This window comes from Stomoxys calcitrans, chromosome 1 (genome assembly GCF_963082655.1).
Source record: "Stomoxys calcitrans chromosome 1, idStoCalc2.1, whole genome shotgun sequence".
In the NCBI taxonomy this organism is placed as follows: domain Eukaryota; kingdom Metazoa; phylum Arthropoda; class Insecta; order Diptera; family Muscidae; genus Stomoxys; species Stomoxys calcitrans.
The window spans coordinates 213,470,650-213,605,470 of NC_081552.1; the positions used below are offsets into that span (position 1 = coordinate 213,470,650).

Consider the following 134,821-nt stretch of genomic DNA (forward strand, 5'->3'; position numbering starts at 1 on the left):
CCCAGTTTGCTGTTGCACATAGAGCTTCCTGAAGTATATCTCTTAGAGTGCTGGAAAACTTTCCCCTAGCCGCTATTGCCACGTCATCAGCATACGCGACCACCTTTACACTTTCTTACGGTAGAGTTGATGCCTAGAAACTCCAACTCCTTCATGATTGACGTCGGTTTTCCGTTATTTAGTATTTACTTTGTCTAAATAAAAATTGTTTGTCGGGATAATATAAATTTTTCAACATTTCATTTTATTTCATTCGTTTTTTATTTCGAAACTTAATTAAATACAAAAATTTTTGTGTTTTTTCTTTTTGTTTTCTTGTTGTTGTTTTGTTTTTCTTACTTTCATTCAGAACGGAAATAAATAATACAAAAAAAAAGTAATAAAAATAAATAAATTAATAATAAATAAATTACATACATAAATAAATAATAATAATAAGAGAATCCGTTTTTTGGTAGAAAAAAAGGGATCTGCTGTTCTAACATCGAGAGGTAACATAGATCAATCGTCAGATTTCGTAAACGCACTTCTAAAAGTATTTTAACAATGTGCCAGGTCGAGAAGAATGCTGCTGGGGTAATGTATACTGCTCTTGATGGGAGGGATAGAAGGAGTTCCCTGGTGTGGTGGGCGATAGTGAGTGGGGGTCAAGCACAAGTATCACACACACTAATTGTGATAACCCATGGGGGCTCCTTTACGATCGAAATGCCGGACACGTACAAAGAGGAAAGCGGCGACTAGGGAGGCAACAGCCAAAACAAGCAAAAGCATAACGAGGCCACCCACAAAACTGGGCACGGACATGCAAATCGTTTCGGGATCAGCATTGCGGGCTGATTGTATCACCACCGTCTCATTGTTGGCATTGCTATTGAGGGCAAAGTTTACATCGCCGGGAGCCACAACCTGAATGATGCGACTGGTATTGACATCGGTCATCTCTTGGGCATCACGTTTGTAGATTCTGGGTTTAACAACGATATCAATGGTATCACGGCGCCTGCGTACACCACGCAAATCATCGAGACCCTCAACAGAGCGAGGACGTCCTCCCAGGGAGACCAAATTACCGCCTTCAATGTCATCTTTGCGTTTAACTGTGCTGTACTGGCCGGGCTGACCAGGCAATGGGGGTGGTGGCATGTGCAAGTCATTGGTATTTTGGACTGGAGCTGCCTGTGAGCTAGAGGGACCTGAATCTGAGACACCAGCAGTTTGGGCTTGTGGTGAGGGCACCACATCGGGTTGATTTTCCGAATAGGCTCCTGTGGTATCACTGGCAGGGTGTCTGGGATCAGGATAAGCTGCTGGGGGCAAACCACCAAGACCGAAATCTCCACGCTCATAAGGTTCAGGGGGGCCATATTCAGAGGATAGACCATTGCCGCCGATTTGAGGCACACCATATTCACCGCCGGCCAAACTGGGTCCACACTTAGGTTCGGGACAATTGTAGCGGCACACCTGTATGACACATTGGAAGTGGACATTCATGGAGTCGGGGAACTTGAAGGCCTGGAAATAGGCAAAACTAACAACCGAAGCCGAAGGTCCAAAGTTCTTAATCTTCTGGAATTTACTCATAATCTTTGGTCTTACTACACAGCCATTTTGATCGACCAGCTGTATGGGGGCACGTTTGCCATCATGCGCCACACAATTGCGCACCAACATATCGAATTTGTTCTCATCATCCTTGATGGCCAAGACCATGGTCATGGTTTGACCTATCTTCACAATACCCGAAACTTCCGAAGCCCAAGGACCCTTGCCCACTTGTATTTGCATCCAGCATTGTAGATTGTCTCCCAGGAAATTGGCAGTCACGGCATGCAGCATATCAACTTGGAAGGGGCGGAAAGTCACAGCCTTCTCATAGAAATCATACCAGGTGCAACGCAGTTTTCTAGCCTGATCCCATACCTCCTGAACATATGGATCATATTGAATGATGATGGTGTTCTCTACATAACTGCCCGAAGGCGTGGGAGCTCCATATCCTGCAGCATTGTGATTTGCCGAACTTGTCATGCCACAACTATTAAGGAATATCTCAAATGTGGCACTCAAGTGTCCGGTACCAGGTTTCAAATGCACACAATGGGGATCGCTGTAGAATCCCTTTGAGAAAATCATGCCATAGAAGGGACGATCGAACTCGATGTTGACACGCATATGAGTCTTTTCGCACTGCACCTGCAGATGTTTGATCTGAGGACTGTCGTTTGTGCCGCCCAGGGGCCAGGCATCATCGGATATATCATTGCTGGGGCTGGCTGCCAAAGCTGTCTGTGGTGAACCATAAACTGGTGAGGGTGGTGGTGGTCCATAAACCGATCTGTGTTCAAGCGGCAGGGATGCTGAGTCTATGTGGGGTCCTTCGCAGTAAGCATTCTGAGGACATGAAAAGAAAATGAGATTAGAAAAGGGAAGTGAAAAACAATGAAATTAATTAGTCAAATTAACAAATATTTTTGAAAGAGTTTGTATGAAATTTTGAAAAAATTTATAGTTAAGCCCTCTGGTTAAAAAAGGGTATTTGTTTTTGACATCCGAAGGGGTTGGACCCTTCCCTTTACTTAATTTTCAAGTATGCCTGATATGGGAAATAGATGTAATGATTCAAGCTAAATTGTCTATGGAATCTTATGTTAGTGAAAAAAAAATTTATTAAAAATTTTGGGTCATGAACCAGGGGGAACGCCCTACCCCAAAACCCAACTAAAGGGACATCTTTACCTTTTTAGACAATATGGTCATAAAATGAAAGGTACGAATTTGATATCAAAAATTGACCAAAGGTTTTCGGTCTTAAAAGAAACTAAAGGTCTTTGGCAAAAGAGTACGAAGTGTGGTCAATATTCAGGGGAAACGCCCCACCCAAAACCACCTAAAAGGACAATTTTACCTATTGAGACAATATGGGTATCAAAAGAAGGGTATTTGGAAGTTATGTACGAATTTGATGTATAAATCTAGCCCAGGTTTTTGGATGGCCGCCCACCCTAAAAAGAATCTAACGATCTACGGGAGTAGAGTACGAATCTGGTATACAAATTTGGGAACAAGTGGCTAAAAGGTCATCCCAAATTCTAAAACCTCACAAACGGATACTGGGACAATATAAACTAAAACCAGTAAAGGCGTGCAAAGTTCGGCCGGTTCGAATCTTGGGCACCAACCAACCACCATGGATTCCGCTTAAAATGTAACTTTATTAACTGTGTTTGTATTTGCCTATATGACCATATTGACCGATTCGGATGTTGTAGATCATAAGATAGATTTTTGGGCCAAATTTCAGCCAAATCAGGTGAAAATTTAGGCTTGTAAGATCTAAAGAAGTCTAATCCAGGGATCGGTCCATATGGGGGCTATATCTGTTTATAGATTGACTCGGACCATACTTGGCATAGTTATTGAAATCGTAGCAAAAGACCTCATGCAAAATTTTTGGCTCTCTAGAAGTCAAGAATTTATGAACAGATTTTGACTATACTCGGAAGTTGGAAGTCATAACAAAACCCCTCATACAAATTTCTGCCAAATAGGATAAGAATTGCCCCGTTTAGAGGCTTAAGAAGTCAAGATCCAAGATCGGTTTATATGGCAGCTTTATCAATACATGGACCGATATGGCCCATTTACAATACCAACCGACCTACACTGATGTGTGTGTGCAAAATTTTAAGCTCCTAGCTTTACTCCAATGAATGTTAGCGTGACGGCCATGTTAGACAGACGGACGGACATAGCTAGATCGACTTAAAATGCCATGGCGATCAAGAATATATAGACTTTATGGAGTCTTAGACCAATATTTCGATGTGTTACAAACGGAATGGCGATGTTAGTATACCCTCATCCTATACAAAAACGACAGATCATGGAGATGGGAGCGACGATTTAAGCGAAATTTTGTTTGCACTCTGCACAATACTACTTTGGACTAAGTAAGCAGTTTAGAAACAAGGCCACCTCTCGACAGACGAAGTTTACACTATACAAGACACTGATACTACCCGTGTCGTCATATGCTTCTGAGGCATGGGCACTTGTGAAAGCAGATGAGGCAGTGCTTGGAGTATTTGAGAGAAAGATTCTTCGTAAAATATATGGACCAGTTTGCGTTAATGGAGAATAGAGGCGACGTATGAACCACGAGCTGTATGACGACGATAGCTTAGTTATACGCATCAAAATACAACGGCTGCGTTGGCTAGGTCATGTTTTGAGAATGCATGTAGAAGCTCCAGCAAAGAAGACTTTTAAAGGCAAACACGGTGGCACACGCAAACCGGGAAGACCAAAAGCCCGATGGAAAGATCATCGCTTGAGACACCTCGAAACTTGGTGTCAGAGATTTTAGAACGAGCGCAGAAGATCGATGCACTTGGGACGCTATTCTACGTTTGGCTAGTGGAACAAATGCTCTGTCATAGCCAATTAAAGTAAGTTAGTAGTCATTTGTGGCCCAAACGAGTGAGTAGAGCAGGAATCTGAAAATTACTTTTAGAGCAAAGGTGTCTTTGTGAAAAATTTCTTTACTTCTTCGCGTGCTTTCGACAGACGACGGACATGGCTAGATCGACTTGAAATGTCATGACGATCAAGAATATATCAAATACTTTATAGGGTCTTAGACGAATATTCCGAGGAGTTACAAACAGCATGACGAAATTTGTATACCCCCCTCCTATGGTAAAACGAACAAACAACAAAAAAAAAAAAATTGGCGAAATTTTTATTTAAATCAATTCTATGAAACTCAAATTTCGACAAAATTTTCTTGAAAAACAAATTATGGCGAAATTTTTTATGAGAATTAGATTTTGACGAATTTATCTATGAAAATCAAGTTGAAGACGTAGTTCCTCAATTGTTTCCTGATATTGCCATGTAAGCAAAAACCCAAATTTGTTGTTAAATTTTTGCATAAATACCACAGATTAAGAGAACCTGGGTGATGTTACAATTCAAGTTACATATCAAAAAAACACAACCAACAGCGAACCTTGTAGAAAGTTACTTGGTCTCAAGTTAGCGTAAAATTACGAGATGTGTTGAAATGTTTTCAACGAAGCCAAACCATTTGCCACCATCGTCATTGTCTCACCATCGCCAGCCATCACCATCATCATTCAAAAATTACGTTTTTTTGGGATTGAATTTTGGGTGTGTGTGTGTTTTTGGAAGTGGTTGTGGAGTTGTAGGGCTTTGTAGTCGTCCACATTTCATGTATGTATGTAATACCCCTCTGAATGCATGTAGATCTGTTTAATGATATTGAAAAGGTTTTTCTGGGAATTTTGTTCGAGGAAGTTGTTGAACATTTCAACGCTAAGAAAAATGCGTTGGAGTTTATGTAACATTGGTTTTGTTTGGTTTTTTGGTTTTTTTGCTATTTATTATGTAATACCATCATATAATTTATTGTTGTTGATGGTTACGTGTTCAGTAGTTTGTATATGTGGTGGCTGACTTTATTTTTATGGTTTTTTAATAATTACAAAGCGTATGGTGTTAAAGTGTTGATGATTTGCAAGGAGACTTTATCCGACAACTTTTGATAGCAGTTGGTGGAACAGACATTATTGTGTTTAAATTCCCCGAAGGTCTATTGTGGTATCTACATAATATGAACTTTGTTTTTGAGAAATAGAAGTTTTCAGGGAGAGGGCCGCCTTACTAGATTTTTGAGAGTGGGCTGACACTTGCTTCAAATTTTAAATGTCGTATTTGACTGAAAAAGACCTTTCGTTTAAGTTCTATACTGTCCTATGCGGTCTTACCGACCTTTTGCTTAAGTGTTTGGTGAGCAATTATTTTTATCAATTATCTAGACACTAAACTCAAAATTTGGATGTCACATTTATAAGCTTGTTACAAATACCTTTCATTTGTACCGCATATTTTTGTTATCGGTCTAAAAATCCGCTTAGATAAGGGGAGGTTCTATCTAGCCAATGGAATTCAGTTATTAAATTTGTGTTTTGGGACAAAACAAAAGATTTAAGGCACAAAAACTTCTTCATGTACTCCAAAAGACTTAAGACACAAACACCTCTCATGTACACCAAAGACTTAAGGCACATACACTTCTTCATGTACTCCAAAAGACTTAAGACACATACACTTCTTTATGTACTCCAAAATAATTACGGGACGGGAGTTCAATGCTTTCACTATGCCAATGTTGCTTAAATCCTTACAAAACTAAATTTGTACAATTATATTTGTTTGCATTTTTATGCACACGAAAAATTTCACTTATTTTTTTTTAAGCCTACTAATATGGCCAGTATCTATAACAAGTTCTCCAACACTCCAAGAGTAGAATAGTTAAATTCTCAGAATACCATGCCATATTTTGGTTAATTAATTATCTATGCCATTTGTGGAAAAGAATCAAAAACATCGTTTAGTTTTTTCTTTCATTGGTTGTGCGAATTCTTCAACACTACGTAAACGAAAAAATTGATTGCGTTTTTTTCTTAGTTTAAAATTTTAAAGAAGAGCTCTAGCTGCTGCTGCTGCTCTTACAATAAAGAAAAACGTTCAAGTTGAACGAATGAATGAAGAAAGTTTAAACTGGTACAAATCAGAGCATAACTGCATTTTCGTTTAACACACACATGCTCGTACAAACTACTGCAATAAACAGACATCAATGCGCACATCACAGACTGCGGGTAAAGAAAAACACTATGAAATATGTTTTGTTTTTACTTCGCATCAAGTGAGTTGTTGGAGCATGCAATTGTTGAATTAAACAAAAATTAATGAAAAATTAGAGTTGTTAACAAAAAATATATGTAGTTTGTTGTGCTGAAGATCTTTTATTAATTTTCGTGCAATATATCAATGAGAGTAAAGTCAATTTGTGTGTTAAAATAGAAAAGAATAAAAAAAATTTTAAAAATCAAAATAAAATTTTGGAAATTCATTAAATTATGGTTGGTTTGATGTATCATCTACGGAGGCTTTCATTTTTTCCATTGCATAAAATTTTCGATCGAGATTTAGCTTAATAATCCTTAATGAGAAATTAGCACCAAATTTAAAATTTAAAGTAATTGAAAAGAAAAAAAAAATTATAAGAATCGTTATTATTGGTATGATTTATTTAATCCCCTTAAATGTATAAATTTGAACTGAGCTACAATTAAAATTTGTATTCTCTCCACTATAGGATGCGGGTATAACATATCAAAATATTCATCTGACATCCAATAAAGTATAAATTTTCTTAATCTTCATGATATTCTAAGTCAATTTAGCAATGTCCGCCTGTCTGTCTATCGGAAGCACGTTAACTTTCGAAGGAGTTAAGCTAAATGCTTGAAATTTGGAACAAATATTTCTTATTAGTGTAGGTCGGTTGGGATTGTAAATGGGCCAAATCGGTCCATGTTTTGATATAGCTGCCATATGAACCCATCTTGGATCTTGACTTCTTGAGCTTCTAGAGGGCGCAGGTCCAATCCGATTTGGCTGAAATTTTGCACATATCGTTTTGGTATGACTTCCAACAATTGTGCTAAGTATGGTTTAAAGCGGTTCATAATCTGATATAGCTGCCATATAAACCGATCTGGGGTCTTGACTTATTGAGCTTTTGGAGGGCGCAGTTCTTATCCGATTTGGCTGAAATTCTACATATATCGTTTTGGTATGACTTCCAACAATTGTGCTAAGTATGGTTTAAACCGGTTCATAATCCGATATAGCTGCTATGTAAACCGATCTGGGGTCTTGACTTCTTAAGCTTCTAGAGGGTCAGTTCTTATCCGATTTGGCTGAAATTCTGCACATATCGTTTTGGTATGACATCCAACAACAGTGGTCTAACTCGGTAATAGCTGCCATTATAAACCGATCTCCTGATAGACTTTTTGGGCTTCTAGAGGGCATAATTATTATCCCATTTGGTTGAAATTTTGGTATGACCTTCAACAACTGCTGAAAGTATAGTGTAGATCGGTTGATTACCTGAAATAGCTGCCATATAAACCGATCTCCCAGTTTGACTTTCTTAGCATCTGGAGGGCCCAATTAATACTCGATTTGCCTGAAGATGGTGTTTTTCTATGACTTCTAACAGCCATATCACTCACATATATTTGAAATGGTGATTCAAAGAATTTGACAAATGCGATCCATGGTGAAGGGTACATTTTTGTTAATTTATTTTATTTGTTATTTTATATTTTATTTTCAGTTAAATTCTAATTTTTATGTTTCAGTTAATTTTTTATGAAGTTTTATTTTTCTTAATTTTTTATATTAAAATAAAAAGCCCAAATATTTATATTAATTACATTTTGTTTTATTATTTAATTTGATTTTTATTATTTTATTTTTTTTTTCATTTCATCTCATTTTATTTTATTTCATTGCATTTTATTTTATTTTATTTCATATTATTTCATTTCATTTCATTTCATTTTATTTTATTTTATTTTATTTTATTTTATTTTATTTTATTTTATTTTATTTTATTTTATTTTATTTTATTTTATTTTATTTTATTTTATTTTATTTTATTTTTTATTTTATTTTATTTTGTTTTGTTTTGTTTTATTTTATTTTATTTTATTTTATTTTAATATATTTCATATAATATTTTATGCCCCCGACCATAGGGTGGGTGTATACTGAATTCTTTATTTCGTTTGAAACACCTTGAATTTTTGGTTAAGGCCTATGCATTTTATAGTGTCTTAATCCCAATGAACTTTAAAGTCGTTTTTTGCTCAGTCTGTCCGTGTTTCGAAATCTTGTTTTTCTTCGCTTCTTCGTTTCTTATAATTTGTTTTTCTTCATTTCTTATATCTTTCATATCTTATCTTTCATCCGATATGCCATTTTATGGCTGTAGTAGCCACAATCTTCCGATCTTGACAACATTTTAAATGGGGTTCCATTCGATGACTGAATAGGTATGCAAAATCAATATCTCATAGACATAGCTTCCATTAACATACTATACCGTCCATTTAATATGCTCTGATACTTGCCACCGTAGCGCAGAGGTTAGCATGGCAGTATTCGAAACCACGCTAAACGCCTGGGTTCGAATACTGCCGAGAACATCAGAAAAAAATTTTCAATGGTGGTTTTCCCCTCCTAATGCTGGCGACATTTGGGATGTACAACGCCATATAAAAACTTCTCCCCAAACTTCTCTAGCTCTGCGTCACGCCGTTCGGACCTGGCTATAAAAAGAGGTCCCTTATGATTGAGCCTAACTTGAATCGGACAGCACTCAATGATATATGAGAAGTTTGCCCCTGTTCCTTAGTGGAATGTTCATGGGCAAATTTGAATTGAAATTAATACTTGCTAACCGGTAGCAGATAGACTCAGACGGGGTGGCCGGCTTCAAACATTTGGTCAGATTTGTACTCTTCTTCCAAAAACCTTTCGTTTAGGGCCCGAGGATAACCAACTGGCTCTACAGGAGCGTTATTAGACAAATAATAACTTACGTCTCAGTAGTTTGGTGGACTGCTATGGAGATAAAGGACATAAGGACCATACAACAGGTTCAGAGAACATGTTGTCTTGGCATAGGCGGATCGATGAGGACCACGCCCACTAGGGCACTGGAGACTATTCTAGATATCCGACCCACTTACATACGGATTAAGTGTGAGTCAGCCACTGCGGCTAAGAGACTTAAGGCGATGGGAGAATAAATGGAGGATGGGAGCAGCTCATACCATCGCGGTATAATCGAGGCAACGATAGGAAATCTGAATAGAAGGGAACAGGTTTCCCATCGGATACCTGAGATGAACCTTGAGGTTGAGTGCGAGGCATTGTTGTCAGCGGCAAAGTCTTGGATTGACGGAACCCTAGTACTGCCATCTGGAAGATCATGTTACTCGGATGGATCAAAGCTAGGGAGACAGAGTGGGCTTGGGGGTCTACAACGAGCACTCGGGGACTGAGATCTGTTTTAGACTGCCTGACCATAATACGGTCCTGCAGGCAGAGATCCGGGCGATCACGGGATGCGTGAGTAGGTGTGGTGCTAACGTGAGGACATCGGACGCCAATAACAACCAGGACGGTAAGGTCACGAACAGTCTTGCTGTGTAAGAAAGATATTAACGCCTTCTCTGAGCATTGCAAAATCCGCATCGTTTCGTAGCCGGGCCCTAACGGAGTAAGGTGTAACGAAAGGGCATACAATTTGGCAGTTAAGGCCAGAGAACTGCCGTCAATAAACATGGTTTACCCGAAGCCTTTCGGGTCGACGCAGTCCGAGTTAAGAGCGTGAACAACGAATGCTCATGCAACGCCGTGAAACAGCGAAACGGTCATTAGGACAGCGAAAATCCTATGGGGGGATCCAAATCGTGAGAAGACGAGGCTATTACTGAAATGAAGTAAGAAAGAGTTCAGTGTGGCTATTGCTATCATAACGGGACACATAGGACTACGAGCTCACTTATGTAAAATCGGTGCGGCAAGTCATAGCAGGTGTAGGGCATGCGGGCAAGATGATGAGACGTTGGAGCATTTCCTTTGTCATTGCCCGGCTTTCGCGTCTAACAGATACCGGCACTAAGGTGCGGACTCAATACTAGACATGAGCCAACTTAGGGGCGTCGCATGGAAAACAGTAAAAGATTTTGTAAGTAGCATGGAATTTCCTAACATAGATTTTCTTTTTCTTTTTTTTTTAGTATTTAGAGCGCACAACATACCGAGTAGCATGGGGCGGATTAACATCCGCACCCTCTTTTAAACCTAACCAAACCTAGTCTCATGTTGTCCCCGATCAACCTACATGTCCGTTTGGGGTGCTTTTGGGGTGGGAGGAACACCCAGGGGTGGGACACGAAATTTTGCCCCAAATTTTGATGCAATTTTCGTACTTTACTCGCAAATACCTTTCATTGGAGTCCCGTTTTATTCCGATTCACCTACGACTCTTTCTGGAGGTGGGGCGGTTTCCAGATTTAAATATAAGCCCCTTAATTTAGATATCTGGTTCGCATTTTACTCTCAAAGACCTTTAATTTACCCATATTGGTGTGATCGCGTTAGAGCTCAGTGCCCGATGTTTTTGACAATTGTGGTAGGGGGAGGGCCCTCTCCCCACATCACAATCTCATATTGCCTTTATCGGTTTATGTGTTCGCTCGGATGGTAGGGCTCACCCACCGAATACTTAGCCTCAAATATACTACTAACAAAATTTTCCCATGAACATTCCTCTAAAGAACAGAGGATACTTCTCTCATATCAATGAGTGCAATCTGATTAATGTTTAAGTTCAATGATAAGGGGCCTCTTTTTAATTGGCGAGTTCGAACGGAGGACACCTCACAAATGCAGTCAGCATTAATAAGGGGAACCACCACTGAAAAATGTTCTGATGTTCACACCGGGATTTGAACCCAGGCGTTCGGCGTCATAGGTGGACATGCTTACCTCTGCGCCACGGCGGCCTCCAAGCCTCAAATATATATATATATATATATATATATATATATATATATATATATATATATTCTACTTCCAATTACTTTACTTTAGTTGTTCCTGGCAAACATGATACTTTGGATTAAGTAAGCAGTTTACAAACAAGGCCACCTTTCGACAGACGAAGATTACACTGTGCAAGACACTTATACTAACCGTGTTGTTATATGGTTCTGGAGTATTTGTACTTGTGGAAGCAGGCGAGGGAGTGTTTGCGAAAAAGATTCTTCGTTAAATATTTGGACCAGTTTGCCTTAATGGGAAATATGGGCGTCGTATGCACCACTTGTTGTATGCGTTGTATGCCGACAATAGCATAGTTACACGTATCAAAAAACAACGGGTGCGTTGACGAGGTCATGTTATCAGAATGGATGAAGAATCTTCAACAAAGAAGTCTATTGAAGGCAAATCGGGACGACCAAAAGCCCGATGGAAAGATCAAGTGGTGGGAGACACCTCGAAACTTGGTGTCGGAGATTATAAAATGAGCGCAGAAGATCGAGGCGCTTGGAACGCTTTTCTACGTTCGGCTAGTGGAACAAAAGCTCTGTTATAGCCAATTAAACTAAAGTAAGTAGTTGTTCCATAAAATCGTGATCGGTTTATATGTCCGTTGATGGGGTTTAAGGGGGGCGAAGTTCTCCATTATTACAATATGCCAAATTCATGTAAGAGATTCATGGCACTGAGTTACTATTGGAGTGCAAAATAAAAGCCGCTTAAACCGGTGCGCCCATTTCCGAGGTCTGGAGTTTTAGAAAATTTAATTTTGAATTTTTTAATGGAAATATTTTTATATATATAAAAATTTTTGAAAAAAAGGTTAACTTTTCCCCACCTAGAAATAGAAAAGAAATCAACCAACAAAATCCGGCACCACTAGCAATAGTTGCAAAATGATTCATAGCATTAAGAACTGGAGATATTTTCGCCGAGAGCTAATAAAACGGTAGCATTTGCCAAGAGTTGCAGACCAAACGCACACCAGGCAAAAGCAGCGTAACGGTCAGTGTCGAATGTCGACCAAGAAGTCTTGGAAGCTGCAAAAGAAGTCTTCTTTCAACATTTAAGCAGCAGCATCAACAGATAACATCAAATTATGTTCGATTTCTAAACATCTTTATGTGTATGTCTACCTACCCTCTATGTACCATAAACCCTCTCTCATCTTCGTTACTGGAAGTTTTCCATTTTTCATCTTTCTTTTGTGTGGAGTTTTTTTTTCTCTAACACCATTGCTAACTTGGTTGCCAATGCAGCAGCAGAAGCATCAGCTTCAGCAGCATCTCCAGTTGAATAAGTTCCGTTTATTCCTCAATGGCTCATGTTGAGGCATTATTGTAATCTATTTAAAATATGCGGTAGGTGCGTGATTGTGTGTCTGTATGTGTCTCTGCTTGGTTATGATTTGATTTTTTTCCTAATCACTGATTTCAAATTTGAATTAATAGCATTTCTTTTACGGCTTTTGTAAGCCTTTTGTTATTAACTCACACATGTTTGTGTGTTACCTTGAAGGGGTTTGGTTGGCAATCGACTCCACTCCACTCAACTCAACTCATTTCCATTACAATGTAAATCTTTTGTCAAACTTAAGAGTTATTTGTTTTGCCAATGATTTGAATTGAATTGGGTTAAAACTGGTGTTAAACCGTTAATATTTGTCTCGTGTTTTTTTTTGGCAAAAAAAAAGAAAAAGTTTTGTTTGTGGCCACGTTCACACCAAAATGAAAGAAAATCATTTCACTTTTCACCTGTTTTATGTTTTTTCGTATTTTTTGTTGTTGTTTTCTTGCTGGGTTACCCAAAAACCAAAAAAGAATGGGAGACACAACATCAACCATCATCATCATTCGTTATATACTCACTTTTAAAGTTATAACTAAACAAAACAGTGCCAGCCAATTTGATCGCCTATGTGGTTGTCCCATGTTTTGTGTGTATGTGTGCGGCGGCGGCAATAACTGTGAAAATGTGGATATCCTTAATTTATACTGTAACGTCCGAAGTTGCTTGGGGATAACATAAATGACAACAAAATCACTCACACACAATAGCCAATCAACTGCAATGAGAAAAAACGGGAAAAAAATTTTAATTGAATTTATTAAAAATATAAAGTAAATAAAATGGAACTGTGACAGTTTTGTTTTTGTTTTTTTTTTTAAACAGCCAACTCGCAGGGGATCTCCCCTTTATACGGGGTGAATTTCGTAGGGGGCAGGAATTTTAAGGTTTTGAGAAGGGAGAAAAAAGAAGTAAGATTTTATATTCATTTATAGGCTATCCATAAATCGAGGATGTTAAAAGGAAACCATAGAGTTGGGTACCGTACTACCACCTACTCGTATTTTTAAACAAAATAAATTGGCTGCGTTTCAATCTCCTAGGAGTTATACTCCATTTTGGCACCAACTAACTTAAGGGTGATTTTTTAGCAATTATCTTTTTGGCAATACTGGTTTCACTGTCAAGCATCATCAGTTTGGTCTATAATTTAAACATGAATTGTCTTACAAACGAACAACGCGTGCAAATTATTGATTTTTTTTTTATCAAATTGCGTCCTCTGTTAAGATTGTAAATCGCGCGCTTCTTCCATTCCATCGACGAAGTTCTTTTTTTGCTCAATGGGTACGTAAATAAGCAGAATTGTCGAATTTTGAGTGAAGATCAGCCAGAATCATTGCAAGAGCTACCAATGCATCCATAAAAAGTCGCAGTTTGGTGCGGTTTATGGGCTGGTGGCATCATTGGACCGTACTTCTTCAAAGATGATGCGAATCGTAACGTAACTGCGAATGGTGGGCGCTATCGTTAGATGATATCCAACTTTTTTTTTTGCCCAAAATGTAAGAGCTTGACTTGTGGTTTCAACAAGACGGTGTCACATGCCACACAGCACGCGTAACAATGGACTTATTGAGAGGCGAGTTCGGTGAACATTTTATTTCAGGTTTGGGACCGCTCAATTGGCCGCCTAGATCGTACGATTTAACGCCTTTTGATTTTTTTTTTGTGGGGCTATGTTAAAGCTCATCTCTATACAGACAAGCCCGCTTCAATTGATGCATTGGAAGACAACATTGAAGCATTTGTTCGTGAGAAGTACATGTATGTAGAAAGAGGCCACCGTAGAGCGGAGGCTAGCATGTCCGCCCATGACGCTGAACGCCTGGGTTCGAATCCTGGCGAGACCATCATAAATTTTTCAGCGGTGGTTATCCCCTCCTAATGCTGGTGACATTTGTGAGGTACTATGCCATGTAAAAACTTCTCCTCAAAAGAGGTGTTCCACTGCGGCACGCCGTTCGGACTCAGCTATAAAAAGGAGGCCCTTTATCATTGAGCTTAACATGAATCGGACTGCACTCATTGATATGTGAGAAGTTTGCCCCTTTTCCTTAATGGAATGTTCATGATTAAATCGACTAAGAATGTTGACGCACTATATAATGTTAGTGTGTATAAATAAAAACGTGCTAAGTTCATAGGGTCGAATCTTGGGAACCCACCACCATGGATTTTGCAAAAGAAAAAGAACACAAATTAAATGAAGTCGAAGGGCATAATTTAACCCTACATACCAAATTTCTGCCAAAGCAGGCACAAATTAAATCTTCTAGGAACCGAACAAGGGTAATTGAGATATGGGAGCTACATCAGGTTATTGAACGATTTAGTCCGTACTTGACACCGTTGTTAGAATTCGTAGAAGAACACTACGTCCAAATCGGACAAAAATTGCGGCCTCCAGGGGCTCAAGAAGTTAAATTGGGAGACCGGATTATATAGGAGCTATATCAGTTCATACCCTGATTTAGACCATACTTGGTACAGTTGTGGGAAGTCATAATGAAAGATCACATGCAAAATTTTAGCCAAATCGGACATAAGTTGTGGCTTCCAAGGGCTCAAGAAGTCAAATCCGGAGGTCGGTATATATGGGAGCTACATCAGATTATAGACCGATTTGGACCGTTCGAGGCACAGTTATTGGAAGTCACAATAAAACACCACAAGCAAAATTGTAAGGGCTCAAGATGTCATGTCGGGAGATCGGTTTATATGGGAGCTATATCAGGTCATACCCTGATTTAAACCGTACTTGGTACAGTTGTGGGAAGTCGTAACAGAACACCGCATGCAAAATTTCAGCCAAATCGGACAATAATTGCGACTTGTAGGGGCTCAAGAAGTCAAATCGGGAGATCGGTTTATATGGGAGCTATATTAGGTATAGACCGATTTGGACCATACTTGGCACAGTTGCACAGTTGCGCTTTGTTTGTTCCCTTTCTGGTATATAACATATAGACTCAAAAACGGCTGAACCGTTTTCACAATATGTGGAATTTCCACCCCCATTAAAAGTTGGGTAGTTAATTTATAATACCCGAAGGGGACGGACCTTGCCCTTCTCATGACATGTGTGCACCGATTCAAACCATTAACGCTTGACCCTCGATTCCCTTGAAATGAAATTGCATATATTCATTATTTAGAGCATTCATATTAAAATAGTATTTTTGTTTTTTTAATTTTTTAACGATTTATTTTTATAAAGGAATTTAAAAAAAAATTTAATTTGTGAAAAAATTAAAAAAAAAAATATTTTTATTTCCTAAGCTAATATGTTTTCACAACAACAAAATAAAAAAAATTATATCTTATGACCATTTAGTGAAGAAAAGTGGATTTTAATGTATTGTAAGGAATTGTTAATGGGCCTAATCGGTCCAAGTTTTGGTATAGCTGTCATATAAACCGATATCGGATCTTGACTTGAGGGCGCAATTCTGCGATTTGGCTGAAATTTTGCATGAAGTCTTTTTGTTTGACCACAAATAGCTGTGCCAAGCATGGCTCAAATCGGTTCACAACCTGATATAGCTCCCATATAAACCGATTTCGGCTTTTGACTTCTTGAGCCGCTAGAGGGCGCAAGTACTATACGACTTTGCTGAAATATTGGATGAAATGTTTTGTTCGAACTTCTAACTACTGGGCAAAGTTTGGACTCATAACCTGATATAGTAGCTCCCATATAATCCGAACTCGGATCTTGACTCGTGAGCCTTTAAAGGGCACAATTATTATCCGATTTGGCTGATTTTTTGCGTGAAGTGTTTTGGTTTTATGACCCAAATCGGCTCACAACCATATATAGCTCCAATATAAACCGAACTCCCGATTATACTTCATGAGCCTTTAGAGGGAGTAATTCTTGTCATATTTGGCTAAAATTTTGCACAACAACTTCTTGCATGTTAAATATGACTTGAATTGGTCCATAACCTCATATAGCCCCCATATAACCAGGTCTCCCAATTTTATTTCTTAAGCCACTTAAGAGCGCAATTCTTATCCGATTTGGCTGAAATTTTACACAATGAATTTCACTTTTGTCTCCAACAGCCAAATTAAGTGTGGCCCCAATGGGTTCATAATTTGGTATAGCTGAAAAAGCATAGCAATTCGTATCTATTATTCTTTGTTTGTCTATAAGGAGATATCGGCAAAAGAACTTGACAAATACGATCCATGGTGAAGGATTTATAAGATTTGGCCGAACTAAGCACGCTTTTAAAAAAAACTGTCGAATTTCAGCAAGCCAATTTTTCCCCTCATATGACGGTAAATATTTTTTTAAACAAGTTTCATTCGTCTATTTTAGGCTAATCCAAATTTCATTAGAATACCTCTTGCCTAGCTCGAGCTAGAATTTTTCTAAGACAGCTCTATTCTTGGGTATTTTGGTCGCACTGTTATAACACAAACCAAAACACGAATCTGATAAACAAAATTTAGGGTCAAATAATTTGAGAGAACGCCGGAACTCTCAAACTGATATGTAAGACTATATATTAATTGAAAATATTGAGAAGTAGACTACGAATCTGATATTAATACTTTAGACCAATTCTTTTTGGGGACACCCTACCCCCAAGCAGACATGTATGTCCATCGGATCAATATGGGTCTCACATGAAAGGTCTCAGAGAGTAAACTACGAATCTGATAGTAATCGTGCAACACGAATTCTCTAACCGTCCAATATCACACTCAAATGAAAAGCCTTTGGGAGTAGAGTAATTTTTGCAAATTCGCCCACGAACATTCTATTAAAGAACTGGGGCAAACTTCTCATATATCAAAATATTCTGTTCGATTCAAGTCTGAACGGCGTGCCGTAGGTTGATCTCTCTTTGGGGAGAAGTTATTACATGACTTCTTGGCATGGCATAGTATCTTTTCGCCAGGATTCGAACCCAGGCGTTCAGCGTCATAGGCGGAAATGCTTACGTCTCTAATTATGAAGTCACACATCTCTAATTATGAACCAAGGGTTTAAGGTCACCACACTCTCAAAAAAATCTCCAAAAGGACAAATGGACGCCCACCCCAAAAACTATGCAGACATGTGGGTTGACCTAGGCAAATATCTCCAAATTCAAATTTGCCCACGAACATTCCATTAAGGAACAGGGTCAAAATACTCACATATCAATGAATGCTGTCCGATTAAAGTTTTAGGCTCGAAGATAAGGGACTTCATTTTTAAAGCCGATTCCAAACGGTGTGGCCCAAGACGACATCTCCTTGGCAGATATTTTTACATGGCTTTTAATCATTGCATAGTACCTCATAAGATAACCTTCCAGTGGGGATAGGAGGTAAGGAAAGAGTGGCAGTCTATTTCCAAAAAGACTCACTTAGACAATGTTAGTCCATTGTGATACCACAATGGCGACAGACCAGGTCCTGGTGGGAATCGAACCCACGAATCAGCTCTGGTAATTTGAGCACGATACCAACTCAGCTACCGGGGATAACCACAGCTTCACCACATTCAGGGTCATAGGCGGACTTTGCCTTCTTTCACGCTGTAATACCGTCAATTGTGTTCTGTTTGGCGGGGTTTTAGGGATTGAAAAGAAACTGTCACTTCGCCACTAATGCCAATGTCAAATTCGTAATCTACTCCCCAATACCTTTCATTTAAGCTCAATATTCTCATTGTCGCTTAATATGTCCTTTTCGTGGTGTGTTAAGAGGTTCAAACGGTCCACCAGAAACTTTATTCCGAAAAAGGATCTCAGATTCATGTCCTACTCCCAAATACCTTTTATTTAAGCCCCATATACCATGGTCGGTAAATATATCCGGTATGGGGGGTTTTTGAGGTGACTCCCCAACCTTAGCCAAAATTTGATATCAGATTCGTTTTCATTTCCCAAATACCTTTCATTTGAGTCCCATATTGCCATGGTTGGTCTATATAACCCATTTGCGGGTTTTTGAGGATGGGAAGTCCCCCCAGGTATCCAACCCCAAATTTGGATACTAATTTTTTTGTTTTTAGAAATTTCGCTAGAATCCCACTACCCATTTGAGAGATCTGTCGTTTTTTCCAATTTACGGTAAGGGTCCGCTCCCCCTTTAGATATGGAAAAATTAAATAAACTATTTTAACTAATGGTAATGACTATTCATTTAGTCATTCCGTTTTAAACAGAAAGTTGTATTTGAAACCGAATATGGCCCATATCGGACCATATTTACGTATAGCTGCCATAAAGACCGATACGCTGCTTTAAAGTCCTAAGCCCGTAACAAGCGCATTTATTATCCGATTTGGATAAAATTAGAAACAGTGAGCTGTTTCAAGCCTCCAGACATCCGACTCAAATATGGTTCAGATCAGACCATATTTAGATATAGCTGTCATATAGACCGATCTGCTGATTAAGGGTCCTAAGCCCATAAAAGTCGCAATTATTATCCCATTTCGAAGAAATTTTAAATAACCCCCTTTAAAAAATCCTCCAGATATCCAACATAAATATGGTTTAGATCGGACAATATTTACATACAGCTGCCCTGCTGATTGAGGGTCTTTACCCCATAAGAGACGCTATTGTTATCCAATTTCGCTAAAATTTAAGCAAAAAAAAAGTTGTTTTAAGCTTCCCGATATGCGATTCAAATATGGTTCAAATCGGACAATATTTAGATGTAGCTCCCATATAGACCGATCTGCAGATAAAGGGTCTTAAGCCCATAAAAGCCGCAATTATTATCCGATTTCGCTGAAATTTGGAACAGTGAGATGGTTTAACCCTCCCGACTCAAATATGATTCAGATCGGACTATATTCAGAAATAGGTGCAATATACCACAATCTGCCGATTTAGGGTCTGAAACCCATAAAAGCTGCATTTATTACCCGATTTCGCTGACATTTGAAACCATGAGTTACTTAAGCTTCTTGTCATCGGACCATCCATCTATATTTAGATATAGCTGCCATATAGACTGACAAAATTTTTATGAAATTTTCCTAAGCCCAAAATTTCTATGTAATTTTCCCTAAAGAAAATATGTCTATGAAATTTTCCCTAAACAAAAAATTTCTATGAAATTTTGCCTAAAGACAAAATTTCTGTGAAATTTTCCCTTAAGATAAAATTTCTATGAAATTTTCCTTAAAGACAAAAATTCTATGAAATTTCTAAAGGCAAAATTTCAATGAAATTTCTAAGAAATTATTTCTCTAAAATTTCATTAAAGGTTTATTGTGCAAAAATTGCAACATTTCCCATTTTTTTATTGTGCATTTTTTTGATTTTGTTTTTAAGAACAACATAGAATTTTCATTTTATTTCTCTTTCGAGACCAGCTTAATGATCGAATAATTTTTTGCAATGGAAAAGTGGTGCCAGAAGATACCACAACACCAACCACAGTGTGACGCGTTTCGACCTCTTGTTTAAGAAGTTCATCATCGGACACTTTTGGGTTCTCTAAAACAAATGAATTATTTTTTTTCAACATGAAAACTCGAAAACCCAGTTTTCTTATCACCCTTTATTATCCAAATTATGCGCAGAGTATTTCATATTTCTAGATAATTACTTAGTTTCACATCACAAAAATCACGATATCGGTAGTTGGGCAATTCTACATTATGAAGAACAGTATATTCTTTTCTATTTCTCCTCGTTCTGAGTTCACTAAGATGAAAAATTTTGTTTTCAGTTTTAATAAGCATGCATTCTAAATTCACACAGATAAGGCTAAGCAGGTCCCTTTATCAATCGTTATACCGTCTCTCTTGCTCACTTTATACTGGATATCACAAACAATAATAATTTTTGCTGCAAAAATTTGTTCTAACAAAATCGTCTTTAAACGTGACAAATTTGACTGAAAATGCTCTCGCTAAGCATTTTTATTTTGCTTAGAAGTTATGTTTTTGTCAAATTTGAACCAAAGACTTAAGCAACGAACTTTCAAAAGAGTGTAACTAGAGAGGCAAATAAAAAGACTTAAGAAACGAACACACTTAATGTCTTCGCAAATTCACGGATGAGGTTTCGGCAAATGATTTTATAGCGGTATTTTTGTGGAATTGTTAAATTGTTTATCAACAGCTTGGAGAATGACCCCTATATTTGTGTATATATATAGTTCAAGTTAGCACTACTTTTAATGTATTAATTAAATAATATTCTAATTTATTAATAATTTACACAATTTTATTTATTACGCAATAAAAGAATAATTTTATAATTAAGAAAATAATGCACTATTAACTTTTTTAAATTATTATATTTCTTGTTTTTAAGTTATTTTTTGTTTATTTTTTTAGTTTTGCTTAATTTTTATTTATATTATGTTTAAATTTTGTGTTTGTTTCCAATTGATGTTTGTTTTAATTTTCAATTATTTCTTATTTAATTTGATTAACTTCTAATTATTTGTTAACTTTTTATTTGTTTAAAGCTAAATTGAGTGTGTGTCGGGTCATTTGCTTTACACGATTTTACAATTTTTCCGTTATTTTTCTCTTTGTTGTTGCATTACAATGACCATTACAAGTTAAATTTTTCTGTGGTCTATACTATTAAGGTTTCTCTTTAAATATTTTTGTAGATTTATTGTTTTTTAATAACCAAAACACCTTTTAACAATTTCTTTGGGCTAACTCCAAATAACAGCCATAACACCTCAATATTCCTGGGCTTTTCAAGTATTTTCTTTTTCTATGGACGGTGGTTTTTCTTTTTCTTTTTAATTTTTTTTTTTTTTTGCTAAGATTGATTTTTTTGTTGGTTACTTAGATTAAAATTTCACTATTTCTTGCCACATTTATTTCTTTTCCAGCACCGTTTATTTAAACTTTCCGTTGATGCTTCAAACAAGTCTTGACTGCAAGTGAATGTTGTTAGCTGGTTTATGAAGCGTGGCTAAAAGAAAGCTGTTAACTTGACAGTTTTCTAAATTCATACTCATAAGCCATAAAATATCTCAATATCTTTCAGTTGTGGATTTCTCTTGTGTGCTCTTGCGTGTTAGTCTCTCTCTCTCTCTCTTGTGCATCTGATGGGCTCTTGTCTTAGATATTATCTCCGCTTGATCTTCAAACAAGATGTGACTCTCTGACCAAAGTCACATGTATAAAAACCAAAACACGATTCTCGCTCTTCATTACTCGTTTTGCAGCCGCCTTATCGTTTTCTTAATCATAGGCAACTTCATAATCAGCTCAATTGTGATGATGATCAAGTGCGTTACTTATTGCCGTTCGACCATGTGTTAATGCAATTGAATAAGCAGTGTGCTATTAACCCACAGAAGTAAAACCGAAAAGATCAGCCAGCAACAACAAAACGTAAACATTATTCTTGGCTTTTTTCCCTTTTCAATAGTTTTCTCAGCTCTGTGGCATTCGCTAGGGCAGAAACTTCTTAAAGCGTCGTGGCGTCGCTGTTGCCGCAGAGCCTTAAGCCAATTTATTCACGTGTTTAGTTTTGCAGAGATCTCACACTTATTCTTGGCCGTTAGCTTGCTTATAGAGACTGCGACGACGACGTCAACGTTTATTGTTCCCCCCCTTTGACTATTCTCTGTGAGAATAGTATTCTTGGTGTGCTATTGCCAGCTATTACCGTTGCTGCTTTGAGTTGGGTTTTATTTTTAAGTGGCCTTGTTAGCTAAACATAAACATGATTGCTATCTACTCATATTATGTCTGGTTAGTGATTTCATTCATTCATATGTTCTCTCTTATCAATCATTTACTCACTCAAAAAAAAAGTTCTCGCTGTCTGGGGCAGCACAAAAGCCACAGTATTTAGGTTGAAAAGGTAAGTGTTAGTTTTGTGTGTTTTGAATATATATGATGCTAGCCGGCCGGCGGGAATCATTTTTTTCTGGCTGTGATGAAATTCATGGTATTTGGTTTTAATGCAGACCATATTTGCAAGGTTTTTTGTTTGTTTGGGTCACGTTTTTACTTTCTTATTTAATTTATGGGGAATACTTGGCTATTGGCATATACAAGTAATTCATTGATTTTGGCAGCATGATTTGAATTTTTTAAACGAAAGACTTAAGAAACGAACTTGCTGGAATATGATTTTTTTCTTATTTGGATAAAGGGGCCCAAAACTTTGCCTAAATCATTAAACACAATTGAGGGCACATCATTTTCATCTATACCTATGTATGTATAATAACAATTTGTGTTTGTGGTTTGTAAATTCATTTTGACTCAAAAACCGCAGAACCGATTTTATTGAAATTTTCACGGATTATGTAGGTTGGTTCGGATGGAAGGAGAGGGTCGAACCCTCCTCCTTGTCAAAAAATTAAAGAGGACCAATTGGGACAATATGGGACTTAAAAGAAAAGTATTCGGCAGTAGAATACGAATTTGATATTGAAAATTGGGTCCAAGTATGTAGGGGGCCGCCCCTCAAATGGGCATTTTGAAAAATCTGCTTCTGACTATCAGTACGGGATACATACACATAGTCTCCCCTTCCTCGACGTCCTCACAGCTTTTAGGGATGTCGTTATTTGCAACCTTCAGTCTGTCAGCATGTTTACCGAACAAACAGTGACCTGTTATGACATACGAAATGGCATATGTTCTAGGCAGCTACGGCAAAGCAGTAGACCTCTTCAAGTCTAGATTGGCCCACATAATTTTGAAGTGTTATCTTTACTCCTTCGAAAGTAAGTGTGCTTTCGACAGACGGACGGACATGGCTAGATCGATTGAAATGTCTTGACGATCAGGAATATATACACTTTATGGACGAATATTTCGAATAGTTAATAACAGAATAAGGGAGTTAGTATACTCCCATCCTATGGTGAAGGGTATAGAAACTTCACATCCACATTTGTGGTGTATGGGGTGCCTTGAAGAGCCAGCCTACCCTTAAAAGCCCCCAAAAGTACATATAGACCAATCACTACAGTATGGGACTCAAATGAAAGGTATTTGAGAGCAGAAAATGAATCTGGTATCGATTTGTGGGGTCAAGTGTTTGAGGGGCCGCCCCACCCCCAAAGCAACCCCCGTAAATCGAATTGTCATCGGCGGCTATGCCCTCCTAATGCTGTCGATGTTTATCAGGTACTATGCCAAGTAGCAACTTCTCCCCAACGAATATTGGACTACGACCTAACGATTACCTTGAATAGAAAAGCACTCATTGATATGTGAGAAGTGTGCCCCTATTCCTTAATGAAATATTCATTGGCAAATTTGCATTCTTGGTGGAGGGTAAAATAAAATCCAATCTCCGTAAAAAGTTAAAATTCAAAGAAATCAGTGTAAAATATTTTTTTTTACAAAATTACAATGACCAAACACCAAAGAGGCACACATAAACAATTAGGCGAAATGAGAAAACTTTCGCAAATTAATTTAACTAATGAAAATAACGCTACAAAAACAAGTAAGTTTTTAACATTTAGATGACCTACAATAAAAGTAAAATTCCTATTCTATTCCTAAAATTAGGTGAAATGTCTCTATTATCAGCGAGATTACCTAGATTTCGATGATGAATTGGGTATCATTTTTGTTTTTGTGTGTTTCTTCTTTATGCTAACAACAATGCTAATCTAACAATATCTCATTAAAATACCACATTCCACATTAACCCATTATGGCTGGAAACACGCATCAATCGTTGCCATTTCGTTAATGTGCAATTAAGTCTCATAATTGTTAAAAATTTCACTACAAACCAAACCAAAGATTCGAAATACATACAGAAAACATGTTGCAAAACTCTTAGAGTTGCAAGTGTATTTTGGTATTTGCTGTATGCGCCGCCTCAAACGTTTAGCCAAAATTGTATTTATTGTATGTGAAAGGTTAAAAACAATGGCAGATAGTCAGACCAAAAGGTGAAATAAATATTTCGCCACCATACGAACATACACACAATAACCATTGTTTTGTTTGAGTATATTAAAAAACTAAAGAAAAGACTTTCAGTTTTGTAATGGCCTTTAATGTAAAAAAAAAATAAAAATCAAGTCAACAAAAATAAAATCATGTTATTTTTGTTGAAAACAAAAATCCATTGGCTGGGCTGGTGGTAGTTTTTATATATTTTGTGATTTTTTTTCCTTCATTTTTGCACAATAACTTCCAAGCACTTAACGACGGAAGTTGTGTGGCAAGCATTCAACTCATTTTGCTCAATCGACCTTTACGTAATCACAACGAAAAATATTGCTGCTATTGTTGTTGTTGTCTTTCGTTTCTTGAAGAATTGTCTGCTTGAAAATACTTAACAAACTATTGCTGTAGTTGTTGTTGCCTCTTTCATTATTCCCTGAGCACAACGGCGACGGCAGCATTAAGGTATTCCCACTTCACAACATGGCTATGCTGCTTACAAAGGCACATTGCGAAGTTGTTGCCTCTTATCCCAGGTTGGGGAGGGAAAACTACAATCGACACAACAACTGGCTTTGTGCTGTCTGTCTGCTTTAAAAGGGGGGCTTCTTAAAGTTTCAATATTTGTTGGTGTGTGAGTTTGTTTGTGTTGGCTTATGTTTTTATTGCGGGTTTTTTTTTACTTATTGTTTAAACAAGATGTTGTCGTTTTGTGTTTTTTTTTCTCGCTCTCTGTGGTTCAAGTGAAAGTTTTTTATTTTGCTCTTTGAAGTGGGAAATGTAAAAAGGGTTTCGACTTGGTTCGTTTAGGTTAGTGTGTGCCACCAGTGTGAACTGGTATTTCACACATAGATTGGACTTTTTTGGCTTTGAAAGCAAACAATGCGTTTTATTTTGTTTTTGTATATATTGGGTTGCCCAAAAAGTAATTGCGGATTTTTTAAAAGAAAGTAAATGCATTTTTAATAAAACTTAAAATGAACTTTAATCAAATATACTTTTTTTACACTTTTTTTTCTAAAGCAAGCTAAAAGTCACAGCTGATAACTGACAGAAGAAAGAATGCAATTACAGAGTCACAAGCTGTGAAAAAATTTGTCAACGCCGACTATATGAAAAATCCGCAATTACTTTTTGGGCAACCCAATAGTTAACTAATGAGTATATACTTACTACTAATGAATAACTAAAACAAAAAAAAGATGTCTAGAGAAAAATTGGAAAAATGATGTGCCAGTATGAAAATTCTCATTTGATTGTACAAAGCTCTTGCAAAATTCACTGGACGTTCCGAAATGCAAAGAAATAAATGGGTTTTTTTTCCTACATTTGGCATTATAAAATCAAAAGACTTAAGAAACAAACGCTATCTTCTCGATAAATAGGGAAAAATAAAACGAATTAAATGCCAATTTGGATTTGCGTATTCATAATAAGAATGATGAGAAAAGATAATTCTAGAAGACATTAAATAGATTAAAAAGGAAAATAAATGGAAAATGTGATTCATTTCTTATGGTTGCCATAGCAAAATCAAAAGACTTAAGACACAAACTTAATCTAAGCAAACAATGCACAGTGTGGATTAGGGAGGTTTTAATTTTTTTCTTTTTCGCTAGATAGATTTTAAGTTTCCCTCATTTTGGCACAATTGGAAATGCTAACACGTCCTGCTGGGGCCTCAAAGTTTTGAAAATCTCAATTTTTTGTGTAATTTGGCGACTTTAGGTACTTCGGCGACCCATATCTTTGAAGCGGCTAAAGCTATTTGCCCATGTCATACATCATTAAAATTAAAGGCCATTCTCTTTTTAACATTTTATGTTCAATAACGAAGAACGTAAGTAGTACGTGTCCCTAAAAACGTACAAGGTAACCCTTGTGCAGAAGGGCCGAAAGGGTCTTGCATATGGCATACGACTGGGCTAGATCCAGAGGTCTCAATGTTAACCCAGAGAGGACTGAAATATGCTTGTTCGTGACGAAGGTGGGCCAATTTAACGCACCACATTCCTCAATTAGACGGTTTTGATATCTGACAAGGTCAAATACTTAGGTGTGATCTTGGACAGGAAACTGAATTGGAAGTGTCATATTCAGGAGCGTACTGAGAAGGTTCACAGATGTTTGGCACTGAATCCGAGCATAGTCCACTGGCTCTACAGGAACGTGATTAGGCCAATACTTATTTACGCCTCAGTAGTTTGGTGGGCTGCTATGGAGAAAAAGAGCAACAGGTTCAGAGAACATGTCTTGGCATAGGCGGATCGATCAGGACCACGTCCACTAGGGCACTGGAGACTATTCTAGATATTTGCTCCACTGACATACAGATTAAGTGTTAGGCAGACACTGCGGCTATGGGAGAATGGATTGAGGATGGGAGCAACTCACACCATGGCGGTATAATCGAGGCGACGATAGGAAACCTGAAAAGAAGGGAAGAGGTTTCCGATCGGATACCTGAGATGAACCTTGAGGTCGAGTGCGAGACACTGCTGGTAGGGCACAATCTTCGATTGACGAAACCCTAATATTGCCATGTGGAAGATTTTGTTACACGGATGGGTCAAAGCTAAAGGACAGAGTGGGCCTGGGCGTCTACATTGAGAACCCAGGGACTAAGATTTGTTTTAGACTGCCTGACCATAATACGGTCATGCAGGCGGAGATCCGGGCGATCACGGAATGTATGAAGTGGTGTGGTGCTGACGCGAGAATGTCGAGTGTGAACATCTTTACGGACAGTAACAACCAGTACGGTGAGGTCACAAACAGTTTTGCAGTGTAAGAAGGAGATAAACGCCTTCGCTGAGGATGGTAAAATCCGCATCGCTTGGTTGCCGGGCCATAACGGAATAAGGGGGAATGAAAGGGCAGATGATTTGGTGGTGAAGGCTAGAGAACTGCCGTCAATAAACTTGGTTAACCCGAAGTCTTGCGGGTCGCCGCAGTCCAAGTTAAGGGAGTGGGCGACGAATGCTCATGCAACACTGGGGAACAGCGAAACGGTCGGTAGGACGCCGAAAATCCTATGGGGGGATCCAGATCTTGAGAAGACGAGGCTTTTACTGAAAGGAAGTAAGAAGGAGGTCGGTAAAGCTATTGGTATCTTGACAGGACATACGAGCTCACTTATGAAAAATCGGTGCGGCAAGTGATAGCATGTGTAGGGCATGCGGGGAAGATGATGAGATGTGGGAGCATTTCCTTTGTCATTGCCCGGCTTTCGTGTCTAACAGATACCGGCACTATACCAAACATGGACCAGCTTAAGGGAGTGGCATGGAAAACAATTAAGGGGTTTGTAAGTACCACGGAATTTCTTTTTCGAGGTTACTTTTCTTTAGGTATTAAGAGCGCACAACAAGCCGATTAATGGCTTAGGTGTATGTCCATAGTGGCATGGAGTGGATTAATATCTGCACCCTCTTTTCAACCTAACCTAACCCAAGCATCCATATGGGCCCAGGTCCATTCTTCTGCTGGAATGTACATGAATGCAGGTTGCGGGTTTAAAACTTTTTTTTTAGCAAAAAGGTGAAAAGACCGGGCGGAATAAAGGTTATTTATGTTAACTTAAGTTAGGGGCGTTTTAAAAAATTATTATGCAGATTGTCATCAAATGAATAACGCATTTTTTAACGGGGTCTATTTTCTTTGTTGCTTTTGGTGTTGTTACTCTAAGTGCTTTTTGCTTGTAAAAGTAATTAAGCATTAACATCAAAACTAACAACCATATAAACATTGTTAGCGGTGCATTGCCTCAAGTTTTTTGGTTTTATGCAGGCATGTAATCCATAAATTGTTGAGACAGGACGGGGGCCAAAAAGCGATTCATACAGGTTGGTCGCCTGCCTACCCAGTGACACCGCGGGCCAATCTGGATGATGCTATACCATTTTTTTGTGATGATATTTTTCACTTTTGGCTTCACAGCATCACCACAATAAGCAAAAACAAAAACGACTTTTGTGTTATAGAGCGCTCAAGCACGCGTTTTGCCTTTGGAGTAATTTTTAGTGTTGGTGTGGTGTGTACCAAGGCACAACAACAACAACAAACAAAACCGCGAACGCCTCAAACAGTTGAGCTAGTTAAATTTAAAACATGTGCTGCTTGCTGGCCCGCTCTAGCTGTAGCATGTGAAAGTGAAATTGGAATTTAAATTGAAATAATCATCATTGATTTGTTTTTCTCCACTTGGTTTTTTTTTTTGCAATAACGACCATAACGGCGTTTAAAATTGCCATAAATAAACAATAACGGCGGGAGTCTTGACTTTTATAGATTCCCCATAATCTGAGGCATTTGGCTTGTTTTTGTTTGGTCATATTGCTACTGGAGAAATATTTATTAAATAATTGTGAACACATGTTAAATGGTGTGTTGCAAATTTCCAATTTTATGCACTATGCTTGACTTTTTAGTGGGGCTAATTAAACCAAGTCAGTGTGTTTATTGCCAAACAACTGACTTTAAGCGCCACAATGTTTCAATTTTAAGTTTCGTCCTCAGTGTGGATGACACTAAAAACAACTTTCAAATGAAGTGCCACCAAAAGCCTGTCTTGAAAATACCATCACCATCATCTTCTTTTTTTGTTGGTTTTTGTGGCAAGTTTTCATTGCACTTCAAACTTTATTGCTTTTACAAACGTAAAAGCCAAAGACAGGGAGAGAGAGAGAGAGAAAAAACTCAACAAGACTTACTAACTGACTAACCAAAAACAGATGTTGGGATTTTCTTTTTTTTTTTGTTATATATACACTGGCATTAGCAACCGCACATAGTGATGAGCTTGAGAATTATGTAAAATACATTTAACAATTAATTTTCTTTGCTCTAGTTTTCAGGCCTACAAATAAGTGGGCATGTGAAACAGAAAAAAAATGTATCGAAAGCTTAAATCAAGCAAACAATGATAATAAGTGGCATTTCTTAAACAAAAGACTTAAGCAACAAACTTATGTGTCAAAGTTAAAGGAAATTGTTTCGCAAGTTAGGGCAATGCAAACAAAAGACTTAAGAAACGAACTGGATTTTTATAACAAAAAATAAATTAAAATGACATTTCAATTCAATTTGTCATAAAGATGAAAATAACGAAGGTGTGTTCACTCGTAGGCCCGTTTAAGCATAGAAAACTCTAGACTTAGATCATAGGTCAAAAGACGAGGCGAAAAAGGCAAGTCATGTGCAATTGCCCGGGGGAGCATTGTTGAGATGAACGATAGATAGATAGGGGAGGAAAAATGTAGACTCTAGATCAAATGACGAGAAAGAGACAGGCGGGTGGACCTGAAAGTCTGCACATTCCTGGAATAGCATTGGTGGATGTGCTTGCCCATTTCAGTGCGAGCCTATACACAATGCAGTTATGAGAGATTTCATAGTGCTCTCTGGTGGAACCTTTCCGTTTTTCCGCAAATATGAATAGACTGCTAAAATTTAAATGTCAAAAGACTTAAGAAACAAACTTAATTTTTATAACAAAAAAAAAAAAAACGAAAAAAAATTAAAGCGACATTTCAATTCAACTTTAAAATAACGAAGGCAAGTTCACTCGTAGCCCAAAAAACTGTAGACCTAAATTATAGGTCAAAAGACGAGAAAAAGGCAAGGCATGTGCAATTTGCATTGTTGAGATGAACGATAGTGTAGGGGAGGAAAATTGTAGACTCTAGATAAAATGACGAGAAAGAGAGAAGCGCATGGACCTAAATGTCTGCACATTCCCGGAGTAGCATTGGTGGATGTGCATGCTCATTTCGCTGCGAGCCTATACACTATGCAGTAATGAGAGATTTCACACAAATATGAACAGACTGCTAAAATGAAAATGTCCAAAAGGTTGGCCAAGTTAAACAGCCTGTATAAGTTTTTAGCGGGATGAACTAGATGACTTATTTTCTAATTTTTGTGACATTAAGACAAACAATATTGCCTACAGTAATCCAAGACAATAAGGCCGAGCTGAGAAAGGCTCAGAACAAGTCCTGGGTAGAATTCTGCAGCTCCGTCGAGGATACAACTGAGGCCTCTAGTGTAAGGAAAATTCTGTCCTCGAGACCTATTACGGTGGGGTATATTCAGAAGTCAGAAAATATATGGACAATGTCTAGTGAGGAAACACAAGAACTACTCGTTGATACACATTTCCCGGGAAATTCTTCAACGGACAACGTGGAGCCAGAAGAGGTTGTCACTGGAATGCATTCGTCAGTGGTTATTAAGGAAATTCTTTCTGAGCCGAAATTCCTTTGGGCTATAAGAAGTTTCGAATCCTTTGAGTCGCCAGGCCCTGATGATGTTTCACCGGTTGAATTACAAGCTATGTCTGATAGACTGGTTCCCTGGCATAGGGAGATATATTCTGCTTGTATCAGAATGTCATATATACCTGTGGGATGGAGGGACACGAAGGTCATTTTCATTCCTAAAGCTGGAAAACCCTACCACGCGAAGGCGAACGATTTTCGTCCTATTAGTCTGTCATGCTTTATGCTGAAGACTATTGAGAGGTTCATAGAGACATATCTTAGGGCAAAGATTCCTGGAGATCGCCTGTCGCGGCAGCAGCATGCATATAGTAAAGCCAAATCCACTGAAACAGCCCTTCACGACCTAGTCGGCTACATAGAGGGTTCTCTCGCTGTCAAGGAATATACAATGGTAGCATTTCTTGACATTGAAGGTGCTTTTAATAATTTAAAACCGACGTCAATCATGAAGGAGTTGGAGTTTCTAGGCATCAACTCTTCCGTAAGAAAGTTTATTAATAACTTACCCAATAAAAGATGTATAACGCCAGACTTGGCATCTGTAGATCTTACAGATGAATCAGCAGAGGAACACCTCTAGGAGGTGTACTGTCTTCACTACTTGGGAATGTAGCCATTAACAATATATTATTGTCTCTGGAAGAAAAAGTTGAAAAAGTGGTCGCGTATGCTGATGACGTGGCAATTGCGGATAGGGAAAAGTTTCCCAGCACTCTAAAAGATATACTTCAGGAAGCTCTTCGTGCAACAGCAAAGTGGGCCGTGCAAAACAGAAGTAGTTCTCTTCAGCAGGAGATACAAGTTGCCTGCAGTGGAACCTATCTCCTTGGGTGGAGAGAATGTTCCATTTGCAGAAAGCGTAAAATAATTGGGTGTTTTGCTGGACAGCAAATTAAACTTCAAATCCGACTTTTTGGAAAGGGCAAGAAAGGCAACTCTTGCCTTATACAGCTGCAAGACAGCCATTGGCAAAGTTGGGGGCATAGACCGCGTGTCATGCATTGGGTATATACTGCAGTAGTCAGACCTATAATGCTATATGGTGTTGTGGTCTGGTGGACGGCGCTTCAAAAGTCCGCCTAATGTTCAATCCTTAACCGGATCCAAAGGATGGCTTGTTTGTGCATCACAGCCGCACTGAAGACGACACCATCTGATGCACTGAATTTAATGCTATCCAGGCCATTGTGGCTACCCAAATTGCAACGACCACTGCCGTGAGGTTAAGGGAGCTTTCTCATTGGTCATGTGGCGACTACGGATACTGTGTTATTCTTGATACAATGTCTAATGTTCCAGGCAGTGTGGATTATACCCTACCTGAGCCGCGTTTTGATAAAAAGTACTGTACCTCTATTCCTGATAGAACCGATTGGAACTACGATATTCCTGGTAACAGAAGTTACATAGACTTCTATACGGATGGTTCCAAACTAAACGACCAGGTGGGCTTTGGGTGTACTCGAAAGATCTAGAACTGGTCATATCGAAGAGGTTACCCGATCACTGCAGTGTGTATCAAGCGGAGATCCTTGCAATTAAGGAAGTGGGGGAATGGCTAATGTCATTACGACGATTGGCATAAATATCTTCTCAGACAGCCATTAAATCCCTGGAGATCGTATTTCTGAACACAAAAACCGGCCTCGACTGTCGCAGTTCTCTTAACGAAATGGCTGAACAGTTCAAACTGTTCTGTGTGCCGGGCCACAGAGAGATCCCAGGGAACTCTTAAGCGGACGAGCTTGCGAGAGTAGGAACTACCCTACACTTTCCAGGGATGCTGGAGTCTGTGGGTATGCCTCTAGCAACATGTATGCTAAGTTTTCAGGACTAGGCCCGAAGGACAACAAATGATAGATGGTCACAAAGAGGGGGCTGTGGGCATTCCGAAATGGTCTAATCTTGACTTGAAGAGGTCTACTGCTTTGCTCTCTTTGGCTAGAACAGACGTCTCGGTCATTGTGTCCGTCATGACAGGTCACTGTCTAATCGGAAAACTGCTGACAGACTAAAGGTTGCCAGCAACGACTTTTGCGGTAGTTGTGAGGACATTGATGAAGAAGAGACTATGGAACACCTTCTGAGTGTGTGTCCCGCACTAGCAGTCAGAAGGAGTTCCACTTTAGGTTCTCATTTCTTTGAGAATCTGTCTGATTTAGCGAATGTGAACGTTTGCAAGTTGTTGGGCTTTTTAAAGCGATCTGGATGATTCAACGGAAGATACTAGAAGGCATCTTCCTTCTTCTGTTCATGTGGTATCACAATGGACGAAAGCCTCTATGTAAGTCTAATGGCAGACTGCCACTTAAACCTAACCTAACTTAATCCAAGACAACGCTAGATCCGATTTTGAGGTTATTGTCTAAAACAATCATGCTTCTAATCAAAGTTTATTCATAGATGACTTATTTTCTCATTTTTGTGATATTTTAACAAACAAAATTGCCTAAATTAATCCAATACAAGCCTAAACCGAATTTTGAGAATATTGTCTAAAAAATCTTGTTTCTATTCAGAGTTTATTCAAAAACAATTCTTTTCTTTAAATTTAATTTTTTTTCTTATTAAATACCAATTTTTTCTTCTAACTCTTACAGCGGCATTCACAAAACTTAAAGCAGTTTTATAGTAGGTTGATTTGAGAGTTCTATAAAGGAAATCTGTCAAATAAGCCTTCTTTAACACTACTATAAGTTTTGTGAATATGGACATTCATATTTTGCGTTGTAAATAAAGGTAAGCATGCAATTTTTTAAGACGTCTGTCCATATCTTAAATGAGTTATTCACTTTCCATTTCACCCTATCACAAAACTATTTCAATTAGCAAGTATTTTAATGGTTTTCTTTTTCTTCTTTTTCCAACTTTCATTTGTTGGTCCAAGTGATAATGATCGCCAGACTAATTGTCAAATATATGGTTATTCATTAACATTCATTTTGGGAATACGTAATGATGCATGTCTTCTGTTTGACAGACTAATCATTAAAATTATCAAACTTATGAAGTGTGGAAGAAAAAAAACAATCTTTGAAGTAAACTAAATTTCTAGGAATAAAATTTTACGATTGCCGCATTCCAAAGTCTGGAACGAAAACGTAGTATAAAATAAATAAAATAAAATAAAATAAAGTAATAACAATACGAAATGAAACAAAATAAAAATATAAATAGATTAGGTAAAATAAGACTGTAGAAAAGGAGAATGAGGCCTTAACCTCACCACATACCTGCGGAAATTCGGCTAATCTTTGGTTTGTTATACGCTTTACAAATTCTATAAAGAAATCTCGAAAAGTCTATGTGAGGAACTCTGAGCTTTTTCACATATGTATTCCTTAAAGGAGGCCAACGTGGCGCAGAGGTTAGTATGACCCCCTATGTCGCCTGGGTTCAGGAAAAAATTTCAGCGGTGGTTGTCGCCTCCTTATGCTGGTGGCATGCCATGCCATGTAAACCTTCTCCCAAAGTGTCCCATTGCGGTACGCCGTTCGGACTCGTCTATAAAAAGGAGGCTCCTTATCATTGAGCTTAAACTTGAATCGGGCAGCACTCATTGATGTGTGAGAAATTTGCCCATGTTCCTTAATGAAATGTTAATGGGTAAATTTCCATTTATGCAGGGCCACTGACCTTTCTTTAACATATAGTTGCTGTCTATACTTGAGCAACTCTTTTGGTATCCAAGGTTTTACTCTGGTGTTCATTATACCATCCACAATTTTTAGTAGAAATGAAAATGAAAACATTCGGAAGAGCCCGGCCGTGCTTCGAACCTGGGCACACGGAGCAGCGCACACGAAGAGCCGTTGCCGTTGTCTAGCGTTCGAAGCCATCAATACAACTTCCAACAGATGCACCGAATCATGTGTAGGTCATGGGAGTAGTGTAATTGTCGCAAACAAAAAATCTGTCATTACACGCAAACACATGCATTGGGAAAAGTACAGCTACTAGACAGGGTTGTCGAGCGTGGTTAATGTGGTGCTTGCATCGTAGAGGCATTTTCGCCTCTAAATACAACATACCAACGTACGGCCCTTGAAGCCTTCACACCCAATAAGGTTGAAAAGTCTTCTAATCAAAGACGAAACGCGTCCCATAGTGGTTGGTTGGTGTGTTTTGTGATCTCTGGCTTTCCTTTTCTATTGCAGAAAAATCCCCGATCATTGAGCTCGTCTCGAAAAGGGAACAAACGAAAATTTCAAAAAATTAAAATGATCCTAGTATGCAAAAAAACTTGGAAATGACGTAAAGCGTATGGGCCTGCTGTCAGTCTTTGGCGTCGCATAACTTGCCATGTGTATAAATGCCATTACTATCCTTTCTTCTTGACACCCCTTTAGGGCATGTTGTGAATATGACGGCCAACCGGCCCCCAAACGAGAATATTTTTATTGCCTCTCTGACCATAATGTCAATCATGACGAACTCTTGACCCGACCCTCTATCAATAGGTTCGAGTGTCTTTGTTTATCTCGTTGTGGCCTGCGGAAAATGGGTGTTCATCCACAGCCTCATCAATCTGCTGCTCTATTTTTTGTTTCTTTTAAAAACATTGTGGGTAAGGAAATTTCTTTTTTAAATTGTTTAAATTAAAAAATTTTAAATATTTTGAACAAAATAACAAAAAACTAAATTCTTTTTATTTTCTCCTTTGTTGCTTTGTTGTAAAAATATAGTGGCTAAGGAAGTAAAATTTAAAAAAATTCTTTTTATTTTCTTAGCCACTATGTTTTAACAAAAAAAATCTTTAAATTTAATGTTAAAAAATTAAAAAAAAATATTTTTATTTCCTTAGCTACTATGTTTTTACGACAAAAAAAACATTTCTTTATATTTTATGTAAATGATCATAACATTTAAATAAAATGATTTTTTGTTTTATAAAACAAAAAGAAAACAAAAAGAAATTTTCTTGAAATTTTTTAATTTTTTTTTAAATTTTTAATTTTTTTTTAAATTTTTTTAAACTTTTTTTAATCATATTTTCTTAGCTACTATATTTTTACCATTTTCCACTTTCTTCGCTAAATGGTCTTCTTTTTAAATAGAGATTAAAAATTTTTAAAAAATAAAAACAAAAATTGAAATATAAAGAAAATGATTTTTTTTATATTTTAAAAACATAGTGGCTAAGAAAAAAATTTTTCCTGTATTTAAATTTTTTACCTTTAAAAAAAAAACAAAATTCTTTTCATTTCCCCCTTTGTTTCTTTGTTGTATAAATATAGTGGCTGAGGAAATAAGGTTTAAAAATTTTTAAAAAATGTCTTTATTTTCTTAGCCGCGGTATTTAAAAAAAAGAAAATAATTTTCTTCTTTTTCTTTTAAAAAAGTTCTTTTTAAAAAAAGTTAAAAAATGTATATTTTTATACCCACCACCGAAGGATGGGGGTATATTCATTTTGTCATTCCGTTTGCAACACATCGAAATATCCATTTCCGACCCTATAAAGTATATATATTCTTGATCAGCGTGAAAATCTAAGACGATCTAGACATGTCCGTCCGTCTGTCCGTCTGTCCGTCTGTCTGTTGAAATCACGCTACAGCCTTTAAAAATAGAGATATTGAGCTGAAATTTTGCACAGGTTCTTTTTTTGTCCATAAGCAGGTTAAGTTCGAAGATGGGCTATATCGGACTATATCTTGATATAGCCCCCATATAGACCGATCCGCCGATTTGGGGTCTTAGGCCCATAAAAGCCACATTTATTATCCGATTTTGCTGAAATTTGGGACGGTGAGTTGTGTTAGGCCCCTCGACATCTTTCGTCAATTTGGCTCAGATCGGTCCAGATTTGGATACAGCTGCCATATAGACCGATCCTCAGATTTAGGGTCTTAGGCCCATAAAAGCCACATTTTATAACCGATTTGGATGAAAATTGACACAGTGAGTTGTGTTAGGCCCTTCAACATTCTTCGTCAATTTGGCCCAGATCGGTCCAGATTTGGATATAGCTGCCATATAGACCGATCCTCCAATTTATGGTCTTAAGCCCATAAAAGCCACATTTATAATCCGATTTCGCTGAAATTTGGGACAGTGAGTTGCGTTGAGCCCTTCGATATCCATCGTCAATTTGGCTCAGATCGGTGCAAATTTGGATATAGCTGCCATATACACCGATCCTCCGATTTACGGTCTTAGGCCCATAAAAGCCACATTTATTATCCGATTTTGCTAAAATTTCGGAGAGTGAGTTGCGTTGAGTCCTTCGACATCCTTCGTCAATTTGGCCCAGATCGGTCCAAATTTGGATATAGCTGCCATATAGACCGATCCTCCGATTTATGGTCTTAGGCCCATAAAAGCCACATTTATTATCCGATTTTGCTGAAATTTGGGACAGTGAGTTGCGTTGAGCCCTTCAACATCCTTCGTCAATTTGGCCCAGATCGGTCCAAATTTGGATATAGCTGCCATATAGACCGATCCTCCGATTTATGGTCTTAGGCCCATAAAAGACACATTTATTATCCGATTTTGCTGAAATTTAGGACAGTGAGTTGCCTTAGGCCCTTCGACATCCTTCTTCTATTTGGCCCTGATCGGTTCAGATTTGGATATAGCTGCCATATAGACCGATCTCTCGATTTAAGGTTTTGGGCCCATAAAAAGCGCATTTATTGTCCGATGTCGCCGAAATTTGGAACAATGACTTGTGTTGGGCCCTTCGATATTTGTCTTCAATTTGGCTCAGATCGGTCCAGATTTAGAAATAGCTGCCATATAGACCGATCTCTCGGTTGAACAATGACTTGTACTTATAAGCATTTGGTCTAAATCGGATGATATCTATAGAGCTGCTATGTGGCATAAGGTATGCATTTTTCACTGGATTTTGACGAAATGTGGTTCACATATATACCCGAGGTGGTGGGTATCCAAAGTTCGGCCCGGCCGAACTTAACGCCTTCTTACTTGTTTTCCTTAGCCTCTATGTTCTTAAAAAAAACATTTTCTTTACAATTTATTTTTTTTTAATTTTTTTAAGTTTTAAAAAAAATTAAAATTTTTTTTGTCTTTCCATTTTTTTTAATTCTTATTTCCATAGCCACTATATTTTTAAAACAAAAAATCATTTTCTTTATATTTTATGATCATTTAGCGAAGAAAAGTGAATATTAATGACTTTGGCATAAAATCCCACCTAGCGTCAAAAGTAGGCTTATCGCTATAGTTTTTTTTTTTTTTTTATTGAGCTTTAATACATTGCCGACTTTCAATAAGCCAATTTTTCCACCAAATATGACCTTATACCTATGTTTTTTCTTAGTTATTTCATTTGTCCCATTTACGCCAATCAAAATTTCATTGAGATACCTTTGTTTTCTAACTCGAGCTAGAATGTTTCTAAGACAGCTCTTTTCTTGGGTATTTTTCTACCCATATAAGTATATTCCCATTTTTAACGTTTTAAATTTGATTTTTATATCATATCTCAAATTAAGTGTTTAGTTCAATTCATCTAAAGTTTCACAAAATTGATGATGATTATATGCACATACAAAACCGAACACTAAAAGTGAAAATTACGACGCTCAATTAAAAAATTAAACAATTAAACTTGCAATTAAATGTTTAAGATTCAAAATGTGTGGATAACAAATCCCACATATAAAAGAGTATTAATCCCCGTTAATGCGTTGGTTTGTTTTTTTGCTGTTTCTGTTAATGCGAAACCCCACATTGGGAAAACAATGCATATTTCAGACGTGTTAATTATGGTGGTGTTGGTGGTGCAACTTCCCAGTAAAGGCCATTAACAGAGCATACAAGTTCTCCCCCGTTTTGGTGTTTTTATTTCTTTTTTTGCTTGACTTTTACTTTTCATTGCCTTTAACAAAACTCCGTTGAGCCAACCAGACAAGACAATGCTGGCCACAATTTGCCAATTGAAAGGAAAAAGACCATGTTGGCCTGTAGTGCTTGCTACTGCTTGCCTGCCTGCCTGCCTGCCTTATGATGGTACGTCATCAGTGAGTGCCCCTTCAAGAGTATTTTTCAATAGCAACGAACTTTGCTAAAACTGGAGCACAAACCGACCGAACGCTCACAAAGAAATGAAAGTAAAATCTCAAGGGCTCGTTCGCACTTTTCATTCCAATAAAACCGGTAATGCCATTTAATCTGATGGTGCTGCTGCACCGTTAAAGAAAGGAGTTGTTGATCTGTGTTTTTGTTTTTCTCCTTTTTTGCATTTCTCTCTCTCTCTTTGTCTCTCACTTCTACCTTGGTGTTCATTTCATTGCTTTGCCACATTGTTGCCACTGAAGTCAGGCCAGCAGTCAGACCATGAATGGGGCAAGTTTGCATGAATAAAACCATACATTTAAACCGGTTGCAAAATCAACGTGGTATTTTCAAGCTGTTTAATGGTGGTGACTTTTCTTTCATGTGGTAAGGGCAACATATGCTCTATGCACTGTGGTGCTTTATAGCAATTAAATAAAAAAAATGTAGTATAACTTTAAGGCAATTGTTGTAATATAATTTAAACAAAGAAAACGTTTTTTGAGCGAAAAAATACAATCTCTGCTTACTAACTGCCTAAATCAGGCAAAAATTAATATATCTAGACACACCACATTTCGATTTATTTTTTGTTATTTTTGCATGATTGGCAAACACAAAACTCTTCAATTTTAGCATAATGATATTTAGAATAGCTTACATGGCGTACGATTGTATCATCGAAAAACGTACCTGGAAAAAAAAGCAAATAAAAAATTATTAGTACATAAAATTTTCAGTATGCTTATCTAACAAATTACAAAAAAAAATTACATATTTTTTGTCTATTTTATTTCTATAATTGTGCGTATAATTTATAAACTCTGGTTCCCACAAGGACCTTGAAACGCATTTTTTTAAATTTTTAAACATCAATTAAAAAGGTCCCTAGGGACCCGCCGGAGGGTCAGGTATTATAACTTAGCAAATTTTTTCGTAGCACTTTAAAGATTATTTCAGAATCATTCCTTGATTCGATTAAGCTATGTGCGACCTTCTGTCTGTATCCGTAAATACGTGGAAATAGTACCGATCGCATTTTTATTGGAAATTTAGAGACGAAGTCTTTTGACATTGGTAGACATCGGTTCAAAAATACATATTTTAGTCTAATTTGTTCTAATATAGCTATATTTAAGTCCTTTGCCAACTGATCGTCAGGGAATTTTGACATACATTTCTGTATGACTCTTGAAATTACTGCTGAATTTCATAGAAATCGGTTCAGATTCAGTCGAGAGCAGCTTACTTTCGAAGAATTAAATCTAGTCGCTTGAAATTTTGCACAAACATTTTTTATTAGTGTATGTCGGTTGGGATTGTAAATGGCCCAAATCGGTCCATGTTTTGATATAACTGCCATATAAACCGATCTAGGGTCTTGACTTATTGAGCTTTTAGAGGGCGCAATTCTTATCCAATTTGTCTCAAATTTTGCACGAAGTGACTTCCAACAACTGTGCCAAGTATAGTCTGAATAAGTCCAAATCTTGATATAGCTGCCATATAAACCGATCTCCCGATTCGACTTCTTGATTCTTATCCGATTCGATTTAGCTGAAATTTTGCACACATCGTTTTGGTATGACTTCCAACAGGTGTGCCAAGTATGGTCTAAATCTGTCTGTATCCTGATATAGCTGCCATATAAACCGATCTCCCGATTAGACTTCTTGGGCCTCCATAGAGCGCAATTGTTATCCAATTTGTTTGAAATTTTCCTTCTCTTCCAACATCTGTGCCAAGTATGATCCTAATCTGTCTGTTGACTACAATTTTGCGTGAGGTGTTTTGTTATGACTTCCAACAACTGTGTCAAGTATGGTCTAAATCAGCCCATAACCTGATATAGCTGCCATATAAACCGATCTCCCGATTAGACTTCTTGAGCCCCTATAGAGTGCAATTGTTATCCAATTTGATGCCAAGTACGGTCCAAATCGGTGTATTACCTGATATAGCTCCCATGTAAACCGATCTCCCGATTTGAATTCTTGAGCCCCTGGAAGACGCAATTTTTGCCTGATCTGGCTGATTGAGCATATATTGTTTTGTTATTACTTCCAACAACTGTGCCAAGTACAGTCTAAATCAGTCTTTAACCAGATATAGCTGCCATATAAACCAATCTCCCGATTTTACTTCTTGAGCCTCTAGAGGGCGAAATTCTTATCCGATTTGGATGAAATTTGACGCAGTGACTTTTTCTGTGACCGCTAACACTCGTGTCAAGTATGGCCCGAATCAGTTTAAAACCAGATATAGCTCCCATATAAACCGATTTCCCAACATTGCTTCTTGAGCCCCTATATGGGGTGCAATTCCTATGGAAATTTTGCACAATGGCAAATGGCTTATCCTTTATTTGTCTTTAAAGATATACCAGGCAAAGAACTTGACAAATGCGATCCATGGTGGACGGTACGCACGCTTTTACGTGTTTTTTTTTATTCTAATAGTCCTTTTGAGACAAAGCGCACCAATAGCTGAGTTAGCAACAAGCTCGGATTACTTGTGCGTAGTTTGTACAGCTGTAAGTTGCACAACTTATTGGGTTGCCCAAAAAGTAATTGCGGATTTTTTATATAGTCGGCGTTGACAAATTTTTTCACAGCTTGTGACTCTGTAATTGCAATCTTTCTTCTGTCAGTTATCAGCTGTTACTTTTAGCTTGCTTTAGAAAAAAAGTATAAAAAAAGTATATTTGATTAAAGTTCATTCTAAGTTTTATTAAATATGCATTTACTTTCTTTTAAAAAATCCGCAATTACTTTTTGGGCAACTCAATATATTAATAGCACTACCTGTAATATGTAATTTAAAATATAGAACATTAGAGGTCGATTTTCATCAAAAGCTTTGATCTGTCGCTAATGTAGTATCACAATGGACAAAATTTGTCAAATTTAGCCTCCACGTTAACCTCTTTGGTATAAACAATTTTCTCACTTTTTTATTTGTTTAAAACACTTGTGCCACTGTGCCAATAATCACTTAAGTGAAGTTTTAGTTTAACATTATTTAAGGCTGCACAACACGCAGAGCCGACATTGTTTATGGTAAGCTTAGGCGTACAGACAGACAGACAGACAGACAGACAGATATATGTTGCTATGGAGTATGAAAATGCTATACCTGGCAACATGTGGCATCGCCGGTTAATTTTATTTGCTCAAGAGTTTTCAGACCAAAAAAAAATATAAAACAAAACTACTGCTGACGAGTAAAAGATGCCGTTGTGGTCGCCAATGTATTTTTGTTGTTGCTACATGCACCACCACCACCACCACTACCATCGTCATCATGCGGACTGCTACTAATTGTTGACCTAATTTCAGTTATTCGAGTGAGTGTTGTTTGGCCTAAACTAAAAAAAAAAGTGTAGTAGCAACTGACTTTAAGAAAAGTTATCTTCGCTTGGTTGCTTGCTGACTTGGTTGATAGGATGGCTGACGAACTGGCTGGCTAGTTGACGCTGACGCTGTTGCATTGTTGCTCTGGCTAAGGCGAATTTTTTATGGTTTATGCACCAGATGTGCCTGACGCGGCGGCTGCTGCTGCTGCTGCAGCACTTCAATTGCACTCGCTCCTCACTCAGTTGCTGTTTTTCATTTTTCTTTTGGCTTTTTTTTAGCGAAGAAAGTGGTTTTCATTTTCCTTATTAAATTACAACTTTACGAATGAATTGAAATTGCTCGACTTGTTTTGTGTGTTGGCTGCCTAGCTTGCTGCTGCGGGGCTGTGTGCCACTAGATGGTTGGTCGATCATACATACATTGCGGTGTGAATGGTCTTTGGTCCTAGTTAGTTGGCTTACGGCTAGACTAGCTGCATGGATATGGGGAGCCTTGACAAAATGCTACATATATACACTTTCAGCAAAATCAAGTATCTGGCAACAAACAGGCATTTATACAAATGAACTGTCTCATAAGTCAGTCAGTCCGCCAGTCCGCCAGTCCATCAGTCGTTCATGCGAGTTTCGTGTCGTTTCTTATCTTTGATACATTTATTCATACATTTGTTTTGCGTTAACTTATAGGTTTGCCTTAGTCTAATTGCTAATAAATCATAAAATCAGACCTCAAACCACATCAAATGATTGAATTGGAAAAGAAATCACTTTGATAGCTACAGTTTGAAAAGAAAAACCAAAGACAAAAACCATTTCAATATTCATATTAACTTTCTTCCTTTCCCTTGTAATCCAAAACCATGGAAAGGGAATGTTTTCAGACTTTGGTTTTACACTTTTGTTGTCCCGCATGTCTTGGTTTTGCTCTAGACGCTAGGCTAGACTACTTTGGCCAAAAGTAAAAGTACGCTACGCTTCCGCAACGGAAATGGTTTTTTAATATAAATGGCCTTGGCTTAATATGAAGTGCATAAAATTGATCTAAATGGTATACAGGTATAATACAGGAGTTGTTCTTTTGTAAACAAAGTCCCAACGTTTGTAACAAAAAAATAGTTTGCCTGACGTACCTTTCGTTGATGGCTAATGCATTATTTTTTTGCGTGCAGATCTCAATTGGTAATTCAAACACTTTCAGAGTATATTTCAATTTATTTCGATGTTATGATACACAATTATATAAAAAGCCTTCCATTTTCGCCCATCCTATTCTGGGTTTGTATTATGATCTACTGTCTTTGTTATGCTATAAATAAAACAAAAAATTGCCAATCAACGTAAGTGCCTCAGAAATTCTTGCAGCGTTTTCTTGTACCTGGCAGCCATTTGTTCGTTGTTCTAATGCTTTTTTGTCATTGGACATACCCGCATTTTTTACCGAAACTTCAAAAATTGCTACCCGCACTCGTCCGAGCTACTCAATACACTGACTGCTTTTTGCTCAGTCAAAACAAACAAACTTGAGCCGGGCCGAACTTTGGTTACCCACCACCCTGGGTATATATGTAAACAATCGTTCGTATGTAAACCAGTTTCAGCGAAATCGGATAATAAATGCGCCTGTTATGGGACCAAGACCTTAAATCGAGAGATCTTTCTATATGGCAGCTGTATCCAAACCTGGACCATCTTCAAGTGGGGTATCGAGGAGCTTAGCACAACTTACTGTCACAGCAAAATCGCACAATAAATGCGCTTTTTATAGGCCCAAGACCTTAAATCGAGAAATCGGACTATATGGCAGCTATATCCAAATATAGACCAATCTGGGCCAAATTGCAGAAAGATATCGAGGGGCCTAACACAACTCACTGTCCCAAATTTCAGCGAAATCGCACAATAAATGCGCATTTTATGGACCCATGATCTTAAATCGAGAGATCGGTCTATATTGCAGCTATATCTACATCTGGACCGATCTGAGCCAAATTGAAGAAGGAAGTCGAAGAGCCTAACACAACTCACTGTCCCAAATTTCAGCGAAATCGGACAATAAGACCTTAAATCGAGAGATCGGTCTAAATGGTAGATATATCCAAATCTGAACCGATCTGGGCCGAATTCTAAAAATATGTTGAAGTGCCTAACACAAATCACTGTCGCAAATTTCAAACTTGAATGGGACTGCACTCATTGTGAGAAGTTGCCCCTGTTCCTTGATGGAATGTTCATGGGCAAATTTGTATTTTTGCAAATTTCTCTGTAAAGAGTTTTCGCTCAGTGGCAAGCCTCACACTCGGCTATAAAAAGAAGCTCTCTCTTGTCATTAAGCTAAAAACTTGAAACGGACAGTTCATATTGATATGGGGGAAGTCTCCCCTGTTCTCAGAATTTTCCTAAAAAATTCCAATGACAAAACCTCAACATGTTTGCAATTGAGTTTCAACACAATAGTCGGGCCCAATATTGGGAACCCACCACCATGGATTCTGCTAAAAATTTAAACAAAATAAATTTAGTTGAAGTGCATAATTTTATTGTACATACCAAACTTCTTTCGATTTAGCAAAAATTAAAGCTTCTTGGAACCGAACAAAGATAAAGAGAGAGACCGGTTTATATGGGAGCTATATCAGGTTATGGATTTGGACCGTACTTGGCACAGTTGTTGGAAGTCGTAACAGAACACCGCATCCAAAAATTTCAGCCAAATCGGACAAAAATTGCGGATTTTAAGAGCTCAAGAAGTCAAATTGGGAGATCAGTTTATATGGGAGCTATATCAGAGGACAACATTTTAGCCAAATTGGAAAAAAATTGCGGCCTTCAATGCGTCAAAAAGTTATATGAGGAGATCGGCTTATATGGGAGCTATATCATATTATGGACCGATTTGGACTGTACCTAGCACAGTTGTTGGTAGTCACAATAAAACACTACAGGCAAAATTTCAGCCAAATTGAACCAAAATTGCGGCTTGTAAGGGCGCAAGAAGTCAAATCGGGAGATCGGTTTATATGGGAGCTATATCAGGTTATAGACCGATTTGGTACAGTTATTGAAAGTCATAACAGAACACTAGATGCAAAATTAAAGCCAAATTGGACAAGAATTGCGGATTTCAAAGGCTCAAAAAGTAAAATCGAGAGATTGGTTTATATGGGAGCTATATCAGATTATGGACCGATTTGGACCGATTTTAGTACAGTTATTGAAAGTCATAACCAAACACTATAAGCGAAATTTCAGCCAATCAGACAAAAATTGCGGCTTGTAAGGACTCAAGAAGTCAAATGAGGAGATCGGTTTATATGGGAGCTATATGTAAATCTGAACCGATATGGCTCATTTGCAATCCCCAATTCAGTATCTGCGCAAAAGCGGCTGGCTTTACATGTTCGACCGCTATGGTGATTTCGACGGACGGACATGGTTAGAACGACTCCCAACGTTGAGACGATCGAGAATGTATATACTTTATGGGGTCTTAGACGAATATTTTGAGGTGTTACAAACGGAATAACTAGATTAGTATACCCCCATTCTATGGTGGTGGGTATAAAAGAAAACCTGTCAAACTGGTGTCAATTGTCATTTTCTACATGGGCCTCATTATACATATCAGAGATATCCAATGGATCATTTAAGTATTATCTTAAGCGTTAAGATATGCCAATGCTGATTGCCAACCACCACCAACGGCAGCAGAGAAAGTGAAACTGAATTTCCTGGAAGTATAAAACACCCCAAATAGAGATGCCGATCAATAGATGTGTGACAGCAGGAGCAACAAAGGCTTTGGTTTAGAAAAATCAAACTGCTGATACATAAATCGAAACGAAAATCGTAGTAATAAATCAATGACAAAGCTCTGCAATCTATCTAACATTTGGTTTTCTCATCAATGCTAGAGAATTGACCAAAACAACAATGCGAATGACAGGAGAAGACGACCAATTGAATTGAGCGACAACAACAGTAACTACCATACACAACACTGGACCAAGGACAGACAGGCACAAGCACAACCACAAAATATCTCCCCCATATGAGATCTTTCATGATCATCAATCATTGATTTTCACAAAAATTTTAGAGCAATTGTGGTGGTCAAACGTTTGATCGGTCGTTCATTGGGTTAGTCAAGTCTGTGGTTGATTGCACGCAGCTCTTTGCTGTGGCGCAAACACCTTCGTCATTGTCAATGACATTTTCCTCGGAGACAGTCTAACAATAAAACAAATCTCCAAACCAAAAACTCTCTTATTGCCATTGAGGAGACGATGAAAAAAAAAAAAAAAACTGAAACGTTAAAGAAAACATCGACTCAACCAAGATTGGTGGTATGTGTATAACAACAAACAAACACCAAGAAATTGCCTATCGTATGTAATTGGGCTTCTTTTGCTTGAATGAAAGAAACATGTTGAGTTTTCTCCTTGCCACAGTCAACAACAGCAATAGCAACAACAAAAATCACCACATCACTATAATTATTATTGCGTTTAACGTTATTTAATGTCAAACAAAAAAGAAACACTTAGCCCGCGTACCATACTCACTGAAGAAAAAACTCTGAGACACCCCACAAACTGTATGAAGTTTTTTTTTACGAAAAGAAAATGTTGTTTCTTGGGTTGTTTAAAAATCGATTTTTCACTATCACCTAGTTAGCTATAGTAACAGCAAATAGACGAAAATCTCCTAAACAAGTTGTACGATGTTGATATAAGAAGTTGTTTAAAGGTTATAGTACAATGACTGATGACACTAAGCAAAGAAATAGGTTTCAGAAATTTTTCTCATAGCCTTTGTCCTACGCAACAGTAACGTAAAATGCAAACATTTATAAATCAAAATAAGTAAAAGCGTACTAAGTTCGGCCGGACCGAATCTTATATACCCCCCCCCCCCTATGGATCACATTTGTCAAGTTCTTGGTCCGGCGTCTCTTTATAGCCAAACAAAGGATAATGGAAAAGAATTCTATCAGGTTATGGACCGATTCTGACCCTAATTGATTTAGATGTTTTGGAGACTATGCAAAATTTCAGCCAAATCGGATAAGAGTTTTGCCCTATAGTGGCTCAAGAAGTCAAGTTTCGAGATCGCTTTATACGGGATACTAGCTGGACAGGGCCCGCTCCGCTGCTCCTTCTTTCTCTCTCTTATTTTATTTGAGCTCTATACTGGCACGGTCAGGAAAAGAGACTTGTTTGGGTGTTCTAGTACGGCCTTTCTGATATTTCGCCCTAATGTGGATATCATATTGGTGCTCCACTCCCAAATTTCTTACATTTGAGGCTCTATTGCCTTGGTAGGTAAACATGTCCGATATGGGGGTGTTTTTGGGGGTGATTTGGAACCCATGTATCAGATTCGTGCTCTAGTCTAAAATACCTTTCATTTGAGCCTAATGTTGTCATTATTAGTTTAAATTTCCATTTGGCGGGCTTTGGGGGTGGGGTGGCCGCCCTAGACATCCCACCTTAAATAAGTACACCAAATTTATTGCAAAAGTCAGCATATATGTCCGGTTTGGGCAAGTACATCCTATTTAGGGGGTTGTTACGGATGTGGGACGTCCCCAAGACAGTTGGTCCCAAATGTTCGTGGTTTATTCCGAAATAACTTTCAGTTGAGCCCCATATTTCCATAGTCGGCAGACATGTTCGGTTTGTGAGTATTTGGGTCGTAAATTTGTCCTGATTGGGGGTTATTTTGGGAGAGGGACACCCCTAAACAATTGGTTCCACATTCGGATATCAGATTCGTATTTTACACTCAAGTAGCTTTTATTAAGCCCCATATTGCCATGGTCGGTAAATAAGTCCTGCTTGGGGGGTGTTTTAGGAAAGGGGTGGACCCCCAGAAACGTGGTCCCACATTTGGATATCAGATTCGTATTCTACTCGCAAATGCCCTTCATTTGAGTTCCATATTGCCATGGTCAGTAAATAAGTCCTGTTTGGGGGTGTTTTGGGAAAGGGGTGGACCACCAGAAACGTGGTCCCACATTTGGATATCAGATTCGTATTCTACTCGCAAATACCTTTCATTTGAGTCCCATATTGCCATGGTCGGTAAATACGTCCGATTTAGGGGTGTTGTGGGACTTGGGGTGATCCACCTAGCACTTGGTCTGACAATTGGATATCAGATACGTTTTCTTATACTAAATACCTTTCATTTGAGTCTAAATATATGTTTATTAGGTTTTAGGGTGGGACAGCCCCCCTAAGTACCCCATCCGAAATTTGGATACCAAATTTTTATTTTTAGGGTACTATAAGAATGCACACAAAATTTCGCACCAACCATCTCCGAGATCTGGCGTTTCTTAAAATTAAGTAAAATTCAGAAATCAAAAAATGTAGTACCCTATTTTCACCACGGGATCATTATGCACCATCTGTGAAAATTTCAAGAAAATCTATTCAGCCATTTCTGAGTCTATAAGGAACACACAAACAAACAAACAAACACAAATTGATTTTTATATATAAGATATATCAGGTTATAAACCGATTTAGACCATACTTGGTGTAGTTGTTGGAACTCAAATCAAAACATATCTTGCAAAATTTACAACAAATCGGATAGTAATTGCGCCCTCTAGCGGCTCAAGAAGTTAAGATCCGAATCGGTTTATATGGCAACCATATCAGCTTATAAACCGACCCAAGATCGGTTTGTATGACAGCTTTATTAAAACATGGACCAATTTGGCCCATTTACAATCTCAAGCGACCTACGCTAATAGTAGTATTCGTGCAAAATTTCAAGCGTCATGCGTGCCTTCGACAGACGGACGGACGGCGGACATGGCTGAATATACCCCATCCTATGTATCGTATACAAATTATTGAACGTTAGGTTGTAGCTATCGTATAAGTTGAGTTGGTAGCCTGCTCATTTTACCTTTGCAAGGATATGAGGTTCGATTCCCGTCAAAGCCTTTCGTCCGTCACTACTGTAGTATCACAATGGGCAAAAAATGTCAAGACTTGGTTAGGCTTAAAGGAGGGTATGGATTTTAGTCCGCTCCATGCTACCATGGACATACATTAAGCCAGAAATCGGCTTGCTTTGCGTTCTAAGTAATGAAATGTGATCGCAACCTTATGCGGCACCAAAGTCGTATGGTAGACCTATAAGCCCTATTATTAAGAGTAGGACACTCGGCCTACATTTAGAGGAAATCGCTTTAAACGAGGTTGTGCATAAGATAGATGAATCCTTCAATAGCAAGGTGTACATGCTGCCGTTGAGCATTGACATCGAGGAGGTTGTGGACCGATACACTGATCCAAAACATAGACCAAGTAAACTGGGTTCTTTGAGATTGAATAGGCCACATGCTACGGAACAGGTAAATAAACTGTGGGTCCCATGGCATAAGGATAAGAGAAAAAGTGGCCAGGGCACGTACAGTGGGAGAAAATTTAAATATATATAATTGTAAAAAATATTCGTGTGAGAACGGGAAGAGATATCTCTTTGTTTGTTTGTTTGTTTATTGATACCAGACATCACAAGATAAAAATCTTATAAGTGACGATGCCGGTTTAAGGAATGGATTACATCGAATATGTGTTAAGAAAAATATAAATAAAAAAGTAATTATATTATAAAATTTATCATAAGAGAATTTTTTTAGGAATTATACTTTAAATATAGTGTTTGAAAATTGTTTTCTTGAAAAGAGTAGCATTACTTATGGTTTGGATGTTGGATGGCAAATTGTTCCAAAGACGAATACTGTTGATTAAAAATTGTTTTTCAGAGTTTGAGGTTCGGAAGCGTGGTAGAATGATTTTTAGTCCTCTGCCAGATCGAGCAAAATGGAGATGATCATAAAGATATTTTGGCTGCTTAAGATAGATTATTTTTTGCAGTAAAATAACGCATTTCGCTTTGAGGAGGTTTTCGAAACTAATGTCGAATATTTTGTGGGCGAATTGAGAAATTCGGTCTCTCCTTTTCTTATTAAATATGTAGCGAGCAATGTTATTGTAGCTTACTTTTAGTTTGTTGAAGTCTCTCGAATCACAATTTGCGAAAATTTCACATCCATAAAGTAGAGTAGGTATAAGGTAAGATTTCGCTAAAAGCATACGTACTTGAAAAGGTGTAGAAGTCCGCACAGACCACAAACTTCGCAGCATTCCTTGAACTTTACCAACAGCTTTGTTTATATGATTAGTCCAAGTCAGTTTGGAATTGAATATTACACCAAGGTTGCAGGATGTATCAACAGTTTCTATTACCGAGTTGTTCAAAGTAGCTCTTACAAGAGGAATCTGGGTGGTTGATCGTTTTAAAATTTTCATCAGTTTAGTTTTTGACGGATTTAGACAGAGACTATTTTTACTCGCCCAGTTCTGGATTTCATTCAGATCGCAATTAATATTATTTATACATGATTGTACGCAATTTGGTTTAGCGCTGGAGAAAAGCTGAACATCGTCAGCGTACATTTGCACATTACAATGCATTGGAATATCAGGTAGATCATTTATGTATACAGAAAAAAGTAAGGGACCAAGGATAGAGCCCTGCGGAACACCTCTAGGTACATCAAGTGCCGCAGATGTTGTATCACCGACATTGACGGATTGACGGCGTCCGGTAATGTATAATGAAATCAGTTTACAGGCCGGTTTGGAGAAAAAGAAAAGTCTGTCAAGCTTCGAGATAAGAATATCATGGTTCACTGTGTCAAAGGCTTTACTGTGGTCCAGTAAAACCAGAAATGATACCATATTATTATCCATATTTTGTCTCAATTCTTCCACAACGTCAATTAATACAGTAGAGCAGTTTCTTTTTGTTCGAAAACCAGATTGTCTATCATTCAAAAGACCTCTGAAACTCAGGAAGGCATCTATTTGAGTATTTATAATACGTTCCAAAGCTTTAGAGAAAAACGGCAGGATAGCAATCGGACGGAACTCTGAATTCTGTTTGGGTATCGGTATAATTTTTGCCAATTTCCAGTCTGTTGGGAACGTTGACTTTGTAAGAATGTTGTTATAAATGTGTGTAACAAATGGAAGTATTTTCGGCAGTACCAATTTGGCAAATCTAGGATGTATGCCATCAAATCCCATTGCGTCAGACTTTATGGTTGCAAAACTTTGTAAGACTTCTTCGGGACTAACACATCTAAACGAGAATGTGTCTTCAATCTGTGCTGTAGAAATATTAGAATAAGTGTTTGTGCCAGGGTCCACAGTATTTATTTTCAAAAAGTTTTCATTTATCTCATCTAGGTCAGAGATAGAAAGACAATCAGTGTTGGTATTGGATTTCGATCCAATTCCGATGTTCCTTATTTCTTTCCATTTTCGCTTACTATCAATTGCATTTTCGAATTTCCTTTTATAGTACTGCTTTTTGGACTCGTTAGTCTTTTTGAGCACATCTCTTCTAGCGGATTTAAACGTGTCATACAGTGTAGGCAGTCTATAACGTTTCCATCTTTTATATGCCAAATTTCGAACGCTGATCAAGTGCTTGATTTCAGGAGTAAACCATGGCTGTTGTTTTCTGTTAGTATAAATGACTTTGACAGGAACGCATGTGTCGTAAATTGAGCAAAGGTTATGATTTAGGAAGGAAACTTGTTCGTCAACACCTTCCATATAGAAAATCTCTTCCCAAGGTACTTCATCTAAACTTTGATGCAGAAGTGGCCAGTCAATGTTTTTGAAGTCGCGATATGTCGATGTACAAACAGTGGGATTAATTTCGAAGTGGTATGTGACGAAAAGCAAATCATGCTTGGAGAATGCGGGGGCATCTAGCTGATTGTAGAGAGATATTTTGGACAAATGGCTGACAAAGAACACATCTAGCAGACTCGCGTTACTTCTTGTGAAGTGAGTTGGTGCGGAATCATTCACAGGAAGTAGCCCTAGGGTTTGCATTGAGTCGGCAAGACAGCGCTCAACAAGCAAGTTGCTATTAAAATCACCAGCTACGATTATATTGTCGTACTCGATGGAAATTATATCAATAGTTTCTATTAATTCTTCAAAATCTATTGATGAATTTGGTCTGTAGACGCAACCCAGCAGTAATCTTTTCTTGTCATCAGATAAAAGTTCCAGAAATAAGTATTCAATGCGGGAAGAGCGGTTTGACATACATTTGAGAGAGCAGCTTATACCATGTTTGATATATATAGCTACCCCGCCGCCATGAGTATGACGATCCGCTCTAAACAGTTTGTATCCCGTAACATGAAAAATGCTGCTATCGATTTCAGGATGAAACCACGTTTCAGATATACAAATGGCGTCGATGTCGGAGTTAATAAATGTATCGCGAAACTCATCCATTTTGTTATTAAGACTTTGGGCATTTATGTGCACCAGTTTTAGGCCTGTTTTTTGTTTTGATAGTATTCGTATCATGCATTTTAAGTTGTCTTTGGAACATTGTTTTGCTCTATCTAATATTATAAGAAAAATAAGTAATGCTACAAAGGTTTGTATAGTTACTTAGGACTACAATGTGAAATTTACTTAAAGTAAGTGGTGTAACATTTATTTTTTCTATGCAGGAAATCAGTGAGTAACAATTTATGTAAATAATAATAAAAAGTTCGAATAATTTATATATTGAGTCATGAAATATTTTAATTTTGATCATTATTATTGCTGGAATATTCTGCTGGCATGTTGATTGGTTCAGGACCGCCGCGAAAAAGATTGATTAATTTGCTGGTACTATCAACCATGATAGGTGGCTCATCTTTTGTTCTTTTGACATATACGAGGCCACGGAGACTAAATGTTGACTCGATGCATTTTTGCCGTTTTAGTTTAAGTGCATTTTGAAGTATTTTGTAGTTATAACTGGTAAGATTTTCGTTTACATAGATATGTTTATCGGAATCATATCCCACATGTTGTAGTTGCAATGCAGTTTTATGACTTTTTTTGAACTGCGATATATTTTTTAAAATAAAGTTTTTATCAGAGGGTGATGTTAGATTCACCATGATTGTTTCTGGAGTGTCTCTATTTTTATTAACATTGCAGACTCGATAAATTGCTCTGATGGTTGGAGTAGCAATGTTTAGATTGTTGCAAAGAGTGTCAAAAATTTGAAATAGATTTTCGTTATTTGTATAAGGGATACCGTTTATCCGAAGGTCACTCGCAACGTGTAAATTTTCGTGTTTTTGTTGTTGAACTTTTAGTTTTTCGATTTCATGTTTTAATACACCTATATCCTGGTTCATGTTTTCAATTTTGTCTGCCACTGTTTCAATTTTCTCAACACGATTGGTTATATTAGAAAGCTTTTCTGATAGCTTACCAATGTCTTTTCTAAATTCATCCATGCTCTTATCTATAACACTTAAGAGTCTAGATTCACTCTCGAGTATCAATGCTTTGATAAGCTCAGATTGTTTCTCGAACCGTTTATCTATGAGTTGAACAATACGTTGAGGAGAGTCATAATTAGACAAGCGAGGAGTTTTGCATACGTTCTCATCAGAGTAAGATCCACGGCCTTCTCTCCACCTTTTTGGCGCCATAACCAACTTATCTGTGGTGAGCGTGTTTTCACTGTTTATTGTTGTTATTTCAATTACTGGTACTTGCTCAGAGTGTGCCATGCTAAGAGATATTTATTTATTTTTTCGGTTTGTGTTTTTTTTTTTTTTTTTTTTTTTTTTTTTTTTTTTTTTGTTTTTGTTTTGTTGTCACTTAAGAATTTGCACTGAATGTTAATTGGTTCTTTATATTTTCAAGCGCAGACACTCACGAGAATTTAGATAAAGAGCACAGAGAGATGTTCAAATTTATCTAGTTTGATGTATATGTACTTGTAGCAAACAAGTTGTTTTGTTTATTTTATTTTGTTTTGTTTATTTGTATCGACGGTGTTTGACTGTTTTTCTGTTATTTTAGGTATCACAGTGAATTTGTTATGGCAATCTTTGGTTGTCGGTAGATTGAAATGGGTTTAAACTGATGTTTCTATTAAAACTTCAAGGAGGTAATTGAAACACGTCCGTTCTCTTTGATAACCTGTTTGATAACCTTTGAAGTTTGGAACGGTTAGAGCTGAGGTATTAGCGAGAGTATGATGGTTGGCGAAGGAGAGGAAGAGCACTAAAGGCACATTAAACTTATTTAGAGAACGTGCTGTCTTGTCATACGTGGGGCGATGGTGGTCCTCATCGTCACCTATTAGGGCACTGGAGACAATTCTAGATGTCCAACCCATAGACATAGAGATTAGGTATGACCCCACTTCGGCCAAGAGGCCAGAGGCGATAAGAGAGTGAATATGAAACATTTCATACCATTTCTGTATAATTACGGTGACGCACAGGATAGAATCGAAAAAAAACTAGTAAAATATCTGCCGTTTAAGGACAAGAACGGGTAGACATACCTCTTTGAAATATTATATGCTAGAGCTTTTTCGCTTTCTTTCAATAGAGATTAAACAATGAAAATACTTTTTTTGGCCAAAAAATGCAAAAAAATCAATTGAAATTTTAAATGGCTAAAGCTGAGGCCAAACCTCCGACTGAATTATCAGATGTTGACGGCTACTCCATCAAAGTCATTGTAAATTTTGTCACCAATTTAAATCATGCATCAAAATGAAAATCGAACCACAAATGTGTTCGTAAATCGCGAAAACAAAAAATTAAAGGGCCGACGATTTGGCAGTAAAAACCAGAGGACTGCTGTCAATAAACTTGGATAACCCGAAGCCTTTTGGGTCGACGCAGTCCGAGTAAAGGGCGTGGGCGACTAATGCGCGTGCAACACTGTGGAACAGTGAAACAGTCGGTAGGACGAAGAAAATCCTATGTGGTGGCCCGAATCGTGAGAGGACGAGGCTATTACTGAAAGGAAGTAAGGAGGTCAGTGGGGGGGGACACAATACCAGACATGAACCAACTTGCAGTAGCACGGAATTCCTAACTTGTCATTCCGTTAGCAACATTTCGAAATATCCATTTCCGATCCTATAAAGTATATTTATTGGGTTGCCCAAAAAGTAATTGCGGATTTTTTAAAAGAAAGTAAATGCATTTTTAATGAACTTTAATCAAATATACTTTTTTTGCACTTTTTTTCTAAAGCAAGCTAAAAGTAACAGCTGATAACTGACAGAAGAAAGAATGCAATTACAGAGTCACAAGCTGTGAAAAAATTTGTCAACGCCGACTATATGAAAAATCCGCAATTTCTTTTTGGGCAACCCAATATGATCTTGATCTGCGTAAAAATCTAAGACGATCTAGCCATGTCCGTCCGTCTGTCTGTTGAAATCATGCTACAGTCTTTAAAGTAGAGATATTGAGCTGAAAATTTGAACAGATTCTTTTTTTGTCCGATGTCGCAGAAATTTGGGACAATGAGTTCCGTTAGGACCTTTAATTAGGCCCAGATCGGTCCAGATTTGCATATAGCTGCCATATAGACCGATCTCTTGATTTAAGGTTTTGGACGCATTTATTGTCAGATTTCGCCGAAATTTGGGACAGTGAGTTGTGTTAGGCTCTTCGACATTTTTCTGCAATTTGACCCAAATCGGTACAGATTGGATATAGCTGCCATAAAGACCGATCTCTCGATTTAAAGCCTTGGCCCCATAAAAGGCGCATTTACAATCCGATATCACTGAAATTTGACACAGTCACTTATGTTAGGCTTTTCGACATCCGTGTCGTATGTGATTGAGATCGGTTTATTTTTAGATATACCTGCTAAAAAGATAAATATTTTGTTATACACAACTGAACAATGGCATTTACTTATAGGTATTTGGTCCAAATCGGAACATATTTCGATATAGCTGCTATGGGGCATAAGGTATGCATTTTTCGCCGGATTTTGAAGAAAGGTGGTTTACATATATACCCGAGGTGGTGGGTATCCAAAGTTCGGCCCGGCCGAACTTAACGCCTTTTTACTTGTTCGAGGTTACTTTTTAGTTTTAAGAGCGCACAACAAGCGGATTACTGGCTTAGTTGTATGTCTATAGCGCCACGGGGCGGATTAATATCCACACCCTCTTTTCAATCTAACCTATATTATACATTGATTTACATATGTTTTCAAAAACTGCTTAAACGAATCCCTAGATGCATTTAACTCAACCATTAATCGCCTAGTTTTGCCGATAATGTTGTATAGCAAACATATTGAAACCCCGAAGGTTCCGGCAAGGAGCATTGAAAGACAAAATCCGACAAATTTTTCTATAAAAATAAAATTTTGAGAAAATTTTCTATAGAAAACATGTCTCAATAACGAAGGTGGTTTTTATTCGATGAAAATAAACTGAAATGTCTTTCTTCTACGTTTTTATGATTTGACTGCTTGCTGAAAAATGAAAGTGTGATAAGACGCATTTTTAATAAGGCCTTTCTTTCGTCTACAAAAATCTGTATGTGTGAGCTGAGCTATTATAGGGTAGTGCATTAATCCGCCCATATGATAATCCAAACCTACATACACAATGATGACAACAAAATAAGTTTGTGTCTCAAGTCTTTTGTTACTACAGGTGCAACCTCAATCCCTTGAAAATTGAATAGATTTTCATAATACGTATTCCAAAAAAGAGATGAGCTCTCCTTTTTTTTTAGCTACAACCCGCTTATAACAAGTCTGAAATAAAAGTATGCTGCAGAAATTATTGTTGTGATGCAAAATGTAATAGTGTTGGTTGATTGGTGTTGCTTGTTTCCAAGCTCCAAGTGTTGTTTATGGCAGAGCGGCATTTTCATAGCTATCTTTTGTGGTGTTGTGAGTTGGTGCGTCTGTGTTTGTGTTGCTTTGTTGATTTTGCATTGTGTGGCAGGTTGATGCTAAATCTGCAAGAGTTTTCTTTTGCTGTTGCGCTTAAAGTGGAGCAGAAATGTGATTGCTGGTGTTGGTGAAGTGCAATGTGAAGATAATTGTTGTTGGTGGGCTGCTGCTGCTGGCAGTTGCTGACTGACTAGATGGCTAGCTTAAAGAAATCGTTTTTTTTTTTTGTTTTCGGATAAGGGGGGCGATACAACTGGTATATGGTGTGTATGTTTATAAACTTTAATATGGCGCCTCAAATGTTTAATATGTTGACATTAGTTCGTGTGTGTGAGAGTCTAGTCCAAACGGATTGCAATCACAACAACAATGCTTTAATTTCGATTGCAATGTTGTTGGCATCGCCGATGCGATGAAAGAAATGATCGCGCTGCCATCGAAAACTTTTTATGAGTTTTCTGAATCGAAATTACAACAACGTCACATTGCATCGCATCGCACTTTCGTTTGCACGATACCAAGATACCCATCATCAGCAGCAGTTAACGGAGGAGAAAAAAATCACAAATGTACAAAAACAAAATGTACACTAAAATAAAGAGCTCAACTGCGATTTCACCAATTCTTCGTTCGAGTGTAAAATCAACGATAACTAGAAAACTAACAGAGAATTTTTGGATCAGTGCTTCCCAATGTCAATGTCAGACGACATTACAAATGCAGAAGGAATAATTTATATATGGTTGTCATGGCCAAGTTTCTTTTTAATATTTTACAAAGTGATTTCAGGTAAGACTATTTTGTCTGCCTTTATTGAAAATTATAAAGTATTTGAAAAATGGGAAAATGTTTACTTTAATGAATATCACCGCCATAAAGCCCATAACTGGGGTTCTAGTAGGAATTAAAAGATAATTCGTATCAAACTAAGGAATTTTTTAAATGGTGAAGATCATATGTCGGTCATAAAACATACATAACGAAGTAAATATTATCCCATTACTTTTATTACTATCTACTTGTGGCGTCAACATCAATTCGGTCCTAACTTGTAGCTGCCAAGCTATAAATATTGTTAGAAAACATTCTCTACCAATCATGGAAGCAGATTTGTGGATCGAGCAGACAGCAACAGAATTCATTCAATTGATTAGTGTGGAGCAAATGATTTTTGACTAAAATGAGGGCTAGTTTTAGCTAACAGAACTAAATTGTATAGTTAGATCACTAGTTCATTGAGTTAGTTCTCTAGTTCATTCGGTTAGTTCAATAATCTTGAATTTTTCTTGCAATACTTCTGAGTTGAGCTGAACTGACACGTGAAGTGGTCAAAGTGACTGACCGGCGAACAAAGAGACAAAAATGCTTGAACGAACTAGGGGAACTAACTGGATGAACTAGTGAATTAACTGAATTAATTAGGGAACTAACAGAATGAACTAGATTCTGAATGCTTGATTGAACTAGAGAACTAGTGTCTCTTTGACCACTTTGCGTGTCAGTTCATTGAAATTGGTGTCAGACACACGATCAAAAATTCCCCCGAAGAAGAATTTAGATTTTATCTTGATGGGTATAAACTAAAACAAAAAGAAATTGTTATCCGAGCAGAGTGTTAGTAAAGAGCCTTCCCCTAAGTATATATACTAAGCATAGTAGATCACACTGCATCTTTAATCATAGAATGATATCCGAATTTGTTCAAAGACAAAAACTCACGGAATAGGGGGATAATTATGCAGCTTGATTGGCCATTTCGTCCACTGCGCATTAGAGGCTTGTAAGAAGATCCCTTATCTATTATTCTTTATTAGCATGCTCGTAACAATTGGCACAGTTAAAACCGCATAATTGTAATACGCTTAAGTGACAAAAACATCGGTTAAGTGAAAAAATCTCGGTTAAGTGAAAAAATCTCATTTAAGTGAAAAATCCCTCTTAAGTGAAACTTAAAAGAATTATTCATTTTTGGAATTTTTCAATGCATTTGCATTCTTTTAAGTGAATTATCGCTTATCTAAAAACAAACGCTTAAGTGGAAAAATTTTTGCACACAAAATTTCGTTTTTATATGAAACTAAAATCGCATAAGCGTAAAAGATTTTTCTATGGGCAACTTTCTGGTATTGAAAAAATTTGTGTCATTGCTCTTTTACATGGCTGCTGTGCCATTTTCAAATATAGCCAGCATTAAGAAGGGACGGAAGGGAAATTCGAACCCCAGCGTCATAGGCTTACATGCTAACATCACTATGCGATATCGCTTAAGAAAACGATTTTTACTTATCCGAACTACCCTTAACTAAAACTTCTGGATAAGCGGATTTTTTAATCCGCATTTTAAGTGGTTCACTTATCAGGTTTCGGTTGTATTAACAAATTCTACTATGGGCTAAGAAAGTTTTAATGAAAAGTTAAGTTGTCATGGTATATATCTATAACATTGGCATTGTATAAGGGCCAAGCTATATGCAGTACACTCGTATTCTGGCATTAGCATAAGGTCTGAAAAGGCCATAGTTTATCAGATTAAAGAGCTACGGAGACTGCACTATATTCAAATCAACATTTCCAAAGTGTTGTACGAGGGTTGGAATGTAGATCGTCTTTCTCGATCGACATTCTTAGTCGATTTAGCCATGTTCGTCCATCTGTCTGTCTGTCGAAAGCACGCTAACTTTCGAAGGAGTAAAGCTAGGTGCTTTTAATTTTGCATAATACTTCTTAATAGTGCAGGTCGGTTGGGATTGTAAATGGGCCAAATCGGTCCATGTATTGGTATAGCTGCCATATAAACCGATATTGGATCTTGACTTCTTGAGCTTCTACAGGTCGTAATTCTTTTTCGGCTGGGCTGAAATTTTACACAAAGTGTTTTATATTGATTTCCAACAACTCTTCCACGTATCGTTCAAATCGCTTCATAACCTGATATAGTTTCCATATAAACCGAACTCGGATCTTGATTTCTTGAGCCGCTAGAGGGCGTAATTATTATCCGATTTCGCTGAAAATTAGCACGAAGTGTTTTGGTTTGACCACCAACAACTGTGCCAAGTATGGCTCAAAACGGTTAGTAACCTAATATAGTTCCCATATAAAGCGATCTCGAATCTTGACTCCTTGAGCCACTAGAGGGCGCAATTATTATTCGATTAGACTAAAAAGTTGCACGAAGTGTTTTGGTTTGACCATCACCATCTATCCCAAGTAAGGCTCAAAACGGTTAATAACCTGATATAGTTCCCATGTAAACCGATCTCGTATCTTGACTTCATGAGCCGCTAGAGGGCGCAATTAACATCCTGCTTGGCTGAAATTTTGCACACATGCAATAAGAATTGCATGTATTGGTTCCTAAATCGGTTTCCGAAAATCTCACTCCTAAGAATTTTGAGAAAATTTTTGTTTGATTTTTTGAGCTTTAAAAAATTGCTGATTTTGGAAAAGCCAAATTTCCCCCAAGTCATGTCCTTATATGACGGTAATTTTTTTTTAATTAGTTGCGTTCGCCCACATTACGCCAATCCAAATTTCATTAGAATACCTTTTTCCTAAGTCGGGCTGGAATTTTTCTAAGACAGCTATTTTCTTCAGCGTTAATGCGGAAGGTCATAACAGAACACAATGCACAAAATATCTCTGTGGACTGTTATGATTTCTCTAGGAGTTTTAAAAGCCTTATCGAAAAAACCGGTGTATGTTTAAGGCATGTTGGGGCGATTTAGGACCATACTCGGATAATCAGTGTATTGCAAATTTACCTATGAACATTCCATTAAGGAACAGCGGCAAACTTCTCACATATCAATGAGTTATGTCCGATTTAAGTTTTTAAGCACAGTGATAAGGGGCCACCTTTTTATAACCGAGTCCGAACGGCATTCCACACTGTGACACCTCTTTGTGGAGAAATTTTTACATAGCTTTCCTACCATATGATACTACAGTACCTCACAAATGTCGCCAGCATTAGGAGGGCATAACCACCAATGAAATCGGTGTATAAGGTAGTTACATAGAAATATGGGCCGATTTCACCCATTCGATCTAAATTGAAAATCTGTATCTGTTCAACATTTCAAGCATATAATTAGCGTACTTTTGCAGACAAAAGAAGATGGCCAATCAACTTTGAGTGTCATGGCGCTCAAGATTGTTATCCTTTTTAGCATCTTTGTTCAATATTTCAATGAGTTACAAACGAGATGAGGTCATCTGAGAGGTCACACAGACACCTTGAAACTTACTTCCTAGAACGCTAAAATTTTGTCCCTCGGTTCGTTTGTCTATTTTTCTATGAGCAATACTACAATGTGGCTACTACAAACTTTTTAAAGTAGCTACAGATCGACTTTTAAGTATGACTGTTAAAAAAAACAAACTCTTCATCACCGAATTAGGTAAATAGTGTGGAAAAAGACAAATTAAGATCGGAACGATAAAATGAAAAAATTTGGCGGTGGTGTGCTAAAAGCGTTCTCCACTGAATTTCCTTCTGAAGAAATAATAGTGGAATCTTCCTTGGATATGGAATCTTTCTCAGAAATGTTTCTGCAATCCAATCAGTAGTTAAGTCATCTCAACCAAGAGATACATTGATCGCTCTTGGTGATTTTAATCTTCCTCAAATTAACTGGATTCATTTGTCCGAGTCAAATGATTTAACACCCGTGATACCGAGTGGCATTTCTAATTAATGTATCGGTATATTGTTCAATTTTGGTCTTTTTCAAATTAATTACATAAACAATTCATTTTCTAAATTACTCGATCTAATTTTCGTTAATCAACCATCTCAGTTATGTTTAAGTTGTAATGATCCGGTTGTAAGTCCTGAGGATAGACATCATCCGACACATATCCTATCCTACTCTTAAAGTTAAGAAAGATGTAGCAATTGAAAAAGTGTACTGTTTTGCTAAAACTGATTACACCAAACTGAACTCAAACTGGGATTAGCGAAAACGAAGTACACCAAACTGAGCTCAAACTGGGATTAGCGAAAACGTAGTATTTGAAAATTTAAGGTCACTGAAGATAACTTTTAATCCTGGTCCAGATGGAATTCCATCGAACATTTTAATGCATTGCGCGTTCGAACTTTCATATCCCCTTTGTACACTTTTCAACAGTTCATTGAAGCATGGATATCTGCCGGAATTGTGGAAGCAATCTTATATAAGACCTTTATTTGTAGCCGGAAATCGCAATGAGGTTTCTAAGTACAGGGACATTTCAATTTTGAATGCTATTCCGAAGCTATTAGAGAAAATTTTGACTGACACTTTTTCACATCAAGTCTCTTCTATATTGTCTCCCTACCAACATAGATTCCGGAAATCGAAATCGACGATAACAAATATTTTAGATTCTACTTTTTTAGTCAACGATGGCTTTAGGGAACGCTACCAAACGGATACTATCTATACCGATTTTAGTAAAGTGTTTGATAAAGTCAACCACAACCTTCTGTTGAGAAAAAAGACCTTTTTGGTTTTAGTCCCTCTTTACTAAAGTGGATCAGATCATATCTGACTGGACGTATTAAAAAAGTTAAATTTGGTACTGCAGTTTCTTAATCAAGTGTTATCTCTTCAGTTGTTCCACAGGATAGTCATTTTGGCCCTATGCTGTTTTGTTTGTTTATAAACGATCACCCTTTTACTTTAAAGCACTCGAATATTTTGATGTATGCAGATGATGTAAAGATCTTCAAATCGTCGAGAGACTCTGATGAACAGTGTTCAGTATGACCTTGATACTCTTAACGAATGGTGCAACCATAACATTATGGAACTTAATTTTTCCGAATTCAAACACATATCATTTCCAAGAATAATCTCTCTTAAAACTAGCTACTTTTTGGGTTCCAATCAACTTGAAGTAGTCTATAGCTTTAAAGACCTTGGATTTCTTCTAGACCAACGCTTAAACATCTCAATGTGACGAAAAACTTATATACGTCGCTAGTACGGTTCAGTGGTATGGGATCCGTACTACAATACTCATTCCGATTTGATAGAATCGGTTCAAAAACAATTTCTATTATTTTGTCTCCGTCGAAATGGAAATGAACTTCTGTCTCGTTCATTACCTTTTTTTGAGTACCGATTAAATCTTATAAGGCTTCCTACATTAAAAAGTCGTAAAGCCATGCTAAAAATTAGGTTTTTGTCTAAATTTATTCATGGTCAAATAGATTTTTGCTTTCTTTTCTGTCGAATTGTCTTTAACTTTCCAATCGGACCTACCAGATATTTTGATATTTTGAAAATTTCTTATAATAGAATCAATAGTGATCCTTTTGGGCACCTATGTTATCAATTTAATCAACTGAAAGATATAATAGATCTATCTGAGAATCGAAATTTAAAAAGGAAAATTATATTATCTTTAAATTCTTAACTTAATACATTTGTAAAAATATTGTTATTAGTCTGTATAACAGCTACCCTTATTATCTATAGACTTAAACAAAAAAAAAGAAAAGATTTTTCCAACTGACAAAAATTTCACTCGATCCATTCACTACTAGAACCAAGATTATGTATTGGCTTGCCCAAAAAGTAATTGCGGATTTTTTAAAAGAAAGCAAATGCATTTTAATAAAACTTAGAATGAACTTTAATCAAATATACTTTTTTTGCACTTTTTTTCTAAAGCAAGCTAAAAGTGACAGATGATAACTGACAGAAGAAAGAATGCAATTACAGAGTCACAAGCTGTGAAAAAATTTGTCAACGCCGACTATATGAAAAATCCACAATTACTTTTTGGGCAACCCAATAGTTTTGACGCCTTGATTTTTATGAATTTTTACCACTTTGCAACGAATAACACCTAGTATATGGAGGCTCAATTCTAAATATTTTTGTTAAGATTACTTGCGACAAATGTTCAAAATTATCACCTTTAACAACTGGATTTCTTTTTCGAAATTCCAATTTTCCCAATAATCATAATAATTGATACAGTGTAACCAAACTGGTTGAGAAACTCTGATTTCGAATGAAACAATTTGAAAGATGTTCGTTCGTTCGACAAACATTTGCCAGCCGGCCGACAAGGCAGTACATTAATGACCAACTATCACTGTCATTATCAACATCGTCGTCATCGTCATCGTCAACGTCGACGAGCAACCAACAACGGCTTCTTCATTCAAAAAAAAAAAGCAACAACAAAAAACGTAGGCAACAACAAAATCAGTAGCAATCAACAGTTTCAACATGAACAATGGCAACAAGAGAAATGGTGGCGATTGTTGAATATCTCCACACAGAGAAACTAACTAACAAATGCAACCAACTTCAACGTCGTAGTCATCATTGGCTGCAGCAAACGGCCAAAGCAACAGTATCAGCAGCAGCATCAGCATCACTTTCGAAAATCATTTGTGTGAAATTGAAAAATAGCCATAAAATCAATAGTAAGGCAAATAGTATGTAGGGTAGATTTGTTTGTCAATATATTTTTTTTAATTTTTCTCTTTAGAAAAACGTATCCTAATTTGTCATAGTCCTTTGTCAAAGTTGCTTTACTTTAAAATCAATTTCATTTTTTATTTGTTTTTATTTGCTTACCTTAATGTGTTTGTAAAACCTTTTTGTGTGTGTGTGTGTATGTAATCCGTTAAAGAAATTTTTTGGCTTTTATTAGAATTTGAAAATAATCCGTTACAAATGGCACGTTTCAATATTCTCAATTCAACACCTTGTGTAATATGCTGTTGTTGCTGGTCTGCAAGTAGTTTTTTTTTAAGGGAAATTATTATAAAAATTTTATTAGAAGCTTTTCAAAACACCATATAAGTTATATAATTTGACTTTTATGTTTATGTTCTGTTTTTGTTTTCAATTTTTAAAATTTCAAAAATTTTAAATTTTTTTCAAATATCTTTTAAACACTTTTATACACTTGTTGGCTAGTTAATTTGTTTATTTTTGGTTTTTTGACAATTTTTTATTTATATTTTTACCGTTATAATCCACTAAGAACTTTTTTTGAATAGTATTTCAATAGATTTTTTTTTCTTAATTTATTGTTTTATTTCGTTTAATTTTTTTCTTGGTTTTTAATATCCGCTTTAGTTCAGGATTTTTGTTTTTTTTTTTGATTTGAAATAGTTTCTTTTTTAAGTGTTACGTCGTTTGTATGGTTTACTCAAGACTGCTTTGGAAGCACCTCTCTTCGGACGAACAGTTTACACGCAAATGCAGCTAAGGCATTTTGATAACATGATTTTATATCGCGTGAAAGTTGTGACCTCTTTCGCTGCTCTCAACGTTACAGCTCAACCAACACTCAGCTTTTTTACTCTTCCATAACTCTCTTAGCCTAAAAGAAGCTCTCTCTTAGTCAGCATGGGATTTTCCTAAGCTTGGTATACGATTGCATAGGTAAAGCCATCAATAAGCAGAAAAGAATTACATAAATTGTGATGTGGTGGTTGTGGTCAACAGCAAAAAAAAGAACTTAAAAGATCAAATTTTTTACATGTAATTAAAAATAAGATACAAATATTGTTTTAACTCTTTAATGATTTTTATAGACTCCACCATATGCTAGGGGTATTTGTCTTTTTGTTTTAAAGCCTCAAAATGATAGCGATGTCGGTCTGTCCGTCCGTCTGTCAAAAGCATGCTGCGAGTATTTCCGAACCAATACAAATTTATAACTTATTGTTGATGTAGGTTGGTGGGTCATTCAAAGAACTTTACAAATACAATCGATTCTATTTGGGATTTGATTGCGTCATTAACGCTCACCTACTTGTTTATCTTGGCAATGTTTTACCTTGATGGTAATCTTAGCAGACTTTTGGTAAATGACGAATGTTGAGTGAGTTATATCATAATTAAGCCTTAACTGAGGCCTTCATGTTGTGAACTACACAATAAACCAATGGCTAAGGTTCGTAAAGGTCTAGAATTGAAATGCATTTTTCAAAAGCTCAGTTAAAATAGCAGTTCATATTTCAGGCCGATCTTAGGCAAAGAGTTAAGTTTCCTTTTAAGGGTAAAAAGGGCTAGAGCGCTCCATTTAGAGGATGTTTTTAAACTTCACCCAGTTAAGGCCTTAATGTAATCAATGACATTCAAATGTTTTTACAAATTTTGCCCACAAACATTCCATTTAGGAAAAGTGCGTAAACTTCTCACATATAAATGAGTTCTGTCTGATTGAAGTTTTAGCTCATTGAAATTTTTTATAGATGAGTCGAGCCGTTGGGACTGTTCAGCCATATATAAACTTCTCCCCAAAGAAGATCGCCGGCATTAGGTGCGTATGAAACCACAACTGAAATATTTACTGACAGGATTCGAAGCCAGGCGTTCAGCGTCATGGGCGGACATGCTTACCTCTGCGCTACGGTGGGTTTCAATGCGGCCAGTATGTGGCCGCCATATGAATGAAAGTGTACTTTCGTTTAGTAGGCCACCGTGGTTATGACTCCCAATGACGCCTGGGTTCAAACGCCGGCGTGAGAAGCAGAATAATGTTTAGGTGGAGGGGCGGCCCCCAAACACTTGGTTCCACATTTTGATAACAGGTTCGTGTTCTACTCTCAAATACCTTTTATTTGAGTCCCATATTCGATAAATATCTCATATTTGGGGGTGTTTTGAGGACTAGGATGATACCCCAAATATTTAGTCCCACATTTTGATATCATATTCGTATTCTACTCTCAAATACCTTGCATTCCCATATTGTCGTGATTGGTTTATATAAATTTTTTTTGGTTTTTGGGGGTGGGGCGATCATTAGATACCCCATTCGAAATTTGAATACCAAGTTTTTGTTTTTAGCTTACTATAAGAAGCACACAACATTTTGCTTAAATTGCACCACCCATCTCCAAGATCTAGCGTTTCTAAAAATTAAGGGGTCATGTCCGTGGAAGCCGAACATCTGTTTTCCAATCCCGGCGTGAATATCAGAAAATATTTTTCAGCGGTGGTTACCCCTTACAAATGATGGCGACATTTGTAAGGCCCGTCTGTTAACAAATCACTCCATTCGGCTCGGCATAAAAAAGGGAGGCCCCATATCATTGAGCTTAAACTTGAATTGGACTGCACTCTTTGATATGAGAAAAGTATCCCCTGTTCCTTAATTCAATGTTGATGCGAAAATATGTACGTGTATTTTATATAGTAGATGCAATTGTACAATAATTCAGCCAAATCTGATAAGAATTGCGCCTCGTAAGGCTCAAGAAATAAAATCCACGGTTGCCAGATTTTTTAACCCCAAAATTCCGAACAAATTTCCCCAAACAAAATGTTTTTCCCCTAAGAAAACCCAGCTAAAGAAAAAAATGTTCTGAAAAAAGTTTTTTTTTTTTTATAAAAAAATTAAATTTTCTAGCTACAGCCAATGAATTGGTGCATTTTAATAAAAAACTCTACGTGCAAAATTTTAGTCGATAACTATTGCGGTTTAAAGGGGCTCGCGATGTCAAATCGGGAGATAGTTTTATTCGGTTTTTATGGGTGCTATTATATGAGGTTAAAAAACGATTTGGACCATACTTGGCATGATTGTAAGAAATTGTAACAGAACACCACGTGACATTCAGCCCAATCGGATAAAAATTGCAGTTTCTAGGGGTTTTGAGGTCAAGTCGAAAGACTCATTGAACCGATATGGCCCATTTGCAAGTGGTATAGCTTAATTCGTTCGACCACTATCATGGTTTCGATACGCGGACGGCGGATATGAAAAGATCGACTTAGAATGTCAAGACCATCGAGTATATATATATACCACATAAATATTTCGAGGTGTTACGAGCGGAGGCCACCGTAGCGCAGAGGTTAGCATGTCCGCCTATGACGCTGAACGCTTGGTTTCGAATCCTGGCGAGGCCACCAGAATACATTTTCAGCGGTGGTTTTCCCCTCCTAATGCTGGCAACATTTGTGAGGTACTATGCCATGTAAAACTGCTCTCCAAAGAGGTGTCGCACTGCGGAAAGCCGTTCGGACTCGGCTATAAAAAGGAGGCCCCTTATCATTGAGCTTTAACTTGAATCGGACTGCACTCATTGATCTGTGAGAATTTTGTCCCTGTTCCTTAGTGGAATCTTCATGGGCAAAATTTGCATTTGCAAATACCCAATAAATACCTTTTTGGGTATTTATTTGGGTATTTATAATTTTGCAGATATCTTGGGTATAAAAACATTTTCCAAAAAATTGTTGATGATTTCTTATTCTTTGTAAACCTGACCTTCTGATCTCATAAAATCGGATTTTTGTTTTATATAGCCGCTATATAGACCGATCTCCAGATTTAGTCTTGAGGCAATAAATTAGCCATTTTTCATTCGATTTTCTGGTAGACCCCTACCCCTCGATTTTCTGGTAGACCCCTACCCATTTCTGTGAAGTGTGGTTCAGATCGGACTATATTTGGATATAGCTGCCCTATAGACGGACCACCCGATCTCCCGGTCATAAAAGATCCATTTATTACCCGGATTCGATGAAATTTGGCACAGTGTGTTCTGGTAGACCCCTACATATTCCTGCCAAATGTGGCCCAGATCGGAACATATTTGAATATAGCTGTCATATAGCCGGTCCTAATATAGAGTAAAGAGCCTATAAAAGAAGCACTTTGCATCCTATTTCGATGAAATTTGACACCGCTGGTAACCATCTAATCCTTTTTGTTGATAATCGTCCAGATCGGACCATATTTGGATATAGCTGCCATATAGACCGATCTCCTGATATAGAGTAATGAGCCTATAAAAGAAGCATTTTTCATCCAATTTGGATGAAATTTGAAACTGTGCGTTGTAGTACCCCTCTAAACCTTTTTGTTGATCATCGTCCAGATCGGACCATATTAGGATATAGCTGCCATATAGACCGATCTCCCGATTTGGATGAAACTGGGTTTGGAGCTTTTGGGCAAACTTTTTTTGGACAACATGTTTTGTTTTGCGATATATCCGACATACAACAAGGGTTGGACCGATTTATTAAATTTTTTGTTTGTATACAAAATCTCATCAGATATCAGAATGATGATATTATGTCAGCAGAGAAAAACCCAAAAGGGTTTGAAGTTCTCAGGAAATATATTTTTTGGCCCTTGACCCAAGACGAAGTTCCCGATATTTTGCGGACAAGTGTCTGTGTGCCCACATCACTCCATAATACCCTCCAAATCGAACATATTTACCGACCATTGCTATATGGGGCTCAAATTAAAATAATTTGGTAGTAAACCACCATTCTGATATCCAATTTAGTGGTCAAGTTCTTGGTAGCCGTCCCTTCCACAAAATACCCCCAATTTTGTGGCCTAGTATCTGGGTCTGCTCCAACACCAACTCGAACATGTAGACCAATTTTGGCAATAAGGGGCTCAAATGAAAGAGTATGTAGCAATAGAATATGAGAACAACACCATTTCGGAAATGTAGACTTATAATGATAATATAGGAATAAAGTGAAATGTATTTGGAAGAAGGGTATTAATATGGCATCAAATTGGCGAATACACCAATTATGACAATATGTAAAGGGTGATTTTTTTGAGGTTAGGATTTTCATGCATTAGTATTTGACAGATCACGTGGGATTTCAGACATGGTGTCAAAGAGAAAGATGCTCAGTATGCTTTGACATTTCATCATGAATAGACTTACTAACGAGCAACGCTTGCAAATCATTGAATTTTATTACCAAAATCAGTGTTCGGTTCGAAATGTGTTCATTCACCGTAACGTTGCGTCCAACAGCATCTTTGAAAAAATACGGTCCAATGATTCCACCAGCGTACAAACCACACCAAACAGTGCATTTTTCGGGATGCATGGGCAGTTCTTGAACGGCTTCTGGTTGCTCTTCACTCCAAATGCGGCAATTTTGCTTATTTACGTAGCCATTCAACCAGAAATGAGCCTCATCGCTGAACAAAATTTGTCAAAATTTTAACACATTTCGAACCGAACACTGATTTTGGTAATAAAATTCAATGATTTGCAAGCGTTGCTCGTTAGTAAGTCTATTCATGATGAAATGTCAAAGCATACTGAGCATCTTTCTCTTTGACACCATGTCTGAAATCCCACGTGATCTGTCAAATACTAATGCATGAAAATCCTAACCTCAAAAAAATCACCCTTTATTTGGATACAAATCTGACATTCTAAATCGAGTTTTAACTGTTCAATTTCCAAGGTGAAATACTGCGATTCCAGAGGCTTTTGCATCAGGGCTTGCTTTTTCAGATGACCAAAATGGGTTTAACATTATTACCAAATTTTGGCTTTAAGCTAAGCTTTGGGTTATGATATATTCAGAAACCTAAAGTAAAAAATGCTCGCAAACATTTTTGTAGAATTTTTTGATATGATATAATCTCCGCTCATAAAATTTTGTCTTCTTACTTTGCCTGGTATTTATTTGTTTTTTATTAAAATTGTAAATTAACTTCCAAAAATTATTTTCCTGAATTGGGGTTTAAGCTCGCACCCAATTTTACAACGTCCTCTCTTAATGTGTCTTTGCAAAAAGGTTAAAGAGTAACAAAGCCGAAGAGAATCGAATAACAAAGAGCCAGTCGTCTCTCTACTACCAGCAAATATGCCAAGCTTGTTGGAAGTTTTATTTATTTAATTTTTTTGTTATTTTCTCGCATGGATGCCAAAAACAAAACCTTCACAACTGGTACCGTATGGCGGGTTTCCTCATTGATAGTAAGAGTGAGTAGTCGGTTTTTTTCATGTTTCCATTTTGGATTGTTCATCATGGTGGTGGTGGTGGTAATGTCATATGTTCCAGGCTACTCTTTACGCTCGCTTCAATAGACCAAAAAGGTACGAATTGTGGAGATATGAACGAACCTGCCTATGCATACCTGTTTCCATGTGGGAAAACTATTGCTAATGCCACATGCATACTTGAGTTTATACATATAGATGATGAACTTCATCTGCTACTTCCATGTCTGTTTTATGATGTCCGCGGCATCGTCATTTGGATATATGGATGATGGCTTTTCATTCAAATAATGAATGACGGTGCGTTTTGGAGGCTTCTTCGAACGTCAGGAAGACACTTTTGATCAGTTTAACCTAAAGAGTTCATGTCGAATTCACATTTTTAACAATAACTAATACCTAGTTGTTGCCTATTATGAGTTGTCATCATTGATTTTTAATTTTCTCAGATCTATTCTTCAGGGCACACTCTCGCTTTTTGGCTCTCCTGTGTTTATGGCCACTCATGCTGTATGGCACACCTGAGTTTACATGTGTGTGTGTGTATGCTTGCAAGACTCGTAGCGGTGATTTGTTTTGTGGTTGCCTTTGTTTTTCTTCATGCTCCTTCATTCATCATAATGTATGTATGTAGTATTTACATATGTATATGTGCTTGTATTCGTATTATTTGTTGTGTCAAGGTAACTCGTGACGTGCGTAATTTCATTATAATCGTCATCATCACTGAGCCTCGTTTGGCCAGGGCTTGGGCAAAAATAAAATGCCATTTATTTGTAATTAGTCACACATTTTAGAGTTTTCGGTTTTTCAGTCTTATTTTTTTGCCCAGCTTGAGGTTGCTGTTTCCATAACAACAAATAAACGCAGTCCCTTTGAATAACAACTAACTGTCTATTATGGATGATGGGTGGTAATCAACGCTAGCAGTGATGTGGGGGTAAACTGTAAAAACTCAAGCGACTTAAGACACAAACTTGCGACATGCTTTCAATGAATTTCGAATTGTGAAATTGTAATTTGACGCCATCATTATACGTCAATTTGTTATTCGAATTTTATAACCAAATGCAATTTTCAATCAAATTAGCAAAATAAATACTCAAAACGCCGACTGTAATAATTTCTTTGGAATGAGGTGCCGCAAGTCCTTGACCTCATAGTCAAACACCATGGTTCTACCAATGAATTTTCTGTTATTTTTTTATACCCTCCACCATAGGATGGGGGTATATTAATTTCGTCATTCTGTTTGTAATACCTCGAAATGTGCGTCTAAGACCCGATCTAGCCATGTCCGTCCGTCCGTTCGTCTGTCTGTCATAGGATGGGGGTATACTAATGTTGTCATTCTCTTTGTAATACCTCGAAATATGCGTCTAAGTCCCCATAAAGTATGCAAATTCTTGATCGTCATGCCATTTTAAGTCGATCTAGCCATGTCCGTCAGTCTGTCTCCTTTCGAAGGAGTAAAGCTAGGCGCTTGAAATTTTACATAAATACTTTTTATTAGTGTAAGTCGGTTGGGATTGTATTAAATGGGCCAAATCAATCTATGTTTTGATTTAGCTGCACTTGTGTTTTGGTATCATTTCCGACAACTGTGCTGATTATTGTCAAAATCGGTGCATAATGTGACATAGCTGTCATATAAACCGATCATGGGTCTTGACTTCTTCTGCTTTTAGAGGGCGCAATTCTTATCCGATTTGGCTGTAATTTTGCACGTGGTGTTTTGGTTATCACTTCCAACAACTGTACTAAGTATGGTTCAAATCGGTTCTCAACCTGGTATAGCTGCCGTATAAACCGATCTTAGATCTTGTCTTCTTGAGCCGCTGGAGGGCGCAACTCTCATCCGATTTGGCTGTAATTTTGCACGTGGTGTTTTAATATCACTTTCAACAACTGAGCCAAGTATGGTTCAAATCGGTTCATAACCTGGTGTAGATGCCATGTAAACCGATCTGAGATTTTAACTTCTTGAGCCTCTAGAGGGCGCAATTCTCATCAGATTTGGTAAAAACTTTGTACAACGACTTCTCCCATGGCCTTTAACATACGTGTCCAATATCGTCTGAATCGATCTATAGCTTGATACAGCTCCCATATAAACCGATCTCCCGATTTTGCTTCTTGAATCCCTACAAGGCGCAATTCTTATCTGAATGAACTGCAATATTACACAATGACTTCTACAATGTTCAGCATTCAATTCATGTATGGTCCGAATCGGACTATAACTTGATATAGCTTCAATACCAACCCTGTTCGTATTCATTATTCTTTGTTTGCCTAAAAACAGATACCGCGCAATGTACTCGACAAGTACTATCCATGGTGGGCGGTATATTAGATACGGCTTACTTGTTTTAATCTAAAATGAGTTTTAGTTGAAAATGTCACCATATGATTAAACAGTACAATAGTCAATCTGGGGGAAGAAAATTTCAAGAGAGAATGTCGCATTAACATTCCACTAAGGAACAGGGGCAAACTTCTTGCATATTATGAGTGAAGTCCGATTCAAGTTTTAAGCTCAATGATAAGGGGCCTCCTTTTTATAGCCGAGTCTGAACGGCGTGCCGCAGGGCGACACCTCTTTGGGAGAAGTTTTACATGGCATAGTACCTCACAAATGTTGTCAGCATTAGGAGGGGAAAACCACCGCTGAAATTTTTTCTGATGGTCTCGCCAGAATTCGAACACAGGCGTTCAGCGTCATAGGCGGACATGCTAACCTCTGCGCTACGGTGGCCTACTGCCAATGCAGTTTTCATTATTCTTTAAATCTAAAATGAGTTTTAATTGGAAATGTTCATGTAATGTACAATGACCAACAGTCAATGGCGGGGGAGGATAAACCATATGCTAAGGAACAGGTGGATAAATTGTGTGTTCCTTGATATTTATAAATATAAGGGAGAAAGTGGCACAAGGCACGCCACAGGGGACCATTTTATCGCCACTCATATGGGTGACCACCATAAATGACTTATTACGGATGCTAACTGAGGAGGGATTTGAACCCGTCTTCTAAAGTGTAAGGATCCCAACCAGCTATGCAGAAGGGCCGAAATGGTCTTGCATGTGGCATATAACTGGGCTAGACCCAGAGGTCTCAATGTTGGGCACGATGTAAACGGGCCGTAGGCTCGCAATGGAGCCTGAATCCGAGGATAGTCCACTGGCTCTACAGGAGCGTGATTAGACCAATACTTACTTACGCCTCAGTAGTTTGGTAGATTGCCATGGAGAAAAAGTGCAACGTAAGGACCATACAACAGGTTCAGAGAACATGTTGTCTTGGCACAGGCGCAGCGATGAGGAACACGCCTACTAGGGCACTGGAGACTATTCTAGACATCCGACCCAGAACACCTGAGTTCTGGTAGACCCAGATTTGACTAAATCTGCCCTATAGACCGACCACCCGATCTCCCGATATAGGGTATTGAGGCCATACAAAATCCAGGATATCGGTCTATATAGCGGCTATATATAACTAAAATCCGACTTAATGAGATCGGAAGGTCAGGCTTATATACAAAGAATACGAAATCAACAAAAATTGTTTGGATTTTTTTTTATAAATTATAAATACCCAAAAAAGGTATTTTTTGAGTATTTACCCAATAAATACCCAACCGTTGGGTATTAAGCCGGTAGAAACCCATCTCTAGACATGAACCAACTTAGAGGAATCGTATGGAAAACATCTAAGGATTTTGTAAGTAGCACGGCATTCCTATTTTTGATATTCTTTTTATACCCTCCACCATAAGATGGGGGGTATACTAATTTCGTCATTCTGTTTGTAACTACTCGAAATATTCGTCTGAGACCCCATAAAGTATATATATTCCTGATCGTCGCAACATTTTATGTCGATCTAGCCATGTCCGTCCGTCTGTCCGTCCGTCCGTCCGTCCGTCTGTCTGTCGAAAGCACGCTAACTTCCGAAGGAGTATAGCTAGCCGCTTAAAATTTTGCACAAATACTTCTTATTAGTGTAGGTCGGTTGGTATTGTAAATGGGCCATATCGGTCCATATTTTGATATAGCTGCCATATAAACCGATCTTGGGTCTTGACTTCTTGAGCCTCTAGAGTGGGGAATTCTTATTCGATTGGAATGAAATTTTGCACGACGTGTTTTGCTATGATATCCAACAACTGTGCCAAGTATTGTTCAAATCGGTCCATAACCTGATATAGCTGCCATATAAACCAATCTTGGGTCTTGACTTCTTGAGCCTCTATAGGTCGCAATTATTATCCGATTTGCCTGAAATTTTGTACGACTAATGACTCTCAACATACATACATTCTCTCATGACCATCAACATACGCGTTTATTATGGTCTGAATCGGTCTATAGCCCGATACAGCTCCCATATAAATCGATCTCTCTATTTTACTTCTTGAGCCCCCAAAGGGAGCAATTCTTATTCAAATTGGCTGACATTTTACACAGGTCTCCAACATATAATTTAATTGTGGTCCAAACCGGACCATATCTTGATATCGTTCTAATAGCAGAGCAAATCTTTTCTTATATCCTTTTTTGCCTAAGAAGAGATGCCGGGAAAAGAACTCGACAAATGCGATCCATGGTGGAGGGTATATAAGATTCGGCCCGGCCGAACTTAGCACGCTTTTACTTGTTTAAGGTTACTCTTTTTTAGTATTTAGAGCCCACAACAAGCCGATTACTGGCTTAGGTGTATTTCCAAAGTGGGATAGGGCGGATTAACATCCGCACCCTATTTTCAAGCTAACCTAATCTTCCACACAGTACGCTCGATAGCATCGTGTATGCAATGGGGAGGAGACTTGTTCCTCTGTAGATGACACATTCCGTCTTGTCTCTATTCTTGTTTACGAGACATAGTATGCAGAAGTTTCAATCATAGGGTATGCGTTCTTCTAGTCAGATCGCGCAGATAAGCTGATGAATACAACCTTTCAGCGTGTAGCCTCCGTTCTTATCAGGTAACCCGTTGGCTCTTGCTGCCTTGTTCTTCAGTCGGGTCACAGCTACTTGGTCCTTATGAATGTACCGACCCTAGATTCAACTTTAAAGCCCCCGCATCGCGATAAGATTGTTACCCCGCGCGGGGGAAAAAAATATCTCTATTCTATTTGATTTTATGTAACCGACCATATAAAAGAGATTTTTTCAAAAAAGTTGAATTTTGAAAAATTTTTGTTCTTGTCACCATTGCACATGGAAACTGACCGCCTTATTTACGCTATATTCCTTTGTTAAGGGAAGTTTCCATAACTTTTCAACGATGTATACAACATTTCCCAATTCGGATTAAATCAACTCTAAATCATGGCAGTCGCTTCAGTAGATCAAAATGTTTTAATCCCTTGGAGGTTGGAGAAGTGGAAGGTGGTCAACTTTAACACCCCGTATGGCACATGTGCTAGTGTGCTTAATATTTCAAAGACCATGGCTTATGCTCCTTTACACGTTCACAAATATATGCAATAGTGTGTGTGTATTTGTCCGCCACTGATATAGAACAATAACCATTCTCCTAAAAGCCTATGTCCTCCCATACAAATGTCTAGAACATTTTTTACCACTCAGATACACGGATAAATTTCCAATTTTTTCCCTCTTTGGCCCACTGTGCTTTGTTTTGTGGTGGACATAAAAATTATTTTAAATATGTTTGCACATATTTCCCTAAAGTCATGAAATTTGAGAAATCATTAAATGGAAACCTCTAATAATGGTAGCTATCATCCTATTAGAAATTTGTGTCACACCTTAGTTTTTATTGAGGCAAATATTTGATTTAAAAACTGTGTTTTTGGTTTTTTCAAATAAATATTGATGTCAATATGATGGTGGTGATGGCGACGAAGATGTGTTGAATATATATGTTAAAGATATTTTGTGGTTCTCATTTTCTTTTGGGTTGTGCAAGACAATAAAAAACCCTCAATAAAAGTGGTGATATAGGCTGAATAAGCTTTATTTACAAATATTGTATTGCTATAAAGATGGCTTTCTGCATACGAATGCTTGTGTCTTAAGTCTTTTGTTTTTGCATAGTGTGTGTATTCTCAATTGCAAAAGCAAAAACCAATAGATAAAAAAAATAATGCTGACTAATAAAAAGCTATATGGCACCTGCTGGTGCCATATAGCCACCATTATAATTTGCTTAGTAATATTGAAGAAAGCGAAAGCGTTTTCAATCCCCCTCGTTTATCGTCAAACAACACAACTACCAAAATGATCATCGCCTTCGCGATTTATTGCAAAGTGTGCGAGCATACATGTTTACCCTTATTTAATTTATTTAAATTAGCATTATTTTTACAAACTCAAATCGCATAATTTATTGACACCAATTACGTATTTTTTTTTTGTTTGCTTTTGTTTTCAGTTGTCACTTGCGGCTATAGGCAACTGTGACGATGACGCTTTACGATTTATTGTGCTGGTAAGTGATGGCGAGTGAGTGACTCTTTCTATATACATTTTTGAAACTTTATTTTGTGGTAGTGTTGTATTACCTTTTTTTTTGGCATTGTTTTGATTGTCGTTCATATAGTGTGTGTAAGTGTTTGTAGTGTGTGTTGTTATAGCTCCATTACACAATACACATACCCCTATTGTACGTGCCGATAACAAAATGTTTTTGACACAACTTACAGTAAGAGTCAAAAATTTTAAGAATTATATAAAGAGCCTTTTTACGCCCGAGAAGCATCGATGGGGAATTATTTTTTGACATTAAAGATATAGAAAATATTACAAAACCTACAACCATAGGATTGGGATATGCAAATTGCGAATTTTGTCCATGAACATTCCACTAAGGAGCAGGGGCAAACTTCTCACATATCAATGAGTGCAGTCCGATTTAAGTTTAAGCTCAATAATAAGGGTCCTCCTTTTTATAGCCGAGTCTGAACGGCGTGCCGCAATGCGACACCCCTTTGGAGAGAAGTTTTACATGGCATAGTACCTCACGAATGTTGACAGCATTAGGAGGGGAAAACCACCGCTAAAAATTTATTCTGACGGCCTCGCCAAGATTGGAACCCAGACGTTCAGCGTCATAGGCGGACATGTTAGCCTCTGCGCTACGGTGGCCTGGGGATATACTAATCTCAATATCCTATTTGAATCAGGCCAAAGTGGTCCAAACGACCAAAAATTGGCAATAAGTCCACAACTTTTTATCTGTTGATCTGAGCGGTAAAAAATGCTCTTGGCATATGTATAGAAGAACATAGGCTTTCCGGAAAATGGTCTATATCTTTACATGAGCTACGGGGAGCCAACGTTGACCACTTTATCCAACCTTCAAGGAACCATAACTTTTGATCTACTGAACCGATTTTCATGATTTAGGAATCTGGAAAAAGAAAGCATACTATATCGATTTTGCAGAAATTTGTAAATATTTCTTGTTTTATACTCATCAGTTTCCACGCTATATATATATATGATCCAAATCGGCCCATATTTTGATATAGCTGACATATAGACCAATCTCTAACATATCTCTGCTCTCTTACTGCGCTTGGGAAAACTAGGGGACTTACTGAGCCCTGTTTAAGACAAGAAAGACCAAGATTTCTTATATAACTAGCAGAGATATGCACGTGAGTTGTGAATAGTCGTATCACGTGTGAGTCTAGTGATTCGTGAGTGAGATCCAAATCTAATCACGTGATCGTACGTGAGCGTGATTGAATTAAAATTCCTTGTGCGTGAGCGTGAATCACGACTCACAACGCTATTAACTACTCACGAGAATATCACGAACCATAAGATATCCCCAGCGGGACTTTGAACCGGTTCCAAACTGGTGATTCACCGGTTCTCAGTGACCAGTAACTGGTCCCCTCACTATCCATTTTACCGGTGATTTTTGTATGGGCATGTCATCTCTTAGGACCAATAATTTTGAACCGGTCATTTGATCCGTAAAAAAACCCTGGTCATTTTACTGATTAAAAAATCGGTCATTTCACCGGTTTGAAAAAGCAGTTTAAAAACGCACCACTTCAACGGTTTGAAAAAACCAGTCGTTTCCCCCGTTAAGACAAACACACAACTTCACCTGTTTGTTAGTTTTACCTTTTTCTTGGATTTTTGTTTCATTCATAAAAAATAAACAATAAATAAAATCAAGATACAAATAAAAGTGAAGAAAAATAAATTATTTTATTACATAACAAGTAAAAGCGTGCTAAGTTAGGCCGGGCTGAATCTTGGGAACCCATCACCATGGATTCTGCTAAAAATTTCTACGGAATAAATTTATTTGAAGGGCATAATTTTATTCTACATATTAAACTTGTGACAAACCAGCAAAATCAAAGCTTCTAAGAACCGAACAAGGATAATTGAGAAACCGGTTTACATGGGAGCTATATTAGGTTATTGACTGATTTGGACCGTATTTGGTACAGTTGTTGGAAGAACACCGCATGGAAATTTTCAGTCAAATCGGACAAAAGTAGGGGCTAGTAAGGACCCACTAAGTTTAATCGGTATATGGCTTTATAAAGGAGCTATACCGGTTATAGACTGATTTGGACAGAACATCATCCGCCAAATTTAAGCCAAATCGCAAAAGTTGCGGCTTCCAGGGGATCAAGAAGTCAAATCGGGAGATCGGTTTATATAGAAGCTACATCTGAACCGATGTGGCCCATATGCAATCCCCAACAATCGACATCAATAGTAAGTATCTGTGCAAAATTTCAAGTGACTAGCTTTACGTGTTCGACTGCTATCGTGATTTCTACGGCCTGACATGGCTAGATCGACTCGGAATGTCGAGACGATCAAGAAAATATACTTTATGGTGTCTTAGATCAATATTTCGAGGTGTTATAAACGGAATGACTAGATTAGTATACCCCCATCGTATGGTGATGGGTATAAAAAAGCGTGCTAAGTTCGGCCATGACGAATCTTGGGAACCCACCACCATGGATTCTGCTAAAAATTTATACGGAATAAATTTAGTTGAAGGGCATAATTTTATTCTACATACCAAACTTCTGTCAAACCAGCAAAAATTAAAGCTTCTAGGAACCGGACAAGGATAATCGAGAGACCGGTTTGCTTGTGAGCTATATTAGGTTATAGACCGATTTGGAGCGTATTTGGCACAGTTGTTGAAAGTCATAACAAAACACTATGTGCAAAATTGTAGCTAAATCGGACAACAATTGCGGGTTGTAAGAGCTCAAGATGTCAAATCGGGAAATCGTTTTATATGGGAGCTATATCAGATTATAGATCGATTTGGACCGTACTTGACACAATTGTTGGAAGTCATAACAAAACAGTATGTGCAAAATTTTAGCTAAATTGGACAAAAATTAGGGATAGTAAGGGCTCAAGAAGCCTAATCAGGAGATCGGTTTATATGGGAGCTTTATTAGGCTATAGACCGATTTGGACCGTACTTGACACAATTGTTGGAAGTTATCAGAGAACACTATGTGCAAAATTTCAGCCAAATCGAAAGAAAGAGAGAAAGTGGCTTCCAGGGCATCAAGAAATCAAATTGGGAGATCAGTTTATATGGGACCTATATCAGGTTATAGACCGATTTGGACGGTACTTGGCACAGTTGCTGAAAGTCATAACAGAACACAACATACAAAATTTCAGAGAAATCGGATGACAATTGCGGCTTCCAGGGGCTAAAGAAGTCTAATGGGGAAATCGGTTTATATGGGAGCTATATCCAAATTTGAACCGAACCATTTGCAGTCCCCAACGACAATGATTTCGACAGACGAACGGACGGACATGGCTAGATCGAATCAGAAAGTCGAGACGATCCAGAATTTATATACTTTATGGGGTCGCAGATCAATATTTCGAGGCGTTACAAACGGAATGTCTAGGTTAGTTTACCCCCATCCTATGGTTTTGGGTATATAAATTATGCCGGCAATGGTAGCCATAATGGTTTCAAGGGTTGCTACTAAAGGGTGATTTTGAAAGTAAAAAAAACATCAAATTCAGATAAATGCATGAAGTCTTTATTTGAATCGATATAATTTAATATAATTTAATGTTTGAAGATTATTTCATGCAAATGTTGTGACTGCGCCTCAAATGGTCCATCCGCTTAGTCCAATTTTGGCATAATCTTTCCAACATTTCGGCCGGTATCTCGCGAATACATGCTTCAATGCTGTCTTCCAATGCGTCAATTGAAGCGGGCTTGTCTGTATAGGCATGAGCTTTAACATATCCCCAAAAAAAAATAGTCCAAAGGCGCACGATCTAGGCGGCCAATTGACCGGCCCTAAAGTAAAATAAAATGTTCACCAAACTCGCCTCTCAATAAGTCCATTGCTACGCCTGCTGTGTGGCATGTGGCACCGTCTTGTTGAAACCACATGTCATGCAAGTTAAGCTATTGCATTTCGGGCAAAAAAAGTTGGATATCATCTCACGGTAGCGCTCACCATTCACAATTACGTTACGATTCGCATCATCTTTGAAGAAGTACAGTCCAATGATGCCACCAGCCCATAAGCCGCACCAAACTGTGACTTTTTCTAGATACATTGGTAGCTCTTGCAATGCTTCTGGGTGATCTGCACCCAAAAAAAAAGACAATTCTGCATATTTACGTATCCAGTGAGAAAAAATTTGCAAAAATGAGCGCACGATGAACTTTCTTAACAGAGCACGCATTTTGATAATAAAATTCAATAATTTGCAAGTGTTGTTCGTTTGTTAGACGATTCATGGTTAAATTATAGACCAAACTAAAGATGTTTTACAGTGAAAAAAACACGAAACGTGCGTGAGCTGTCTAATTCAGTGTTGCCAAAAAGATAATAGCTAAAAAATCTCCCTTTATAATATGAATTGGCGTAAAGATAACGAATAAAACTAGTTTCTTCTAAGCATTAATGATTACTTTGTGTCAGAATAAAGAGAAATATGTCTTTATGCTCGCTTACAGCCATTGGGTGAGCTAGGGGACTTATGGAGTCCAGTTTAAGAGAGAGATCGGTTTATATGGGAGCTGTATCAAGCTATAGACCGATTCAGGCCATATTTAACACGTATGTTAAAGGTCATGGGAAAAGCCGTTGTAAAAAATTTCAGCCAAATTGGATAATAATTACGCCCTCTGGAGGCTCAAGAAGTCAAGATCCGAGATCGGTTTATATGGCAGCTATATCAGGTTATGGATCGATTTGAACCATATTTGAGACAGTTGTAGAAGTCATAACAAAACACCTCATACAAAATTTCAGCCAAATGGGATAAGAATTGCGCTCTCTAGAGGCTCAAGAAGTCAAGATTTAAGATCGGTTTATATGGCAGCTATATCAGGTTATGGACCGATTTAAAGCATACTTAGCACAGTTGTTGGAAGTCGTATCGAAACACGTAGCCAAATCGGATAAGAATTGCGCCCTCTAGACGCTTATATGACAGCCGATTGAACCATACTCAGCAGTTGTTGAAAGTTATAATAAAACACCTCATGCAAAATTTCAGCCAAATTGGATAAGAATTGTGCCCTCTAGTGGCTCAGAAGTGAAGATCCATGATCGGTTTATATGGCAGCTATATCAAAACATGGACAGATATAGCCCATTTATAATCCCAACCGACCTACACTTATAAGAAGTATTTGTGCAAAATTTCAAGCGGCTAGCTTTACTCCTTCGTAAGTTAGCGTGGTTTCGACAGACAGACGGACGGGGTCTTTCCTTTATTGAGTTTTAGACGAATATTTCGAGGAGTTACAAACAGAATGACGAATTGAGTATACCCCCATCCTATGGTGAAGGCTATAAAAAGCGTGCTCTACACCGTACTCAATAGTTGTTGGGTATGTAGAGCACCTTAATCAATTGGACAAAGGTTTTGATGAAGATACATGGCGTATCAGAAATCGCGATCCACCAAACCAGTCAAACTGTAACCTTGGTAAGTACTTTGCTGTGCTATTCTTTGAATAGTTTTACATTTATAATTTTTGTTTTTTTTTTTTCTCTTTCGAGACGAGCTCAATGATCGGAGATTGCAAATGGAAAAGGAAAGCCAAAGATAGCAACACACCAAACATTATGGGACGTGTTTCGTCTTTGGTTAGAAGACTTTTTCAACCATATTACGTGTGATGGCTTCAAGGGCCGTGCGTTGGTATGTTGTATTTGAATCGTATTAATTGCGAAAACGCATCTATGATACAATTACCACATTAACTACGCTCGACAACCCTGTCTATTAGCTGTACTTTTCCCAATGCATGTGTTTTTGTGTAATGACAGACTTTTTTCTGTGGCAATTACACTACTTCCGTGGTGCACATGATTCCATGCATTTTTTGGAAGTTGTATTGATGGCTTCGAACGACAACGGCAACGGCTCTCATTGCAGCTCCGTGTGGCCAGGTTTGAATCCCGGCCGGGATCTGCCGAATTTGTAAATTTTTCAAGTTTTTTGCCTGTTAGGGCGAAGATCATTAAATGTAACAATTTTTATTTGTTTCTCTTTCGAGACGAAGATTGCAAATGGAAAAGGAAAGCCAAAGATAACAACACACACTAACCGTACGTCTTTTTTCTGGCTTTAAAAAATAGCTTATTTTTGACACCTACTGTACCATGACGTTTATTGTACATATATGAGAAGCTCAGCATTTTATAAAGTTATAATAATAATAACAAAAATGCTTTAATAGAAAAGTCTTTTCTCGTACGAATTGAATTAAGGCGAGTTGAGGCAGTATGCTTGCTGCATGCATGCCGCCCGTTAGCTATGGCTTGAGGGCTGAAAACCGTTAACTTTGTTGCATTGTCACATGTGATTTTTGTTTTATTTTGTGGCTGTCACAATTTTTTGGTCTACTATAACCTCTGCTAAACATTATGATGTAATTTTTTCATTCCATATAAAACCAAACCATACTCTAAAAACTTAAGCGAACTCAACAAAAACCAAACGAAAAGAGCCCAAAGCCAAAATACATAGTTTATAATGACGCAGCTGACTGATAGTGAGTAATGCATTGCGTTTCATGCAATCCAATAATAGTAAGGAAATCATAATCAAAATAACAAAAGACCCCGCGTATGCCCCCTCTCAAAACATAAAAAAAAAAACCAAATGTCATATGACTCTGAACGATTTCAAACGAAAACATAGGCGTCGTACTATGATAGTATGTTGTAATAATGTGAACAGTCACTATTTGTAGTTACTTAGTATACCATGTCTCAAAAGAAAAATCGGGGCATGCAAACAATGGCCGAAAATTGCGGATGGCAACATTTGCACATCTTAACCGTTTTCATTGTTAATAGGACAATTATCAAATTTTAAACTAAACATATCATAGATCTTATGAAGGTGATGTGTGTGACGGATGATGGATGATGACCAAAACAAAAACATTTCAACATTCCACATTGACGTAAATTGCAAGATATGTTTCGTTTACAAATATTTAGAGGTTTAGATAACCCATTTAGCTTGGACGTCTGTTGTCATACACAATTTTTTTTTGTTTTAGGAGAAGTTTCTGGAAATAACAAAGCACTTCTTCAATTTGAAGTTTTAAATTTTTAAAAAAAGTTTAAATTTTTTATATATTTTCGCATTTTTTGCTCACAATCCTGGGTCATCAGACTTTTTCATTGTAAAGTGCAAAAGATGGCTCTACCCAATTATTAAGAGAAAGTACTTGTATGTGTTAAATTTTTTCCTTGGGCCAACTTATGAATCAATGTTCGATTGTATTCATGACCATATCAGCGTCAGATACTTTGTTATTTTAGGGAGATTTAGGGATGGTTAAGCTGGAGTCTATTTTCTAAACAGACTCACATACTATTTTATTTCATTGCGATACCATAGTAGCGACAGACCAGGCCCCTGTTGAGAACGAACCCAGGAACCCCCGCATTTGTAGTCCGAGCACATTATCAAAATGGCTACCGTGGCGACCATATTGCACAAAATCCTGGCAATATGATCCCGCCACAAGTAGCCATAAATGATTCGTATTCGGCATAAAAAAGGAGGCCCTTATCATTGAGCTTTAACTTTAATCGGATTGCACTCATTGATATTAGAGAACTATCCCCTGTTGCTTAATGGAATGTTCATGGGAAGTTTATTTGTAGAATAAGTGATACAAAATTAAAGTTCCTTATACATGCGTGGAATAAAATGTGACATAGTACTTAATTAAAAAATATACTTTTTATATATATTTGCTCGTGGCAGCAAATATACTAAAAAAGTATATTTTTTAATTAAGTACTATGTCACATTTTATTCCACGCATGTATAAGGAACTTTAATTTTGTATCACTTATTCTACTAATAAACTTGCCATGAACATTCCATTAAGCAACAGGGGATAGTTCTCTAATATCAATGAGTGCAATCCGATTAAAGTTAAAGCTCAATGATAAGGGCCTCCTTTTTTATGCCGAATACGAATAGCGTATGACATAGCGACACCACTTAGTAGAGAAGTTGTAACATTGCAGGAGGCCTCAGAATACCAGAATTAGTAAAGGGAAATTTTTCTGATATTCACGCCGGGGCTTGAACCCTGGTGTTCGGTGTTAGAGGTGGACATGCTAACCTCTACGCCACTGTGGCCTCCATATCACTTATTCTACGAAAACCCAAACAGAATCATAAAAATATTTTCATCCGATTTTATGCGGCCGGCAATATAAAAGTCAATTTTTAAAAAAAGTCTATTTTTTATACAATTTTTTGTTGTTATTACTATTAAAAACAAAAAAACTACCGCAATGTACCTTATTTAAAAGAACTTTCCATACCTTTCCAATGATGTATAGAACTTTTCCCAACTTGGATATTCTATTTACTCTAAATTCCATCTAGACTTCACTAAACTCGGTGCAATAATCTCAATTTGTAAAATGTATCCTTATATGGGAGCTACATCAAAATATTGATCGCTTCGCCCATGGGTTAGAATATACTTTTGTCATGACGAGAAAATGTCGCTTGCCAAATTTTAGAAAACTTGGAATATAAATGAGTGTTCCAGAGCGAAAATAGCGAAAATCGGTGTTATGGGACCTGAAAGTAATGGTGGATCGATTTGGTCCATATTCGGCATAGTTGTAGATGGGTCTAATTCAGTGGGGCACAAAATGAAAATTTCCTTTACGCTAGCGTTTCATTATATAAATAACTAGCTGAACCGGGCCCGCTCCCTGCGCCTTCTTTTACTTTATATGGAACAAAATTATCCTTTGAATAGTTATTTTCGACAATTTTAGAGAAATACCATGCTACGAAAATAGTATATGAATATCGCTTGACCAACAGTAAACCAATATAAGTGCCTTTATCTGAACCCCATATGATCTTTGTTGGATCACGAATTCGCTCGGAGGGTTTAATGCCATCCTAAAAAGACTTTATTTCCGCCCGATATTGTCATGATGTCCGATTTAGGAGAGTTTTCGGGGGTGAGGTGACACCTAGACACTTGGCCCTGAAAAAAAATGTCAGCATCGTGCTCTTGTCTCAAATACCATTTATTTAAATCCCATATTGCCATGGTTTAAGTAGAGTTTATAGGATGAGGCGTCCTCCAAACGCTTGCCCCAAAATTGGTTATCAAATTAGTTTTCTAATCTCAAATACCTTTCATTTCAGCCACATATTAGCATGATCGGCAAATTTTTACCCTTTGGGGGGTTTTTGGGGAAAGAGCGGTGCCCCAAATACATGGTCCCACATTTGGATATTCGTATTCTACTCCCAAATACTTTTATTTGCGCCCCATATTGCCATGGTGGGTAAATATATCCGATTTAGGTGTGTTTTGGGGGTTTGGGTGGTCCCCCAAACACTTGGTCTGACAATTGAATATCAGATACGTTTTCTAATCATAAATACCTTTCATTTGAGTCCTATATTGTGATTGGTCTATATATATATATATATATATATTATGTAGTTTTTGGGGATGGGGCGGCCCCCCAGGTACCCCATCCGAAATTTGGATACCAAATTTTTGTGTGTAGGTTACTATGAGAGAGCACACAAAATTTCGCTTAAATCCGATTTGGCTGAAATTTTGCATTTAGTGTTCTGTTATAACTCTCAACAACTGCGCCAAGTACGGTCTAATTCGGTCTTTAACCAGATATAGCTCCAGATTTGCTCCAGATTAGCATTATCCATGGTGGTGGGTTTCCAAGATTCGCTCCGGCCGAAATTAGCACACTTTTTACTTGTTTCAACTAGGATCGTGATTCAAATTTTTGTAATTTTCAATTAAAAAATTAATTGATTCAATCATTTTTTATTCCCACCACCATACCATAGGGGGTATATTCATTTAGTCACTCCGTTTGCAACACATCGTAATATCTATTTCCGACCCTACAAAGTATATATACTTCTGATCGTCGTGAAATTCTAAGACGATTAAACGATGTCCGTCTGCCTGTGTGTCCGTCAGTTGTAATCACTTTACAGTCTTTAAAAATTGGGATATTGAGTTAAAATTTTGTACAGAATCTTATTTCTTCTATACGCAGGTTAAGTTCTTGAATGGGTCAAATCGGACTGCATTTAGATATAGCTTCCATATAGACCGATCTGTCGATTTAGGGCCCTTAAGCCCGTAAAATCCGCAATTTTTGTTTTTTTTTTTGTCCATAAAACCCGCAATTATTATCCGATTTCTATAAAATTTGAAATAGTGATTTCGTTAAAGCCTCCCGATATCCGGCTCAAGTATGATCCAAATCAGTCTATATTCAGATATAGCTGCCACATAGATCGATCTGCCCATTAAGGGTCTTGAGCCCATAAAAGCGGCATTTATAACCCGATTTCGCTGAAACTTGAAACAGTGAGTTATTTTAAGCCTTCCGTCATCACACCTAAATGTGGTCCAGATCGAACAATATTTGGATATAGCTACCATGTAGACCGATCTACCGATTGAGGATCTTAAGCGCATAAAAGCCGCAAGTATTATGCGGTTTTGCTAAAATTTGAATCAGTGAGTTGTTTTAAGCCTTCTGACATCCAACTCAAATATGGTTTAGATCAGACCATATTTAGATATAGCTGTCATGTAGACCGATCTGCTGATTTAGGGTCTGAAGCTCATAAAACCTTTATTTAGCACCCGATTTCGCTGAAATTGGAATCAGTGAGTTGTTTTGACCCTCCCGACATCCGACCCAAATATTATTCAGATCGGTCTATCGAGCGTTCTGCCGATTAAGGGTCTTGAGCCCATAAAAGCTGCATTTATAACCCGATTTCGCTAAAACTTGATACAGTGAGTTATTTTAAGCCTCCCGACGTCTGACTAAAATACGATCCAGATCGGGCAATTATTATTATTCGATTTCGAATAATTCGATTATGATTCGATTTCGCTGAAATAGTGAGTTAATTAAAGCCTTCCGATATCCGACTTAAATATAGTTCTGATCGGTCTTTATTCAGTCTTACGACTACCTTTTTAAATGTCTAGACGCAATTCTAATCTTATATATGTTCAAATATGCATTTTATTGGCCGTTAGGCTTCTGTAGCATCAATCTTATTATAACGTACTCTATATAAATGAATAAAATAAAAAAAATTCTATTAGGTTTACTTTCCCAATGAATGTAATTCACAAAGTTACTGCAATACAAATAAATTATTAGTTACTATTTTTGTTTGTTTCTCTTACGAGACGAGCTCAATGATCGGAGATTTTTCTTTGCAAATGGAAAAGGAATGCTAAAGATCGAACCACACACCAACAACTATGGGACGCGCTTCATAATTTAGTTTAGAATTACTCATAAGCCACATGAGGTGTGAAGGCTGCAAGTTCCGTACGTTAGTATATTGTACTTACACCGAATTTATTGCGAAAACGCATCTATGCTATAAATACTACATTAACCACGCTCGACAACCCTGTCTATTAGCTTTACTTTTCGCAATGCATGTATTTTTGTGTAATGGCAGATTTTTTGTCTACACAAATTTCACTACTCCCAAGTTATACACATGATTCTGTGCATCTGTTGGAAGTTGTTTTGATGGCTTCGAACGCTAGACAACGGCAACGGCTCTCGCTGTTGCTCCGTGTGCTGAGGTTCGAATCCCGGCCGGGCTCTTTCGTATTTTTATACCCTCCACCAAAGTGTCTACGACCCCATATATTCTTGATCGTCATAACTTTTTTTTGTCATTCTAGCCATGTCCGTCCGTTCGTCTGTCGAAAGCACACAAATTTTCGAGGGTGTAAAGCTAGGGGCTTGAAATTTTGCACAAATACCTTTTATTAGTGTAGGTCGGTTGGGATTGTAAATGGGGTAAATAGGTCCATGTTTAGATGTAGCGGTCGTATAAACCGATGTTGGGTCTTGACTTGCACGTGGCGTTCTGGTATCACTTGCAACAGCTGTGCTCAGTAGGGTTAAAATCGGTTCATAACCTGGTATAGCCATATAAACCGATCTCCCGATTAGACTTCTTGAGCCGCTAGAGGGCGCACTTCCTATCCTTTTTGGCTGAAATTTTAGGCATATCGTTAATGACTTCCAACAACTGTGCCAATTATGGCATGAATCAGTCCATAATCTGATATAGCCGCCATATAAACCGATCTCCCGATTTCCGAGCCCTATAGAGCGCAATTGTTATCCAATTTGGTTGAAATTTTGCATATGTCGTTTTGTTATGACTTCCAATAACTTTGAACAAGTATGGTACAAATCTGTCTATACCCTAATATAGCTGTCATGTAAACCGATCTCCCAATTTGACACCCTGAGCCACTGGAGGCTCAATTTTTAACCGATTTGCCTGAAATTTTGGAGGTGGTATTTTTCTCTGACTTCTAACAGCCATGACAACTACAGTCCTTATCGGTCAATAACCCCAAAATGTATATATATTCTTGATCGTCCGTCCGTCGAAAGCACGCTAACTTTCGCTAGAAGTAAAGCTAGGCGTTTGAAATTTTGCACCAATACTATTTGTTAGTGCAGGTCGGTCGGGATTGGAAATGGGCCAAATCGGTCCATGTTTTAATATAACTGCCGTATAAACCGATCTTGGATCTTGACTTTTAAGCCCTTGGAGAGCGCAATTCTTATCTGATTTGGCTAAAATGAAGTGTTTTGTTATGATTTCCAACAGCTGTGCTAAATATGGTTGAAATCGGCCCATAACCTGATTAGATGTCATATAAACCGATCTGGGGTCTTGACTTTTTACGCCTCTACAGGGCGCAATTCCTAACCGATTTGGCTGAAATTTTGCACGTGATGTTCTAGTATCACTTCCAACAACTGTGCTAAGTATGGTTGAAATCGGTCCAATACCTGATATAGCTGCCATATATTAACCGATCTTGAATCTTGACTTCTTGAGCCACTAGAAGACGCAATTCTTATCCGATTTTGCTGAAATTTTTCACGACGTGGTTTGTTATGACTTCCAACAACTGTGCCAAATATGGTTCAAATGGGAACATAGCCTGATATAGCTGCCATATAAACCGATATGGGATCTTGACTTCTTGATATGGCCTGAATCGTGCTTTAACCTGATGCAGCTCCCATATAAACCAATCTCCCTATTTGATTTCTTGAGCCTCTAAAGGACGCAATTCTTATACGAATTGGCTAAAATTTTACACAAGGTCTTCTACTATGATCTCCAACATTCAATTCAATCCGAATCGGGCCTAACTTGATATAACTCCAATAGCATAGCAAATATTTTCTTTCATCCTTTGTTTGCCTAAAAAGAGATATCGGGAAAAGAACTCACTCGACAAATGCGAATCATGGTGGAGGGTATATAAGTTTAGGTCCGGCCGAACTTAGCACCCTTTTACTTGTTTTCAACAGTGCTAGTGTGCCCATCACAGATGTATATTGAGCTCTGTCCTGAAAATAATGCAAATTTCGTCAAAACAGAAAGCATTCCAATAGAGTTTATGATGTAAACTTTTATTTAAAGCTTTCAATTTGCAAATAATTGTTTAATAACAAAAGAAAGGCTATTTGGTTTGTTTTAAGGTAACTTCAGGTAGAGCAACAAAAAAATGATGCCAGACGAAACACTTAAGCCATGACGCCATGTAAGCCTCGAAATTTTTGCCAATTCTTCAATTTTAATGCAAATATTTGATTTTTTGTTTGTTTGACAAATCATACACCGTAAATGATTTCTTTTTTCTCCAATGGCTCTGACTCTGGAGGAGTTTTGGAGACCACCATCATCAACCACATGCCAAACACCAGCCTATAGCAGTGCTTTGAGTATCATCCAAAAAAAGCGAGCAAGTATTAGAAAATATAAGTCAATGTGTGAATTCATTTTAGTAAAAAAAAAACAAAAAAAAAACAAAAACAAAATTTTGGAATTTTTTAATTTGCTTTCGCGGCTTTTATTCATGGCGTCTAAAGATTCATACACATCGCTCGCACTCACATTTGGATAGAAATGAAATTTTTTTTTTTATTAACATCAGCTTCAGCGCCATCTCAAGCACCAACAGGCAGTAGCAACAGGCATACAGGCAAGCGATGATGATGGAATGGCATGGTATGAAGTGAACAACAACAACGTTGGTGGTGGGGTGGTGGTACCGCTGCCACTGACACCGGTACTGGGACCGGTGCTAAGTTGCATAGATATTCACATATCGATTGTGTACAAACTGGACCATGGTAATATCACTTTCACTTGCGCCTGATCTTGTTGTTTCTGGCGCTGCTGTTGCTGCTACTACTGCTCTTAATGTGCTCATTGTTGTTGTTGTTGTTCATTTGTTTGTTTTCGTTGATTTTGGAACGTTTCGATCACCATCAGAGCCATGCTCTTTGATCATGATGACTACTGTGCTGCCAGTTTATGACAATGGCACTGGCGATAGCTCGTTCACTCCGGTTGACTTCTTCCTCTTGAATGTTTCTTTTCTTTTTTCTACTGCGTGTAATTCTACCCTATGAAGGTGGCTCTGGCTCTGCCTAGCACCAAACACCTTCACAGGCAGGCGGGCAGGCATTCATGTTGTTTTTCACCATCATAATTGCTGTCATCAGACTGTGTTGGTTGGTGTTTAAAGCTATGATTATAATTGACCCAACTAATGAAACAAAATTAAATTAAATAATTTAATATGCTTGTGTACGTCCTTGACCGTCAATTATTAACTACTTTGATAATTTGACATAATTTACCAAAATACTACAAATTGATACTAGGGTTTAATAGAAAGATTAGTGGTATTCAAAATAAATCGTTTAAATTTTGAATTGTTTAAAAGTTCCTCATAAATTAGCACTGAATATTGTGACATAAAGGGAATTTTATTGAAAATGTTATTTTTAGGTCATTTCTTCTCAAAACCATGGAACGCATTGTGAATACCATGATAAAAAGTAGGACATCCAGCGAACTGCTCAAATACAAACAGCATGCCTATGTCAAGGGAAGGTCGGTGGAGACTACCCTGCACGAGGTTGTGCATAAAATAGAAGAGTTCTTCGATGCCAAGATGTGCACATTGGCGGTATGCATTGATATGGAGGGGGCTTTTAACAATGTGCGAATCCAATCCTTGGATCAGTACCGGGTGGACCGGGTTCTTAGAGACTCTATAAACCATATGCCAAGGAACAGGTGGATAAATTGTGGATCCCATGACATAAATATAAGGGAGTAACTGGCACAGGGCACATCACAGGGGAGCCATTTTATCGCCACTCCATAAATAACCTATTACTGATGCTTACCAAGGAGGGATTTGAACCCGTTTGCTACTTAATAGGTGATATAATACTTCCAAGGGGTAAGGATCCGAACGAGCTAAGTAGAAGGGCCGAAAGGGTGCTGCATACGGCATACGACTGAGCTAGACCTAGGGGTCTCAATGTTAAACCAGAAAAGAACGAAATCTGCTTGTTAACGAGGAAGACAAAGGTGTGCCAATTTAACGCACCACGTTTCCTCAATAGAACGATTTCGATATCTGACAAGGTCAAACACTTAGGAGTGATCTAGGACAGGAAACTGAATTGAAAGTGCCATATTCAGGAACAAGGACTTGAGATACGACTTCCAATATCTCTGCCAAGTATCATCCGAATCGGTCTACAAATATAAACCCAAACCCGGATTTGACTTCTTTAGCCCTTAAAAACCTGAATTCGAGTTTTTAGTTACGACATCCTTGCCAAGTTTGCTCCGAATCGGTCTATAAACAGTTATAGCCCCTATATAAACCGATCCCCCGATTTGACTTCTTGAGCCCCTAGAAGCCTAAATTTTCACCTGAAACCCCAAAAACCTATGTTATGACTAACAACACCAGTGCCAAGTTCTATCCGAATCGGTCAATATGGTGATATAGGCCCCCCCCCCTAACTACCGATATCTCGAAATGTCTTCTTGAGACCAAAACAAGTAAAAGCGTGCTAAGTTCGTCCGGGCCGAATCATATATACCCTCCACCATAGATCGTAGTTGTCCAGTTCTTTTCCCAATATCTTTTTAGGCAAACAAAGAATAAAAGATGGTCCGATTCGAACCATAATTGAAATGAACATTAGAGTAGTAGTCATTATGTAAAATTTCAGCCAATTCGAGTAATAATTGCACCCTTTAGGGCTCAAAAAGTAAAATAGGCAGATCAGTTTATATGGGAGCTGTGTTCGGCTATAGACCGATTCGGACCATATTTGACACGCATGTTGAAGGTCATGGAAAAAGCCGTTGTACAAAATTTCAGCCAAATCGGATAATAATTGCGCCCCCTGGAGGCTCAAGAAATCAAGATCCCAGATCGGTTTATATGGCAGCTATATCAGGTTATGAACTGATTTGAACCATATTTAGCACTATTGTTGGAAGACATAACGAAACACGTCATGCCGAATTTCAGCCAAATTGTGGCCTCTAGACGCTCAAGAATTCAAGATCCCAGATCGGTTTATATGGCAGCTATATCAGATTATGGTCCGATTTCAACCATACTTAGCACAGTTGTTGGAAGTCTTAATAAAACACCTCATGCTAAATTTCAGCCAAACCGGATAAGAATTGTGCCCTTTTGTGGCTCAAGAAGTCAAGATCCATGATCTGTTTATATGGAAGCTATATCAAAATATGGACCGATTTGCCCCATTAACAATCCAATGGACCAAAACACCACGTGCAAATTTTCGGCCAAATCGGATAAAAATTACACCATCTAGATGCTCAAGAAGTACAGACCTAAGATCAGTTTATATGGCAGCTATATCAAAACATGGAATATATGTGCAAAATTTCAAGTGGCTATATTTATTACAAACGGTATGACGAAATTAGTATAACCCCATCCTATGGTGGAGGGTATAATAATTCAAATACAAACTCAGTTAATAAGGGTACATTTTAAGCAGAATCTATGGTGGTGGGCACCCAAGATTCTGCCCGGCCGAACTTAGCACGCTTTTACTTGTTATAGCTGAGTCCGAAAGGCGTGCCGCAGTGCGACACCTCTTTGAGGAGAAGTTTTATGATGGCATAGATGTCGCCAGCATTAGAAAGAAATAACCACTGCTGAAAATGTTTTCTGTTCTCGCCAGGATTTGAACCCAAAGCGTTCAGCGTCATAGGCGGTACGGTGGCCTCTGAAAAGCTTATGCTACTGATCGACCATGTTCGAAATCTGGTGAGAATATCAACATTTTATTCATGAATATTCATAATAAATGAAATAATGAATAAATATAGCCACTTGAAATTTTGCACATATATTTCTTATTAGTGTAGGTCAATTGTAATTGTAAATGGGCCAAATCGGTCCATGTTTTGATATAGCTGCCATATAAACCGATCTTAGGTCTGGACTTCTTGAGCATCTAGAGGGCGCAATTTTTATCCGATTTGGGCGAAAATTTGCACGTGGTGTTTTGGTCCATAGCCTGATATAGCTGCCATATAAACCCATCTTGGATCTTGACTTCTTGAGCCACAAGAGGTTGCAATTCTCATCCGATTTGGCTGAAATTTGCCACGAGGTTGTATGTTATGACTTCCAACAACAGTGCCAAGTATATCTGAAATCGGTCCATAGCCTGATATAGCTGCCATATAAACCGAACTGGGATCTTAACTTCTTGAGCCAATAGAGGGCGATTTGGCTAAAATTTTGCATGAAGTTGTTTGTTATTGCTTCCAACAACTGTATTAAGTACGATTAAAATCGGTTCATAACCTGATATAGCTGCCATATAAACCGAACTGGGATCTTGACTTCTTGAGCCGCTGTAGGGCGCAATTCTCATCCGATTTGGCTGAAATTTCGCACGAAGTTTTTTGTTATGACTTCCAAAAACTGTGCCAAGTATGGTTCAAATTGGTTCATAACCTGATACAGCTGTCATATATACCGATCTTGGATGTTGATTTCTTGAGCCAATAGAGAGCGAAATTCTCATCCGATTTGACTGAAATTTTGAATAAAGTTGTTTGTTATGACGTCCAACAACTTTGCCAAGTATGGTTCAAATTGGTCCATACCCTGTTATAGCTGCCATATAAACCCATCTGGGATCCTTACTTCTTAAGCGTCTGGAGGCCGCAATTCTTATCCGATTTTGCTGAAATTTTGCACAACGGCTTCTCCCATGACTCAATATACAAGTTTAATGTGATCTTAATCGATCTATAGCCTGATACAACTCCCATATAAACCGATCTCCCGATTATGCTTCTTGAGCCCCTACAAGGCGCAATTCTTATCCGAATGTTCTGAAATATTGTCCATTTACTAACACTATGGTCTTCAACATTCAATTCATTGTTGGTCCGAATCGGACTATGACTTGATATATCTCCAATAGCATAACAATTCCTATCCATTATTCCTTGTTTGCCTAAATAGAGATACTGCGCAAAGAACTCGACAAATGCAATCCATGGTGGAGGGTATATAAGAGTCGGCCCAGCCGAATTATCACGCTCTTACTTGTTATTTCTTGTGTTGATTAATGTTGCGACCATATAGTCAACGACTATAAAGAATGATTTAGATTACAAATCCCTATAAAATAGGACACAGACGCTGACAGTATTTAGTTTCCATACAATAATTTATCGAAATTTGGATTAATGAGAAAACCTGCCAACTATGTTTATCAATCAGTTGACCCGAGAAAATTAGTATAGAAACTAATAATTTTCCACAACTTTTTCTCTGTCATATTATCGTAGTTCATTAATTTATTGTTAAAATTAATAAACAACAACAGACATTCCTTTTAAGCCACTGTAAATGGAATTCTGTTTTTTTTTTTTGCTGCTTAATGAATTTTGTTATGGTTGCTTGTAAACTGGGTGCGCTCTTGAGTATGTGTTTTCATTTCACAAAATATTGATATCAACTCATGAATAAACTGTGGCCAAAAAAAATCATCTGCATGATCAACCTCAACGTTATCATTGCCGTCATCATCATCGTCAAAGCCATGATTACCATAAATATTTTCTTAACTTTTACTTTCTTTCTTTCGTTTGATCTCAAGCTGTGCCTGCTGCTGATCGAATTCGGTGTGGTAGTGTAGGTCATGATTAGGTAATATCTACCTAATCTAGACTTGGCCAAGTCAGAAATAAACAACAGAAACATATCTAAAAAAAGGAATAAAAACGACTCATTTGAATGCTAATTTATTGGGTACATCTCATTGGCATTGTGTTATGTAAATTCCATTTTAATGTAGTGCGAGGAGTCATCATGGGGGCATGGTGTGTGGAGGGGACTGAAATGATAGTATCATTTAACAAATGGACGTGCGTAAAGCGTGGTGTGTATCAGTCAGTCAGTCATGTCTCACATCGGCGTTTCGTCGTATTCATTTTCTAGGAGTTTTCATTGTGAAATGGTTTTCGAATATTTCCATTCAAGAATGCGCTGCAGAAACTGTGTCAATGTCATTTCATTGGTGGCATATCAATAATGACGGATGTTAATTCCAAATGTTGACTCACAAAATCAAGGCATGACATTCAAAAAGAATTTTCGACCCACATACGTTACTCCATAAAATAAAAATGCGAAAATATTTATAATCGCCCCTTATGAGGTAAAATGGTTTTTATATGTAATGTCACTTTTACTTAATGCTTTTATAGAATGGTTAGTTGTCATAGAGGAAGTACAAGGTCTACAAATTTCAAATTCAAATATAAATATTAAATGCCACTAAAGGTCACGTCAGACAATATTAGACTTGTAAAAGCTTTATGTGAGAAAAAAAATGGTTGCAAAAACTCTTGCGGGTTGGCCTCTACTTTGTAACACCTAGCTTCTACGTGTCTGCGATTTTAGATATAACTTAGCTACCACCACTTAGCCTTCTTCTCCAACTTGGAGCACCAAATTTCGATTTGTCTTCCATCATTTGGCCTTTCTTCAGAAATTTGGTAGGCCTTGTGTTTTTATTCGTTTTCTATGTCAATGTCGGCATGTAGCTTCTTTCCATCCTGTTATAACTTATGATGGAGTGTCAATTAAGATCATCGGGCAAACGTTTGTTTTTCTTATTCGAATAGATGGGTATTTATAATTTTGCAGATATCTTGGGTATAAAAACGTTATCCAAACAATTTTGTGTATAAACCTGATTTCTTATTCTTTGTATATAAACCGGACCTTCTGATCTCATAAAATTGGAATTTAGCTAAATATAGCCGCTATATAGACCGATCTCCAGACTTAAAGTCTTGAGGCAATACATTGGTCATTTTTCATCCCATTTCGATGAAATTTGGCACAGTGAGTGTGTGGTCCAGATCAGACCATATTTGGATATAGCTGGCCTATAGACCGACCACCCGATCTCCTTATATAGGGTATTAAGGTCATTAAATATCCATTTATTACCCGATTCCGATGAAAATTGGCACAGTGAGTTCTGGTAGATTCTTATGAGATCTGGAAGGTAAGGTTTATATACAAAGAATACGAGATCATCAAAAATTGGAAAATGATTTCAATTACCAAAATATTTGAAAATTTATAAATACCTAAATAAATACCCAAGCTTTGGGTATTTACGCGGTATGAACCCATCTCTTATGGCGCTTGGTTATCAAGGAATGGAACCAAAATATCTGGGGGCGGGACTGGTAAAGAATCGTCGAAGCGCAAGTAAAGGGAGGAGCTCTATTCCTCAATAGGTAAAACTTGAAGCTTAGACCGGGGACAATACAATGAATGTGTACTGCTGTGATTCGACCAATTATTAGCTATGGGAGCGTATCTGGCATCGGGTTCTGGAGAGAGGAAGCCTCCGCAGGAATCAAGAATTTGCAGAGTTCATATATCAGAAGCAGAAAGAGTGCTCCCAGATAGGTTCTAAATACCATACTCGATCTGAGGCCCATTTCATCTGTTCATGGGTTACGAGGAGACGAATACCGTCCTTAGTCTAGGTGAATCATGCCAGAGCTCCCGATACGATACAAGGAGTAGGCAGCGTGACGAACTGGAGGAGAGAGTTATTAGGGGTTTATGTCCCTTTACTTCTTCCATAAACCTATACATTGGAGTTTGAGGATGAGGCCGAAGACGGTAGACCAAGAATGGAAAATATAATATTGAAATGGTACTATACTTTTTGGACCAAAGAGTACTTTTTGTCTTGCAAAAAGATTTCAAAAATCTCAATTTTTTGTTTGGCTGTTAACGCAAGGATATTTTTTTCATGATATGTTCATTTCTCACTTCTTTCTCTTTCTCTCTTCGAAACTAGCATAATGATTGAAAATTTCTATGGAATGGAAAATGAAACCATTACAGAAATAAATCATATTTTTCCGGAAAACTTCTGCCTTACAGATTACACAGTACAACAGCCAATCATAGGTGTGGAATATTTGAAGAGGTACGGTCCAATGATGTCATAAACCGCAATAAACTGTGACTTTTTCTGGATGCATTGGTAGCTCTTGCTATGCTTCTGGCTGATCTTCGCTTCAAAATCGACAATTCTGGTTATTTACGTACCAAATGAGCTTCGTCACTGAAGAAGATGAAGCGCGCCATGAACTAATCTAACAGAGCACGCGTTTTGATAAAAAAAAATTAAACAATTTGCTAGCGTTGTTCGTTTGTAAGACGATTCATGGTTAAATTATAGACCAAACTGAAGATGTTTGACAGTGAAACAAAAAACGAAACTTGCGTAAGCTGTTTAAACCAGTGTTGCCAGAAAGTTAATTGCTAAAAAATCACCCGTTATGTTATGTTAGCTACCACATCTACCGATATGTCATCATTAGTCTACAATACTTCTCCAACTTGGAGCACCAACTCTCGATATGTATTTCATCATTTGGTATTTCTAAGAAATTTGTAGGTGTTGTATTCTTATTCGCTTTCCATGTCAATGTCGGTGTATAGTGTCGTATGATGGAGTTAGTTAAGGTCATCGGGCAATATGACAGAATATGTGTCCCATTAGCCGAACGTATAATAGCGTTCCAAACGCCTCCATCTTCTGCCAAACTACGACATGGCTTCAAATATCGCTGAGTGTTTGGGATTGTCGAAATCTGGCTTGTAGTTGCCAAATAGATTGAAAATTTCGGATATGTTGACTTGAATCTTTTTCAAGAATTTGCTTGTAACTAAGCCTGGAGACCTGCCTTGTAGTCGCCAAATAGATGGAAGTTTTCGAATCTGTTTTTCTTGGGACTTTTTCAAGAATTTGCTTGTAATTGAGGCTGAAGTCCATACATGACAATATATTCCTCTTCGTAAGGTGGGATACTACGATGTTGAAGGACACAATTATGAATTCATTACTAGCACATGACTCGATAAGGAACAATGTCATTACGAAAACACCGCACCGCATTTTGTTATCAAGGAAAGAAAGCAAGTTATCTGGCATATTTCTTAATCAGAGATGGGACCGGCGCAAGTTAAGGAAGGTCATCTACACCTGCTGTAATTCAATTGGCAGAAGTAAAGGCTTAGGCCGGGGGGACAATACACTGAATGTTAACTGCCGTGATCCGGCCAATTCTCAGCTATAGGAACGTGATCTGGCATCGGGCTCTGGAGAGAGAGCCTCCGCAGAAGCATCGAGAAGATGCAGAGTACATATCTCACAGGCCAGGTCCTCGTTGAGTTTGCAACACATTCACCAATATTATTAACAGAACCGCTAAGGAATAAATAAACGTCATCAGCATACATAAGGATTTGACTATGGACCAGCTGGGTAGGAAGATCGTTTGTGTAGAGCGAAAAAAGGAGCGGGCCAGTTATTGAGCCCATTTAGGTTATGATAACCAACCGAGTAGAAAGTCTTTGAATGGTCTTGTAGGACTAGAAAACTAACATTGCCATCATCAATTTCACTTCTAATTGATTCCGAAACTTCAACTAATGCACTAGCGCAACTATGATGGACACGAAACCCGGATTGTCTATCGGACAACAAAGATTCATGATGGAGATATTTGGACATTGGTTTATGCAAAATCTTCTCGAAAACTTTCGAGAGGTAACATAATATAGAAATCGGACGGAAATCACTATTCGATGTATGGATTGAGATTATCTTTGAGCTTTTCCAAATAGTCGGATATGCATTGGAGATTATAATTGAATTAAAGGGATGAGTAAAAGAAGGTAGAAAGGTCAATGTTATCAAGACCAATATCATTTGACTTTACTAATCTAAGACTATGTAAAACTTCGTCGTGCGATACACATCTAAACTCAAAATTGCAATCAACATTTGTGCTTTCCGGAAGCCTATTAGTGTCTTGGTAAAAAGTCGAGTATATATCTAAGGTCGAAATATTAACAAAAGTTTCATTCAATTCATTTATATCACCATGGTAATTAGAAATTGCCTTGGATTTCCCAATCCCGATATCGTTTATAACACTCCACTTGCCTTTCGTGTCTAATGCCAAATAATATTTGGATGAATAATATCGTAATTTTGCATCACTAATGAGTGCATTAACTTTATTTCTTATCGTGCGGAATTCCTCATGAAGTTCAGGCGTTTTAAAACGTTTCCACCTGGAGTAAGCTAGGTCCCTGTTACCAATTAAATTCCTAATAGTGGAATAAAACCAAGGCTTAGTATCCGATTTCTTCATCTTAGTCCGAATGGGGACTGTTGCATCAATGTTATCTTAAAGAAAGCTTAATTTCTCATCGACAGATATAAGATCATATATCCCATTCCAATAGATTTCCTGAATCCTTTCATCTAGGACGGAATAGTCAAATTTTGAAGTCGCGGAACCAAAATTTGTCCACTGTCTTTGACACAGTGAAATTGTAAACTAGATAAATCAAATCATGTCTTAAAAAACAAGGGGCAGATATTTGGTCATAGTGCGAAATATTAGAAGTATTATTCACAAAGAACATATCCAAAGTTATTGGTAGGTTCGTACCAAAATTGGTAGTTTGGTAAGCTGACCTGGATTTTTGGTAGGTTTTCCCAACCTATACTAAATATAAAGTAAATTGCTGAAAAAATCGCCGGCGATGACTCCAAAATTAATTCAGAAACATGGATGTCGACGGGCCAAACACTGTTAGAAGGCGTCTCACTGCTTCAAATATCAGGAAAAAGGGGGTAAGTTCTGATATTGACTGTAACCGGTATGAGTGTTAAGGGATCTCTTCCAATGTTGGTAAATTCAGGATAAGAAATGCGGCTTTTGTGCGTTCAATGCTGCAATTGAAAAACAGGACTAAGTGGCAGATGCATATAAATGTAGTGAGATCTGGTCCATACTCAGATGTTGAGATATGGACCAGATCACTGTAACGAAACGGATCGAAAATGGGTAGTAAAAGTGCATTTTTAGGCTCAAAAGCTTAAATCGGAAGATCGCTTTATCCAAACTCGGCACGGTTGTTCATTAAAATCGGCGCAAAAATACGACTCCTTGAACTCAAGACAAAATGGCCAACTCTTCGGAGGTGGTTATAAAAACAAGATTTTTCTTACATTTTGGTAGGAAATAATTTTCTTGAGAGGCTTATCACTTATGATAAGTATCGTAGACAATCGTTTACTTTAGGGCATGTGAGTTGCGATTAGAGTAAAGCGACAGCCAGAACCAAGAGCTGTGATCTTTGGGTATTAATTTTGTATGATTGCGAAATATGTTAAAGCAAAAAATGTGTTAATAATTTTTGCCTGCCAAGAAAACCTATTTAAATAATCGATTTACACATTGTGACATGTGGTTAATATTATGCAATAATTTCGTTCAATAATTAATTATATATTGAAACAAACACTTTAAAACAATACTCTTAGTTTAACACTTTGTTGTTGTGTTGTCTATGTTGAATGTATAATTATACCATTCGTCATTGCTAAGATGTAAAAAAGTATTCGAGAGTTCAAGATAGTAACATTAGGGACCGGAAGCAAAATTTTAATTATAATATTTAAGCTTTCGATCTGTGAATTTTTCAGCAAAATGTTAAAAATTGTTTTTATTTTCATATTTAAGCATATTTAAGTTTCGTTTATTAATTCGTTTATGTTTCCCCTGAACATTCCATTAAATAACCAAAAAATTACATTTTTCTTATGTCTAAAGTTAAGATCAAAATGCAAATTTTGTCCATGAACTTTACACTAAGGAACAGGGGCAAACTTCTCACATATCAATGAGTGCATTCCGATTCAAGTTTTAGCTCAATGATAAGGGGCCTCCTTTTTATAGCCAAGTCCGAACGGCGTCCCGCAGTGCGACACCTCTTTGGAGAGAAGTTTTACATGGCATAGTACCTCGCAAATGTTGCCAGCATTAGGAGGGGAAAACCATCGTGGAAATTTTTTTCTGATGGTCTCGCCAGGATTCGAACCCAGGCGTTCAGCGTCATAGGCGGACATGCTAACCTCTGCGCTACCGATCTAAAGTTAAGATCGGTCTTCTTTTTAGAGGCAATTAAGAGCAGCGTTCCCTAGAATGTCAATTGATATATATACAAGTTGTATATGACCACCATTCTAGCATATGTCGGCAACATAAGTTAGAGTGTCCCCTCCCCAATCAATAAAATACACGCCTAAAAAGGACTTTCCAAAAAGAAGTGTTATTTTTAATCACCCACTATTTGCGTACATTTGACAAGTAGAAACTACGCCACTATACAACCAGTAAGGAAAGGGAAAAATCGGGCAGAGTCGACTGTATAATACCCTACACCAACGTCACCACGTACACTCAAAAAATTGAAATGTTTGGGTTTTTTTACGACAAACAAAAACATTTTATCACGAAGTTTTTCTTTTATTATAACCGAGTAACGTTTCGCTTCAACATATCAAACGTTAGCCATAAACGTAGCATAATTTAACGTAACTAACTTTGTTTATTGTAAACCATTTAGCAGCTTCGCCTACGCCAAAAGGACCTTTCTTTTATTGTAAACCCAAAAACTTTTTAATTGCAAAGATGCTTCGAAAGACGCAAACGATTATTCGTGTACTGGACCAATAATTATTATGCTCACGCTTTTTCACATTCCTTTGTACGTATACAAAAAATCCCAAGCAGGCCCACGGGCTTGCAAATAAATGCAATTGTGTGCTCGTCACTGTTATACTGGTATAGATACATTCTCACACACAACATTTTTTCCTTTTTTGTTTTGACTGAGCAAAGAGCAAGCAGTCAGTATATTGAGTCGAGTGCGGATGGTAAACTCGGAAGGTAAATTCCGGTAAAGCTACACACAAATGGCTGCCAGATACGAAAAAAAAAACAAGAATTTGTGTAACTTTTTCGCGAAAAAGAAGTATCCATCCCAAAGTGGGTATTAAAATGTGCGAAAACAACAACTCCCATAAGTAATTTTTGTTTTATTTATTGCATAAAGAATACAGCAGACCATAATAAAAAACCAGTACGAAAAGGCAAAAGTCGGGCGGTGCCGACTGTATAATACCCTACACCTACCCTGTAAGTACAATGTGGGAGATACTTCCAATCTTGAACCAATTTTGATGGACCTCGGCGGATGTTTTCCGTCTATAATAACTACGGTTGACAAATGACAACAAATTATCCAAAATCTGACGAACATATACATGGCAGCTTTATCTAAATCTGAATCGATTTCGAGTAAACTTCTGATCTATTGTGGTAGTCTTCGAGTTAAACGTTGTAAAAAATTTTAGCAAGATTGGTCAATAAATGCACTTGCCGTGACTCTTGGAGTGAATACATATATGACAGCTGAATCTAAATCTGGACCGATTTCTGTGAAATTCAACAGTAATAAAGGGTGATTTTTTTGAGGTTAGGATTTTCATGCATTAGTATTTGACAGATCACGTGGGATTTCAGACATGGTGTCAAAGAGAAAGATGCTCAGTATGCTTTGACATTTCATCATGAATAGACTTACTAACGAGCAACGCTTGCAAATCATTGAATTTTATTACCAAAATCAGTGTTCGGTTCGAAATGTGTTCATTCACCGTAACGTTGCGTCCAACAGCATCTTTGAAAAAATACGGTCCAATGATTCCACCAGCGTACAAACCACACCAAACAGTGCATTTTTCGGGATGCATGGACAGTTCTTGAACGGCTTCTGGTTGCTCTTCACTCCAAATGCGGCAATTTTGCTTATTTACGTAGCCATTCAACCAGAAATGAGCCTCATCGCTGAACAAAATTTGTCAAAATTTGAACACATTTCGAACCGAACACTGATTTTGGTAATAAAATTCAATGATTTGCAAGCGTTACTCGTTAGTAAGTCTATTCATGATGAAATGTCAAAGCATACTGAGCATCTTTCTCTTTGACACCATGTCTGAAATCCCACGTGATCTGTCAAATACTAATGCATGAAAATCCTAACCTCAAAAAAATCACCCTTTATTAAGAGTCCTAAGAAAATCCTTCCTGCCAAATTTTGGGAGAACGGTTAACAAATGAGCACTTAATTCCAATATTTCTCAAAATCGAATGAACATATATATGGTAGCTATATCTAAATCTTTCGAGCAAACTTCTCAGATATTGTGATACTTGTCGAGGAAAGCGCTGTACAAAATTTTAGCAAGATTGTTATAATACCATGTACCACTGTGGTGGTGTAGGGCCCAGTTTTTGCCGAAGAGACAGTGAAATTTTTTCTATTCTGAGCGGAATGAATTCCAATCTCAATCCCGCTCCAGCCATGCTGCGCTCCGGGCCGCTTCGGATGCCTGAACCCAAGAATTATTGTTAAGAAGTCTCTCCATCTTCAACGTTTGACAGCTTGGTGCGGTTTATGGCCCGCCAGGGTCATTAGACCTTTTTCAAAAATGAGATTGTATCAACATTTGTGGCGAATGGTTTGCTTCAACGTTTTTCCATTCATGTTCATTAATTTTTATGGTCGGATTGTGATGGTATTGATCTGAAAAACGTTTGCTTTCAAGAAGAATGGCAAAACCATTGTTTTTTACGAAAAAAAGCTTCCAAGCCTTGTTATCTTTGGAAGATGTAATCACAATTAGCCCAGTTTTTGCCGAAGAGGCAGTGGCATTTTTTCTATACTGAGCGGAATGGCTTCGAATCTCAATCCCGCTCCGACCACTCCGCCTCCAATCACGCTCCAGCCATGCTGCGCTCCGGGCCGCTTCGAATCCCTGAACCCAAGAGTTATTGTTGAGAAACCGCTCCATCTTCAACGTGTAACAGGACCTTTTTCGAGAATGAGGTTAGATCAACAATTGCAGCGAATGGATTGCGCCATCGAGAAATGATTAATGAATTTTTATAGTCGGAGTTGGCTGGTATTTGCTTTTAAGAAGACGGCGCTACATGGCACACAAGCAACGTAACTATTGTTGTTTACGGCAAAAGTTTCCAGGCCTCGTTATTTCCGGAAGAGGTAATCATAATTGGCCACCGAGATGTTGTGATTTAACACCTAGCGACTTCGTCCTTTGGGACCAGGTGTTCGCCAACAGCCCACCATCGATTCAATGCCACAAAGATACAATACGTGAAACTATCGAGAACATAGAGCAGCCACTTTGCGATTTGGTTATGGAAAATTTTATGAAAAGGACATGGTCCTGTTAACGTGGTCATTTAACATTTGGCTGATGTTCTTTTTCATTTTTAACGGCATACCTTTCCATTTATTATGAAATACAAATTCGTGATGTAAAGCGGTTCATAAATGAAATTTCCAAATTCATATAAGTTTATGTTACAAAATACTTTATATAAATCGTTTTCGCATTGACCGAAACTTAATCCGCAACTGCGTTAAAAATCATTGTAACCATTAAAACACTGAGATTATATTCAAAATATTGATTATGCCACAAATATTATTACATTATTACCGCATTGAAGTTTTAATGAAGAGTGAGCCAATTCTTTTTTTTTTTTTGACATTGTAAGGTGTGTAAACAACTTTTATTGTGATTCGTTAACAAAATATTATAATTAAAAGAAGATCGGTTAATGATGTTGCTTTTAATTTTCTATATGCCTATGTCGAAACGTAAAGCGCAAATGTGCGCCCTTAAAACAAGAAGAGTCTCTTAGAAACCATACTTATAACATTAATGAAAATAAATCATTAAAGAAATGCATTGACCCATTTGGTAACGGTTACGGTTATATACAAAACTTGGAATAATAACTTTTTATGGTTTTGTATGTGTAGTTCATTTAATAATGTCTATATAAATGAAAAGTATTAAAGAAGATATTTTTCTTATGTACCTCAAAGAGGATGAAAATAACAGAGAAATGTTTGTGCTCTCAAAATTTTACAGCAAATGTCAAGCTTATAGGTGTCCGTAATGATATTATTTTTCTTCGAAACAAGCAGCTCTACCGAAAAAATAAAAAAAAAACTAATTTACAGTAAAAAGAAAAGAAATAAAAGGAAGAAAGATCCACAAACCCTATATACGTGCATAAGCCATAGTTTCCTTCACGGGAAAGGAATTAATGGATATTTAGAAAATGCAAACAACGCAAACTGCATACCATTGAGAGCAGACTTCTGCTAGCGGCATGTTCTTAGATAATTCTAATTTATCTAAATTCACAAGCACCACCAACCAGTCTAGTGAGTTCTGGTAGGGGTCTATTTCTGTGAAGTGCCGTTCAGATCGGACCATATTTGGATATAGCTGCCCTTGGAACGACCTCCCGATCTTCCGATATAGGGTATTGAGGCCATAAAAGATTCATTTATTACGCGAATTCGATGAAATTTGGCACAGTGTGTTCTGGTAGACTACCCATTCCTGTCAAATGTGGTACAGATCGGACCATATTAGAATATAGCTATCTTATATACCGATCTCCCGATAATTCGTATGAAAGGAGCATTTTTCATCCTATTTCAATGAAAACTGGCACAGCGAGTTTCGGTGCCCTTTTGTTGAATATCGTCCAGATCGGACCATATTTGGATATAGCTGCCATATAGACCGATCTCCCGAAATAGGGTATTGAGCCCATAAAACGAACATCTTTCATCCGATTTTGATGAAATTGAAAAAAATTAATGATTTTGTAAGTAGCACGAAATTCCTAAGTATAGTGGGATGTCTATTACACACGGCTCTAGAAATACAATAAGATTATCAGAGCGGCAAAACGTGCCTCCTGGAAGCTATTCTGCGACCAGGTCGATAACGACGCTGCCAAAATGAAAAAGTTTCTCTCAAAAACCCAACTTCAAACTGAAACGTTAGAAGACGACATGGGAGTGAGCGCAGAAACAACGGAGGACATGTTGAGGTCTTTGATGAAAACGCATTTTCCACAGGAAACGACTGGACTCACGGAAACACCGCAATCTTGGAATGATGAGGTTGATTGAAGGCTTATCATAACGGAATTTATGATCAAAGAAGCCTTGAGAAGCTTCAAACCATTCAAGTCTCCCGGACCTGATGGAACATTTCCTCATCTGGCCACTATTTTCACAGTGTGCCTAGGACTTGCATATACTCCCAAAGCCTGGCTGGAGGCAAGGGTGGTGTTTATGCTCAAGCCCGACAAGTTTTGCAACACCAAAGGCCTATAAGCCTTACGTCTTTTCTACTCAAAACCATGTGGATATCATGATAAAGAGTTGGACATCCAGCGAACTGTTTAAATATAAACAGCTTGCCTATGTCAAGGGAAGGTCGGTGGAGTCTGTCCTTCATGAGGTTGTGCGTAAAATAGAAGAACCCTTCGATGCCACGGCGTACACATTGGCGGTTTGCATTGACATCGAGGGGGCGTGTACTAATGTGCGGACCAAAACATTGATCCAATCCTTATCGCCACTATTTTGGGTGACCACCATAAATAACCTATTACGGATGCTGCCTGAGGAAGGATTTGAACCCGTCTGCTATGCAGACTATGTTAAATTTTTTTAAAAAAAAAAAAAAAAAATTCGGCAGCCCTGTTTACTACAGTGAGACTTTTTCCCTGCAGAAGCGACTTCAACAAGCAGTTATAGACTTGAAAGCAACATCTCTGAATCGAGTGCCATATATAGAAAAGCAAGCTAGTAATGAGACTTAGACTTATTAATTTCAGGGCTCGTACAATTAAATCTTCAGTGCCTGCGAGGAAAAAAAAAAACATTTTGACTTCTCTTTACAATTCTTGCATTTCCTTGAGTAGTTTAAATCCAGGAATTCTTAGTCCACGAACCATTCCTCCACACACCCATGATTCCTGAATAAGAACCACGCCGAATCTTCCTGCCATCAGAAAGACCTTTAGTGCCGCCATAGCGACCTTAGAATGGTGAAGATTTATCTACAGAATTCAGAATTTCCACCACTGTTGCGTTAGCATCGTCTTCATAGTCCGTGGTTATACATTCAATATTGATACAAAAGCAAGGTTGGCACGCGATGTCGCACGCATGTCCGCTTTCTCGTTTCCTAAAATATCCTTATGTCCAGGTTATGAAACCTCTGAAGACAATTTAAAACCTCACAACAACGACCCACCACTTTAGTTCTTATAATCGTGCCAATTAAAGCCTTCAATGGTGCTGGACTATCGTTGTAGTTACAGATGTTAGATCGAGCTCTTTCTATGGATTACACAATCTGCTGCCCTAGTTATCACATCACGCATTCGCAAAGAGGCATTGATGTGAAGTGCACCTCAACATACAATATCCATCTCAATTCCGTCTGTAAATATATAAATGTCTGTAAACTAAATCCAACCCTTCAGCCATTCCGGCAGAGTCGGTATACCAATATATAATAATATACAATAGAAAAAGTAGACTGCGGTACTTTTTCTGTTCCTGGTTGTAATTCCGTCTGCAAATCGTTCAATGTAGTGTTTAGCATACGGGTAAACCGTACCACACGAAGGCGAAAGATTTTCGCCCTCTTAGTCTGTCATCCTTTATGCTGAAGACTCTTGAGAAGTTGATGGAAACATATCTTAGGGCAAATATTCCTGGAGATCGCCTGTATCCAATTTGACAGCCCTTCACGACCTAGTCGGCTACATAGAGGGTTCTCTCGCTGTCAGAAATATACAATGGTAGTATTTCTTGATATGGATGGTTTTCAATAATGTAAAACCGACGTCAATCATGAAAGAGTTGGAATTTCTAGGCATCAACTCTACCGTAAGAAAGTTTATTAATAACTTACTTACTAAAAGACGCATTACGGCAGGCTTGGGATATGTGGATCTAAAATGATATGTCATCAGAGAAACACCTCAAGGAGGTGTACTGTCTCCTCTACTTTGGAATATAGCCATTAACTGTCTCTGGAAGAAAAAGATGTAGAACTGGTCGCGTATGCTAATAACGTGGCAATTGCGGTTGGGGGAAAGTTTCGCAGCACTCTAAGAGATATAGACAGAAGTAGTTCTTTTCAGCAGGAGATACCAGTTGCCTCCTTGGGTGGAGAGAATATTCTATTTACAGAAAGCGCAAAATACCTGGATGTTTTGTTGGTCAGGAAATTGAACTTTAAATCCAACATATTGGAAAAGGCAACTCTTGCCCTATACACCTGCAAGAGAGCCATTGGCAAAAGTTGGGGGCTTAGACCGCGCGTCATGCACTGGGTATATACTGTAGTTTTCAGATCTGTTATGCAATTGGGTTGCCCAAAAAGTAATTGCGGATTTTTCATATAGTCTGCGTTGACAATTTTTTTCACAGCTTGTGACTCTGTAATTGCATTCTTTCTTCTGTCAGTTATCAGCTGTTACTTTTAGCTTGCTTTAGAAAAAAAGTGTAAAAAAAGTATATTTGATTAAAGTTCATCCTAAGTTTTATTAAAAATGCATTTACTTTCTTTTAAAAAATCCGCAATTACTTTTTAGGCAACCCAATATATGGTGTTGTGGTCTGGTGGACGGCGCTTCAAAAGTCCACCCACAGTTCTAAAATCAACCGGATCCAAAGGATGGCCTGTTTGTGCATCCCACTGAGGACGACACCATCTGATGCACTGAATTTAATGCTACATCTAATGCCTTTTGATCATTGTGGCTACCCAAATTGCACCGAGGTAAGGAAGCTTTCTCATTGGTCATGTGGCAGCTATGAACACTGTGTTATCCTTGATACAATGTCTGATTCTCCAGGTGGATTACACCCTACATGAGCCTTTTTTTGATACAAAGTACTGTACCAATATTGCTGATAGAACCGATTGGAACTACGATATCCCTGGTAATAGAAGTTACATTGACTTCTATACGAATGGTTACAAACTAAACGACCAGGTGGGCTTTGGTGTGTACTCTAAAGATGTAGAACTGGTCATATTGAAAAGGTTACCCGACCACGATTGGCATAATTATCTTCTCAGACAGCCAGGCAGACATTAAATCGCTGGAGAACGTATTTCTGAACACAACTGCCCTCGACTGTCGCAGATCTCTCAACGAGATGGCTGAACAGTTCAAAATTCACCTGGGTGCCGGGCCACAGAGATATCCCAGCGGATTGTAAAGCGATCGAGCTTGCGAGACTAGGAACTACCTTACACATTTCAGGGTAACTGGAATCTAGGGGTATGCCTCTAGCGACATGTTTCTAGAATCACGGTCGAAGGGCAACGAATGATAGATGGTCACAAAGAGGGGGCTGTAAGCATTCTAAAACTCTCTGGCCTAATCTAGGCATGAAGAAGTCTACCGCTTTGCTGTCATTGACTAGAACAGTCAGTCTCAGTCATTGTGTCCGTCATGACAGGTCACAGTCTAATCTGAAAACATTATCAGTAACGAAGAACAGTTTTCAGGACTAAGCCCGAAGGACAACGAAGGATAGATGGCCACAAAAATGGGGCTGTGAGCATTCCAAAACTATGTGGCCTAATCTAAACATGAAGAGGTCTACCGCTTTACTGTCATTGGCTAGAACAAACGTCTCAGTCATTGTGTGCATCATGACAGGTCACTATCTAATCTGAAAATATTGCCAGTAACGAATTTTGCAGAAGTTGTGAGGACTGTCTGATTTAGTGGATGTGAACGTTCGCAAATTTTTGGGCTTTTTAAATCGATCTGGATGGTTCAACGGTAGCAACTAGAAGGCATCTTCCTTTTTCTATTCCTGTGGTATCACAATGGATGAAAACGTCTGAGTGAGTCTGATTGCAGTCTGCCACCTTAACTTAACCTAACCTAGCTTACGGGTATGTCTAAGCAGGTCAAACTGCAATGGTCTAAACAGTGTCCTCTCTGCCGACTCCTTTATAAACAAATCATAACCTCCATAGCCCAAGTCATGAATCTCAAGCCAACCTATTAACCCTGTGTAGATCATGCACATGTGTCACTCTATCGCCAAAACTGGCCTTATCACCGCCGTGTACTGCCAATGCTTTAATATAAATCATAGACCCTACTTACCTGGAAGGCTCTATTCAAATTGAGGTCGAGCCTGAATGCATCCTCCTTATTCCCAAAAAAATTTAAAATTTTGTCTTTGTGGCTATCAAAAGTTTGATGAAAGAAAGATACGATTATCCAGAATTTTATATCGACACATTTCATCGAAACTGTTGTGAAAATAAATCTTCCCACATTCTTCGAGTGTAAATTTGTTTATTTAAATCCCATCGACCATATAACGTTGGCCAACAACTAAATAAAAACAAAAGCAAATGAATGAATGGCTAAGATAAGAGAAGCAATCGTTAAGGGTTAACAGCAGGTCATGAGTTGTGCGTCTGACTAGGTTTCGTTAGACGATTGAATGAATAGATGGATGGTTGGTTAGATATTTGGATGGATGGATGGATGGATTTGCAATAAAAATGCGAGAAACACAAAACTGAAAATTTGGCGATTTCTGGTAATTGTTTGTCCTAACTGTAAATTATAGAGAAAGTTTTGCTATGATTTTACGCTCAAAATAATTCGCTATTATTAACACAGCATTTATCTAACATTTAGTAGAGGGCCAAAAGCGGACAGATTGAAGAGCAAGTTGAAGAAACACTTTCCTTTTTTCCTCTAATGTGTGAATATTTTAAATACACGTTTGTCCGTCCATGCGTTCAGTCATTCGTAAAAACTATGTTGCAATTAATGCGTGGGCTTTTAAATCGCAAATCTGGTAATCGTAGGGCGGAGAGTCATAAAAGTTTCATTATTCCCTGATGAAATGAAAATGTCTTTTGCGAAGTTAGAGCTTTTAACCTTTGGTGCTTTCTTCTTTCTGTAAGTTGATTAACAGACCAACAAAAACCAAAATATTTTACGAGTGCCTAGAGAGAACAAAATAAGGCTGCCTCCCTCGCACAAGACATTACAATTGTGTAAGACCACTTCAATGGCAATATAATGACAAGTCAAGCTTTTGCATTTTGGGCAAAAAAAAGTTGGATATCATCTCACGATAGCGCTCACCATTCACGGTTACACTACGATTCGCATCATCTTTGAAGAAGTACGGTCCAATGATGACACCAGCCCATAAACCGCACCAAACTGTGGTATTTTCTGGATGCATTGGTAGCTCTGCCAATGCTTCTGGCTGATCTTCACTCCAAAACCAACAATTCTGTTTTACCTAACCATTGAGCCAAAAATGAGCTTCGTCGATGATCGGAGGAATGCGCGCGGTGAACTTTCATAACAAAGCACGCATTTTAATAATAAAATTCGATAATTTGTAAGCGTTGTTCGTTTTTAAGACGATTCAAGGTTAAATTATTGACCAAACTGACGATGTTTTACAATGAAATAACAGACGAATCGTGCGTGAGCTTTTTAAACCAGTGTTGCCAAAAAGATAAAAGTCCGATATTGTCCTAACTGGCCTCCATTTGGTTTTTTTTTTTGAAGGCGCTCCAGACGCTTTTCCCTTTTTTGGATATCACATTTATGCTCTACTCCCAAATATCATTCATTTAAATCCCATATTTTCCCAGTTGGCCTACATGTACCTATGTTAACCCATTAACGACGAATTGGTAGAAAAATACCCAAGAATAAAGCTGTCTTAGAAAAAGTCGAGCTCAAGTTAGGAAAGAGGTATCCTTATGAAATTTTGATTGGCGTAAGGTAGACGAATGAAACTAGTTAAAAAAGTTTTTTCCGCCTTATAAAGTCATGTTTTGGGGGAAAATTCTGTTATCGAAATTTAGAAAAACAAATCCAACAAAAAGTGTTCACAAAATTGCATTTGATTGTTTCTATAATAAAATCCGACTGTATAATACCCTACACATACTATAGAAGTACAATTTGGGAGCTCTATCCAATCCTGAACCAATTTTGATTGACCTCGGCGGATGTTTTCAGAAGGGTTATTAAACAATCCCTATCAAATTTCGAGAAAATATGTCCAAACTGTTATAACTACGGTTGACAAATGACAACATCATTACAAATTACCCAAAATCTGACGAATATATATATGGGAGCTATATCTAAATCTGAACCAATTTCGAGCAAACTTTGCAGATATTGTGGTAGTCGTCGAGGAGAGCGTTGTGCAAAATTTTGGCATTATTGGTCAATAAATCCGCATGTAGTGGCTCTTGGAGTGAAAATCGGGCGATATACATATATGACAGTTATCTGAACCGATTTCTATGAAATTCACCAGTAATGTCGAGAGTCATAAGAAAATCCCTTCTGCCAAATTACGAGAGAGTCGGTTAAGAAACGAGTACTTTATAGCAATAATTCTCAAAATCGGACGAACAAATATATGGGAGCTATATCTAAATCTGAACCGATTTCAACTACACTCTATAGATATTGTCGTAGTCATCGAGAAAAGCGTTGTACAAAATTTAGGCAAGATTGGTCAATAAATGCGCTTGCAGTGGCTCTAGAAGTGAAAATTGGCCGATATGCACATATGGGAGCTATATCTAAATCTGAACCGATTTCTATGGAATTCACCAGTAAAGTCAAGAGTCATCAGAAAATCCCTTCTGCCAAATTACGAGAGAATCGGTTAACAAACTAATACTTTATAGCAATATTTCTCAATATCGGACGAACAAATAAATGGGAGCTATATCTAAATCTGAACCGATTTCGATTAAACTCTATAGATATTGTCGTAGTCATCGAGGAGGAGCGTTGTACAAAGTTTTGTCATGATTGGTCAATAAATGTGCTTGCAGTGGCTCTAGAAGTAAAAATCGAGCGATATACATATATGGCAGCTATATCTAAATCTGAACCGATTTCTATGAAATTCACCAGTAAAGTCAAGAGTCATTAGAAAATCCCTCTTGCCAAATTACGAAAGAATCGGTTAACAAACGAATACTTTATAGCAATATTTCTCAAAATCGGACGAATATGGGAGCTATATCTAAAGCTGAACCAATTTCGAGCAAACTTCTCAGATATGGTGGTGTTCTTCGAGGAAAGCGTTGCGCAACATTTTTGCAAGATTGGCCAATAAATGCGCCTGCTGCGACTCTAGAAGTTAAAATCAGGCGATACAAATATATGAGAGCTATATCTAAATCTGAACCGATTTTCATGAAATTCACCATTAATTTCGAGTCAAGAGAAGATCCTTCCTGCCAAATTTCGAGAGAATGGTCATTTGTATTATTTGCATTATTACTGTCGAACGATCATATATATGGGAGCTATATCCAAATCTGAACCGATTTTTTCCAATTTCAATAGGCTTCGTCTCTAGACTGAAAAACATGCCGGTACCAAATTTGAAGGCGATCGGATGAAAATTACGACCTGTAGTTTGTACACAAAAGTACATGGACAGACAGACGGTTAGACAGACGGACGGACAGACAGACAGACGCTCAATCAAATCAGAAAGTGATTCTGAGTCGATCGGTGCACTTATCAATGGGTCTATCACTATTCCTTGTGGGTGTTACAAACAAATGCACCAATATAATACCCTGTACCACAGTAGTGGTGTAGGGTATAAAAAAACCTCGAATTTTGCCATCCTCAGAGAAGGCGTTAAACTCCTTCTTACACTGCAAGACTATTCGTGACCTTACCGTCCTGGTTGTTATTGCCCTTATGGCAATTTTACTGTAGGTAAAGATGTTCACACTCGACGTCCTCGCGTTAGCACCACACCACTTCACGTATTCCGTGATCGCCCGGATTTCCGCCTGCAGGACCGTATTATGGTCAGGCTGTCTAAAACAGATCTCAGTCCCTGGGTTCTCAATGTAGACCCCCAGGGCCACTCTGTCCTCTAGCTTTGTAACCATCCGTGTAACGTGATCTTCCAGATGGCAATACTAGGGTTCCGTCAATCCAAGACTCGCACTCGACTTCAAGGTTCATCTCAGGTATCCGATCGGAATCCTCTTCCCTTTTTTCCAAGTTTCCTATCGTCGCCTCGATTATACCGCGATTGCATGAGCTGCTCCCATCCTCAATCCATTCTCTGATCGCCTTAAGTTTCATAGCCGCAGTGGCTGCCTCACACTTAATCTGTATGTCAATGGGTCGGATATCTAGAATAGTCTTCAGTGCTCTAGTGGGCGTGGTCCTCCTCGCTCCGCCTATGCCAAGGCAACATGTTCTCTTAACCTGTTGTATGGTCCTTATGTTGCATTTTTTCTCAATGGCAGTCCACCAAACTACTGAGGCGTAAGTAAGTATTGGTCTAATCCCGCTCCTGTAGAGCTATCCTCGGATTCAGGCCCCATTTAGTTTCCTGTCCAAGATCACACCTAAGTATTTGACCTTGTCAGATATCGGAATCGTTCTATTGAGGAAACGTGGTGCGTTAAATTGGCCCACCTTAGTCTTCCTTCCATATGCAAGACCCTTCCGGACCTTCTGCATAGCTCGTTCGGATCCTTACTCCTTAGAAGTATTATAACATCGTCTGCATAGCAGGCGGGTTCAAATCCCTCCTCAGTCAGCATCCGTATGTTTATGAAAAGTTGTCGTAGCATTTAGGAAAAACTTTCATAACATTACTGAGCATTTTTCATAACATTTAAGAAAAGATTTCATAAAATTAATAATAATTTTTGTTATATTCATGAAACCCTGTTCTACTGGTTTTGAAATTATTTTATCACGTTTATAAAAAAGAAAAATAAAACCAAAAACTTGGATATTTAGTTAAATTTATTGAGATAAAATTTGTACATAAATTTAGGTACTATGTTGTTGTAGGCTGGGAAAGGCTGGATCGTTCTGAAACGTAAAACCGACGCTGTTGCAAATAATGTACCAAGTTTTTAGGCTTCAATTTCTCGTACAGGCGATAGTCAGTTCGGAATGTAAAGATGTGTGTTTTATACCCACCACCATAGGATGGGGGTATACTAATCTAGTCATTCCGTTTGAAACACCTCGAAACATTCGTTTAACACCCCTCTGCGTCTGAGTTGATCTAGCCATGCCCGTCCATCTGTCGAAATCACGATAGCGGTTGAAGCTAGCTGCTTGAAAACACAGATACTTAATATTGATGTAGGTCATTGAGGATTGCAAATGGGTCATATCGGTTCAGATATAGATATAGCTCCCATACAAACCGATCTCCCGATTTGACTTCTTACAAGCTGCAATTTTTGTCCGATTTGGCTGAAATATTGCATGTGGTGTTCTGTTATCACTTTCAACAACTGTGCCAAGTACGGTTCAAATCAGTCTATAACCTATATCAGGGTTCAGGCTCCCATTTAAAACGATCTCTCGATTTGATTTTTTTAACCCTTACAAGCCGCCATTTTTGTTCGATTTGGCTGAAATTTTGCGCATCATTTTGGTATGACTTCCAACAACTGTGCCAAATATGGTCTAAATCAGTCTTTATCCTGATATAGCTACCATATAAACCGATCGCCCGATTTGACGCTAATTAAGGACATAAGCTGACCCATACTTGGGTATAAAAGTTTATTGTAGTACAAATTATAGAAACAATTTTAATTTTTTCTTTATAAAAAAATATGTTTTTTTATTTGGGTCTTGGGTGCAATTTGTCAGTAGTTCTGGTGCCAAAGTAAATAGTAAGTCAGTATAGATTTTCTATTGGCATTTCCTACAGGGTATTTTTGATAAGTTTGTCCTTTTCGTACATACAAAAATGTAAATTTGCAAAATTTCACCCATGAACATGCCACTAAGGAACAGGGAGGGGCAAACTTCTCACATCAATGAGTGCAGTCTGATTCAAGTTTAAGCTCAATGGTAAGGCGCAGTACAACACTTCTTTGGAGAGAAGTTTTGCATCACAAATGGTGCCAGCATTAGGAGGGAAAAACCAACGCTGAAAATTTTTTCTGATGGTCTCGCTAGGATTCGAACCCATGCGTTCAGCGTCAGAGGCGGACCTGCTAACCTCTACGCTACGGTGGCCTCCTTTCGTGCATACAGCATACATATGTGGCATGTACCTTTTTAAATAAACAAAAAATATTTCTTATAACGCATGTTTCTTAAGTCTTTCGTTTCTAAGGCAATCATCAACAAGGCGTTAAGTTCGGCCGGGCCGAACTTTGGATACCCACCACCTCGGGTATATATGTAAAACACCTTTCGTCAAAATACGTTGAAAAATGCATATCTTATGCCCCATAGCAGCTATATCGATATATGTTCCGATTTGAACCAAATACTAGGAAGTACAAATCATTGTTCAATAAACCGATCTGAACCATATACGACACGGATGTCGAAAAGCCTAACATAAGTCACAGTGTTAAATTTCAGTGAAATCGGATTATAAATGCGCCTTTTATGTGGCCAAGACTATATGACAGCTAAATCCAAATCTGCACCGCTTTGGGCCAAGTTGCAGAAAAAACTCGAAGAGCCTAACATAACTCAAATTTCGATGAAATCGGATTATAAATGCGACTTTTTTGGACCCCAAAACCTTAAATCGAGATATCGGTCTATATGACAACTATATCCAGATCTGAACCGATCTAAGCCAAATTGAAAAAGAAAGTCGAAGGGCCCAACACAACTCACTTCCGAAATTTGGGCACCATCGGATAATCAATGCGCCTTTTATTGAACCAAAACCTTAAATCTAGAGATCGGTCTATATGGCAGCTATATTCAAATCTGAACCGATCTGATCCAAATTGAAGAAGGATGTCGAAGGTCCTAACACTACTCACTGTCCCTAATTTCGGAGACATGGGATAATAAATGCGCCTTTTATGGCCCCAAAATTTAAAATCGAGAGATCGGTCTATATGGCAGCTATATCCAAATCTGAACCGATCTATGCCATATTGCAGAAGTATGTCAAGGGCCTTAACTTAACTCACTGTCCCAAATTTCGACGACATCGGACAATAAATGCGCCTTTTATGGGCGCAAGACCTTAAATCGAGAGATTGGTCTATATGGCAGCTATATCCAAATCTGAACCGATCTGAGCCAAATTGAGGAAGGATGTCGAGTGGCCTAACATAACTCTCTGTCCCAAATTTCAGCAAAATCGGATAATAAATGTGGCTATTATGGGCCTTAGACCCCAAATTGGCGGATCGGTCTATATGGCAGCTATATCGAAATCTGAACCGATCTGGGCCAAATTGACGAAGGATGTCGAGTGGCCTAACATAACTTTCTGTTCCAAATTTCAGCAAAATCGGGTAATAAATGTGGCTTTTATGGACCTAAGACCCTAAATCGGAGGATCGGTCTATATGGGGGCTATATCGAGATATAGTCCGATATAGCCCATCTTCGAACTTAACCTGCTTATGGACAAAAAAAGAATCTGTGCAAAATTTCAGCTCAATATCTCTATTTTTAAAGACTGTAGCGTGATTTCAACAGACAGACGGACAGACGGACGGACATGGCTAGATCGTCTTAGATTTTTACGCTGATCAAGAATATATATACTTTATAGGGTCGGAAATGGATATTTCGATGTGTTGCAAACGGAATGACAAAATGAATATACCCCCATCCTTCGGTGGTGGGTATAAAAAAGACACATTAAAATATCACCGCCACAAATACGCCTACACACTTCTGCATTTTTCACAATGTACCAATACGGCTTTTTGGAGTTATTAAAACTACTTTCGCTATCATTTGCATGATTTTGTTTACCACCATGATGGTAGTGGTATTGGCACTCCCAACTGTGATGACTAAGACACCTATCCTACCAACTCAATGTGACTTTATCATCCATGCAACCTTTTCAGAGGCAAAATAAATTAATTAAAACATCATCAGGAATGTCAACTAATTTACAGCCAAAAACAAAAGTGATATACAATCGTGAAATCATGGTGTGTCTTTTTGCCGTAAAACACAGACCAAGACTATTTAGAAATGTATTGAGCACAAAGTGTTCCAATGCTATGAATGTGTCTACCCAAAAAATGATAAATGGCCAGCCAAACAAACAGGCAGCCAGCACCTAGGAGACCTATTACACAATATGTCACGCTTTGAAATTGCTATGATAGATAGATAAATGTAGGTGTTGTTGTCGACAATGTCGGTCGTGGTGGCGGTAGTGGTAGCAACATTATCTGCCTGGATATACCCAATGCCTCTAACGTTAAGCCATAAAACTTCTTTAATTTCAGCAACAACCATGATAAGGGTGCAACGTGCTTTTCTTGTGTGTGTGTGTGTTTTTTTTTCCAGAGTTTCCGAGTGTGTGAGAGTAAGTTGTTTTGCCTCCGCTGAGCGCCAGTAGACTCTTACGGGAGTTGAATTGCCAAGAATGTGTGTTGTGTATGGTAGTATGCGAGTTTGCAGCTCTAAACTTTAGTACCACCAATTGTCATTTTTTATCGCCGCCATTGTTGTGGAGTTGAATCACCTTTAAGTGAAAGTGAATTTTGTGCAGAAATATACAAGCCCAAAACATTGGTTGACTGGCGGCTAACTCACTAATAGACTGACTGACTCGTTGACTGCATGGCTGACTTAATCACCAAGTCAAACGTCTCACCTCAACGCCATTACCGAATGGTGGAGTTGCCATTAAAAATGTCTTTGCTTTGTTGTTTTACATTTTTTGGTACATTTTTATCTTTTTTTTTTGGTTTCGTTTCTACCTGTAGCTTGGCCAGTTTTAAATACATTACCTCAGTCATTGATGTATGGAAAAACCCTTGGTGCATTCATAACGTAAGAGGCCTAACGACTTGGAATGCATGATCAAATATGCTTTAATTTGATTTAATGAATCTTTCTTTGCTCTTTATTTTGTTGGTGGGAAATATAAATTGAATTAGTTGCATATTCTGAATATAGTTTATTGTCATGCAGGCCACCGTGGCGCAGAGTTTAGCATGTCCACCAAATAACGCCATATGCCCTGTTTTTCAAATCCCGGCGTAAAAACCAGAAAAATATTCAGCGATGGTTCTCCCCTTACTAATGTTGGCTACATTTGTGAGATATCCTGCCATCATAAAACTTCTCTACCAAGTGGAGTCACTATGCGGCGCGCCGTTCAGACTCGATATAAAAAGAAGGTCCCTTATTATTGAGCTTAAGCTTTAATCAGACTGCATTCATTGATATCAGAGAAGTATCCGCAGTTCCTTAATGGATTGTTCATGGGAAATTTAGTAGAAGTAATGGTTGTATGGTTTTTTATGCGAAGGTCTTCGCGATCTTGCAGTTTCTGAATCTCTTGTTAAAACAGTAACGGCTGCCCTGCCAAACTGGCACGATATATGCGAACCAGGACAGAATTAGGGAGTTCCAACCATAGTGTTGGAAAAACGAACCAGAGTCTGGGGCTCTTTTCAAATCCAGCACCGACCAAAAGCCTGCTGAAAAAGCACTCCGCGATGTACTTCTCACATGACGAATACTTGGTAAATATTGTTTGGAGAAATCCCAAAATCCATTTTTCCGAATTTTCTTTTCCTCGAAAAGTTTGTCATATTAATACCCACCACCATATAATAGTGGGTGAGGCCACCGTGGCGCAGAGGTTACTATGTCCGCCTATGACGATGAACGCCTGAGCTCCGGATCCTGGTGGAATTAAAAAAAAAAAAATTCAGCGGTCTCACAACATATGTAAGATACTATGCCATGTAAAAACTTCCCTCCAAAGAGGTGTCGCACTGCGGCATGCCGTTGGGACTCGGGACTCGTTGGGACTTAAACTTGAATCGTACTGCACTCATTGATATAAGTTTACCGCTGTTCGTCAGTGGAACGTTTATGGGTAAAATTTGCAATTCACCATGTTCCAGTATTTTGGTGGAGGACTGCGCGAGTAAGGAAGGACTGAGGCTGCAGAGTGGCCAAAGCTCTGTTACCAGTCTTTAAACGAGTGCTGAGGTTGCTGTAAAGGGATCTTGAGTTTAGACCATATCGGGTCCTTGCGACAGGTTCCTACGAAAATTGGTAGGTTCTTTCGCCATGGATAACTCAAAACAGTTTCACTTCATATCGTTTCTGTGTATTCTTTAAGAGTGTAAATTTAAACCATTTTTATACCCACCATCTTAGGATACGGGGTATATTCATTTGGCCATTCCGTTTGCAACTCATTGATCGTCGTAAAATTCTAAGACTTAACGATGTCAATCAAACGATGTAATCACGCTACAGTCTTCAAAAGTTAAGATATTGAGTCGAAATTTTGCTCAGACTCATATTTCTTCTATACGCAGGTAAAGTTCTTAAATGGGCCATATCGGACTATATTTAGATATACCGATCTTAGATAGACCGATCTGACAATTTGGGGTCGGAAGCCTATAAAAGCCGAATTTTCTGTCCGATTTAGCTGATATTTGAAACAGCTAGTTGTACTAAAGTCCCCGACATTTGACCTTAATATGGTGTTAATCGGGCCATATTTACATATAGCTGCTATATTGACCAAAATGCCGATTTAGGGTCTTAAGCCCGTAACAGGCGTACTCATTATTATTCGATTTCACAGAAATTCGGAATAGTAAGCTTTATTAGGCCCATTGACACCTGACCCGAATATGGCTGGTACATTGAGGTCCAATTTGTGTTCAATGCTGTCACGAGAAGCTTTGCTGAAAGCTACCGGGCCCGTCCACAGGTTGCGGATAGTGAAATGCTCCATACGCAGTAGCTGCAACGGCAGTCGCGGACAATCGAGCAGAGAGTCTCCGTGAGACGCCGGGCGGCACCGGCTCTTGCACAAATACTGTGTGCCTATGATTCGCGAAATGACAAGGCGAGTTATTGGCGCCTTTAAATAACGAATGGCCACCCTGTTCAAACGGCGTTGGGTGCTTTGGACCAGAACGACCTTGCTCACCTACAAGAGCTTGAGGAGGATCGCCATTGTAACGATCTACCATATAATGGCCCTATTCCCCTTGGAATTGGCTACCTACTAGCCCCAGCCGTGCTCAGTCTTGGGGGCGTTCTTTCTCCAACAGAAATAGGCATGGATGCGATTACATAAAGAAAATTTTAGGTAGCTCTTGAAAACTAATAGACAGATGGAAAGGAAAAGCATAGATAGTTAAAGAAGGAGAATGACGTTATTATGAAGGCGTGACACCAGATGTCAATTGGTCACATAGTATCTTACACCCACCTTGCCGTACAGAAAAGTATCCAAATACCTAACTGCCCTCCGGAGTGTCCTTTAGCGTGAGTACTGAATCTTTCGTGAATAAAAACTTTCGTTTACAAAAACATTGTGATATATATTCAAGAAATTATTAAAAATACATAAGATTGATTGAGTGGGAGAGATTAATTAGAATGCAGTAATTCAATGACAATAAATGGAAAATAAAATGTGTATTAGGGTGTAATGAAAAATTAAAAGCAGTATAAATTATTAATGTAAATGTCTGAAAGTATTTCTAATTCCTAATTGAAATGTTATGAATTTAATTTAGTAAATCTTATTGACATGCTATATAGATAAAATGATTGTTTTGTTTTAAAAGTTCGAGCATTCCAAACCGTTAACAAATGAAATTGATAATGACTTACCACACCATCTCCACATTAAAATGTGGCTACAACAACAACATGGTCTATATCGGGTCATATTTACATGTAGCTGCCATATAGGCCCGTCTTATGCTGGCAACATTTGTGAGGTACTGTAAAACTTCCTGCCATGTAAAACTTCCCTCCAAAGAGGTGTCGTACTGCGGCACGCCGTTCGGACTCGTCTATAAAAAGGAGAACCCTTATCATTGGGTTTAAACTTGAATCGGACTGCACTCATTGACATGTTAGAAGTTTGCCCCTGTGGCCTGTTAAGCCCATAACAAGCTCACTTATTACCCGATATCGCTAAAATTCAGAATAGTGCGTTTTATTAGACCCGTCGATATTCACACCAAATATGGTCCAGATCGGAACATATTTGGATATAGACCGATCGAGCGATTTTGGGTCTTAGGCCTGTAACAGGCGCATTTATTACCAGATTTCACTGAAATTTTGAGCAGTGAGTTGTGTCAATACTCCTTACATCTATCCTGAATATGATCCAGATCGAGCTAATTTTATATGAAGCTACCATATAGACCGATCTACAATATATCTAAAGAGTCCAAAGACCATAAAAGGTACATAAATTATCGAAATTTGCTGTCATTTGAAACATTTAAGCATCCAACCCGAATATGGTCGAGATCGGACCATATTTTGATGCAGCTACTATATAAACCGTTCTCCCGATTTAGAGTCTTATGCCCATAAAAGCCGCACTTTTTTCCCGATTTCGCTGAAATTTAGAACTGTTACTTGTGTAGTTTGAGATTTTTTAAATTTAGACCCACCGTAGCGATTTTGAGCAAATTTTCCTGCTTTTAGTTGCCTAATAAAACATTCCAAACCAAAATTTTTGAAAATCGGTTGAAAATTGTACTAAAATCTTACAAGTAAAAAGAGCGATATATATGCATGGGAAATATATCTAAATCTAAACCGATTTTTAACAAATCTCGTAGCTTTTGTCTTTGGGCTATAAAAGTTTTTATTGTCCAATGTCGCCAAAATTTGGGACAGTGGGTTGTGTTAGGCCCTTAGCATTCTTCTTCGATTTGGCCCATATAGTTCCAGATTTGGATAAAGCTGCCACATAGACCGATATCTCGATTTAAAGTCTTAGACCCATAAAAGACGCATTTATAATCCGATTTCACTGAAATTTGACACAGTGACTTATGTTTGGCTTTTCGACATCTGTGTCGTATATGTTTCAGATCGGTTTATTTTTTGTTAATGTTTCCTTTGTTTGCCAATCCAATTTTGAGCCAGGGCCGAAAATACTCAACCAGAAATCACTTCGTCTAATTTGGACATCATGTGAGAGGATCAAAACGGCAAAAAAATGTTTTTTCCCTATTCGCAAAAAACGGTTCTGCCTTATAGCGTGGGACAGTCTAATGTATATTCTTGGTCGTCGTAAATATCTAAGACGATCTATCCCTGTGCATCTTTCTGTCTGCTGAATTCATGCTACAGTATTTAAACTTAAGAAATTGAGCTGAAATATTGCACAGATTATTTTTTTTTTTTTTTTGTTCATAGGCAGGTTAAGTTCGAAGATGGCTCTATCGTACTGTATTTTGATATAGGCCCCATATAGGCCGATCTCCCGATTAAGGCTCTTAGGCTCGTAAAAGCTGTATTTATTACCTGATATGGCTGATTTTCGATTTGTATTGAGATCCCGACATCCGTGCCGCATATGGTCTTAATCGGACTATATCTTAATGTAGCACCCATATAGACCGATCTTCTAATTTAATGTCTTAGGTCCATAAAAGCTGATTTATGTGTAAAGATCTTAGTCTTAATATAGCCCGATATACACCTATCTCCCGATTTAGGGTCTCAGGTCCATGAAAGCCATATTTGTTGTTGTTGTTGTAGCCTCAATTGAATGTTGAGAAGCGATTCTTGTCAAGCTCCAAAGGTGATCAAGCCAGTTCCGTTCCATAAGACCGATCGCCGCGGCAACATTATGGTCACTGGTAATTTAAAGACGCCCATAACTCGCCTTGTCATATCGAGTATTACTGAGTATTAAAGCCCGTGACGTTCGGCCTCTCATGCTCATGGTCATCCCGCAACGGAGATTAACGAATTTTTATACCCTCCACCATAGGATGGGGGGTATACATGTTTTGATATAGCTGCCATATAAACCGACCTTGGGTCTTGACTTCAAGAGCTTCTAGAGAGAGCAATTCTTATCCAATTTGGCTGAAATTTTGCCAGAAGTGTTTCCTTATGACTTTCAACAACTGTGCTAAGTATGGTTGAAATCGGTTAATAACCTGAAATAGCTGCCATAAAAACCGACCTTGGGTCTTGACTTCTAGAGCTTCTAGAGGGAGCAATTCGTATCCGATTTGGCTGAAATTTTGCATGAAGTTGTTTGTTATGACTCCCAACAACTGTGCCAAGCATAGTCTACATCAGTCCATAACCTGATATAGCTGCCATATAAACCCATCTCCCGATTAGACTTCTTGAGCCTCTATAGGGCGTAATTCCTATCGGATTTGGCTGAAATTTTGCATGACGTGATTCGTTATGACTTTCAACAACTGTGCTAAGTATGGTTGAAATCGGTTGATAACCTGATATAGTTGCCATAGAAACCGATCTTGGGTCTTGACTTCTTGAGCTTCTAGAGGGCGAAATTCTTATCCGATTTGTCCGAAATTTTGCATGAAGTGTTTTATTTTGATTTTCAACAATTTTGTCAAGTATGGTCTAAATCAGTCTATATCCTGATATAGCCGCCATATAAACCGATCTCCCGATTAGACTCATGGAATTCTAAAGGGCGCAATTCTTATCCAATAGAGTTGATATTTTGCATATGTCGTTTTGGTATGACTTCCAACAACAATTCCAAGTATGGTCTAAATCGGTACATAGCCTGATATAGTTGCCATATAAACCGAGTGCCCAGTTTGACTTTTTGAGCCTCTAGAGGGCGCAATTATTACTCAATTTGCCTGAAATTTTGGAGGTGTTGTTTGTATTTGAATTTGTATTTTTATTATGATAAAACCCATACAAAAGACAGTGTCTTATATAAAGCATGGGTTAGTAAATTGATAAATACAATGAGTTCAACAAGTTTTCATTTAAATAGAACAATAATTGGTACAAAATATTTAACAATTTAAGCAAAGTTACTGATACAATATTTAAGTTAAAAAAAGGTTTAAACAAAACAAAAAAAAAAAAGAAAAAGAAACTTTAAAGAAAATTTAACAATTTAATCAAAGTTACTAATAAAATAAATTAAAAAAATAGTTATAAAAAAAACAAAACAAATAATTAATTAAAATGATTATAAATCAAAGATTTGAACTGTCGTTCATTACTTATAATTTGAATACTATTGGGAAGATTATTCCAGTGACGTATAGCATTAACAAAGAACTGTTGTTCAGATACACGATATTGATGACGTATTTGTATTACTTGTTTACCTCTTGTAGAGTTAGCAAAACGCAAAACAGAAGCCAGATATGACGGTTCATTGGTATAAATTATCTTGTGGATCATTTGCAACAAGCGTATCTTAAGGAACGAGTTAAAAGAGACACCATATAAAGGGTGATTTTTTTGAGGTTAGGATTTTCATGCATTAGTATTTGACAGATCACGTGGGATTTCAGACATGGTGTCAAAGAGAAAGATGCTCAGTATGCTTTGACATTTCATCATGAATAGACTTACTAACGAGCAACGCTTGCAAATCATTGAATTTTATTACCAAAATCAGTGTTCGGTTCGAAATGTGTTCATTCACCGTAACGTTGCGTCCAACAGCATCTTTGAAAAAATACGGTCCAATGATTCCACCAGCGTACAAACCACACCAAACAGTGCATTTTTCGGGATGCATGGGCAGTTCTTGAACGGCTTCTGGTTGCTCTTCACTCCAAATGCGGCAATTTTGCTTATTTACGTAGCCATTCAACCAGAAATGAGCCTCATCGCTGAACAAAATTTGTCAAAATTTGAACACATTTCGAACCGAACACTGATTTTGGTAATAAAATTCAATGATTTGCAAGCGTTGCTCGTTAGTAAGTCTATTCATGATGAAATGTCAAAGCATACTGAGCATCTTTCTCTTTGACACCATGTCTGAAATCCCACGTGATCTGTCAAATACTAATTCATAAAAATCCTAACCTCAAAAAAATCACCCATTACTTGTCTGGCAAAGTCAGATACCCGGTCTCTTCTACGCAAACCAAAAATGTATCTAACGACATCGTTAAAGGCCACGTGCAATTTATTCCTATGAGTTACATCACTACCGTAAAAAACCTCGCAAGAGTATAATAGTTTCGGCAGAATAAATGTCCTAGCCAAAAGCATTCTTATTGACAAAGGGGTATACTGTCGACTCATATATAAGTTTCGTAAAACGCCGTAGGTCCTGCCCACTGTCATTCTGACATGATTCTTCCATGAAAGTCTATCATCAAACTCCAAACCAAGGTTTCTTGCAGATGAAACAATCTCAATTGGGGCTCCAGCAATTGCCACATCAAGATTGGGCGGCATTGTCACCCGATTTCTACCAATTACAAGGCACTTTAACTTTATTGGATTTAAAAGAAGTCCGTTGGCGTTTGCCCATGTGTTTATCCTATCCAAGTCATCATTATTTTTCTATGACTGGTTTCTTTCAATTTGAAAAAGTTATTTAAAGAACTTGTTTTTTTTTCATATATACCCGAAGTTCGGCAGTGCCAATCTTGTTGCCTTTTAACTTTATTTTAATTTTATTGTTGTTTGATTTTTCGATTGGGCTGAATTTAGGCCATCTTTGAACTATGGCCGTTATTTTTAACGGCAGTTGAGTGATTTCCATAGATTTTTCTTAGATTTTGGTAGGTAGAAGAAATTTTGTTTTTCAGTAGCAGCATCTGCCTGCCGTCTCTCTTATTATCGACTAATATTTAAATAAAACGACCGCTTGTTTTTTCTGTTTTGCGTATATTTTGTTATATGCGGGTATATTTACTTTTAGAAAATACACTTGGTAAAAAATATTCATGGAACAATTCTCATTTATGATATCAATAACATAACCCTTAACTAATCAACGAGGGAAATTTTATTAAATTAATTTAATTTAATGTGAAGGAAGATATTTGATATAGAATCCCTGCATTATATATTGTAAAAGTAAATTACAATAAAAAAAAACACCTTTCATTATTGTTAATAGTTTTCGTTAACATATCACATATGTCTAAATATACTTGTTTTTTTTTTTTCAATTATACTTTATAAACTAATTCTATATGCTACCATCGGTGGTAGGATGAAAAAATTGCGATGATGAAACAAAATAACATGATTAACTTAAAATTACAATTACATTCTATGAATATATGTTGTACCCGTTGGGGACACTAAATCGTTAATACATCGTTAGTATTAATATGCATAAAACACAATCATAGAGGAAAAAAATATGAAATAAAAATAAAATAGTTTGGAGTTAGGAACTTAAGAAATGTAATTGTCTAATCGGTATCTTCGTCAAATTTACTAAATAGTTTCTTCCCTCGCATAGAAGACACATCCAAAGGTCTACGTAGACACTGCAAACTTGAACTTGAATCACCATCATCTATATACGAGAAAGTTGATTTATTTAGTAGAAAAGACGGAACTTCAGAATTATCACTGGAAAAGGAAAAGAACCAAAACAGTTATGTTAAACGATTTTCACAAACATGCATATCATTTGAACTTACTTAAAACATGTTTTCGTTAAATCCTTCCGAGAACGGAAACTGCTGTGGTTGTGATTAAGCGGCGTTGAATTGACTATTTTATCATTATCATTCAAACCATTATTATAGGGTGTTGAATGTTGCTGTCCGAAATAGAGATCATCCTCAAATTGTAAATCGATGCGGGCTTTGGCTTTTGATGAGTTCATTGTGGGAGTGGATGAGGTTAAATGTGAGCGTAAATGTGGCGCTCTTTTCTTTTCCACCGTAGTAGGAGCACTGTACGTGCTTGTGTCTGTCGATAATTCTCGCTTACCGAATATACTAAGAATAGTGGCGAAAAAACTAAAAACTACATTTTTCAAATTGCACAATGTTGACCATGCTAATCTGCGAGATTTTCGCACAGCGGTCTTCTGTAAGAAAAGGAAAAAAAATATTTTAAAATTTTGGAGGAGTCTATTCGTTTTTAAATATTCAAATTACTTTTATAAAGACCAGATTTTTGGCTGAATTTTGATAAGTGAACACATTCGGAATCCATATCAAATACCGCCAAACCGATTCCCAAAACCATTATGACCAATAACACGATTTAAATTCCTGGGCCTCTGAAAGCCTACATTTTTTATCGATTGGGATGAATATGCCTTGGTCCCGGCAAGGGATGACTATAAGCATCACTCTCAGTTGTGATTTATGCGGTGTTCATCGTCATTACGAGAAGGTCAGCTGCGAGCTACCGGGCTCGTCCACAGGTTGCCAATAGTGGGATGTTCCATATACGGAGTAGCTGCAACTACAGTCGTAGGCAATTAGCGCATCGGCTCTTTATTAAATACTGAATGCCTATGATACTCGATATGACAAGGCGCCTTTAAATAACCAATGGCCGCCATGTTCCCGCGGCATTTGGAGTTTGTCGAGGATCGTTAACTCCATTTCCAAATGTGGTTACAACAACAACATGTCTTGGATAACGGATGCCCAGGCCGGTTGTTTTTTTTTAACAGTTCCCCATCCTGGGTTCTGTTAAATATCCAGATTCAGGTGCTATTCTATTTGGGTGGGGTGCGTCCAGAGTGATGTAGTATTGGTGACGTGTAGTCTGTTGAGCATATAATGGTTCATGTGATCTCTGGTTACACACATCACACACAGTATTGCCGTTTTTGGTAGGTTTTTATTCTCTTGGTGGTTCTCTTTGTAGGCTGTCCTCAATTTTTGTTAGATTTTTCCAACATATAAATACCAAAATAATTACTGAAGAGATCGCCGGAGATGACTCAAATTTACTTCACTCTTGTAGTTTCTGTCTTTTTGTTAAGAGTGCAGAATAAAATCATGCATGTCGAGGTGCCAAATACTGTTACAAGGGGTTTCACTGCTTTAAATAGCAGGAAAAAGGGCGTAAGATCTGATATTGACTGAAACTGGTACGAGTGTTAAGGAATCTCTTCCAAATTTCATAATTTCTGGGTAGGAAATGCGGCTTTATACATTCAATGTCTTCATAGAAAAACAGGCCTATAAAGTAGCTGCAAACAAATTTGGTCAGATCTGATCCGTACTCACTGTAAGGGCGAAAATGGCTAGTAAAAGCGCATTTCTGGGCTCAAACCCTTAAATCGTGCGATCGCTTTATCTAAACTCGGCAAGGTCGTTCCTTGAAATCGGGAAAAAATGCGCCTTTTTACCGGGACAAACGTCTAAAGGATGCAATATCACGATATAGACCATCTTTCAAGAAACAGACAGACGGTCATGTCTAGATCGTCTATGGATGTAACCGTGACCTAGTATGTATACGTTGTAGGGTTGAAAATGTATAATTTGATGTGTTGCAAATGGAAGGGCAAAATGGCCACTTCTTGGTGGGTACAAAAACTTATACCGCAATTTTTAAGAACATTTGCTATGTTTTGGTAGCATTTGGTAGGATTTATCTCAAATTCTGGTAGGAAATAATTTTTTTGAGGAGGCGGCTACATCTGCCAAAACTACTCTGGCTTGCCAGAGAAGGCTAACTTATTCGGGTGCTATAGGCGTGATTATATACAAAACTTGCATTCAATCGGTACCTATGACAGTCCAGTAGATACTGCTGCCAAGTATTTTGGATTAGTTGGTAGTCGAAATCGTTACACCATCAACTTTCACATTTAATTGCCGACATATTTCCGCCCTTTATGTAGTAAACCATGTGGCTAAAGATTTAATAGCAAGCAAGATTGGTCGCAAATGTCTTCAACGAGGGCACCGAAAGCTTTGATACATATAATACGATTTCGGTGCTGCCTGGAGGATATGGAATAGCGGATATGCAAAGGTTAAGCAGGGCCAGAGATATCAGCCCATATTGGCGGACCCTGCACAGAATAACTAAGAGTTACACACTGGCTGGAACTTTGAGCTCCGTTCATGGTTACAACGGGAAGCTCAGCTCAGGCTTCCTTAGGTTGCGGATAGTGTAATGCTCTATACGGATTAAATAAAATCGCAGTCGCGGATAACCAGCGGTATCGAGTGGAGAGTCTATGTTTGAATCCGGGTGTCACCGGCTCTAGCTTAAGTACCTATGATGCTTGATGTAACAAGGCGTGTTATAGGAACATTTAAAAAACCAATGACCATAACTTTTTCGTGGCGATCGGTTCAATGGACTGGAACTAGCTTGCTCCCCTATTGGAACTTGAGGAGATCCACTGCCTCCACATGTAAATTTGCATACAAGAACAACATTGGGGGCTGCCTTTTCACCCAGCAAGACTTTGACTTTATATTGACATACGACCTATATTTCACATACGAATGGCGACCACACAAATAATTAGCCTTGTAATTCTCTGAAGCTCGCTGGAGGGACATTTTGGCGATAACCTCAAATAGCGTTACATATCTGGCCATATCAAAAGCTTTCGATAGGTCAAGAGCCATAATGACCGTCCTATGGCACCAAGTGACCTGGTTAAGAGTTTTATGTGCAGATGATGGAGCCATAAGGACCGTTCTATGGCAAAGAGTGGCCTGGTTTAGGCTTTTATTGTTCAGGGCAGGGCGTTTAATGCCGTTGTCGTGCTATGCAATTTAAAGAATTCATGCTAATGTACAACACTAATGAATTTTGCAACAAGACTTGGGAGTAGTGCATCAAGCGTCTTAGTAAATGGCGAGAGCATTTAAATCGGTCTGTACATAGGGTACATGATTCATAGGGGGTATGATGATTAAAAATCTGGCCGTTTCAATTGGAGCGATCCATAGAGGCTCTGCAGTCAGAACCAAAGGTTCCGCCAAGCATCTAAATAGGTGATTGCTGCCATGCGTTTAGTGCTGCATTCAATGCAAACATTGGGGATAGTATAGTCCAACCTCCAGCGATACAAGTTCAATTTGTTTCACAATCCAGCAGAGATGGTCTTTCCCGTCATCAGCAATGGATGGTGGGCGCCCCCAAGGTTGAGCTGGAAGCGTTGCAAAAATGTTTGTATTGCCTTAAACATTCTGTTATTCCTTAAGATTGTTATATAATCTGACCTACCATTCCACCTGATACTTTTTATATTCCTAAACTGCATAAAATAAACCCTTCACAAACACAATGGACCGAGAACTTGCCGTTGCTGTGTTTTGACTTTTATAATTGTTTGCACTTATTTTTCTTATTACTTTGTGGGCTTGTTTTACTTACCATTTTGTTCACCAATTCCCAGTGACGTCTTCTTTGTAGCATTGTAACAAATCGTTTGTTACTCAATAGATGATCGACTGTCGGCCTTTGTCTGGGATCTGGTGTCATCATATCCTTTATGACGTTTTGCAATTCTTCTGAAATCTTTTTTAGAAAATCCTCCGGAAATACAGCACTTCTTAATTGCTGCCATAGTGGACCATTCGCTGGTAGTTCTAAATAGCATGATAGCTCTAACATTGCAATACCCAAACTAAAAATATCGGCTGCCTTTGAAAAATTGCCCTGCATTATCTCTGGCGCCACATAACGAGAATCGCCTTCCGTTGCCTGATGTCTATTGGCCCGATCGACATCAATAACTAAGCCAAAATCCGCCAACTTACAGCTGTCATCATCGCCGATCAAAACATTGTCGAGTTTGATATCCAAATGTAGAAGATTACGATCATGTAGACTCTTTAATGCCAACAACAGGTCCAAGAGTATGGACCAAATTTTCTCTTCGGGAATGTTACGTTTGCGCTGCAAGTAAGAGTCCAAACTTTCTCTGCACAATTCCATTTGCATAAATAGACGATCCTCTTGCTCCCAAGCACGATAGAACTGCAAACAATTTTTGTGGCCTGAAAACTGTTCATATCGTCTTACTTCTTCCAAACGCTCCTGCCGATATAGATCACTTCGGAATAATTGCTTAGACTTTTTCACAGCATACAATAGGCCATCCTCTTTGGAGCGAACTTTAAATACCTCCCCAAAGGAACCCTCTCCAATTTTAGCCAAACACGTAAAACACTGCTCAAAATATGTTTCATTCAAAGAGCAATCGTACGTTGATCCCAACAGTGAGGAGTCTGCCACGCACTCGAGGTCGTCTCCACGAAACGATATAGCATGGGCGGTGTGGTCACGATTAAAGTTAGTATCGTATCTAGGCTTCAGTTTCGGTGGTTTCAACCGTACATCATCTCGTCGATGAACCTATAATAGAAATGAAAAAAAAAACATTGCTGTGAAATCAGTGCACTTCTTTGTGCTGCTTTCCCTTACTTGTTTGTGGGTGTGTTGAAATATTTCCTCTTTAATTTCTGGAACTGGCAAGCGGGATAAATTTCCATTCTCCATGGTATGCACTTTTGAATCGATCATTTTCGCGACAATAAAAAAAACACTCCTACTGTTGGCGTACACTTGCAATGCTGCCGGGAAAATTCAGCTTTAACTACTGAGGCAACTTTTAATGAAAACAAAGGAGATGTCAACAAGGATCCAACAGGAAAAAGTAGATGATGCCGTGATGCGGGAAATCGATTTGAATTTAAACAGTTATCGATACGAGATTATTTGCCTTTCCCAAATTTTTAATCGATTTATCGATAACGATAAAGGTTTACATAAATCGATATAGCTTATGAATGATTTAAGCAAGGAACGCTTTTTGTAGTTGTGAAAAACTTACCTAAAAGTCAAGGCGGATTTAAAAAGGTGGTTTCACACGAACAGCTGTTAACAGCCTGCCAGGTTTGACGGTAGATTTTTGTTATCTTCTTTCTCGCATATTCTCTGCTTATGTACGCACACGTATACACACACGCACACAAATTCCTTTGTGTGTGTTGGCAAAACGTCGATCAGCTTGATGACAACATGGCGGATTGCACCATATGATTTGTGGTTGTTGTACAATTGAGACCACCTTTAAATGTTTGGCCATGCCCAAATTAAATAAATTTAAATGCCTGCCCGAATTAAAATGGACGTGAGTAGACATATGGGATAGAGTTAACCTCAAAATCAACTGAAAAAAATGTAAATATCCTAGGTGCCCTAGTTCAAGAGATACAGGATGGTGCGTATACAATGGTTTGAAAACCCATTGTTGCATACAATGCTGCCAGGTCTTTTCCGTGAAAAATCGTTAAAGTTGAAAAAAACGTCAAAATCATCAATTTTTTTCTGAAAAATCGTCATAAAATTTCCGAATT

The 134,821-nt window shown here is 37.9% G+C and overlaps 3 protein-coding genes across 5 annotated transcripts; all 3 read right to left on the reverse strand.

Moving 5' to 3' along the window:
* Positions 1-420: 420 nt before the first annotated feature.
* Positions 421-65,385, reverse strand: LOC106090910 (cuticlin-4). Of its 3 annotated transcripts, XM_059360361.1 has the most exons (4): positions 65,163-65,385; positions 64,768-64,924; positions 13,374-13,570; positions 421-2,397 (listed from the first exon to the last, which is right to left on the reverse strand). In XM_059360361.1, exons 3-4 carry the CDS (start codon positions 13,434-13,436, stop codon positions 670-672), a joined length of 1,791 nt encoding a protein of 596 aa, XP_059216344.1. In that variant the 5' UTR covers positions 13,437-13,570; positions 64,768-64,924; positions 65,163-65,385; the 3' UTR covers positions 421-669. The 3 variants fall into 3 exon arrangements, with proteins under 3 accessions (XP_059216344.1, XP_013112719.1, XP_059216345.1); XM_013257265.2 differs by lacking the exon at positions 65,163-65,385 and having other exon boundaries at positions 64,768-64,963; XM_059360362.1 differs by lacking the exons at positions 64,768-64,924; positions 65,163-65,385 and adding an exon at positions 21,473-21,550.
* Positions 42,239-52,729, reverse strand: LOC131997570 (uncharacterized). The gene is made up of 3 exons (XM_059368422.1): positions 50,535-52,729; positions 42,487-42,651; positions 42,239-42,395 (listed from the first exon to the last, which is right to left on the reverse strand). Exons 1-3 carry the CDS (start codon positions 52,727-52,729, stop codon positions 42,239-42,241), a joined length of 2,517 nt encoding a protein of 838 aa, XP_059224405.1.
* Positions 65,386-128,623: 63,238 nt separating the features above from the next.
* LOC106090911 (membrane-associated tyrosine- and threonine-specific cdc2-inhibitory kinase) lies at positions 128,624-134,127 on the reverse strand. The gene is made up of 4 exons (XM_013257266.2): positions 133,887-134,127; positions 132,834-133,817; positions 129,164-129,558; positions 128,624-129,092 (listed from the first exon to the last, which is right to left on the reverse strand). Exons 1-4 carry the CDS (start codon positions 133,983-133,985, stop codon positions 128,930-128,932), a joined length of 1,641 nt encoding a protein of 546 aa, XP_013112720.1. The 5' UTR covers positions 133,986-134,127; the 3' UTR covers positions 128,624-128,929.
* Between the last annotated feature and the right edge of the window lie 694 nt (positions 134,128-134,821).

What these genes read in the sequence shown, in the direction of transcription:
- LOC106090910 (XM_059360361.1), bottom strand. Translation starts at nt 13,436, where the DNA reads ATGGGACAACCACATAGGCGATCAAATTGGCTGGCACTGTTTTGTTTA. An exon ending in GTTTAGTTATAACTTTAAAA is followed by an intron (nt 2,398 to 13,373) that starts GTGAGTATATAA and finishes TCATGTCCTCAG; the next exon opens with AATGCTTACTGCGAAGGACC.
- LOC131997570 (XM_059368422.1), bottom strand. Translation starts at nt 52,729, where the DNA reads ATGGATGAGTTTCGCGATACATTTATTAACTCCGACATCGACGCCATT. An exon ending in GGAATGCTGCGAAGTTTGTG is followed by an intron (nt 42,652 to 50,534) that starts GTCTGTGCGGAC and finishes GCTAAAAAAAAG; the next exon opens with CCAAAAGAAAAATGAAAAAC. An exon ending in CAGCGTCAACTAGCCAGCCA is followed by an intron (nt 42,396 to 42,486) that starts GTTCGTCAGCCA and finishes TTTTTTTTTTAG; the next exon opens with TTTAGGCCAAACAACACTCA.
- LOC106090911 (XM_013257266.2), bottom strand. Translation starts at nt 133,985, where the DNA reads ATGATCGATTCAAAAGTGCATACCATGGAGAATGGAAATTTATCCCGC. An exon ending in TTCAACACACCCACAAACAA is followed by an intron (nt 133,818 to 133,886) that starts GTAAGGGAAAGC and finishes TTTCTATTATAG; the next exon opens with GTTCATCGACGAGATGATGT. An exon ending in TTAACGAAAACATGTTTTAA is followed by an intron (nt 129,093 to 129,163) that starts GTAAGTTCAAAT and finishes TTCCTTTTCCAG; the next exon opens with TGATAATTCTGAAGTTCCGT.